Source organism: Taudactylus pleione, unplaced genomic scaffold (genome assembly GCF_031769625.1).
Source record: "Taudactylus pleione unplaced genomic scaffold, aTauple2 ptg000349l, whole genome shotgun sequence".
NCBI classification, from domain to species: domain Eukaryota; kingdom Metazoa; phylum Chordata; class Amphibia; order Anura; family Myobatrachidae; genus Taudactylus; species Taudactylus pleione.
Window position 1 is genome coordinate 2,629,947 of NW_028284750.1, and position 144,179 is coordinate 2,774,125.

The window sequence follows — 144,179 nt, forward strand, 5'->3', positions numbered from 1 at the left end:
CATATTATTAGTAGAGATTAGGGATGTGCGCCGACCCCCGTGTTTTGTTTTTGTTTTCGGTTTTGTATCTGTATCTCCTTCGGGTTTTGGATCTGGATCTGGTTTTGCAAAACCACTCTTGCGTGTTTTGGTTTTGGATCTGAACCTTTTTTCAAAAAATTATAAAAACAGGTAAAACCACATAATTTGGGCCTGTTTTTGTTCCTACATTATTATTAACCTTAATAACATTTATTCCCAGTCATTTGCAGTCAATTTTGACCACCTCACAATATTGATTTTTTCATCTAGGTTAGGCCTAGGGCGAAAATGTTGCATCCAGCTAGCTGACTGACTAAGCGACAGCAGTGGGGGTACTAACATGTGGCCATTTTAAAAAAATGAAATGGGCATACAGGAGATGCTGAGTGTGGCCATTACCATTTCTGGACATTCATAAACAATCACTTTCAAAATGCCAGCAGCAATGCCCCAAACAGAACATAATGCAGAGAAAAGAGGTGCAAGATGGAAATAGTCCTTGGGCCCTCCCACCCAACCTTATGTTGTGTATGAAACAGGACATTCACAGTTTAACAAACCAATCATTTCAGCGACAAGGACTGCCAATTGTGGCTGAAATGATTGGTTTGTTTGTACCCGCATAAACAAGCTGCCAATGTGCATTCGACATGGATATGATCCCATACACAAACTGGCTTTACATTACAACATCAGATGTCGTCATCCTCGTCATCCCCATCAGTGTGTATATACTCTTCTTCACACTATTAATTCATCCCTGCTGGAATCCACCATAGGCGCCTCTGTATTTTTTTTATGTCATTGTTGGCAGAGGTCTTCCTAGTGGAATTTGTAATTCATTTTAATGAACATCATCTTTTCCACATTTTGAGGAAGTAACCTCCTACGCCGATCACTGACAAGGTTGCCAGCTGCACTGAAAACTCTTTCAGAGTACACACTGGAGGGTGGGCAACTTAAGTAATGCAAACCCAGTTTGTGTATGGGCCTCCAAATTGCTCCTTTTTTTGCCAGTACTGAAAGGGACTGTCTGACATGCCTATTTGGATGTTATCCCTAAAATAGTCATCCACCATTCTGTGACTGGTGACCGTATCAGACATAGTCATGGTAAACATGTCTCTAGTAGGCAGTTTTCTCAGGCCCGACCAGATGTCATTTTTTGGTGACTGATCTGCATGACCAGCAGGAACTCTGTAGATAAAATTTATTTTTTTCCTGGCAGCCGCAGAAACTGAAGGAGATGACAATTTTTTTTACCAACAGCTCTTTGCATCTTTTCAGATTTATGTCCGTTGGAAAAAAAGACACAAGGTATGACTTAAACTTAGGATCAAGTATGGTCGCCAAAATATATTGATCTGATTTCAAGAGATTGATGACCCTTGGATCCTGGCGAAGCGAATCAAGGGCTTGATCCACCAGTCCAACATACATTTCAGCTCCTCCTTCAGTTTCTCCAGCTGTTTTTGCAAAAGTCTGATGAGGGGAATGACCTGACTCAAACTGGCAGTGTCTGAACTAACTTCATGTGTGGCAAGTTCAAAGGATTTGAGAACCTTGCACAACACAGAAATTTTTCTCCACTGCGCTTGAGTAAGGTGCATTTCCGCTCCACGGCCTACGTCATAGGCCGTTGTGTAGCCCTGGATGGCCTTTTGCTGCTCCTCCATCCGCTGAAGCATAGAGAGGGTAGAATTCCACCTAATTACTACCTCTTGCTTCAGCTGATGGCAGGGCAAATTCAACAGTATCTGCTGGTCCTGCAATCTTCGACAAGCAGTTGCCGAATGTCTAAAATGTCCCAAAATTTTCCGGGCCACCGAGAGCATCTCCTGCCATTTAAAAAAAAATGTTGCACCACCAAATTAATTGTGTGAGCAAAGCATGGGACGTGTTGGAATTCGCCCAGATGTAATGCTCTCACAATATTGGTGGCATTGTCAGAAATCACAAATCCTGAGGAGAGTTCAAGTGGGGTAAGCCATTTTGCAATGATTTCCCTGAGTTTTTCTAAGAGGTTCTCAGCGGTATGCCTCTTAGTGAAACCAGTTATACAAAGAATAGCCTGCCTCTGAATCAGCTGGCATTTGGTAGATGCTGCTGCTGCTGTTGTAGGCAATATATCTACCCAGTGGGCTGTCACAGTAGTGCAATATTTAGTTTGCCCTGTCCCACTTGTCCACATATCAGTGGTCAAGTGGACAGTGGGTACAACAACATTTTAATAAGGTTTTTTTTAATGTCTTTGTACAGACTGGGAATTGCTGTTCTAGCGAAGTGGAATCTGGAAGGGATCTTGTAGCAGGGACACAGGACCTCAATGAACTCTCTAAAAACCCACTGCATTAATGGCGGATACTGGACGCACATCTAATACCAGCATAGCTGTAATGGCGTCAGTAATCCGCTGTGCAACTGGGTGACTGCTGTCATACTTGTTCGTTCTTGCAAAGGATTGTTTGACAGTTAATTGTTTGGTTACAATACTACAAGGAGTCTTCCTCCTGGTCCCCTTCTGGGATGAAGATTCACTCACAGCAGCAGCAGCAACAGGCGTAGTCATCAAGGATCCTTCTGAGGAATCACAAATAGGAGAGAAGTCAATCGTGCTTATAACATTGGATGCAGCAGGACTACTTCCGATGATGAATGAGGATGTTGATGACGCAGGTGTTGGTGGTGGAGATCGAAGGCGCTTGGATCCCACAGAGAGGGAGCAGGTAGGTGACACTCGACTGATTGTTACATTTTTAGTTTTGGAACTTGGCGGCATTCACTTTGGAATTTGATGAATGCGTTCCAAGTGACGTAACAAGGAGGAGGTTCCTAGATGGTTAAGGTCCTTACTTCTACTCACTCTTGCTTGGCATCGATTACAGATGGCTTGACAACTGTTGTCCGGATTTGGGTGGAATTAATTCCACACATGAGAAGTGGATTTTTTTGTCTTTTGCCCCGGCATGGCAACAATGGGCTTTTCCATACCATGGGCAACAACTGTTGCCTGACTTACACAAACGACATCCTCGGCATCAACATCCTCATCATCCTTAGCGGCAACTACTGAAATATCTTCCTCAACCTCCATGTGCAATTCCACAGAAGCATCCTCGATGACTACATCAGCAATATGTTGATTGCCCTTCCCCACATTTACAGAGGGCACACAAATGTTGGAAGGAGGATACTCAAGTACACTATTTGAAAGGCTCACACATGGCAACCGCGGACACACTTGCACTCTCCTCGGGGATTTGTGATTTTGATTAGAAGGGCTATCATCACTAGAACCACCAGTCATAAATAAAGGCCAAGGCCTTATCCTTTCCTTGCCACTTCGTGAAGTGAATGGCATATTGCCAATTTTTTGTTTATCTAAAGCCAACTTGGATTTAGATTTTTTTTTCTTTAATACAGTAAAAGAAGTTGCTTTTCCATGTCCATGGCCTGACTTAAGCCCTGGGGCATCGGCCTTCATAGAGGACCAGGATGTTGACGGCCGTGCATCATCACGACTGCTGCCGGCAGCTACAACATGTGGTTCTTGCTTTCCTGTCATGTGACTGCCCTCCATATTCACTGCGGTCTTGCAGCTGTGTCACCAAGCAAGCAGCAATAGTGTAGCCAAGTTGCGGCTAATGCACACGTGCACACAGAAAAAAAAAATACACTTTTTTTTTTTGTCCAGAACTTGGGGCCCAAAGCCATGACCGATGCAGTAGTGATTGACGACACAGGCAGCAGTAGGTTGCTGCTGTCTGATAATAAGTATGGCTAACGCACACGTACACACAGAAAACAAAATACACTTTTTTTTTTTTGTCCAGAACTTGGGGCCCAAAGCCGTGACCGATGCAGCAGTGATTGACGACACAGGCAGCAGTAGGTTGCTGCTGTCTGATAATAAGTACGGCTAACGCACACGTACACACAGAAAAAAAAATACACTTTTTATAAAAAAAATTTGTCTAGAACTTGGGGCCCGGAGCCCTGACCGAAGCAGCAGCAATTGACAACACAGGCAGCACTAGGTTGCTGCTGTGTGCGGCTAATGCAGACGTATACACAGAAAAAAAAATACACTTTTTATTATTTTATTTTTTGTCAGGAACTTGGGGCCTGGAGCACCCCTGACCGAGGCAGCATTGATTGACGACACAGGCAGCACTAGGTTGCTGCTGATAATAAGTGCGGCTAACGCACACGCAGAAAAAAAAATACACTTTTTATTATTTATTATTTATTTTTGTCCAAAACTTGGGGCCCGGAGCACTCCTGACCGGGGCAGCAGCCACGATGACACAGGCAGCACTAGGTTGCTGCTGATAATAAGTGCGGCTAACGCACACACAGAAAAAAAAATACAATTTTTTTTTTTTTTGTCCAGAACTTTGGGCCCGGACCAAGGCAGCAGCGATTGACGACACAGGCAGCACGCTACCACCCCAGATGGACACAGCAGACAGCACCAGCCCAGATAGATCAGGACAGTAGCCCAGCCCTACATTACCCACCCTCCCTGTTCACTCTCCACAGCCGAAGTGAAATGGTGCCGCCGCGGGGACTCCTTATATAGCAGAGACGAAAGCTTGCGAGCCGCGAGATTTCATCTCTGAGGTTTTGCCGGGCCGGCGGGGGAACGAACGTATGTTTGGTTGTCACCCCGGATCTCTAAGTTTGTGTGGGTTCGGATCTCTGAGATGTTTTGGTTTTGGATATGGATCTCCCCTGTTATTGGATCTGGATTGATTTTGCCAAAACCTCACCTTTGTGTTTTGTTTATCGGTTTTGGTTTTGGATCTGGATTTTTTCTTAAAAAAAATAAAAACAGCTAAAATCACATAAAATGGGCCTTTTTTGTTCCTACAGTATTATTAACCTCAATAACATTTATTTCCACTCGTTTCCAGTCAAGTTTGTCCACCTCACAGCTCACTATATTGTTTTTATCCAGTTTAGGCACAAAATTTGCACCAAGCTAACTGGCTGACTAAGCTAAGCGGCAGCAGTGGGTGGCACAAACACGTGGCAGTTCAACTTCCAACATGGCACATCAGGAAACAAATGTTTTTATTATTCAAGAGAGGCCTGAGGGAGTTGGAGTATGTATATAGTTGAAGGCAGGCACAGGGACAGGAAAGGTTGATTGGTAGTAAATTTAAGTTCATTTTTTGATTTCAAAGAAAATGTATGAGGGAGGAGGGGAGGTGGTATTTACAAAAAATATTTGACACATTCACATCAGTCCTTGCCCCAGAAGAATCTTTGAGGGCCATGCCTGCTGCTGCTGCTGGGAGTGGATTTTCTCATCCCAGAAGGGGACCAGGAAGACTTCTAGTAGTGCTTTTTACATGAAAAAGCATTTCCCAACCTGTACAGGGACATTAAAAAAAACACAGTTAGTTAGTGGCCTCAAAGTGCCACTTAACCAGCACAGATATGTGGACAAGCTTAAGATCTATGATTTAAGGCAGGGGTAGCCAACCCTGGTCCTCGAGAGCTACCAACAGTGCATGTTTTCCAGGTCTCACAGAATCACAAGTGTAAAAAATAATTTACTCCACCTGTGGATCTTTCCAAATGTGTTGGTGAGTAATGACCTGTGCACAAGCCTTGGTGGTCTGGAAAATGTGAACTGTTAGTAGCTCTCGAGGACCGAGGTTGGCTACCCCTGATTTAAGGCCTTATGTTTTGTCTTTCTTGAGAATCCTGCGCCTGCTTCTGCGGCTAGGAGTGGATTTTCATCCCAGAAGGGGACCGGGAAGAGTGCTTTCCAAAAACAATTGACTGTTTAATAATCCTTTGCAAACCTTCCGAAAAAGCATTTCCCAACCTGTACAGGGACATTAAAAAAAACATAGTTAGTTAGGGGCCTTCAGTTCAAACTGCCGTTATACCCACTTGTCCACTTAACCGGAGCAGATATTGTGGGCAAGCGGAAAAGAGTAGCAAATGCAACATTTAAGGTTTAAATCTTACGTTGTGTTTTGAGCTCCATGACTGCTGCTGGGAGTGATTTTTCATCCCAGAAGGGATGAAGACATTGTTTTTTCTTCCCAACGGACACAGATCTGAAGAGATGTAAATAACTACTGATAGGAAAAAGAGGCAATTTGGAGGCCCTTACACAAAACTGCCTTTGCTTTACTTTAGCTGCCTTCCTTCCAGTGTGAAAGAGTTTTCAGCACAGCCGGGAACCTTGTCAGCGATCGGCCTGAGACTACTTCCCCAAAATGTGGAAAAGATGATGCCCATCAAAATGAACTACAAATTCTACGAGAAAGACCTTTACCGTCAATTACGTGCAAAAATTACAGAGGCACCTGTAATGGTGGTTTCCAGCGGGGACAAGTTAATAACGTGTGATGTGAAGAAGATGATGTATACATCACCCCAGATTATAACATCACCCAAGCCTATATCATCATCCCATCCTGTGTTGTGTATAAATTACAGCTGCGCTCCTGTTAGATTGGGGATTCATTGTCCACTTTAGTGGATGTGAGCTCCATTTTAGTCCATATCATCACCACACCCCCTACACATCTTCTGACCTGGGCTACAGGAGGAGCAGCTGCACTCCGGTTGCATGGAATTGCCCCTCTGACTCACTGAAATTCAGGTAGAGGGGCCATGGGTAGGGAGTAGGGACACTATAATCAGAGAACACAGTTTTAGCTGCTTTATTCCATTTTTTAAACCATATCCTCTATTTTTACCTTTGAAAATGTTTATGCAAATCTCAGCAGAGGCTTTTGTGATGCCATGGCTAACGCGCACACAGAAAAGAAAACACATTGATTAATTCTTTTTTGGGGGGCACTTTGGAGAGAGAGCACCCGAACGGGCCAGCAGCCTCTTGATAAACGACACAGACAGCACCCCTGTGCAGCTATGTTGCTGATAAATGTGGCTAATGCACACACACATATTTTTGAGAAAGAAGAAAAAAGGACTCTTTGTGGGGGCACACAATAGGTACCGAGATATGGCTGATATAGCTTGTTAAAAATTAACCTTTAATAATTATATTAAAAAGAGCAATAATCAAAATTAAGGACAAACTGATATACATACAACAAGAAACATATAATTGACTGGAGACTGTTGTCTCTCAGTATGGACAAACAAATATACATACAACAAGAAAACTCTATAATATGCTGGAGACTATTGTCTCTCGGTACAAAAAAATCTGTAAGGATACATTCCTTCTGGATGTTAAAAAAGCCAGGCGAGATAATAAAGTCAGTCAATTAAATAAATAATATGCTGGACCAGCAATATAATGTAACTCCAGTTAAACACAGACCAGGCATAAAAAATTATAAATACAATTCATCTGTATCGCAATATCAATGCCTGCATGCACTCTGATAATTAGCCACAAAAAGATAATAAGATAATACCAATATTATTATTCATATAACCTAACCATCAGTATATAAGCGATCAGCCAGCAAGTCAATGAGTGATTCATGTAACACATAAATCATTCTTAGTGCCTGGTAACATATTAGCTCTTAACATATAACATATGCCGAGTTGTACATAAAGAACACATGTATGACATTGGATAGTCTCTAATATATTTACATTGACTGTAGTCAGATGTCAAGATAATAGGCTGATAGGATTCGTGGCCGTCTGCCCTGATGCGCCAGGCAGTGCAGGGGGTATGCGCCACTTACCTGATCAGAGAGCATCAGTAGGTATGGTCAGTGGTAATTTCACTAGCACGAGTGCATGCCGCTGTGCCTGGGGTAGACGCCGGTGTCACGTGTGCGCACCACGTGACCCGGAAGTAAGACGCGCGTTTCGCCATTATCAGGCTTGCTCACAGTCTCCACCCTAGTTTCTCAATCCCAATACCGCATACTAATAGTTGAGATCAACCAATCATATTTCCCCTGCATTGACTGGCAGATTAAAGAGCCAATACCTACATGTACTCCATCGGCCAATGAATATGGAGTAAGAATATGATAGACATTTGTATTAACAAATAGGAAGGCTCAAAAAACGGCAATGCATAGAATAAATAAGATTTTTTAATTATATACCACAGTAAACTTCTATTAGGGATGATACTATTGAAAAAAGGGTGATTAAAAATATACAAAATATAGAAATTGCTCGTGAACACGATTACAAAAAAATGTATATCAGTGTTGTGAGTAGAGTTCAATACTGCTTCATTTAACCCTGTAGATACCTGATATTATTCACAAATATGATGAGATCGTGTAAGTTAAAAAAGTTTTTATTAGATCGGTAGAGTGTCATCATAATACAAAAATATACAAAATATAGAAATTGCTCGTGAACACGATTACAAATAATAAAATGTATATCAGTGTTGTGTGTAGAGTTCAATACTGCTTCATTTAACCCTGTAGATACCTGATATTATTCACAAATATGATGAGATCGTGTAAGTTGAAAAAGTTTTTATTGGATCGGTAGAGTGTCATCATAATACAAAAAAGAGGGTGATTCGAACAAGGTAAGTAATATCCTGTCATAATGCTACAAAGAGCAGCTACTGCACATCATTATATAATATAGTGAATGATGCGTGAGCGTACTCATAAGAGCATACAGGAATTCGAGTCAGGAAATATGGCATCTACTGTTGCATTGTATCAGCTGAGGGGTACCTGATGAAAAACATTGCAGGCGTCTCTCCTGAAAATCTACAATGAGAGTACCCTGATTAAAAAGGTAGATAAAATAGTTAACACAGTAACAGATAGAATTGAAATGAATGAAAAATACATCAGTATAATGTTATCAGAGACCCATGCAATAACTGATCATTTCCCTTATGGAACTGATGATTAGAGAGCAATGGGGACCTGTATACTGGTATGAAGAAAGAAAGTACATATTGCACACATGGCAGCCGTGTTGGACACTAAACTTTGTTACATGGGCATTGCAAAGTAAGTGAAACCATAAATACAGGTTGCCATGCTACATATTTGGAAAAGTTGTGACAAAGGTGATAAGTGAAAAAACAATAAGGTAAAAAAATTGAATTAAAACTAAAAGTGTAAAACAGTGAGAAATAAATAAACTGTAATTAATATTGTGATAATTAATTAATATGATTGTGTTAGTATAAGGTCAATCCGATAATTCTAAGTTGGGTTGACTATAATTGAAGTGACTGTGACTGAATGGTGATATATAAGAGTAAATTAAGTGTAAGTGTGACTAAAAATAGTGATCATCTGTAAAAAGATTGAATTAAAATTATCAGTTAAGTAAAAAACTGACATTTATAATAATCTTTTACTTTTTATTTTTTATATTTTATGTAAAGGGATTAATAAAAATTATTTTTTTCAGGTAGATAGGAAAACACCAAAATTTATGTATTCATTCATCCCGGTAGGAGCAACTGCTCCTAGTCTAAATGTCCATTCACTTTCTTTTCTAAGCAAAGCATTGGTGATATCTCCTCCACGTATGCCTAGTTTAATTTTTTCTAGTCCACAGACTTTCAGATCTTCATGGGATTTATTATGACAGTAATAGAAATGTCGAGCTACTGTAGTAATTTGCTTCATCCTTTGTAAATCCCTGGCTGCATTGCGTATTGTACCGATGTGTTCTAATATACGTTGTTTTAAAGGCCGAATGGTCATACCTACATATTTCTTATCACATGGGCAAATAATGCAGTATATAACTCCTTCAGTCTTACAATTTATATAGTCATGAATTCTCACATCATTGTTGAATCTGTCTTTAATCCTGTCAGTTTTTAAAATATGACTGCATATTTTGCATGTACCACAGGCAAAAGTGCCTGATGCAATGGATTTTTTAGGTGTGGACCTCAGAAAATGACTATGGACCAACTGGTCCCTGAGGTTTTTGGGTCGTCTCCACCCCATAGCAACTCTTTCTTCCAAAACTTCTGCTAGATCTGTGTCAGCTAGCAAAATAGGCCAATATTTTTGAATTGCCCCTTGAAGTTCTTTCCACTCTCTGCAAAAATTGGCAATGAATCTTATTTTGCCAATCTTGTCCTTTTTCGTCTTATCCTTAAAAATTAAATCCTGTCTTTTGGTATATTGTATACCCCTTTGGGCTTTCTTGATAGCTGTATTGCTATAACCTCTTTCACGAAGTCTTTGTGACAGATCTAGGCTTTGTTGCTTGTAATGAGTATCATCAGAGCAATTCCTGTGTAATCGCAGGAATTCCCCTTTTGGTATGTTGTCCACCGTTGGTGGATAATGTGAACTCGTCTGATGGAGAAGACTGTTGGTGGCGGTTGTTTTTCGATATAAATCAGTAGCAATCATACCTTCATCATTCACATATATCAACAAGTCTAAGAAGGGTATTTTTTCTTGGCTGATATCATGTGTGAGGGTGATGTTAAGAGCATTGCTGTTCAGAGTTTCAATGAACAGCAATAACAAATCAACATCACCCTCCCAGATCATTAATATATCGTCAATATATCTGATCCATGTGATAATATGAGATGAAAGATTGTCATTGTCTTCATGAAAAACAGATTCATTCTCCCACCACCCTAAAAAAATGTTGGCATACGTAGGGGCACACGCAGCCCCCATCGCAGTTCCTCTCGTCTGTAAATACAGTTTATCATTGAACGTAAAAAGGTTATGATATAGCACAAATCTCAACAGGTCCAAAAGGAACTTATGAAAATCATTAGAGCCTTCCTGTGACATAAAATAGTGTACCGCCTTAATACCAATATCATGAGATATGCTGGTATAAAGGGCTTCAACATCCAATGTCACCAAATATTGATTTTTCTCAAGTTTAATATCATTCACTTTACGTAATATGTCAGTCGTATCCTGGACATAAGAAGACAAACTTGTCACATAATGTCTTAGATGTAAATCTAAGAAAGTACTGGCCCGTTCGATCAGGCTGCCCTTTCCTGATACGATCGGTCTCCCTGGTGGAATATCAGAGTTTTTGTGTACTTTTGGTAACATATAGTATGTTGGTATCTTGGGATACTTGACTTGGAGAAATGCATGTTCCTGTGCCGAAATGATTTGCACGCACACACAGAAAAAAAAAGATTGATTGATTGAATTAATTTTTGGGGGGCACTTGGGAGGGAGAGCACTTGAACGAGGCAGCAGCCTCTTGATAAATGACACAGACAGCACCCCTGCACAGCTACATTGCTGATAATGGATACACACATGCAAAAAAAATAAGATTGATTGATTGAATTAATTTTTTGGGCAATTTGGAGGGAGAGCACCTGACCAAGGCAGCAGCCTCTTGATAAATGACTCATGCAGCACAGTACCCCTGCGCACCTACATTGCTAAGTGTGGCTAATTGTTTTCACACTGGGGGGAGGGAAGCACCCCTGAACGAGGCAGCAGCCGCTTGATAAATGACACAGGCAGCACAGCACCTCTGCGCACCTACGTTGCGGATAAGTGTGGCTAACACACACACACACAAAAAATTGTTTTTATTTTTTTCACACGAGGGGGGAAGCACCTCTGAACGAGGCAGCAGCCCCTTGATAAATGAGACACAGGCAACACAGCACCCCTGCGCCCTACGTTGCTATTAAGTGTGGCTAACACACACACAAATTTTATTTTTTCACACTGGGGGTGAAGAGCACCCCTGAAAGAGGCAGCAGCCTCTTGATAAATGACACAGGCAACACCCCTAGTGCAGCTACGTTGCGGATTGTTAACACGCACACACACAGGAAAAAAAATCTGTATTTACATTTTTGGAGGGCACTTGGGGGGTAGAGGACCCCTGAATTAGGCAGTAGCCCTTTGATAAGTGACACAGGCAGCACACCTGCGCACATACAGTCAGGTCCATAAATATTGGGACATTGACAGAATTTTCAGATTTTGGCCTCTATTCACCACCACAATGGCTTTGAAATGAAACAAACAAGATGTGCTTTAACTGCAGACTTTCAGATTTAATTTGAGGGTAATTACATCCAAATCGGGTGAACGGTGTAGGAATTACAACAGTTTCAATATGTGCCTCCCACTTTTTAAAGGGACAAAAGTAATGGGACTATCAACTCAAAAGCTATTTCATGGACAGGGGTGGGCTATTCCCTCGTTATTTCATTATCAATTAAGTAGGTAAAAGGTCTGGAGATGATTCTAGGTGTGACATTTGCATTTGGAATCAGTTGCTGTCAACTCTCAATATGAGATCCAAAGAGCTGTCACTATCAGTGAAGCAAGCCATCATTAGGCTGAAAAATCAAAACAAACCCATCAGAGAGATAGCAAAAACATTAGGTGTGACCAAATCAACTGTTTGGAACATTCTTAAAAAGAAAGAACGCACCGGAGAGCTCAGCAACACCAAAAGACCCGGAAGACCACGGAAAACTACTGCGGTGGATGACAAAATAATTATTTCCTTGGTGAAGAAAAACCCCTTCACAACAGTTGGCCAAATCAAGAACACTCTCCAGGAGGTAGATGTATATGTGTCAAAGTCAACAATCAAGAGAAGACTTCACAAGAGTGAATATAGAGGGTTCACCACAAGATGCAAACCATTGATGAGCCACAAAAACAGGAAGTCCAGATTAGAGTTTGCCAAACAACATCTAAAAAAGCCATTACAGTTCTGGAACAACATGGGCAGATGATACAAAGATCAACTTGTACCAGAGTGATGGGAAGAGAAGAGAAGGAAAGGAACTGCTCATGATCCAAAACATACCACCTCATCAGTGAAGCATGGTGGTGGTAGTGGTAGCGTGGGCCTTGTATGGCTGCCAATGGAACTGGTTCCCTTGTATTTATTGATGATGTGACTGCTGACAAAAGCAGCAGAATGAATTCTGAAGTGTTTCGGGCAATATTATATGCTCATATTCAGTCAAATGCTTCAGAACTCATTGGACGGCACTTCACAGTGCAGATGGACAATGACCCGAAGCATACTGCAAAAGCAACCATAGAGTTTTTTAAGGCTAAAAAGTGTAATGTTATGCAATGGCCAAGTCAATCCCCTGGCCTGAATCCGATTGAGCATGCATTTCACTTGATGAAGAATAAAATTGAAGGGAAAATGCCCTAAGAACAAGCAGGAACTGAAGACATTTGCAGTAGAGGCCTGGCAGAGCATCACCAGGGATGAAACCCAGCGTCTGGTGATGTCTATGCATTCCAGACTTCAGGCTGTAATTGCCTGCAAAGGATTTGCAACAAAGTATTAAAAAGTGAAAGTTAGATTTAGGGTTGTTTAGTTTGTCCCATTACTTTTGGCCCCTTAAAAAGTGGGAGGCACATATAGAAACCGTTGTAATTCCTACACCGTTCACCTGATTTGGATGTAATTACACTCAAAATAATTCTGAAAGTCTGCAGTTAAAGCACATCTTGTTTGTTTCATTTATAAGCCATTGTGGTGGTGAATAGAGGCCAAAATATGAAAATTCTGTCAATGTCCCAATATTTATGGACCTGACTGTATGTTGCTGATAATAAGTGTGGCTAGTGCACACACAGAAATAAAAAAATATATTTTTATTTTTTTTCACACTGGGGGTGAAGAGCACCCCTGATGGACAGAGCACCCCCTGGACAACACAGCAGAACAGCCAGCCAGCCCCTATGGACTACAGCCAGCCCCTATGGACAAGACAACAGCGAGCCAGCCCCTATATGGATTATGGACAACAGCCAGCCAGCCCCTATGGACAACAGTCAGCCAGCCCCTATGGACAGGACAACTTCACAACAGCCAGCCAGCCACTATATGGACAACAGCCAGCCCCTATGGACATTAAGCAGACAGCCCCTGAGTGACAACACAACTGTAGCAAGCCCCTATGCACAGCAGCGCAGCACAGCTCCCTCTTCACTCTCCACAGCCGGAATGAAAAATGGTGGCGATTGCGGAACCTTTTATACAATCCAAAACTCGTGAGAATCCGACAGCGGGATGATCACGTAGTCAGGCGGGAAAACCCGAGCCGGCTTGGCTCTGACTAGGATCCCCTAAGTTCAGGTGGGTTCGGATCTCTGAGATCCGAACCCACTCATCTCTAATTATTAGAGCACTAACCAGGAGCTGCCATTATGTTTCTTTGTTGTATACATTTGGGGCTTTATTTACAAAGCACTGGCATTCGCAGTAAGTGTAAAGCATGTCGGGCTTTACACTGACAGCAAGTGTCGTTTTCAATTTTCACCACCAAACCGGCAGGAAGCCCTTGTGCTGATTCAGAGTTGGAAGCAAAGCAAAAAGTGGATAAACCATGCTGCAATGTAAGGGGTGTAAATACATTTATTATTTTTGCATGCAGGGTAAATACTTGCCGCTTCTCATGTAGCCCACTTATGCTGGACAGCATTATTTTTACCTGCAATTTAGATTTAAGTTAGGACATTGCCCTCCCAAATCTAAAGGCCCTCATACATCTGTGATGCATTGGGGCAATTCCCCGTTTTGCAAATGATTGGGGGGAGGGGGGAATCACGATGGTTATACTATATAATGGTTGCGATGCAAAGGCTAGTTGCCATCACATCACTGGATTTAATGTCGGAAGCCTGGCAACCCTTAATTTCTGGCCTTCCGATGTCCATCCCTACTGTGCATGCATAAAACGTCAGGAAAATGTCCACCGCTGTGCCACTGCCGACACAAAACTCTGGAAAAGTGAATCTTGAAGAAATGGGTGCAGGGTGTGTGGTGTGGGCGCCCCTGGACCCAGGGTACTGTATGCACTGCACCAGAGCCGTAACTAGACTTTTTGGTGCCCTGTGCCAGAAAGACCATTGACACCCCCTATTTTTCAAATAGGGAGATAACGCACCCAAAAAAGGGCCATGGCCTCATGGGGAAGGGCCAGGGAAGAGATAGGGGAGGTCAGGAGATGCTGGGGATAAAATAAGAGGGTGCTACAAGTGAGAATGATAATTAACAGAAATTGACAGGCCCTAACAGCGCCCCCTGCCCTGCGGTGCCCTGTGCCATGGCACTGGTCGCACCACCCTAGTTATGGCCCTGCACTGCACACCCTGCACCAATTATTGATATGCCACTGAATTGTATGATGTCCTGCTATTTGAGAGATACTCAGGGGCCTATTCATTAAACCTAAAAATTCTCTAGAGATAATTAGGTTTAGAACTCACATGGAGTTCTACCTAATTATAGGTGGAATTCATCATTCCACCTCTCCATAAGTATCTATTCCGAAAAGCTGTCATTTTTGCGATGACAGCTTTTCGGGAAATAGATACTTTTCCCTGCCTACACTACCTTATCGCATCTGGAAACAGTGCTGTGCATGCGCTGTTACATCTGCAAAACCAGCGCATGCGCAGCACTGCCTACAGATGCGTTAAGTTTGTGTACCAAAACTGACTTACCTGTCCGCGCAGCAGCCTCCGGCTCCTTCCTGCTGATCTGTCATGTGGTTTCCCAGCAGACCACATGACAGATTAGAAAAAAAAAAAAACTTTTTTTTTTTTTCGAAACTTTCTTGTGCTCTGCTGGGGAGCACACATGTCCGACCAGCCTCCGGAGCCTGAGGATGGAGCAGAGCGCCGGAGGGACTCGTCGGGGGACCTGCACACGTGGATACAGGTAAGTCGATTCTGCTATTCGCCACCTCACAGTGGCGAATAGTAACTGCATCAAATTCCGAAAATTCATAATTTCGGAATTTGATGAATACCACAATTTCCACATCCCCATACTAATGTATGGGGAGTGTGGAAATTAACGCAGGGGAACTTAGCAAGGAGATATCTGTGATATCTCCTGTGTTAAGTCTGTTCATGAATACCAAAATAACGTTATTTAAGGAAAATGTCCTTAAAAACGTTATTTTAGTGTTGATGAATAGGCCCCACAGTCATATTTAACGGATTTATGAAGAGTTAGGAGTAAATCCAGTTAAAAGCGGCAGTTTTAAATCTTGCCAAAACCTTTTTGCACTGCAGGGGGTTAAATTTAAAATGGGATGATATTAATTTGTACTATAACAATAAATTTGCCTTTTATTTGTGTACTTCATGCAAAAGCGGGAATAAAATATGTAATATGCAAACTCTACATGAAGCCTGTGTGATGTCTCTAATTCAGAGTCATACAAACTACAGCTACATACAAATTGTTACACTAGCCGGAATGGAGAAGGTGTCTTACATGACATCATCTGCTCAGGCATAGTAATTATAAGTAGGTGCAGTTTCCTGAGCTCTTTCAATTGAGATACCTAAAATACACAAGACACAAACCAAGCAGGAAGACAAATACAATTAATAAAACATAGGATTCAAATTGCTCAATTGATTCCCATAAGAATTTTGTTGTACGACAACCTGTGTGAACTTTGTTAACGGCTTCTCTGAGCAAACACAGCCTCCAGGTGTAAAAGATACCTTGGCTGTGCAAACCAAAATAACACATTCTCACTAGGCGGGGTGCATGAGATACATCCGGGGAGCTGCAAAGAGATCAAATTGTTTTTCATTTTGTATTGGTAAAAAACAAAAAGCTGAAGTGTGTGCCAGAGTTCATATCTCACAATAACAAGCCGTGCCTAGGCAGCCATTGTTAGCTTTATACAAGCATATACATCACCATTTTCTGCATGGTATAGCAGGAAAAATAGCACAGAGGAGGGTGTGTAGGTTCTGTACATGGGATGGGCTCTCAGTATAACTCTATAAATGCATGGTCTGTATTTATCACATGATTAACGGACCACTGTGGCTTTGAAGCTATGTCCTGGAAAAGTTTGCTCCTGACAATGTGTGGGCACAGATAAGTTTGGTATAGATGGTACCATACAGTCGGGATGGCAGCTCAAGGTCACGCCCGAACAAGGTCACGCCCCCTTTTCAGACGGGTGCGCCTTTGGCACACACAGGGAGCTATTGGGCGCACTAGGTGTCACCGATCCCTGTAACACCGGTGGCTAGAGACATTACACAGTAAAATGATGTAACGTGAGTTACGTGACAACCTTGATAAGCAGAATAATCTGGCAAATTTATTAAAGAAGAGTAAGAGGACAGGGGTCCAGGAAAAGGGTATGCAGAAAATAAAGATCAGCAAACAAATGACAATTAATACGGCACAAATGAGATGGTAATAAAATACATTAATTGCCTTACCAATATTGTAATGAGTAACCATTAATAATAATTAACATAATTAACATAATAAGTTTCTCTCAGCAATACGCCACACTGCTAAATGTAGCTGATCAGCACCTCTTGGCTATCACTAATAAAAAATGCTCAATTACTTTAACATGTTGTACTCAGAATATACAGTATATTCAGGAACACTCACACAAGCACATATAACGAAATAGTAAAATATAATATCACACAGTATCACACGCAGGGGGGGTTTCTGAGTACCCAGCGTGATTGCATCATTGCGTCCCCACCCCCAGCTCTATAATGCCGATATTACCGGTATTACAAAGCAGGGGGCGGAGCTTAAATGACAAGATTCAGCGTGAATCGTGTCATTGTCCCCCTGGACCGCCCACTTTTGCATGCGGGTGCGGAGGGCATGGGGAGGTTCTGGTGGCCATTCCATTCTACTCTTGTGGGAGGCTGAGAGAGGCACCCGATTTTTGGGAGGCTCCCGGCGGTCCCGGGAGAGTCAAGTATGCCACAATGTTACCATCACACACTCACTCTGGCACTCACGCTAATGCTGGCCATACACTAGTGCGATTTCAGGCTGATTGCCCAATTTGCGATGTGTCGTATAATTAATTGTGTGAAAATTGTGTAGTTTTAAGGTAAGATACGATCTGATGCGCGCTCCCACAGCTCTTAAAACGCATCATTTGATCAAATGTGCATCCCATCATATCTATCGCAATCGTATGCCGATCATGCTGTGCATTTGCGCATGCGATGCATCGTGTGTCCGAGTGGCGTCATTTGTAAAAATAAAAAGACTGATGCACGCATGGGGAGATCTGTGATGTAGGCATCTGTCTTTAATAAAATAAACACAGATGCCAGTGTTCAGTGAGAACCATCTGTGCATCTGTGAAAATGGTGTGCCCCCCCCCCCCCCCAAAGAGCAACCAGCCCCAGGCTATTAGTGACCCGGTGCTGGTTGTGCTTACATAAGAGGGACCCCCTATGTCGTTTGTCCCCCGTATGTTGCACAACCAGCACTGGTTGCCAAAATATGGGGGACAAATGACGTAGTGGTCCCCCTTATTCTGTGCAACCAACACTGGGCTCTGATCTGATTGTTTTTTTAACAAATGATGCCCCTAGGACGGTCGGACGCACGATGCATCGTACATGAGATCGTATGAACATCGTGTGTCAATATTGCGGTCGGGACTGCCAGGGAGCTGCCGAGGAGTTCAAGGGAAATCGTAAGATGAATCTTATCTTATGCTGATCGTACTAGTGTATGGCCAGCATAAAGTTGAGCATACATGTTTAGATAAAATGCCTGTCAGACAGCCTGTAACCCAGCAGATATCATGGGTATACACTGTGAAATATCTCAGTGTATTGGCCATAATATCTGGCTTCGTCGCCTGGGGAGAAGATATTACCCCATTCCTCCCCGGTGAAGGAACAGGGAAAAAGTCCGTCAGTCGGCCGTGGCAGTACATACTCTGGCCTATGCAGTTGACTTGTAACTTCAAAATATCGCATCAGACAAACATGCTAGAACAGGCATGTCAAACTCATATAAGATGCAACATCTGGCACACATTCAGGACACATGTGCTGTGAGACTCAGACGCATGCACAGATGAAAGAACATTGGCTGGTTGCATGCTTATCGGCATATCGTGCAACTCAGAATCAGGCCCTTAGTGTGGAAGCATCTTTTCCTATATATATATAGTGTGGATCAGGCTTTTTCAATATCATTTATATGGATCTGGCTTTCACCCACACCCTTTGTTTTGTCATGTTACCATATTCATTATTACATTATGTTACATTAATAAAAAGTGTGAGTTTATAAATCTATGTGGATTATATTTTTAATATTGTTAGGGTAATAATTTACTAGTCCCATTAACATTTTTGTTGGGCTGCACCTACAGTTGATTTGGTCTTGCCTACATGGGGCCACCTTCAGGAAATTTATCCAAGGCCACTTTAATTCCACCCTTGTGTGGGGCATTATTTGGTCTCTAAACTGGTAGGTTCTGTCTTGCAGTCTATATGCAGCGCTGCTACTGGAGCTGGAAACTAAGTGAATACCTAGCAAACACAAGACAGCAGTGGTTACTAAACTGGGTGCTGCAGGGTGCTTGCATGGATGCCAAAGGTTGGTGATCTAGTACCAAATAAAATAATTTTTGGTGAATGTGATTGGCAAGCACTAGAACTGGTTTTGCCTATCAAAAAATATGTGGACAAAGAAGCGCAACCCTGCCCACCACCACATAAATGACTTTTTTGCTGAGCTTCTAAATAAGTCTAATGGTGATGTGGACAAAATGCTGATACTCTAGGGCGCCTTGATTAAAAAAAGTTTGGGAACCACTGCAATACAGAAATGAATCTTCACTTCATAGCAGGAAGTAGGCATCCATCACACCCATTTTCTTTGGCAGAGAATTATTACAAAAGACAAAAATGAGTGCAAAGATGATTGGTCTTTGTATTGTTGAAAACAGTGTATTAAGATTACTTGAATTTAGGGCTTGATTCAGAAATGAACGTAAATAAATGGTTTACGTACCTTTCCCATGGTGGAACGCTTTTGCATGAGCAGGACCCGTTCTGAGCATGTGCAGAATGAGTCCTGCATGATCACAAGCAGGCATGGAGGGGGTGGCGCTGGCCTGCGTTTCCGGGAATGGGCGCGTCCCCTCAGTTTCCTGGGAGTGCTGAGGCCAGGGTCTACATTGGTTGGAGGCATTGGTATCAATAAGGAGGGTTGGGTATGGATTGCCGGCGGTCTGGAATGCTGCTGGTCAAAATACAGACAGCGGCATCCAGACACCCATAGGTAAGTTTTGCTTGCCCTAACCCTCCCTGGTGCCTAAACCTAACCTCCCCCCTCCCCTAACTTATTCCTCTCTCCCTGGTGCCTAACCCCACACCCTAATCCTCCCCTAAACTGCTGATACTTACCTTTGGGATGCCGGCGGTCGGGATACTGGTGCCAGGATCCCGACGCTGAGAGATTTTGGTGCCGGTATATAGACCGTCGGCATCCCGCATGCCAGGTTGCTGACTACATCACCAATAAGGATGACCTGATAATAGGGATAAGGCTACAAATCTTTGCTGCCTAAGGAATGGTCATGGAACACAAAGTTCCATGGCAAAGTTCCAAGGTAACATAAGTTCTGGCGAGGGGTTGGAATTGGGACCACCCATTACCAAATGTCTAGTTTCATCTATGGGAACAGTATTTGCCTCTTCCCCGTCACTTTCACTGCTCCTCATCTTCTCCAGTCTTACCCTCTCTTCACAGACTTATAGGACATTAAGAACAGCTTGAGGTACGAAGTGTAGAGCTAAATAATTAAGCTTCATGCAGTTCTAGGTTTTATTTTTTCTTAACTGATGATTGTCAGAGAGCAAATATTGGGCCTGATTCAGAGAGGTAATGCAATAACAGCTGCGATTCTGCACGAAGCGCAGCTTCAAAAATATACTAATGCATCCAGGTTGGGCATGGGATGCCAGTGCTTGGGATCCCAGCAGTCAGAATTCCAACGCCGGCATCCTGACAGGGTCACAATCCCGACAGAAGGAGGTAAGTATACTCTCCTTCCCTGAACCCTCCATCTCCGCAGCCTAACCCCTAACTTACTGTCGGGATGCCGGTGCCGGCATTCTGAGCACCAGCATCCTCAGAGCAGGGATAATAACTACATCCCAATGCATCCAAAGCTCAACCGAGCATAGGGACTACTGCTGACTTCTCATATCCGTCCAATGTCGCACTCCTGCGCAAACATCGACACACACCATGCAGTGACGCAGCATGTACGACAAGTCTGACGAGCCGCAAACACTACAGCACTCCTCGCATGCAGAGGTCTCATGCTACAAAAAAGTTCACAATGGCTCATTTTTGCACGCCCATGAAACAGCATTTGAACGGCCAGACATGCCTACGTTTGCCTAACCACTCATCGTTACCACCCCCCAACTCGGACTACCAGTCACTCTCTATGCAAGTGTATTCTCTGTGCCAATCTAATTGCATAACAATCGCAGCACAGTGCGGTTCATACGCATGCGTTATGGCAAACAATCGCACGATCTGTGTAAATATCCCAACTGCGTTTATCTCTGAATCAGGCCCTTTGTTTGTCCCCACTAGTGAAATACTACTCATGTCCCTTACCCTGAACCATAGGGAATATGGGAGGGAGAGGTAGGTAGTTAGATGGAGGCACTATCTATGGTCTCTGTGGCACATGCCCATGTTGCCTGACCCTGATAAGCAGCTATTTTTACTTCTTTCATAGAACCACTGATCACCGCATTCGGCCTAAGACTGCTGTGTCTGCGATTACGGTAAGGGATCCTTTTTTCTTCTGACTGCGTGTGCCGTTTTAAATACTCACTTGCAACCCGCCGTGAAGCATCGTCTTACAGAAGCCGCTGCTTCATAAATTCTCCCCTATGAAACGGAGAACAGATCATTTCAGTCCAGTGCTCCCAGCCCCATGTTATCTAGACTTATGAAAATTAGATGCGCGTTTCCATGGGGCTTGGTCACGTCATCAGTGGCTTCCTTTACACTGTCCTGTACTGCCTTGTGCAACCGGGCACGGTCTTAGGATAAACCCTGACACGATATGCTGTACTGACCAATTCTCTACTGTGCTTGTGGTGCTGCAACTCTCTTAGATCCCTAGGATATGATTGGTTAGTGGTGCCAAATTTTAAAGACACTTTTCTGTTTATCACCATCCCTATCCTTTTTATATTTCACCTAACACCAATCACCTCACTATTTGAGTGGTGTTCACTGTTTTCATTTGCTTTTCTCATATATGTAAACTTTTCATTTGGTACTTACATCTTATTTTGTTGTTCACTTTGTTTTGTTTGTCTAATATTGCTTGAATTAGACAACCATGAATTCCCCATGTAAATTACCTCAATCAACATCGACAGCTCGCCCCCTTTGGAAGGAGACCCACTACGACCAGCGCTGTCGGTCGTAGCGGGTCTCACGCATGCGCACTGGCAAAACATCGAGGCGGCCGTGCGGTCGTAGACCGTATGGCCGCCTCTGAATAAGGTCCTCTATCTCAAGAGATTATTTACTTCAATAGTTCCCTCATTGACTACCGATTCCATACAGATAGAGAGAGCTCATCGGGAATTGCGACCCAAACCTAAAGACACTGACCCTCCTAGGGATGTTGTTCTTAAATTGCTGTCATTCCAGATTAAAAACAGCATCACTATGGCCAGTAGGAATACCGCCTCCTTTTTGTTTGATGGTTCCCATATACAAATATTTCAAGATTTGGCTCCGCCCACTTTAGCTAAACGTCGCGACCTCCGGGCAGTTACAGCTACACTCCGGCACCATGGCTATAAATACAGGTGCGGATTCCCCTTTCGTCTCTCGGTGAACATTGAAGGCCAACTTTATTCTATTCACTCTGTAGAAGAGGGGACTCAACTACTTAGAAAACTTAATTTGGCTCCTACCCCTGGTCTTGATCCTGGTCGTTATGGAGCATCTTCACCAACCTGACCTGCTACTGACTTGGGTTTGAATATCTTTTGTTGCCTTTTACATGTTTACAGTTAATTTTTTGACTGTTTCTTACATGCTATTTTATAATTACTCCTATGTCTTAACTGATATTTAGATATTTACAAATTGTTTTATACTGTATGTCTTTATCTTTATTGTTGTGGCCTTGCCTAGCATACAGGTACAGATATTTTATTCTAGAGATTAGTCTAGTCCTACCAATATTGATGTTTTTCACTCTGATTAACTGTGTACTTGATCACGCTTATAACATTATATGTGTAGATTGTGTATATACTGTACCTGTACACGTACATTATGCTTCTATGCTAATGCTACTAGCTAGGCCAATTTACCTGTTAATATAATGTTTCACAGCTTTAGTGTATTATGGTCCTATCAATGGACAAAACATTTTTTAATTTTTATTCAAATTTTTTCTTGTTCATATTATTCTCTGTTGTACAATATCAACTAACAATTATTACATGTAGCTCTTAGGGGGGAGCGGTGGTACTACCACTTGTCACTCCACCCCCCAATCTAGGGATTATAGTTATAATACTATTTTGGCTTCTTAGCAAGCCTCTTATTTACTGTATTATTCAATCCCACCCGTGAGCTCCCTTCCCTGTGGAGCTCTACCTTTGTGGCCAACTATCCTGTTCTAAGGGATATCTCCGGCCGCTTATTTAATCTCTATATTTCTTCTTTTTTTTTTACCCTTCCTTCTTCATCCTTTCCCTTTCAACGGATTCTGGAGTTTTTGCTAAGTATCTAGGAGTTGTTATTAAACCTCGCTGCGATGCCTCTAATGTGTTTTTCCATCAACACAAAAGGTCTTAATACACCCCAAAAGCTCTCACATCTCCATAGGACCCTCCGTAAACTAAGAGGCGATATTATCTTTCTACAAGAAACCCATTTGAAAATTGATTTGCACCCGTCATTATCCTCTAAAACCTTCCCAATGGTATGGTACTCCAACCATATCTCTAAATGCAATGGTGTGGCAATCTTGCTCAGAGATTTCCTCCCTTTTCAATTTTTAGATTCCAAGTGTGACTCTGAGGGCAGATATATTATGCTACGAGGTAAGATTGGTCATGAGGAAAATCACATTAGCTAACATCTATGCCCCTAACACTGGCCAAACCAGATTTTTTCGTAAAAAATTTTTTATGATCTCAGTCTTTATCACAAAGGCAAGACCCTGGTGGGAGGGGATTTTAACACGACTCTCGCTCCTCATCTGGACAAATCAGGCTCCCCCCTCGTAGAGATATATCAACCCCATCCTTAGCACTACAAAAATGTTTAGCTAAAGCTGGGCTATTCAATGTATGGCACTTTCTTAACCCTACCACCCGAGATTATACCTTTTACTCCATACCCCATGATGTGTACTCCCGTATTGACATTTATTTGTTGTGCCTCTTTCTCAAACTGCAATCCATTCCGAGATAATTTCTAACACTTGGTCAGATCATTCGGTTCTGTCAGTAACATTTGACCTATTTGAATTTAAGGGTGGTAGATCTTCATGGAGACTTAATGAGACTTTATTAAAAATTCCCCAGTTTCAAGATTTAATTAAATCAAAAATTCAGGATTACTTCGCCCTTAATGAACAAAAGGAATGTACTGTTTCGACAGTCTGGGAGGCTCATAAAGCAGCTATACGGGGATTGATTATCCAATTTGCCTCTCGTAGGAAAAAAGAACAGGAACACCAGATCGCCCTCCTGACCAAATCCATCGCAGAATTAGACAGGGAACATAAAAGAAATCATTCTAAGAAAACTCTTGCCCAACTTTCTAAAGCAAGATCTGAACTGTAATCTCTCCAAGCTGTAAAGGTTGAGCGTTCTCTGCGCTGGGCTAATCAAAAAGTCTATGACAAAAGCAACAAGGCTCATACCTTGTTGGCTAATAAACTTCGTACTAAAAAAGCTGCTCAGGCCATCTACTCAATTAGAGACCCCACTGATTGTATAACATATGATCCTAAAATTATCAACAAGGTCTTCTCGGATTATCAAGCTTTATATAAATTGAACCCACCTGCTGACCCGGCCGCTCATTCCACTGAGTCCAAACTGTATTTAGACTCCTGTGCTCTCCTCAAATTGATACATCTGCTTGTCAGCTCCTAAATTCTGATATCTCAGTCGAAGAAATTGAAGCAGCACTTAAAGTCCAGAAATCATCCAAGGCCCAGATGGAAAAGTCCTAAGTCCCCCCCGGGGGTGCCTAACCCTAAGTCCCCCCCAGGTGCGCTAAACCTAACCCTCCCCCCCGCGACTGTCCACTCGCGGCGCCCGGCATCCCTTAGATCGGGATGCCGGGCACCTGTCTCCCAGCGTCAAGAAAATGACAGGCGTCTAGATATAGACGTCTGTCATTTAACCCACGCCAGGATAAAGCAATCGGGAAGCCGGCTGTCGGGATCACGTCAGCCGGTTTCCCGATTGCATTCCCACCTGGCTGCATGTGTAGTTTTTTCTTTCGGTCACAGATTCCCTCATTTTGTGTAAGAGTGTTACTGGTGAAAGATTGTTCTTCCTTCTCCTCTTTCCTTCTCCTGCCTTGAAGGTGAAAATAGGCAGCGCTGCACTGGTGAGGATGGTGGAAGGTAAGGGGCGGGGGAAGGGGGGAATTGGGAGAGGGCAACAGCCCAGTGATGGGGTAGTTCTGTCTGGTGCTGATAAAGTGGTGTGCAGGTATGATGTAGTAATTACGTGAATGAAGACTGAAACAGTGTATACAGGATGAACAGATGTTTAATAACAGTAGACAAAGTGAGACACAGTGCTCGAGGATACTGCAGGCCCAAATCTCAGAACCATGTGATGATCCTGGTGAGTTGAAGGGGGTATGTTCAAACCCTGTGGTGACTTTTGGTGATATAGTCAATTATCGTCCAGTGCTAGAGGCGGCGTGCCACTTGGACTTGGTGGTTGAGGGAGTTAGTTGCTGGTGCCTCAACGCTGCGGTGCACTGGTGTGAGACCGGGGACACTGTAATGTGTGCTCACTCGGTACTGGCTCCTGTAACAGGATCACGTGAAGCTGTATACCATAGGCTGTGGTAATCTGGATGTGGGCTGGCTGCGTCTTCTTGTGCTGCACACCGTGACGCTGATGGTGGTGCCGGTGGAGGTGTTTGGCGCTGGCTATGTCTTGTACATAAAATTTTATATGCGCAACCATCGGGTAGGGTATTATCCTTCCTATATTTTTTTTAGTTGCCTTATTGTTTAAGTAATAATAGAGTTACTTATTGGGGAGCAGTGCTTAACTTCAAATGGGTTACCCAATTATTACTTTATTATCTGTTTCTATTATCCTTGCCCTGCATATGCAGAGTAATATCTGAGACAGTGCCTCAATTACCTTGGGTCTATGTTTTAGCACTTACTGATACAAATGGTCACACAAATCCTGGGCTGCGCTGTAAAAATGGGATTTTGGTACTTACCGGTAAATCCTTTCCTCTGATTCCACAGGGAACACTGGAGGCTATTACACTTGGGTATAGAGGCGTGGATAGCTTGAGCTGTCACTTTAAATAATTTAGAAGTGTGAAGCTCCTCCCCCTCTGTGTCCCACCAGCAACTCATTTTTGAAAAATGAAGACCGAGAGTAGATGGAGAGCAAGAGGAGCAAAGAGAAGTGAAAATCACACAACAAACAGAACCATACAAACACACGGAACCAATCTAACAGGCAGGCAAAGAGTGCTGAGGTGGGCAGTGTCCCGTGGATCAGAGAAAAGGATTTACCGGTAAGTACCAAAATCCCATTTTCTCTTTCATCCACTAGGGGACACTGGAGGCTATTACACTGGGGACATCCCAAAGTTTTCCCCACGGGCGAGAGCACTCTGAGGAGCCTGCAGAACAAGGTGGCCAAAGCGTGAAACTGAAGCCACAAACGTGTCAAACCAATAAAACTTCACAAAAGATATATACTGAGGACCAAGTAGCCGCATGGCACAATTGCATGGTGGAGGCACCCAGCCGTGCCGGCCATGATGTACCCACAGAGCGCATGGAATGCAATGAAATAGACAGAGGAGGTTGCCTATCGCTGCTAACATAAGCCTGTCGTATAGTCAGCCGAATCCACCTTGTCACGGCCAGGGTTTCTCGGCATGGTAGTCACCGGGTATTACCTGTGAGGTTGTTATGGCGGGGGGTCTCTGCCAGCGGTGCTGGTGTTTGGCGAGGAGCATTGGCTGCGCGTGGTTCTGTGCGGGCACATTGTCACTAGGCCTGCTGAGGTCTGGCAGTTTTTCCGTTCCATTGGCATGGGCGCCGCCATCTTGCCTGTGGCCATGTGATTTCAGCAGTCCAATCCTGGTAGTTCATGTGCTCATTCCAGCCAGTCATAGCGCGGCACTGAGTATTTAGGAAGGTCCAGAGCCTTCCTTCCTTTGCCAGTGCAACGTATTTCTCAGCTGTGGCTGAGAGAGAGTACCTGTACCTTACCTGCCTGCGTGCCTGTCTGTCTGTCTGTTACGCTACTAGCCTGAACCTTGCCTGCTCCAACCTGCTGGATTTACCCTGCACATACCTTTCACCTGCCTGAGTAGCTGAACCTGCTGTTCCCTACACCTTGTCTCCTTTCACTCCCAGCTGGACTGAATTACCTCCATACCTGCATTCGTTACAGCTCATCATTCCTGCATTCAGTTACAGCTCACCATACTAGTTTACTGGACTGTTCCTTCCTGTCACTATCTGGACATTTTCCCATTAACCCCCAGCACATTTATCAAGTGCACTTTAGTGCTATACCTGGACTTTTCATTTGCCATTCCCATGTCTTCTAAGTCACCTATTAAAAACCCCACTTTTTCATCTAAGTCTGCTCCTGTGTCTGCTCCTATCAGCACCCCGGGTCCACAACAAATTCAGAACCTCACCAATGAGTTTTGATACCAGCCAACCCCTCCTAACAGCAGCCTACAGAAAAAAATGCGAATCAGTCTTACGGAAAGACGCCGTCCGAGCCTCATAGACATGGAGAGCTCTAACCACATTGAGTCGAGGATACACCGAAGTCCTCAACCAAGGAAGGCACCACAATAGGTTGATTTATGTGGAAAGCAGACACAACCTTAGGAAGAAAAGTGGCTTGTGTCCGAAGCACCGCCCTATCATGAAAGAAGGTACGGGGGCTTACAAGCCAGGGCCCCCAACTCCGAAACCTGATGGGCCAATGCCAGGAGGAGAACAGTCTTCCACGCCAAATACTTGATATCGACCTCATCAAGCGGCTCAAACATGGAAGACTGAAGAAATGCAAGAACCAAATTCATGTCCCAGGGAGCTAAAAGGAGGAACAAAAGGTGGCTGCACCCGCAATACTCCCTGAAGAAAAGTCTGCACCTCAGGTATGAGGGCCAATTTGCTTTGAAAGAAAATAGACAGGGTAGAAATCTGCACCTTTAAAGACCCCAAATGGAGCCCAGCATCAAGCCCCTTTTGAAGAAAAAGCAATAACCTGGATAAACAAAAAGTCCCAGATGGAAGGCCCCGACCATCACCCCATGCCACATAAGACCACCAAATCCGGTGGCAATGCGCAGCCGTAACCGGCTTTCTGGCAAGAAGCATAGTGGGGATAACAGATCCTGGGATGCCTTTGCTTCTCAAGACAGCGGCCTCAACAGCCACCCCGTTAAACGCAGCCAAGCTAGGTTGGGGTACACAAAAAGGACCCTGTTGCAGGAGATCCGGACGAAGTGGTAAGGGCCACGGGTCGTCTGCTAAGAGAGTACAAAGGTCCGAGAACCAACTCCGCTGTGAAAGGTCCGAGAACCAACTCCGCCGTGGCCAGTCCGGTTCCACGAGAATGACCAAGGCCGACTCAGGTTTTTTGGGATTTAGTAGACGAGGAAGTAGTGTAATTGGAGGAAATAGGTAAACCAAGTCATGGGTCCATGGAATAGTTAGCACATCCACTGCCTCTGCAGCCGGATCCCGAGTGCTGGACACGTATCTTGGTAGCTGGTTCAATTGAGATGCCATGAGATCCACCTAAGGTCGACCCCAACGACAAACCAGGGCTTGGAATACGTCTGGGTAAAGCATCCATTTCCCGGGGTGGAGATCCTGGCGACTGAGATAATATGCTTCCCAGTTGTCCACTCCCGGGATGAACACTGCCGACAGGATCACTGCCTGACTATAGGACCACCGGAGGATTCGTGCAACTTCTCGCATTGCCATGCGACTTCGAATTCCACCCTGTCGATTGATATAAGCGACGGCCGTCGCGTTGTCCGACTGCACCCTCAACGGATGAGACCTTAGTATGTGTGCAGCTTCGAGCAGAGAGTTGTAAATTGTTCCAACACATTTATGGGCCACCGTATTTCCTGTGGAGACCAACGTCCTTGAAACCGACAGTCTAGGACCACCGCTTTTTCTTCCAGTAGGAACACCTGCTGTAACTTTGTATCCAGGATCATCCCTAGAAACTGGAGTCTCTGAGACGGAATTAGGTTGGATTTTTTTAAATTGATTATCCATCTGTATTGGACCACGCATTACTGACATACCAGACTCTGACACAAGAGAAGAGATTGTGATAGATGACCTGTTGATCAAGGCCCCAAGTAAGGAATTATTGTCACTACTGATGTCCAAAGGTGTGCAGTCATGACAGACATGACCTTGTTGAAGACACGGGGTGCTGAGGATAAGCCAAACGGCAACGCCCGAAACCGATCGTGTTCTTGCAATATTGCAAAACGCTGGAACATGCAGATACGTATCCTTTATATCCAGAGAAATGAGAAACTCCGCCGGTTCCAAGCTCGCAATGACTGATTAAATCAGTATCTGATGGTTTATCGCTTCAAGATGGAATCGATTCAAAGACTTGAGGTTCAGGATAGGCCTGACAGACCTGTCCGGCTTGGGTACCACAAAAAGGTTGGAGTAGAGGTTGGCTTTCCACTGATTTGGCCAAGCCTGTCGCCCAGGGGGGTTGTGACCAACGAGACTCGGCCAACTCTGACGTTGTCTGCCATAACTCCCGCTAGGTCAGAGGCCCACGGAGGAGTGGGCATGGTAACTGACGTGGTAGTTACAATAACTGGCGGATCCGATACTGTACAAGTATCACATAGTGTAGAGCCAGTAGCATTTGGCTATGTTTGTTTGTTATTGCACTGTGAACAAAAAAAAATTGTGAAGCCTTGGTGGCACTGCCTGTCATTTTAGAGACACAGAGCCCACTCACACAAAATTACAGTGGAAACAGAATAAGCAGAAGGCTAATGGGACACAGAGGAGACTCACACCACTCCCTTCCCTAATTACTGGATTCCCTGTAGCACCAGCCAATATAACACCCCAGTGTACTCACAGCCCTTTGAAAGGATCCTGTTGTAGTAGGGATGTCAGGTGCCAGGAGAATCAAGTAGCCTTCAGTAAACATGCGCCTGTACTCAGCCTGTAGGGAGACCAGGCAGAAACGTGTGTGTTAGAATCAGCAGCTCTGAGACAGCAACTTGTTTCCACGCAGGGAGGGAGCCTGCGCTGTCAAGCTCCGCCCCCTTCTTCCTCCCAGACGCCAAGATGGCTCCCTGCCGACTTCAAAATAATATGAACTGACTGTCCCTTATTGAGCACAGCCGCCTAGTGCCGCGATGCCTAGTGCTCCTTCCCCACTGTATCAGTGGAAGGTGTTGTACTCACAGTAATTTGTTCTTCCTCCCCGGCTAGTGAGAGCCGCGCTGTAGCGTGGCTCTGTCGGCGTTAGGTGGAGGGGTTTAAGGCAGTATACAGAGGACGCGCAACTGGGTTTAATACTCCCTGCGCTTTTCCGATCAAGGCACACACACCTTCTGTAGATGTGGAGCTGTCAGGTGCTCTTAATAGAAGCCCCGCACACTCCTGCCTGACTAAGTGAGGGCGCCAGGGACCCGGTCCCACACATTTTAGAGAGGTGGCGAAGGGTCCCTAATATGTTATAAATTGTTAAAGAGAAATTTATATATATATATATATATATATATTTTATGGCTGGAGTACCCGGTGTTGCCCGGGATTTTAAGAATGTTTGTTTACACATCATCCTCCAACAAACCTCTCCCTAGGCAGGCCTCACGAAAAGTGTGACAAATTTCCCCATCAACAGTCCTAAGGTCTTCAAAGGAAGTAGGACCTGTAACGGTGTATAGCAAACTTTGGAGATAGAAGCATTCAAAATATGTTGGATGTACAGAGTAAACACATCAAAGAGCTTCTGTTGCTCCGATACCAGGATGACCATCTACAGTGACTCCCTGTTTTCTATGCCTAAAAACTGAGAAGCATTCCATGTGTAATATTTTGGCAGCTCACAGTACAGCAGGGTCCTTGCGAAGTCATCATTTTGACACAGTTCGAAGAAAGAAGTCAATGCTGTTGCGTAATTTGGTATAGTCAGAGAGCTGAGAATGCTGGCAAAGCCTGCTAAAGTTCTCTTCGATAATAAACATTAAGATCATGACAAAACATGACAACACAAAACGCTTGCTCCAAGGCCCTACCAAAATGCCGTGAGGCCCCACAATGAACAAACAGCAAAAATAGTGTATTTTTAATTATTTAAAAATGAACAGTAATTAATATCGATTTCAAATTTTTTTAGTTGCCTCCGCTGTGTTTTAATACGCTCGTATGTAAACTTTCACGATCTTCTCTTGTAAACTGTGGATTTGTATAGAAAGACAGAAGGACAAATTTTCGCTTTTCTATAGTAGTTAAGATAGAAAAGAAAAAATTGTAGATAAGCTAAATCCTTTCCAGACCTGACCTGTAGAGGGCGAATGCTATGCAAAAATAGTGGTTTTTAATTAATAAAAAATTAACAGTTATTAATTTCGATTTCAAATTTTTTTAGTTGCCTCTCCTGTGTTTTAATACGCTTGTAAACTGTGGATTTGTATAGAAAGACAGGAGGACAAATTTTCACATATATATATATATATATATGTATATATAAACGTACTGTTGGAGCACAGCATGTGGTGACCAGCTCCCTAGGCACTTTTTTCTAAACTGAGGGGCTGGTGGGGCATAGAGGGGGAGGAGCTTCACACTTAATTATTTAAAGTGCCAGCTCCAGCTATCCAAACCTCTATACCCCAGAGTAATAGCCTCCAGTGTCCCCTAGTGGATGAAAGAGAAATATACTTACAGCATTTCACTATCCAGATTCACACCACTATAATATGCTGTAGTAAAATGAAATGACTAGGCTATACTACAATATATATAGCATCTTATGGTCAGCTACAACTAGCAGAAACAAATAGGGAAGTCAGACCTTAAGAGCAATAAAGGCCCCCATACATCAGCAATCTGAAAACCACAATTTGAAGATTTATTGCCCGATTTAGGATTTCCCAATCTAGCAATCTGCGCCGATACACTACAGATCTGTTTCAGTGATTTGCAGATCGATTGCAGCAAACACAGATCTGCCAATCTTGAAAGGCCTATCATTTTGCTAGAAATGGTCTGCAAATCTGCTGATCATGTCCATAGACTAGCAATCTACAGCCCCAATCCATCTGTGAAACCCAACATGTTGGACAATCTAATTTAACAATTCCAATCACTTTTTGGTTGCAATCTGCGATCTTTGAAGCCCATACATTGCAGACTTTTATAGACACTCAATTGCAAATTGCAGGATTGCCACAATCGATTGCTGATGTACGGGGCCTCCCAGGTGGGAAAAAGAATTTTTGTAAAAATGTTAACATTTATCTATAGATATATTTTTATTCAGTGTTTATATTAATAATTGTTGTATTTAGTCAAGTGCAGCTTCTTGTTATTTTTATGTGTTTATTTTTATTGTATAAATATGTTTGACCCTGTATACTATTTGAATAAAGGGAATAAATCCTTATAAACATACGGAAAGCTCTAATGGAAAGATCCTAGCCTGATACTAAGGTATACTAATTACAAACAATGTGAATACACTCAACTGATTTGAGTAATGAAAACTAATTGTTACCTTTAGTAATAGATGGTAAGGACAACCAAGTATCACTCTTTGAAAAAGCCTCTATATGAAGGGGCGAAACATGTCAGAGGACCCCTGAACATCAGCACCCCCAAGTGTGTCAAGTGCACTGGAGTACTGGAATATTTTCTGGACTTAGAAAAGATACAGCAAGTCGTTACTCCAATCCCACTGGGCTGTTATTTTATTCCAGATACACACAAGTGGCTTTATAAGCTGTTCAAGAACAGGAAACAGAGAGACTGCTGGTGCAGCGTATCCCGGCTCAGAACGCTGCTCACTTAACTCCGGATAACTTAAACGGACCCAAGCGTGGTAATTATACAGGTTTTGGGATAAGACTTTTTATATCAGCTCGTTAATTCGGTCTTAAAAGGAACTGTATGCTTCGTTTATATTCCATTCCACACGGATTTCCATTTACCTTTGGAATCATTTCTTTATGGATCAAACACAAGCCTATTAGATTCATATGTATCTATTCCAGTAGGCCCTACAAAGTATCTTATTAGGTAATTATTAGAGACATCTATATAACCGTGGATATTATTAGTTATATTGTTATTTTTAAATTAATGTGATGTGTGGTCAAATATATCATATAGAGGGTTCACCACAAGATGTAAACCATTTGTGAGCTTCAAAAACAGGAAGACCAGATTAGAGTTTGCCAAACAACATCTAAAAAAGCCATTACAGTTCTGGAACAACATCCTATGGACAGATGAGACAAAGATCAACTTGTACCAGAGTGATGGGAAGAGAAGAGTATGGAGAAGGAAAGGAACTGCTCATGATCCAAAACATACCACCTCATCAGTGAACCATGGTGGTAGTGTCATGTTGTGGGCATGTATGGCTGCCAATGGAACTAGTTCCCTTGTATTTATTGATGATGTGACTGCTGACAAAAGCAGCAGAATGAATTCTGAAGTGTTTTGGGCAATATTATATGCTCAAATTCAGTCAAATGCTTCAGAAATCATTGGACGGCGCTTCACAGTGCAGATCGACAATGACCCAAAGCATACTGCAAAAGCAACCAAAGAGTTTTTTAAGGCTAAAAATTGGAATGTTATGCAATGGCCAAATCAATCCCCTGACCTGAATCCGATTGAACATGCATTTCACTTGATGAAGACAAAACTGAAGGGAAAATGCCCCAAGAACAAGCAGGAACTGAAGACATTTGCAGTAGAGGCCTGGCAGAGCATCACCAGGGATGAAACCCAGCGTCTGGTGATGTCTATGCGTTCCAGACTTCAGGCTGTAATTGCCTGCAAAGGATTTGCAACAAAGTATTAAAAAGTGAAAGTTAGATTTAGGATTGTTTAGTTTGTTCCATTTCTTTTGGTCCCTTAAAAAGTGGGAGGCACATATAGAAACCGTTGTAATTCCTACACCGTTCACCTGATTTGGATGTAATTACCCTCAAATTAAATCTGAAAGTCTGCAGTTAAAGCACATCTTGTTTGTTTAATTTCAAAGCCATTGTGGTGGTGAAAAGAGGCCAAAATATGAAAATTCTGTCAATGTCCCAATATTTATGCACCTGTGTATAGAACACTGGATCCCAGGCATAGGAAGTTATGCAAATAATTGAACATAAGAAAAAAAAATGCAAATAGAACTAAGCCTATTTCAGCTTGATTTGACCTGAAACAGATAAATTACAAGCCATTTCACAAATATGAACTTCCTAAAAACAAAGCAAAAAAAAATGCATTTGCATGAAATTCCTGTGTGCGCTCATTACGGTGCGTTGTAATGTTCCACCTATTACCCAACTGTCAGCAGACTGGTTTTGCAATGAAGAAATTTTCATGAATTGTCAAAAGAAAAAAAAAAATCCACACGGTAGCAACTATTGTGCGTAGACCAGTGGTTCCCAAACTTGATCCTCAAGGCACCCTAACAGTCCAGGTTTTAAGTATGCTTGAGCACAGATGGTTAAATCAAATTGACTGAGGTACTAATTAAGTCAGCTTTACTCAAGCATGGATATCCTGAAAACCTGAACTGTTAGGGTGCCTGAAGGACTGAGCTTGGGAACCACTGGCATAGACCATACTGCAGTGTCAATAATGTATGCAGTTGTGAAGAGCTACAGACAAATATTTGCATGTGGGCAGCAGATAATAGTGATGACTATCGATGGCTCCTCCATTACTGGTTGATGGTTTCTATCCAATGGTTTAAAACAAATCTATGGCCCACCATTGGTCAGAGCTCAAACTGACCAATCTGTGTGTCCTCTTTCATTCTTATAAAGAGTGTCCCCAAGAGACCTCTCATTCGCAACGGGCTCTTGGATATGCAGTAGCAGTGTTTTTTCGTGTTTGCAAGATTCAGGATGCTACATGGACCAACTGAGTAATACATGTGTCAACAAGGGATGTGTGTGTGGGTGTGTTTTTTTTATTTATTAAAATACAATATTCTGTGTGCATCTGTCTTTTAATATTTTTACGGATGGAGTACAGGTGCCAATGGGCTCTTGATGTCCAGGCACCCACCTGTACAGATTATTTTTTAACCACTTAATACACTATTACCTCCAATCCCAAAGCTCGGGGTGCAGAGAAGAGGCCTGGGCTTTCAGCACAGGGCAGGTTGTCCTTGGGCAGAGGGGACATTTTTAGGGGGTCCCTACTTCCCTTAGGATTCCAGTCATGGGTTGACCAGTTTGGGTCTGTTTGCCCTTATAGCAGGGAGACACCCCTTGTTTTTGTTTTATTCCACACCTTTTAAGAATTTTAAAACACAAAGCCTGCACAGATCATATTGATCTGTGCAGAGCTTCATAATCCACAGCAGACTGATGGTAGAATTGCGTCGGAACAGTGCTGAATACTGAATAGATGGCAGTTTTTAAATGACAGTCAAAACCAAAGCTTAGTAAATGCTGTATTATTATGAACAATACCTCCCACTATGCCCATCGGTTTGCAATTGAAGTCCGAATCGACGCTTAGTAAAATCTACCTCCAAGTCTTTTATACACCTCCCACTCCTTTAAACAGCCAAACAAGAAACACGTATGAATGGTGTAAGCAACTGTGCTTGAAGTTTGGCTGAATTTTCTAAATATGACAACATAATACCCAGGCACTGCCATATACAATATACTATGGAATGTGCACAGACTGAAAAGATGGACAAATTGGACAGAAAAGAGGTTGGTGATTTGGATCCATAAAAGATAGGCGTGAAGGTCAGTCTAATACAGTCCTGTAGACGATAAACACATTAATAAGTATACTCTCAGAATTGCTACATAAGTGACATTTATTAACGTTCTGCTATATTTACACTTTTAACATAGTAAAATTTTAAAGTGAATTGCCAATTGGCAAATAAAGGTGCATATCAGTCTACACAAAATGCAAAGTTTTGCTTATACACTTTAAAAGCACAAGAAAGTACAAGTATGTTATGTATTAGCCCCACCAAGTCCACTACAGACAGCCCAACCCCAAAAAATAAAAATGAAAAATACATCCAGCTACTAGTTATCAAGGTGACTGGACCACACCAAGTCACAATGTGCAGGTAGAAGTAAATCTGGAGGGAGAGGTATAAGTCTATACAATGCCAGTCATTTCCCCATAACTCTATGGAATCTGGATACTCATTTATTCATTATACAAAGAGACACATACACAAATAAGTAACTATTGTCCATTACTTAGATGAATCATTTATTTAGCATTCCTATCGAAGATGCTAAGAAATCATTGATAAAGTAGTTTTAAGAATTAGGTTAATGAGAATGATCTCTGTTAAAGAAAAGCCCATCTTCAAGTGTATAATAATGTAATATTTCTCTATATACAGCGAAAACAGCAGTTTTGTGGACCAAACCAATATTTATGAGAATGCAGCTTATTAAATATATTAGAAAACCTGATGCTCCTATCTCATGGATGGCACAGTGTCACGGTGGTTAGCATTGCTTTCTCACAGCACTCGGGTTATGGGATATATTCCAACCAGAGCCCCATCAGTGTGGAGTTTGTATGTTCTACTGTGGCTTTGTGGCATGGAATACAGATTGTAAGCTCCAATGTGACCAGGAACTAATGTGAATTAAATATTTTCTGTAAAGCTACATAATATGTAGTTGCTGTATTAAAAAAATATATTAATAAAAGGGCGTCTGTTCTGTGACTATCTGCTGCGTACATACCCCTGAATCCCTGAAAATTGGGCTCAGCGCATAAAATGGTTGTCTATAGTACATATAAATCACAGGTGCACATTGTGTCAAGTTCAACCTCTTACTTTGCAAGATATGATGGGAAAATATAAATAACGAAGGTTACAGTTTACTATGGCAGTAGAAGTTGCATTGGGGATTTCTATTTGAATGAATTGCATTCATGTTGGAATAACTAACCTTTGGACAATAACGTAACAGTTGATGACCAATTCTTAACTAGCCTGTTAGATCTCAGATGTGTGCTCAGCACATCTCATAAACAACAAACAATCCAAACTCAGGAATATATTCACAGTATAGGAGCAAATTTATAAGGTGTAGTGTAAGTGTAAGTGCTGCTCTCTTTACCGCTCACAGAGGCAGGTTAAAAAACACAGGGTAACATCCTTTCATCACTTTGCACTCCTTACACGTGTTCTACATCACATAGAGGAACGCAACTTCAACTGCATAAATATGCTCACAGACAAGTAGATAATAAGGGGAACTATTGTGGTCCACTAGAACTGAAATAACAACATTACAACAGCACAATACAACCGTACGGGACAATATAAATTGAAGTTATGGAGCCAGGCATTTCTTAAAGTGAACAAGACAAAACTATCATGTGTGGTATAGTATTGTGATATTGTTGTTCTGTAAACCGTTGTACACAATAGTTCCCTGGTGTTATCTAGTAGAAGATAAGAACCTATAATTCATTAATGAGCTAGCTAAACACATCCAGTTTTGGCAACACTTCAGCCAACAATCCCAATTCTCTACACAGAACCAATAGTGTTTCTCCCCTAATATGTGCCATGTAGCATGTTCCGCGTTCATACTGTGCCAAGTACACAGAGGAGACATCTGTAATGCGTCTATCGGTACATTAGGAACTAGACCGTACTGTTTAGAAAATGGATAGGCTGCATTCTCATAAGCTGCGTGTAGCTGACACATTAAACTAAATAAAAGTAACATTAAGTTTCAAAACACTTGTACAACGGTCAGAAATTTAATTTAGTTTCTTTTAGATTCCTATTGGTTTATTTCATTTTTTTAGACTTGATGTCCCTTGATTTTAATATCCAGTGGACTTCTTTATGTTGTAGAATTTCAACTCTGGATTCCAACATCCTTAGCTTCTGAGAGGAAGTAAAATATAATATATAGCAAGGAAAAAGAAATAGACGAGAGGAGTACATTTCAATGTCTGAAGCATTTACATATTATTCCCAGAAGCAGAACACAACACAATACACAAAAACATCTGTGCGGCACTCAGAGTATGGAAAAACAAGATGAAGCAAGACTGCCCTCTTCTGGCAGGAGGAGTGCAGACCAATGTTCTTTTTTGTTTTGTTTTGTTTTACAAACAATATAGAAGGCTTATTAGTACTTCACAAACTTGATTGCGATAGCTTTGATTTAAACAGTAGCCACTAATGATTCCAGGATAATAACATAATTCTTCAAAAACTATTCAAATTTTACACCTAAAAACAAACAAAAAGTAATGCTTATTTTCATCTTCAACAGTAATTTTATTTGTTGGCCTGTTTTTCAGGGCTTTGTTTCATTCCTAAATGAAGTAATCTTTTTTTCCCCATGGTGTTGAATTTGAGAGTCTCTTCCTGCAGGTATCCTTGCTGTCTTGTCCATATATACAGGATTTGTGACAAGGCAGGAAGAACGGGGAAATAAACACTGAAAGGAAAGAAGGATATGGAAAGTCACAACAAGAATTCTATGGATTTCCTGTATGTTGCGTAAATACCCCAGGATGCACCGTGTCATTTTCAGTTAAGGTAAACGTCACTGTAGTCATAGAATGTGACAGCACACTATGTTCCTAAGACATTCTATTTATAGTGAAACCAAAAGTAACAAGAAGCATGGCCTCGGCTGTTAGCTACACTATACCGAGCTCAGCCAACATGCTAGGACCATTCAGACATAGCCCTAGCCAGCAACAAGAAGCTCTGTCAAATAGAATTAATTCTTCCATCAGATAGATTGTTAAGCAGTAAAGGCTACTTAGGGGGGTATTCAATTAGGCTGCGAAAAGCCGGAATCGCCGATGACGTCATTTTCGACTATTTCAATTATTCCCGTATTCAATTTCAAAGACTTTTCGCAGGTTCCAAAAGTCTTTGAAAAAAAAGACAGGGATAACTTTTCACCATGTTTTACATGGCGAAAAAAAGTGCAGAAATGGGGTTTAGGGGTGCAGGCTTAAAAAAAAAAATTGCCTGTAAACCTGGGAATGTCATTTTAAAATAAACTGTGTCAAAAAAAGTTTTTTTTAAAAAATAATAGGGACACCCCAAAAAAAAATTAATAAAAAATTTGGGGTGAAAAAAAAAAAAAAAAATCAAAAAAGGGGAAACAGTGTTTAAAAATAGAGAAATAATTTCATGGGTATTCTGTAAGTATGCGGCAGGTGTTTTCTAGAATAGGCTATTAGCGGCAGGTGCATTTTTGCAAAATTTTTTAAAAATGACTTTAGGGACTTAAAAATATGCTAGCACCCATTTTAATGTACCCCAAATTTGATGGGACCACTTAAAAAAACGAAAAAAAAAAAAACCCCTAAGTGCTCTTCTGCATCACTTCTTCAATGTCGGGAAAAAAAACACCTGCCGTGGCTATTTAAAAACCCAACTTTCTTCTGCAGGCAAAAACGGGAGTCATCTCCCATGTCTGGACATCTTTAGGGGTGTCCCAGGCACATTTTCCGAAAATTCACGTTTATTTTCGTAGATTCCCAATTCGCTGGGTCCCGTTTTTGCTCATTTTAAATTGAATGCGGGGATAAAGGGGGAACGCACCCGATACTTTATCCCCAGAAAAGCTCCGATGTAGAGCGAAAAGTCCAGCATGGACTTTTCGCTCCCTAATTGAATACGGGCCTTAATGTCCACTGAAGCTGTATATAACTTTAGAACGATATAATTTACTAATTACTTGTAACTTATCTGAATTTAATATAAATGTGTAAACACTTATGTAAAAGGTTTTTTTTTAGGTTACACCAATGCAAATTTTCTATCATAATAGGCGAAAGTCAAGCAGGTGCTAGAACTCCCAGCAGAAACTCCTTAATACAGATTAGTAGCAGTATACCACTGATAGAGGCAAATACAGTTCATAAGCACAGGCTACATAATCAGCAATGTTTTCTCAGGCTTTGGTGAATATACAGTGCAATAACAATGGGGCTACGTGCAATGCTGAACGAAGAGGCCAGATTATCAGGAATCTGCGAAGAACAGGTCCTGCGTGATCGCATGCAGCCCCTGCTATGTCTCTGCCTAATTAGCAGGCAGAGGTATTAAGGGCTGGTGCAGGGGCGGAGACTACCGGCGTTCCCGGAAACGGGGGCGTGTTGGCCTCATTTTCCAGGAGTAGCATGGCCAGGGGCTGCATCCACAGAGACACAGTTTCCTGGCCTCGCAAGCCGACCCAGCATGTGCAATCCGAGGCCCGGCGCTGTCCAGCACTGCAACCTCGGTCGCAGTGCTGGGTTTGCAAATGCAGTTCCTGCAAATACACCTCCAGGTTCATTTGCATATTAGCAAGGACAGAATTGCAAAACTGCTTGCATGCAGCTTTGCAATTCCATCCTAACCTGAATCACCCCCAATGTCTTTAATCTCATTGAAGGACACAGGCCAAACTCAAAATATCTCAGAGGACTGACCCTCGAGTACTGTGCATGCTCCTTATTACTAGGACCAACAGTTGGGTTAGTAAATAAAGAAGGAATGGAGATGATGTCAGGTTGACTTCAAGGTACAGACTAAAGCTGGCCACACATCTAAAGATTATCTGTCCAACCAGCCAACTAGTTGATTGATTGGAATTAAAATCTGGTAAGGTATGAAAGCAAATGACAATCAGCAATTTGTTCCCAAACGCTGGAAAATGGACTAAAACTGTTGTTTGAACAAATAGTTTAGATCAAACATTTAACAAACTTGTCTGACAACCATTTTCATCTGTTTTCTGTCATTTAGGAGCAACTTGCTGATCATAAATTACTCCCATACATTACCAGATTTTCATTCCAACCAATCAACAAGTTGGCTGGTTGGATGTAAGTTGTTCTAGTGTGTGGCCAGCTTAAGACCATAAATAAAGATGCAAACGTCTAATAAATACATAAAGTTATTAACAACACTAAAACAGTTTTATGATTTATTAGTATAGATTAAAGATAGACAATAGGTCGACAAGAGATGGTCAACAAGCAAAAGGTCAACAGGGAGAAAAGATAGACTGACAAATGGTGGACAGTGCAAAAGGTCGACATGCTTTCTCAACATTTTTAAGGTTAGGGGGAGGGCTTAGGCTGCGGAAGGGGACGGATAGGGTTAGAGACTAGGGGGAGGGTTCACATTTACATTGGGGGAGAGAGCGTAGCTCCCTGTAATGCAATAACACAATATGTCAACAATATTGTATCTATGCACACAGATCTCTTCTTCGGGAATAAAACAGCAAAAGAGAAAGTACAAAGAAAGACTTAGAACAAAATTAAACAGCAACCCAAAAAACAGTTAAATGCCATGGAAGGTCACGTGTGAGGCATCCCACATACTGCAATATCCATAAGGAGCTAGTCAGATTTTTTATGGCATGCTAGCAATAGTGAATTGAAACCATGTAAATGGACACACATGCATCCTGGAAAAGTATCAAAATTACTAAAATATACTTTTAACAAAATCTGTTGGAAACAATAGGAATTATTTTATTTGAAATCAGTGGAAGCAGCCATCTTTGCATCTAGCGCTTCAGTGGCATTGGGAGGGGCAAATGCAGCAAGTGTAGAAAGTAAGCACTCATTTAACACCTCCAATTATTTATGTTTTTACATTTTTTATTTATTTATTTTTTTCACTTTACATAATTCAAAGTCCGGTCACAACTTACTTTGGTTGTGTGGTAATCCTGCACAGTAATGCCCCAGTACAGGATACAGTAACAACTAAATCCCTTACAATAATAATACTGTACGTCCCCGTAAGGTACCAATATAAGATTGTTATTTAGTTTCTTACCTTTAATAAATAAAGAGAACCCTAGTTCTGGGGAGAGTGGAAAAGTTTTCCGGCATCTTCCGAACCTTTGCATAATTAATGAATCCTCTAAGAAACAGAAGGAATCCTGGAAGAGAGAACATTACAGAATGCCCCAGTCACTACACAGTTATTGCTGTGGTCACACTGTAGCCCATTATGAGCTGGAAACACAAGCAAAAACAGGAGGAACTCTCCACCTAGGCCAACAATGTTATAATACGAGGGGTGCAAAAACATCCATTTGTTATACTGTACATACTGCTTTGCCCACAAATGCTGGACAGCTTTGTTATTACACTGCTAGGATACGCCCATCCCAGATCTAAATCTCTGCAGTGCAATATAAAGGTGGCCGAGGTAGTAAAGTTAAATCAGCCCTACTGTGCACAGTTCTATCTTTCAGCATGGTGTGCTTTACCCTTTCCTGCCCAGCAGGGATGGCACGTTTATATGGCCAGCTCTGTCATCACATGTATGCAACGTGGAGGTTAGAGGGTAAAACAGTATTTAGATCACAGATATGATATATTATCATTTCGAAGATATATAGGACTTTCTATTGGTATCATACTGGTGTATATATCATTTTAATTTAATTGGGTCATAAAAGGAGAAAAAGCGGATTAATCTTTATTTTCTTTAGTGCATATTTCTACTGCGAATGTCTACCAAAAACAGCCACACACCTATCTCCATTCAGTCAGGTGCATAAATATTGGGACATTGACAGAATTTTCATATTTTGGCCTCTATTCACCACCACAATGGCTTTGGAATGAAACAAACAAGATGTGCTTTAACTGCAGACTTTCAGATTTAATTTGAGGGTAATTACATCCAAATCAGGTGAACGGTGTAGGAATTACAACGGTTTCTATATGTGCCTCCCACTTTTTAAGGGGCCAAAAGTAATGGGACAAACTAAAGAATCCTAAATCTAACTTTCACTTTTTAATACTTTGTTGCAAATCCTTTGCAGGCAATTACAGCCTGAAGTCTGGAACGCATAGACATCACCAGACACTGTGTTTCATCCCTGGTGATGCTCTGCCAGGCCTCTACTGCAAATGTCTTCAGTTCCTGCTTGTTCTTGGGGCATTTTCCCTTCAGTTTTGTCTTCATCAAGTGAAATGCATGCTCAATCGGATTCAGGTCAGGGGATTGACTTGGCCATTGCATAACATTCCACTTTTTAGCCTTAAAAAACTCTTTGGTTGCTTTTGCAGTATGCTTTGGGTCATTGTCCATCTGCACTGTGAAGCGCCGTCCAATGAGTTCTGAAGCATTTGACTGAATATGAGCATATAATATTGCCCAAAACACTTCAGAATTCATTCTGCTGCTTTTGTCAGCAGTCACATCATCAATAAATACAAGGGAACCAGTTCCATTGGCAGCCATACATGCCCACGCCATGACACTACCACCACCATGCTTCACTGATGAGGTGGTATGTTTTGGATCATGAGCAGTTCCTTTCCTTCTCTTCTCTTCCCATCACTCTGGTACAAGTTGATCTTTGTCTCATCTGTCTATAGGATGTTGTTCCAGAACTGTAATGGCTTTTTTAGATGTTGTTTGGTAAACTCTAATCTGGTCCTCCTGTTTTTGAGGCTCACCAATGATTTACATCTTGTGGTGAACCCTCTATATTCACTCTTGTGAAGTCTTCTCTTGATTGTTGACTTTGACACATATACATCTACCTCCTGGAGAGTATTCTTGATTTGGCCAACTGTCGTGAAGGGGTTTTTCTTCACCAGGGAAATAATTCTTCTGTCACCCACCACAATTGTTTTCCGTGGTCTTCCGGGTCTCTTTTGGTGTTGCTGAGCTCTCCGATGCGTTCTTTCTTTTTAAGAATGTTCCAAACAGTTGACTTGGCCACACCTAATGTTTTTGATATCTCTCTGATGGGTTTGTTTTGATTTTTCAGCCTAATGATGGCTTGCTTCACTGATAGTGACAGCTCTTTGGAATCAGTTGCTGTCGACTCTCAATATGAGATCCAAATGCAAATGTCACACCTAGCATCAACTCCAGACCTTTTACCTGCTTAATTGATAATGAAATAACGAGGGAATAGCCCACACCTGTCCATGAAATAGCTTTTGAGTTGATAGTCCCATTACTTTTGGCCCCTTAAAAAGTGGGAGGCACATATAGAAACCGTTGTAATTCCTACACCGTTCACCTGATTTGGATGTAATTACCCTCAAATTAAATTTGAAAGTCTGCAGTTAAAGCACATCTTGTTTGTTTCATTTCAAAGCCATTGTGGTGGTGAATAGAGGCCAAAATATGAAAATTCTGTCAATGTCCCAATATTTATGCACCTGACTGTATGTGCTCCATTTTATGCTTTGGGAGGCATTCACAATGTGGGAACAGTTAATTGTCAAATGTAATCCCAGAATTAAAATGGTTAATCCATTAAAAGGAAAATAGTTATCAGGCTGTAGGATTTTGGACAATAAACTTACACTGTAATAAGATCATACTACTATTTATTTCCAGAAAGCTCATCTACAGGTTTTGGTATATCAGAATTAAAGGGGTAAATCCTATTAGGTGCGAGTCATTCTCATGGTGAACTCGCATTTGGAATATCAGTTGCAATCCAATTCCAAACTTGCATTTGTCAGAGGAAATTCCTGTTTTTTGGTGGCACCCTCTGAGTAGGGGAAAAGGCAGGGAAAATCTTTATTTTACAGTACAAATGAAAGGACACAGGGCCCGATTCACTACGGATCGCAGCCGAGATACGCACACAGGTCTGCTGATGTTTGCAACTGCTCAGCCAGCATAGAGACGCCCACTACCGCTTTCTCATATCCGTAACGCCTAGCAGTCCTGCGTATACATTGGTAACATCGAGTAACATCGGCTCCTCACGCACAATTGCAGCAGCTCTGACCTGTCTCAGAAATTTTAAGTCTTGTCGCACGCAGTGAGTACTCAAGCTGCATATGCCGTCGCAGTGGCTAATTTATGCACGCCCACATAATGGCGTTCAAACGGACAGACACGCCTTCGTTTCTTCAACCACTCCCAAACGCTGACATCCAATCACTCATTTTGCGATGGCTTTCTGTCTGCGTGATCGCAGTGCTATCACAATCCTGGCCTGCGCAGTCGCACTGCAGTGCATATGCATGCCCAGGATGCACCATCGCTCAATCTGTGTACGCTGTTGCAATTGCGATCCATGATGAATCAGGCCGTAAGTGCAGAACCTCTGGTACACCCCTCCCAATGAATGAATAATCATGTACTTGGAGGAGTATATATAGCATAATTTGGCCCATGTCAGATTTCAGGTGAATTTCTCTGAGAATCTCAATGATGGGTTAAATGATGTGGGGCAGGTACGTGGAGGTGTAAATGATTTGGGTCAGGTACGTGGAGGTGTAAATGATGTGAGGCAGGTACGTGGAGGTGTAAATGATGTGGGTCAAGTACGTGGAGGTGTAAATGATGTGGGTCAGGTACGTGGAGGTGTAAATGATGTGGGGCAGGTACGTGGAGGTGTAAATGATGTGGGGCAGGTACGTGGAGGTGTAAATGATGTGGGGCAGGTACGTGGAGGTGTAAATGATGTGGGGCAGGTACGTGGAGGTGTAATGATGTGGGATAGGTACGTGGAGGTGTAAATGATGTGGGGCAGGTACGTGGAGGTGTAATGATGTGGGATAGGTACGTGGAGGTGTAAATGATGTGGGGCAGGTACATGGAGGTGTAATGATGTGGGATAGGTACGTGGAGGTGTAAATGGTGTGGGACGGGTACGTGGAAGTGTAAATGATGGGGACAGACATGAGGTGGTGTGAATGATGTGGGACAGGTACGTGTAAATGATGGGGACAGATATGAGGTGGTGTAAATGATGTGGGGCAGGTACGTGGAGGTGAAAATGATGTGGGGCAGGTACGTGGAGGTGTAAATGGTGTGGGACAGGTACGTGGAGGTGTAAATGATGAGGACAGATATGAGGTGGTGTAAATGATGTGGGACAGGTACGTGTAAATGATGGGGACAGATATGAGGTGGTGTAAATTATGTGGGACAGGTATGTGGAGGTGTGAATGATGTGGGTGTAAATGATGTGGGGCGGGTACGTGGGGATGTAAATGATGTGGGACAGGTACGTGGGGATGTAAATGATGTGGGACAGGTACGTGGAGGTGTTGTATGGAAGAGTTGGAGAACTTGCAGATGAGAGGTAAAAGTGTATTTCAAACTATTTACAAACTTGTATAAAAACCATTGAAAAACTACCATACAGACATATTTTTGTACCCCCATGCTGGAAAGACTGAAATTTTCTGAAAAACACTATAATTTTTCAACCATTAATAGAAAGTGCAATCAGCCGCCATTTGACTCCTTCTAACGAACCTCTAGTATTTTCCTTATGGCCACTAACTGCCTTATATATAGTCCTACTATGTCAGTTCCCTGTTTTTTGGCATAGGGTGGTTTCCCTACTTTTCTTGAAATTCTCCCAGGTTGCATTTTGCAGAAAAGTCATACACCATCACTGCGACTACCACAAATAGGCATTTATAATTGGATCTCGCATTTCTCGGTGCACACATTCGTGCGATGTGAGTTTTATGGAACAATCTCACTTTTGCAAACTCGCACCTAATTGAATTGACCCCATAGAAAACAAGTCCCGATAACAACCAGTGATAGCAAATAGCCGTGGTGATAGCTTGATGGGAACAGCTCACAGGCAGTCGCTGAATTCCTTTCACCAGTGATTCTTAAACTTGGTCCTCAGGACCCCACAGAGTTCACGTTTTCCAGGTCACCCAGCAGGAGCACAGGTGTATTCATTACTCACCGACACATTTTAAAAGACCCACAGGTAGAGCTAATTAGTTCACTTGTGAATCTGAGAGGAGACCTGAAAAACATGCACTGTTTGGGGTCCAGAGGACAGAGTTTGAGAACCTGTGCCTTACACTGTTCATCAGTGAGAGCCCAGACCAGACCAATTTGTAGGATTTATTTTCACTTTGATTATTCTATATATCTTCAGTAGAACGTAGAAAATGAACAGGAACTGTTGCACTACCTGGCAAGTGTATAGTGAAGGGCCACCCATACACTCTGCTTTGCCAGTGACTACAGTGCCATGTTGTTTGCTACTACCGCTGGAATTGTCACAATTGCCACCATGTAACTCACCAGGGACCTGTCTAACACTAAAATGTAGTAGCTCTACTCTCCCTCCTCTCTGTCAGCCTGTACTTCCTGGTCACCATTCTGTGAAGTGTAGATGGTCTCTTCAGGCTGACTTAGCCAGATTACTTTCTACTTTCATAATTCATTGCAAGTGATTCATTGCACAAAGAATTTAAACAATGCTGTTTTATTTGTTTTATTTGTACTTACCCAATACCAAAAACACCCACCAGAGCCAGTACTGTCCATCAAAATATCCAGGGAAGTAGGTTGAAAACTGCATATATGACAGGACACAAGTAACATGTTATCACAATCATGTAATATAAAGTAATACATACAATATTTATATAAAAATCTGCAAGTGCACTTCTGCCTTATTAACACAAAAATCATGCACACTTTACTATGTACATATTACAGTATGGTCCCCGGACTGACAAACATAATTCTGGTACAGAAAACTAAACAGGAATTCATGCCATCACATTGTCACCACTAGAGGGCAGACCTGACCATATGATTGCTACTAAAGGCTAGTATAACATTTATCAAGTGTCATTTTTAATGACAGACTACAAACCTCCTTCAGTTGTGTTAAGCTGGGTACACACTAGACGATATATTGAACAATTTGTCATTTTGAGGGCAAATCAGAGAGACACATCGTCCAGTGTATATGCACTATCGCGCGCTCCCGTGTCTCGTTCGTCTGATCTTCAGATCGGCCTGCAAAGCAGGCCAATCTGAAGTCTGACGGCCGACACCATGGTTCTGGACGCGGTCGGGGAACAATATATCAGGCAGTCGTACACCAGATTGTGCAGTGTGTATGGACCGCCCAATATATTGTGACGTTGCTGGGTACACACATCGTCAAGTGTGTACCCAGCATTAGTCAGTCACTCCAGTGATGGGGCAGCAACCTTGTCGCTGCAAGAAAAGCTCTGGTGTGGGTACTCCAGGAGAGAACAGAAGTACATTCAGCAGATTTACTCCAGGAGAGAACAGAAGTACATGCAGCAGGTTTACGCCAGTAGAGAAAAGTAGTTTATGAAGCAGGTTTATGCAGGAGAGTACAGTAGAATATGCAGCAGGTTTACTCCAGGAAAGTACAGTAGAATATGCAGCAGGTTTACTCGAGGAAAGTACAGTAGGTACATGCAGCAGGTTTACTCCAGGAAAGTACAGTAGTACATGCAGCAGGTTTACTCCAGGAAAGTACAGTAGCACATGCAGCAGGTTTATGCAGGAGAGTACAGTAGAATATGCAACAGGTTTACTCCAGGAAAGTACAGTAGGTACATGCTGCAGGTTTACTCCAGGAAAGTACAGTAGTACATGCAGCAAGTTTACTCCAGGAGAGTACAGTAGTACATGCAGCAGGTTTATGCAGGAGAGTACAGTAGAATATGCAACAGGTTTACTCCAGGAAAGTACAGTAGGTACATGCAGCAGGTTTACTCCAGGAAAGTACAGTAGTACATGCAGCAGGTTTACTCCAGGAATGTACAGTAGTACATGCAGCAGGTTTACTCCAGGAATGTACAGTAGTACATGCAGCAGGTTTACTCCAGGAATGTACAGTAGTACATGCAGCAGGTTTACTCCAGGAATGTACAGTAGTACATGCAGCAGGTTTACTCCAGGAATGTACAGTAGTACATGCAGCAGGTTTATGCAGGAGAGTACAGTAGAATATGCAGCAGGTTTACTCGAGGAAAGTACAGTAGGTACATGCAGCAGGTTTACTCCAGGAAAGTACAGTAGTACATGCAGCAGGTTTACTCCAGGAAAGTACAGTAGCACATGCAGCAGGTTTATGCAGGAGAGTACAGTAGAATATGCAACAGGTTTACTCCAGGAAAGTACAGTAGGTACATGCTGCAGGTTTACTCCAGGAAAGTACAGTAGTACATGCAGCAAGTTTACTCCAGGAGAGTACAGTAGTACATGCAGCAGGTTTATGCAGGAGAGTACAGTAGAATATGCAACAGGTTTACTCCAGGAAAGTACAGTAGGTACATGCAGCAGGTTTACTCCAGGAAAGTACAGTAGTACATGCAGCAGGTTTACTCCAGGAATGTACAGTAGTACATGCAGCAGGTTTACTCCAGGAATGTACAGTAGTACATGCAGCAGGTTTACTCCAGGAATGTACAGTAGTACATGCAGCAGGTTTACTCCAGGAATGTACAGTAGTACATGCAGCAGGTTTACTCCAGGAATGTACAGTAGTACATGCAGCAGGTTTACTCCAGGAATGTACAGTAGTACATGCAGCAGGTTTATGCAGGAGAGTACAGTAGTACATGCAGCAGGTTTACTCCAGGAAAGTACAGTAGTACATGCAGCAGGTTTACTCCAGGAATGTACAGTAGTACATGCAGCAGGTTTACACCAGGAAAGTACAGTAGTACATGCAGCAGGTTTACTCCAGGAAAGTACAGTAGTACATGCAGCAGGTTTACTGGAGGAAAGTACAGTAGTACATGCAGCAGGTTTACTCCAGGAATGTACAGTAGTACATGCAGCAGGTTTACTCCAGGAATGTACAGTAGTACATGCAGCAGGTTTACACCAGGAAAGTACAGTAGTACATGTAGCAGGTTTACTCAAGAAGAATAATTGGATATGCGGAAGGAAAAAAAGTATTATATGCAGGAGGTTGACAAAAGGGTCATTCCATGCCAAGTAATCGGGATCGGTATGAATGACCGCCGGACCTATGCCCGGCGGTTCAACTCCCGACAGTGGATGCCCGACGGAGGAGATCCCGACAAGGTAAGTATTTTACCTATTCCTAACCCTCCCCCCGCCCCCCAACCCTCCCTTAGGGGTTTCTAAACCTAACCTCCCCCCTTAGTACCTAACCAGTGTCCAAACCTAACCCACCCCTTTCCTGCAGCCTAAACCTAAGTCTCCCGGAAGGTGCCTAAGTCCCCCGAGAGCCCCGAAACCTAATCCCCCCCCACCCCATGCGGCTGTCCGCGCCGCCGCCCAGCTTACCTTCGTTCAGTATGCCGAGCTAATGATAGGTGTTGGTATTTCGACGCCTGTCATTAATCCAGTCGTTATTAGACGGTCGGGAAGCCGGTGGTCAGCATTGCGACCGGCGGCTTCCGGACTGCATCCCAAATCACCACAACATCCAACCCGACCGTCTCAGAATTTCATGAAATTTGGTAGGATAATAGACAAAGTAACTTTTATATATAAAGTTTTAGCCCTCAGTGATACACGGTGTTCATGCTACAGGGTTTCAAACATGACAAAATATTTCACATTTTTGCTTGCAAGGTCAACTAAAATGAATCATAACTTTGCTTCTAACTGTGGTAGAACTTTCATGTTGGTCTTGTTTTGAAGCTAAGGGACCATAGTTTTCATAAACAATAGTTTCATATTAAATATTGACTTTTACATTTCAAGGTCACATGATGTGAACTTTGATTTTGAATATCTAAAAAAGTTTATGTTTATTTTTTGTACATAATGTATGTTATACACTTAAATACAATCTCTCTTTGGTATAAGTTTAATTTTGGGATGCTTTTGGGAACAGGGGTAAAAAAAATATGAAGTACTGCAGTTGAATCCTTCTTGCACTAACCATGCAACTGGCAAGTTCAGACTCATCTTTCAGACTCATGTTTCTCTCTATGTTCTAGGGATGGCCATTGGTGGGTTCCCATCGATGGTCACCATCTATGGCACCATCGGTGATAACTATCGATGGCAAATCATCGATTGTTTGCACCTCTGGCTGTAGCTTCTGCATTGAGAACTAGTGATACAAGACATGCTTGCCTCTGGGAGGGGGCAGCCAGGATGGCATAGTTGGGGGGCGTGGTGGCGCATAGAGGGTGTGGCTAGGGATATTACCCGGCATTAGAATCGGAGTGGGGGGCATGACCACGCGATCACATTATTTTGGCCCTGCCACCGCTACACAGTGCAGAGATTACCAGCACTGTGAAGCAAGGGACGGGGCTCCCATCCATTTGTAGTTTTATCAAGAGCGTGACAAATGGAGAAGAAGTACATTAGAACTCAGCGCTGCAACCCATTTGATATTAAAGGATATATAAGCAGTAGAAAACAATTAAGGAAGGTGCTACCATGGATGATTAAAATACAGCCACATGTCAATAGTGATCATTATAGCTGTGATAACTATAGGAAAAAATAAAAAGGGATTCTTTAACTGCTGAGGAGGGACCAAGCACATCAATTGATGAGGAAAGTGACACAGAAGTGGCAACATGCAGGACAGAATCAGCTTTGCAGTCATTAAATGAAAGTTTAAGCAGTGTGGGAGCATCACCTATCAAGAGGAAAAAAATGAAAGAAGAAAACTATTGCAAAAGGAAACCTGTAAAAATTTGGCCAGGCTGTGGCTGCTGAATCTTACCGCAGCCTGACTGGGTCCTGGTAGCTTGCAAGGCCAGGAAGGCTGCATCCACCAACGCAGACCCTGGCCTTGTCCCTCCCAGAGACCCCCAATTTTCAGGAATGCTGCCCAGGAATGCCCCCGCACTGCCTCAACCTTACAATCAGGCTGCGGCTGGGAGGCTCTGCAAGCGAACTCACAGATGGAGGGCTGCAGCTGCGCAGTACTCCCACCATCGGAAATGTGCGCTAACCATCAGGTTAGCATACATCTCTGAATCAGGCCCTGTATTAGGTGAACTGTCTTAGTCCCTTCTATCACTTGATCTCAATGTAGAAGCTGCAGCCAGACCGAGAACAACACAGTAGGGATGGCCATCGACCATAAATAATTTACAAACATCGATTGTTTATTACTGATAGACCATAAATTATTTTCCTCCATCGATGGCAAAATGGAACCGAATGGGGTTTTTTCTGCTCAATACATAGAGCTTTGCTCCGCCCCCTGGCTGTCCACTAAGCCCCGCCAACTAAGCCCCGTCCCTTGTTTTTTTATTAGCCGCGGCTTGCAAAACACCCGACAGTGGTGGCCATCGAGTGCTGCAAACCATAGATTATTATTGTATCATCAATGGTTATCACCGATGGTGCCATCGATGGTAAACCACCTATGGCCATCCCTAGAACACAGAGAGAGAGAGACAAGAAGACGAGTCTGATCTTGCCAGTTGCATGGTTAGTGCAAGAAGAGTACAACTGCTGTACCTCATATTTTCTTTTCCTCCTGTTCCCAACAGCTTCCCAAAATGAAAATTATACCAAAGAGAGATTGTATTTAAGTGTATAACATACTTTATGTACAAAATAATTAAACACACTTTTTTAGCTATTCAAGGTCAAAGTGACCTTGAAATGTAAAAGTCAATATTTAAATAGAAAACTTATTTATGAAAACTTTGGACCCTTAAGCTAGCCACACACTACACCAACTTACATCCATCTAGTTGATTGGTTGGAATGAAAATCTCATAAGGGATGAAAGCAAATGACAATTAGCAATTTGCTCCAAAACGCCGGAAAATGGACTAAAACTGTTTGTTAAATGTTTGATCAAAACAATTTGTTCAAACTCGTCTGACGACCATTTTCATCTGTTTTCTGGCATTTAGGAACAAATTGCTGATCATCAGTTACTCCCATACGTTACCAGATTTTCATTCCAACCAATCAACTAGTTGGATGGTTGGATGTAAGTTGGTCTAGTGTGTGGCCAGCTTTAGCTTCAAAACAAGACCAACATGAAAGTTCTACCACAATTAGAAGCAAAGTTATGATTGGTTTTAGTTGACCTTGCTAGCATAAATTTGACATATTATGTCATGTAATGTTTGCAACCGAGCACTGTGTATCACTGAGGGCTAAAATGTTACATATAAAAGTTTCTTTATGTCGTCTATCATCCTACCAAATTTCATGAAAATCTGAGGCAGCCGGGTTGAAAAGTTACTTTTTTTGTGATGTTGTCTTACATGGTATTACAGCAGACATAACAGCTATTTCCATCTGCAAGCTAAGCTGATCATTTCACAAGCCACAGGAAGCTTAATGTGAATACTGTATTTGATATTTCCATCCATTCATTTGCTTTTCTTATGGTACATTGTGATCAGAAAGTAAACCACTTACTCTGACAATTAAGATCCACTTAATCAGGGAGAGACCAAATCCAGAAATAGCCCCATATCTGCCGGCGGCTGACGTGGTCAGGCAGAACGACAGGAAAAATCCAATCCAGTTAAACAGGAATGCCACTGTCACAGAGAAAATATACAGTCATTTATTAATATAAGAACAAGTTACTTAAATGTTTGGCTATAACTAAACCTCATTATGGAGAAAGACAACTACATCTATACTATAGCATGACCTCTGAGTATGTGACAAAGCAGATGAGATACAATCATGAAGCTAAGGACATGTGCCGTCATTTCCCATTAGTGGATAACACCAAGACTACAGGAATAAATAACTTATTGTATAAAGTCATATTGGCCTGATATTGACGTAAGTGCAGTAAGTATTATTTGTTACAGGGAGCCTTATTGTGTGACACTGAGCAAGCATATTTTTATAGCACAGAGATAGAAATCTGGTAGTAGCCAAGTATTCCATTTCAGGCCAGCAGGTGTCACAATGACCAAACAGTGTATAATTGCAGATTGCCGTTTACATCCAATCTTAGATAATGCATTGAATCCTCTGACGATTAATATTAATGTGCAATATCCCAGCCCAGACATGCTGATACTTGGCTGGATATATACACTCTATATATAAAGGGGCATACTTGCTAGTATCACTGCAATACTAAACAAAATATGCTGCTGGTGTAATGGTACGTTCTTACATAGGGCCCTTAATGTCCAAACATGCACAATGCTAGATAGTACAGATCCAGTCATTAGGTCATTAAACTGAAAAAAAAAAATCAGATCTTCGGTGTCTCCCATTACAAATACCTTTAAGTTCAAAATAAATAAGCTGTCCTGCCATTGTTCTTTCCACCTGTAGTTGCAGTAGCCTCATATAGTAACTGTTAATAAATACAGCTAGATTACATAGAGCCTCTGCTGGATAGGAAAAAGAAAGAAGGAAGAACTCTCTGGTTGGGGTCACTCTTAAATTGTAGTAATTACGTAATTAATAGATAACTTTTAACTTTTAATATACAAGTGAGGTAGGTTGTATAGGATATACATCCATGTGACATTTAATTCTCTAAGTTTTGAGATCTACGATACTGTGTGTTGGTGCTGTAAAAGGTTGCATATCCTATACAACCTACCTCACTTGTATATTAATACACTATATGTACTAATTAATTCAGTCATTGGACTGACTATTATGTGGGTCAATTCAGAAATTTTTATTACAGGATTATACCAGTAATTTTCTTTCTTCTGATATCACCCCGCTGATGAATATTTCACATTTGCTTTCTACATATCAGCTTGATTTTTCATGTTCAGTTTTTTGTTTCGGCTTTGTATGTCCATTTAATTACTTCTATTCAGGATTTGTACTGTACAATGGCAGTTATTTTAATGCATATCTATTAAAAGTTATCTATTAATTACGTAATTACTACAATTTAAGAGTGACCCCAACCAGAGAGTTCTTCCTTCTTTCTTTTTCCTACTGATTTATACTCTCAGGGGAGCACCTCCACTTTGTTTATCTTCCTACACCCCTATTGATTATAGGGTTTTGGATCCTGATGATTGTGGATTTTTCATATGACTCTACCCTATACATTTTTTTGATATTTCCTCATCCTGTGCTCATCTACCCTCCCCCATTCCCTTCCCTTGGTTTTTTGCCTCTGCTGGATACATAATGTGTGAAAAGCACTTTTAGGGGTCAATCCTATTCTATCCAAAGGGTGCGAGTTGCTGTTGCAACGGCGTTAAAACACCGGCAACAGACCGGCACCTCGCACCCATCAATGCGAGCAATTTTCAGCAAAATTCGAGTTGCCGTAACGTGCGCCCATTGCCGATATGACTCGCACCGACGAGATCATCGTGGCTAATTGGATTGAGCCCTTCAAATTTTGTACCGAGATAGGAATATTTGCTACCAAAAGTAGTTTAAACACATTTTAAACTGGGACATAATTTAGAAGCTGTTAAGACCAAAGTTGACAAAACTGTAAAATGGCTGCTTGTACAGTCTGTAAATACACAGAACAGGGCTTTTCCCTCTCATCAATGTCACAAATATGGAGGAGCAGGAAACACATGCAGTGCTCCCTCTTTAATATGCATGTTTAAATGCAGCTAAAAAAACGTGTTATATCTGGGGGGCCATTATAAAGAGGGTGACATGAATTTAAAACATTAAAACGACTTTGTGGTATAAAAAGAGTGTGGCATAAAAAACCATTATCAAAGTAGTTCCAATATCCATATAACAAGGCAAAGATATACACTGAAAATACTGTACATGTGAATATCCTGTTTTTGCACGATTTATAAATGATGGGACATGTACTCTAATGTAGTATTCTGAGTGAATCACACTCTAACAACACTGACAGGACAGTAATAGGAGGAGATAAAGGGAAAAAAAACAAATAATGGCAACTGTACCAAATGTGGTCAACTCCATAAACCTCAATCCCTTTCAATTGAGATTGAAACCCAAAACCATATATTCTGACAATATAATACCCCACTCTCGCTCTCCCAGTTTGCTTTAGGTTACATATAATCGTGACGGAGTACATTTTAACTTTTTCAACTCTCCCCCTTTTTTTCCCTAGGTCTTTTTTCTATACATACATGATGGAGAGTTCCATCAGGTTTGTATCACCTATGGGAATGATCCACTGACACAAATGGGGACAAGTAGTTTCATTTATCCCCATATTATCATTATATTAAGTGAACATATATTAGATGATCCATTTGAGTCCAGTTAGGGACAATTAAGTGAGAATGGAAATTTGAATAAGGAAAATGCTAATTATACTGTAGGCTCTTTAACAGATTAAATTCCTGAACATTTCCTCTATTGGGATTATTTTGTATTCTATTCAATCAATACCATTCTCTATTTTATCTTTCATCATTTCTATATATTTATTTTCATTATTATTTCATTTGAATTTTTATATTAATTTTGATCTATACTTATTTTTTATCTATTTTTATCCATCTTTCTTATGGATCTTTTCCTCAACCATCTAATTAGTATTATTATTAATATTAATATAATTTACTGATTAACCAATTCTCAGTTGGATGAATAAGTGTCTCAAACGTGGGCATCAGTGAAATACCAATCAAACTGCAGCAGTATTGATAGACCGTAATTGGACCAATTGGATCATAATGATGTCATAGAATTCAGGCTTAAATGCCCACATCCTAGATGGCCACCACTAACTCCCTGAAGAAGGCCCTGACAGCACCTGAACCACTGAGTAGTACATTATCCGGTACATGGAACAGTAAGGAGTAACTAATCGGAAGCACAAGGACCCATTTGCTGTGCCCCAGGCTGACATCAAGCCCGCGGTCACTCCCATGAGACCCAGAAGTACAAAGGAGATACCCAGCAAAGGCAGTGAACAGCGGACGCTGCACACTGTGAAGAAGGAGGTAGACGTGGACTGGGACACCCACGTTTGGGACAAAGGTAAGTCTCTGTAGGGGGAGGACACCTGGCAAAGAGCCCGTGAGGACTTGGAACTAGGTTTACCCACCCTCAAGACCAACGCTACGACCTGGGGGGATAGGGTGAGGAATAGGCTGCTACTTTGTTTGCATATCTCTGGCAACCTGTTTCCCCGGAGAGACAGAGGGTCCGAAGTACTATACATTTGCCATTCAAGGAAGTTCCCCTCGTCTGCACCACTGGCCAGTGCTAACCATAGGCATCCTCCTTTTACATGAACTACACCACCGCAACTCCTGGACAACAAGCACCTCACAGAATAGAGCTGTGGGACGCCACCCTCTATCGAGACATTTGAACTACCTACTTCTAATTACCTAGTTTTAGGACATTCAATGCAAATACCATTTAGAAGAATATATCGTATTCTTCTGAATCCGTCCCCCTCCCCTTTTTGTGTTATTGAATTTTACGATCTTGTTTTATGTCTGACTATTTGACATTGTTTCTAAGGAACTCATTAGACTGATTTTTGTTTTAGTTATGTTTAGTCTTCTATTCAAGACACACTTTCATTATTACTGCATAAGTAACATTTATTCATTTTATTCTTACTTATTGGTTGTTTTCATAATTTCATATCCTGACATTTCTGCATATATATGGATATAAGTTCCTGGAGCGCAATTTGTTTACCCATTATTAACTGTACCAACTGAACTGTGCATGCAGATTTCCCCGCATCATCAAAAAAACTAGGTAAAGTCTTATGGCAACTTTCTTTTTTGGTTTGTTAGGTCTTTTTTTATAGAAATTCATACCTTAAAATTACAACCCCGAAAAATAGTACAAAAAAATATGCTTGCATTTTATTACATATTGCCCTACACATGGCTGTTAATGGGACCGGATTGATATTGTCTGATATCTTGGAAGTCCGAGCCTGGCACTACTCTATGGGGTCATCGGCAGGTCTCTGTTTTGCCTTTAAATTAACCTGGTTTAACCACTGCTATGAATACTGGACTCTCTAGTGGTTATGATTCGGGCACATGATGTCTTTTAAAGAAAATAGGTCAGAATACAATACTTACTAAAAAATGTCAGCATAAAAATGCCATCGTTCCCTATCCTCAGCTGGTCTGCATCGTCAAAATCATCCCGTGCCACAAATTCATCATCCTGCCACAGGTAAAAGATCAACATTGTTAGGGTTATGGTTACTGAACATGGCAAAACAATGAAGAAGTCTGCTCTTTACTGCCAAGAAAGGGAGAACATCTTAAGAGTACATGTTGAAATCTTGTGTTGTTTAATTAACAGAGAATCTAGGAAAACCGCCAGTATTCATCATGGCCAACATGTCGCTTCCCTTCCTGGGTGCACAACATGTATTTAAGAATAACATCCTTAGTGTTCAGGTTCCTTCTCAGCTGGGAGGATATTAAAAGGTCAACAAAACCCAAAATAAAATTGCTATATTGAAATATAAACCTATAATCGCTGGAATTAAGCGTTCAGATGAGATCCACTTATCTACATACTGTAACAACATATTCAAAATCAAACTCATTTTTATGTTGATCTCTTTAATGTTTGTATTCAACAGCTGGAGATCAAATGAATGATCAAATAGTATGTCCTACCCCAAATCATCTCAAATAAAATACTAATATTTATATTCATTAACTTGCTGCATCATACTAGAGCAGGGGTACCCAAATTGTGTGCCGTGGCACCCTGTGGTGCCTCGGGACACTTGCAGGGGTGCCTCCGTTTGGTGGCCTAGCACCAAATTAAATTAATTATATATGTAATGTAAATATGAGGACAAACAGAAGTGCAAACCTGTCCCCCGCCACATAACTGAGCCTAAGGATGACAGGTAAGCACAATTTACTCAATCATTTTTTTTTCTGAATTTCTCATTAACAAAGTTTTGGCTTAGGGGTGCCATGAAAACAATGCTGATACTCTAGGGCGCGTTGATTCCAAAAAGTTTGGGAACCCCTGGACTAGAGGCAAATGGGACATTTATAGTATGCTCCACTGACCCTTGATATGTTATTTCATCATTAAAGGCAAAGCTTGTACCATTCACAAATATAAATGTGAAAGTTACAATACAAAAGTAGAACTCAAATGATATGAAATAGCACTATTTGTTGCAATAGGTTCTCCGCTGGTAGACTCTTAGGGGTATATTTACTAAAGTGCGGGTTTTTAGAGGTGATGTTGCCCATAGCAACCAGATTCTCGCTATTATTTTCTAGAAGGTGCACAAGAAATGATAAGTAGAATCTGATTAGTTGCTATGGGCAACAACTCCATCTCTAAAAACTCGCACTTTAGTAAATATACCACCTAGGGGGCATCCAAAACAATTGAAACTCCCCCTTAATTGGTATACGTTCATAATGCAGACATTCAGACTGTTGTCGTGGACTGAATGTTGCCATTCAATATGTAGATATTCACAATGCAGACAATTTTTGAACAATTTTACAATTTTTCTGTTACACGTGGACCTCATGTCCATGTCGACATGTACTGTTCGGCCCTCCCGACCAAGTCGATACTGACATATCGGCATTGTGAATGTCGACAGGTAGCATGCGGCTGTCTCTTCTGAAAGAAAACACAATATTGTTCAAAAATCAGCCGACGACATTCACAATGTCGACATACGGTCATTGTCTGCACTGATTTTTAACAGAGGTGTCCTCCCTCGTCTTTTATACAGTAGCGCTAAAAAGCCCCTCTCGGCACGCCTGCTCCTGTAAGACTCTGGGAGCGCTGGGTGTCTTTTTTTTTTGCTGAAAATGCATCTGTGTCCCAATGCGATGAGACTAAGACGCACCAGGAGACTGGACTGGTGATTTGATATGTGACACTTGTATATCTGTGTACGGCTGAGTCTCTCAATCAGCATGTGAAGGGGCAACAATGCAGCAGCCACAGCTTTTTTCCACACCAAGTACAGTTTACAGTCTCAGTCACAGATATACAAGTGTCACATATCATATTACTCGCATTACACTGCAACTAAGACACAGTGTCGGCAATAAAAGGCGCCCAACGCTAGCAGAGTTGCACGTGACCAGACGGCTCACTCACGCCTGGTATATCGCGCTGTATAGCTTATAGAAGCTAGATGAGCAAGGACACATCTGTATTAAATGTCTCCATTCAGACCATGTTGACCTCCCGTCCATCAACATAGTCTACCAAAACTCTCTTAATTAACTTAGGCCCTCATTCAGAGCCGTTCGCTATTTGCGTTCGTTCAAAAACAAGGGGTGGCTATTCAAATGATCCGTTCGCACATTACAGTCTGTTCACACCTCTAAGTCTGAACGAGCGAGCAAAACATACGCTCGTTTATTTGTTAAAAACACCCCCTGGCCGCTCGCACCATACGTCATGTCCGCTATTTATTAGGTTAATCGAGTACATCGAACAGGATATGAACTGCTCGCTATTCTTGTGGTTGGTTTTTTCAACCGCTATTTTGCGAGCAGTTCTGAGTTAAAAAAAAACAAGTGACGTGGTCAATGACGCTGCTATATTAATTATGCACACCCATAAAACGCCCGTTTTGACCTTTAAGCACGCCTGCGTTCTGATCTCCACTCCCCGTTTTCAAGCACCTTCCCCTGTTACCACCCACATACGCCTCATTCTGTCACTCAAAATAGCAGGCACTCGCTATATTGCGTACAAACGATTTTGAGCCGCACTGACTGGTTCGCGCATGCGTACTAAAAACCGTACGCATGCGCAGATGTGCGAACATCGCTCGGAACGAGCGTACTGCCGCTAGCGAGTGGCTCTGAATGAGGGCCTTAATTTTCAATTTATGGTAAAAATGTGCTTTATTGCAGCATACAAATATTACTATTAATCACATTCTTGTGAAACCACTAAATGTTAATCAGTATCACTCACTGCCTAGTGCTTCTCAAACTCTAATGGGGTCACATCCGCTAGACGATCTACTCCCTCTGTCCAATCTCTAAACGATTTTCCCTTGATTTTTTTCCCTTGAAATTTTATCTTTCAGTCTGAACGATTTGCAAATGATTTACAAACGATCTTTAATAGATCAAGTGAAATTGACCTGCATGTTCGGTCAACTGACGAGACGATCAAACGACCAGCGGGAGCGCGCATCGTTGATCGTTAATGACCAAACACTGCTCGATTTATAAACGATTGAACTATAACAACGTCGTTATCGTTCAATCGCCTGCTAAAATCGTGTAGTGGATGCTCCCCCTTAACAGTCCAGATTTAAAGGATATCCATGCTTGAGCACAGGTAACTTAATTAGTACTGTACAAAGGATTTATGTAGGAGACTCGTGTGGGGCACACTTAAGTATTGTATTATAAACTGATTGTAAGTGTAAAATGTACACATTTATTATTATACCCTTAAAATAAAGAACATATCCAATATACAGTATGTCCACCTGTCCTTAAAATCCTAAAATAACTGGTAATATTCAATAAAACCAGCACCGTGAGAAAGTTTATATTATAAAAAAAAAAAAAAAAAAAATTAAATTTAGGTGAAAATATTAGTAGATCTCTGATTTATATATTAATTGAATATCTAATACCTTAGTGATCATTATACAGTGATTGTTATTAATTTGTGACAGGGAATAATCATGGTTAATACATATAGCATTTGTGCTAAACAATTAATTTAGAACTCTGAGATCTACTAATATTTTTGCCTACATTGGACAAAAACAGTTTGAAAAAAACAGTTACTTTTTCATTTTTTTATGTAGGTGAAAACATTCCATTGCGTGCGCCATACACACTGCACAATGTGATACAGGCCGGTGCGATGTGTAGCTATATGCTGCATGTAACAGCATCTGGTCGTCCCATCTGCTGTACAGCACAGCAGATAAGACGATACAATGACCGTCCATCTTGCACATACAATCGGGAGTACACACTGCACGATCCAGAATATATATTGTTCCGTGTGTACCCAGCTTAAAGCAAACTAGAGCAAGTAACTGTGCACCTTGCCAAACCACCTGGGGCAGATTGAAAATGTACAGAGATTTAGAGAGAAATTCATTTAGCCCCGAGGTTTAATAAAATAGCATTTTCCCTGTGTGGTAAGCCAGGGGGATTTTCAAATCTAAAGGGGAACATAATTATCCGCACACTATCCCACTGATTCCACGTAAAACTGTGGAGACAATGTGTTTTCCCAGTGCAGATGCCTTTTTGTGAAGCTACAAGGAAACGTCCATCTCTGGGTTAACGCAGGGGGTAAACCCTGGTAATTGAAATCCAAACTCAGATCTAATTTCCAGTGTAAATTTAAATCTGTTCAGCATTTGTGGGTTACATGTAAAATCAGCCAATATTTACCCTGCATGCAAAAAAAAAAAAATGGATTTGCAAAGTTAATTGCTCTTTTTTGCTTTGTTTCCCGCCTCAGGTCCATAATATCTTTCTTATTCCAGCTATCTTAATGCTGGCACATAGACCTGTTTTGTGAAATGTTTGCCTAGTTTTACATTTGGTTACAAATTTCTCATGGTTTGCAGTGGAAGTTTTCCCAGTTCTACTACAACCACACAGCAAAATTAACTGTCCGCCATTGTACCACCTCTAGCCATACACTACAGCAATATGTGAATAAAAAGCACAGAGAGAAGAATAGTGGAGCAAAACCGAAACTCAAGAGCTTGTGGAAATGAAGACCTCTGCAAAATAGTCTGTTCTGTCCCTTTTCCATGGTACTCTTAGGTTGCAGAAGGGGGTGCAGCATGGAACTTGCAGCATTTTATTGGTTCTCCCATTCACCTATTTCAGCGGCCATTTTACAATGGTGCCTGAAAATAACTCCCACAGTTAACCAGATGTGCAGCTTTCAAACATAGATGAAAACAAACATAATAGGTGTAATTAAGAGGATTAACAATATACTGTTGTGCAGAAAATACACATGGTGGTCAGTGAAGACTGCATTATAAAATGGGGAGGTATAAAGAGGAAGTAGGGTATATTAAAATGGAATCTCGGACAAATGAGATCATACATTTTCTACCATCAGATAAAAGGCTAAACTAACAGCGCTGTCTCAGTCTAAACACCACTTACGTTATACAAATGTCTCTATACAGTATCTAAATATATTAAAGCACTACAAAAAAGAAAAAAAAAAAAAAAAAAAGGGGAAAAAAAGACAGAAGAACAATAAGACAGCAATTTCTAGGTACGGGCACAAGCAGCTGCCATACCTCCAGTGATATGGAGAAGAAATCATCGAAAGTATCCAATCTTTCTCTGTTCTAAATGAGTGCAGGTGAATTCAAAAGAGAAAAGTATAACAGTTGTTTAACATGTGCTGCATGCCGTGGCTGTGTGTTCTAGTGGGCAGTCTGCACGCCGTGGCTGTGTGCTGTGCTTGGGCAGTCTGCACGCCGTGGCTGTGTGCTGTGCTTGGGCAGTCTGCACGCCATGGCTGTGTGTTCTAGTGGGCAGTCTGCACGCCGTGGCTGTGTTTGGGCAGTCTGCACGCCGTGGCTGTGTGCTGTGTTTGGGCAGTCTGCACGCCGTGGCTGTGTGTTCTAGTGGGCAGTCTGCACGCCGTGGCTGTGTGCTGTGTTTGGGCAGTCTGCACGCCGTGGCTGTGTGCTGTGTTTGGGCAGTCTGCACGCCGTGGCTGTGTGTTCTAGTGGGCAGTCTGCACGCCGTGGCTGTGTGCTGTGCTTGGGCAGTCTGCATATTACCAGAATGCGTCTCCCTGAGGAGGAAATTGTGACTAGCCATTTTTCTTGTGATGCATAGGAACAGCTGCCTGATTAGTTTTTTATATTAGTCAATCTAAAGCCATTTCCTCCTTTCTAAAGAGGTTGTTAAAAAATGTCACTGTTAAATGTAACAGCCAGGAACATTTCTGTTATACCTTGGAAAGCAAACTGCACCCTCCTGGCAACCACTGGGCACAGAATGCGAGACTAATTAGGCTAATATTAGCTAGCAAAACGGGACCAAGTTGATCCCTAACAATGCTTATTTTAATGCCACTCTGGCTTGACAATGAATCTCAGCAAAATATTTTACTCAAATAAGGTTGACCATGCTTCGGATTCACAGCACCAGTAGGTACAAGTATACATCACTCCAACTGTGAAATAAAGTTTACGTACTTTTCAGCAACTTACTTAGTAATGGTAAAAAGATTACTGTAAAGATTAATACTATATAATAGCAGTGTGTGCTAAATTAGGTCAGTGATTACAACCAAAGTGCAGATATGTATGTTTATTATGTTATGTATGTTATGCTGAAACTCTGGTCATGTTGTAGAACAGGACTGTGGATAATGACACACAGGACAATAGATCAGGAGACTTACCCTTCCAGGAACCAGAGGTATTGTGGCCTCTGCCTTAGTCCTCTCTGCTTCATCATAACTTGGGAGTGATGTTGCCACATTGTAAGAGGGCGGCTTTGGGAAACCAGGCTCATCTTTGTAGTCAAAAAATGCTTTGTTATAGAAGGAAATAGAAAATAGCTTTGAAGATCATAGGAATACACATAAATGATTAAATAAATATTGATCCAGAACAGCAGGTGTTGAATGTTCATTCACAACAAACAATGCATTAAGAATGAATACATTTTCTAAGATATACCCTGTAACTGATAGCAAATATATCAAGAGCACCCAAATGTAATAAGAAAGAAATGAATACGAGGTGAAAAGGGGTGCTACTTCATCACCTCCGCTGTCATCTGCTTTTAGTTTTCAACCATTTGAGCTTTGCACAATGTATTTTATCTAAAAAAGAAACCACTTATTTGTTACAAGTTATCTATAATTAAACAAATTGTGAAAATGTAGTTGAACGAAGTCTATAGATAAACGGCCACAATTATCTGCTTTCCTTGTTAGATTAAATCACTAGCACGTGACTAGATTTAACAAGAAAACCCCATAGCTATGAATTGCAATGATTGTGTGTTAGGGTTTGTTCACACCAACAGGAAAAGAAGTACCTTTATGCTGGCTTTCAAAACTTTTCAAATACCATTTCTTGCAATGCTACAATTGTTTATCTTCCAATGTGAAATAAAACCAAATAATCCTAACATACAGGTTTTATTTCTACTATTTAAGCATCTGCTCTTCCTAGTGTGGTTTTACAAACTAATGTTTACAATGCTAGAAAATCTTGGTGTGAATGAGACCTTAGTCACTACTACAAAATTATACTTTTCGATGCGTTATAATTATTATTATGTTTAAGAGCTATTTTATTGTGGTCCACTATAAATAACTGGTATCGCTGCCCAAGTGAAGTCATAACAATAATAATTAAAAATAATAAAAATCGCAACATGGTAACAGGTTCGCTGTATGAACCACTACTTTATATTTTACACAATGTTTATGAACCAATTCTACATCTCCTTAGAATTAAATTTATTGATGTTAATATACATATACAGGTTGAGTCTCTTGGAATATTTGCATACCATAATGAAATATCTTGGGAAATGGGACCCAAATCTAAACACAGAATGCATTTACCTTACACACATAACCTGCAAGTAATATTATACAATATTTTCAATACTTTTGTGCCTTAATCAAAATTTGTGTACATTGAACCATCAAAAACCAAGGGTTTCACTATCTCAGTCATGCTTAAAAAAAAATAATATATGGATATGGGAAACTCAACATGTGTAATATATATGACCGGAAGTGAGTAGTCTGGATGCCGGGGTGCAACATTAAGCTGAGCACTGGCACTGTTAAGGTATTTAAGTCACTGTTATTGTGTATGTTGGTATATGTGTGTTCCTTACAGCCTTATTCCAGAATGGAAAAAATTTATTTTTGTCCTCAAAATTCTACACACAATACCCCATAATGACAACGTGTAAAACTTTTTTGAGATATTTGCAAATTTAATAAAAAAAAAAAAAAAATCACATGTACATAAAAGTGTTCACAACCTTTACTTAATACTTTGTTGATGCACCTTTGGCAGCAATTACAGCCTCAAGTCTTTTTGAATATGCCACCACAAGCTTGGCACACTTATCTTTGGGCAGTTCCGCCCATTTCTCTTTGCAGCACCTCTCCTGCTCCATCAGGTTGGGTGGAAAGCGTTGGTGCACAGCCATTTTCAGATCTCTCCAGAGATGTTCAATTGGATTCAAGTCTGGGCCACTCAAGGACATTTACGCCAAAGAGTTCAATCTTTGTCTCATCATGGTCTGAGAGTCCTTCAGGCGCATTTTGGCAAACTCCAGGCGGGCTGCCATGTGCTTTTTACTAAGGAGTGGCTTCCGTCTGGCCACTCTACCATACAGGCCTGATTGGTGGTTCACTGCAGAGATGGTTGTCCTTCTGGAAGGTTCTCCTCTCTCCACAGAGGAATGCTGTACCTCTGACAGAGCGACTATTGGGTTGGTCACCTCCCTGACTAGGGTCCTTCTCTCCCGATCGCTCAGTTTAGACGGCCGGCCAACTCTAGGAAGAGTCCTTGTGGTTCCGAACGTCTTCCATTTACAGATGATGGAGACCACTGTGCTCATTGGGACTTTCAAAGCAGCAGATATTTTTCTGTACCCTTCCCCAGATTTGTGCCTTGAGACAATCCTGTCTCGGAGGTCTAGACAATTTCTTGGACTTCATGCTTGGTTTGTGCTCTGACATGCACTGTCAAGTGTGGGACCTTATATAGACAGGTGTATGCCTTCAAAATCATGTCAAATCAACTGAATTTACCACAGGGGGACTCCAATTAAGCTGTAAGAACATCTCAAGGATGATCAGTGGAAACAGGATGCACCTGAGCTCAATTTTGAGCTTCATAGCAAAGGCCGTGAATACTTATGTACATGTGATTTCTTTAGTGTGTTTTTTTTTTTTTTAATTAAATTTGCAAAAATCTCAAAAAAAACTTTTTACACGTTGTCATTATGGGGTATTGTGTGTAGAATTTTGAGGATTAAAATGAATTTCTTGCAACCTTATTCCAAAATGCAACATAACAAAATGTGGAAAAAGTGAAGCGTTGTGAATACTTTCCGGATGCACTGTATATATTAAATATGAAAAAGCTATAGTAATGTAACTAACCAGCATCCTCTCCCGCAATGCTGCTATATGGAGGGGGAGCATCGGACCCGGCCTGGGGATTTTCAGCAGGCTCCTCTTCATTCTGTAACTGCAATACACAAAGCAAAAGGTAAATAAACAAGAACATCTCATACACAGAAAGCAGTTTTTGAAATATCTGATCAGAGAAATAAGTTTTGTTCCTTTGGGGGGGGGGGCGATTCAGTTAAATAATATGGTCACGATTGTCCATTCCGGAATATAATAATATTACAAGTGTTCCATTGCACCCCATAGAGGTTTGCAGGACAACTTACAATGTTACGATGCTGAGCCTACCGTAACGGGCAACGGTGCACACAGCCCAACAAGGTGGAATCTCCGTCAGCATATCACTCCTAATTGAATCAGCCCCTAAATGTAACTGTACTAAGCAGTAAATTAACTGAATGAGGTGCTATGGGGTTTTTTAACCTTTCTATACACTTTGGAATTACATGAAAAGTTTTGGCATTGGCTGAATATGATTAAACATTAACATTCATAAGTGATTTTTTTTTTATATCATTATTACAGATTTCAAAGTAAAATATACTTATCCATACATGTGAAATGAATTCATGGGCTTAGGGTCAGACTAGAAGCGATCACGATGTTGTCTGTCTATGTAGGCATGTAATGTGCTACACACTGTAAGAGCAATGACAATTGGACAATAACAGAAGTGTGATTTGTTTTTTTTTGTTACTTAAAGAAGTTGTAGATTTATATGCATTGTGCCTTAATTAAGCAGGAAGTCTGCATGATAGCTTTTTTATTCACACAGCATAGCTAAAACCCCTGGTTAACAATCTGAGCCAGTGTCCCTTCTCCCGCCTGCATTCCTACTAGGATATTATATTGCTAACACTGTTTATTATACACGTTCCATTTATATGGATTTAAGTAAATGGTCTGAGATAGGCCATACAGTACAGCTATTGCAGCTGCTAACATGTTAGCAGCTGCGATAGCTCCTGTGTCCTCTGCCGAATCGCTCCCATAAAGCAGGGCCTCTTCTGAGTCAATTACGTTCAGAAAAGGGCAAATGTAAATGTTAACATATGTTAATATGTGTAAGCATATCTTATGCACCTGGTATAGGGCACCTAGGTGATGACGACTAGCAGCAAACCAGGCACATATGCTACAGATACAGACGCATCATGATATGCATACGGCTCTGTATATACGCGAGTACATGCATAGGTTGCCTTGGAGCCAGCTGTCGGGATGCCTCCTGTCAAAATACAGACAGCGGCATCCCCATGGTTGGTATCCAGACAGTGGTCATGTAAATATACTTCCCCTCCTCCCTTCTCCCCCTAACCCTCCCTTCTTGTAGCCTAACACTCGCCACACTTTAACTTTAACCCTCCCCCTTAGTGTCTAACCCCCCCTATGGGTGCCTAACCCTAACTCCCCCCCCCCCCAAATCCAAATGCTAACCCCCGCTATGTTACCTAAACACAACCCTAACCCTCCGCCCCCCTCCCCTCCCTGTGGCTAACAGCTAAGATGGTTCGGGCTGGCGTCTGTGTTTCGGCGTCAGGATTAAGATACGCGTCGGTATTTCGACACCTATTTTAAGTCCCGTTTCGGACTTCCAGCGTTGGGATTCAGACTGGTGGCATGCCGTCCGCCGGTCTGATAACTACATCCCGTTTCCTTACATGCTTCTTTTGAGCACTCTATGCCCATTTACTTACTAATTCTGCATCAGGCCCAGAGTGCCTAGAAAAGGAGAATTCCAGGCACAACTATAGGGAATAAATCTTACTAACAATATTAATTTTGTTTATACCTTCAATTATCCAACAGAAGAAGAACAGCACAGCATTAGCAGTAGAATGATGGCAGTGATGAATACAGCATTTATAATGTTACTGCTATTATGCATTTGCTCTTTCCTTCTAATATTGTAACTTCAAATTACTTACAGTACATGTCACTTCAGGGGAAAAATATACTACTGGGAGTAGCCAACTCGCTATTAACCCCAAAGTTTTCCTTATAACTTTTACAGTAATTGATACAAATTAGTGAAATGTGACACAGGCATACCTTAACATGAGGAAGTCATAGCAAGTGTGAAAGTGTCCGTCATTAGCATACAGGCCAGCTGTACACACCGGCTAGCTTGTCACCACCCTAGTCAGCAGCACAGTCCAAAATTCAAATAGGGGGGCCACACCAACTGCCAGTGAGGATGCCAGCGAGGATGGCAGTTGGTGTGGTTCCCCTATTTGAATTTTGTACTGTGCTACAGTCCCACCTCTGTAGCCGCCACGGCTGGTCAGTAGGTATTCCTGCTTCTGACAGTGGTGTTTTGTACTGAGGTGTCCACATTCATCGTGTCAGTGTGTTACCGATATGAACGGTACACAACTGAACAATGTGTACTTATTGTCCAGACGCACTGGAGTTGATGAAGACATGCCAAAGACAATCTATTGAATATATTTATATTTGAATTATTACACACGTGAATTAAAACTTTGGGGTCATTAGTGAGTGAAATATCCTGTATTTCAGTTATCAAATGGTTTTAAAACCTAATCTGAGAGATATCTATTTCTATACATAATACAACTTGGCCAAGACTACTGAGAGGCATTGTGATCGGACATTAACTCTCGGCATAGGGCCAGATTCAGAAGTGGATGCAATGCTGTTTCCACAATTGATCGATTATCGGTGGTCTGCGCATGCATACAAGTTGCGCGGTTTTATTACCAATGGTTGTCACAGCGAGGATTTGGACGCAGTGTCGATTGAAGGTCATGGAGGTTTTCGGGAGGTAACGGGGGAGTGGCGGCTCAAACACAGACGTGCCCCGTCCGTTTGGGAGGGGGGGGGGGGTGTTGCAGATAGACTGCTAACCCGTACGCAGTAGAAAGGGCTCTGGCGTCTCAGTTCCCACGGCCATTGCGCACAACCATAGGTTTGCACAGATGGTCAATCATGGACCGATGTGTGTCCGCTGGATGCGTCCCTCTATGCAAGCGGCAGGCTTGGGTAACAGTCAGTGGGCATCTTACAAAGCAAGGTGGCTACAACATTTGCATATTTTTGCAAGCGAGCTGCACACAGGATCACAGCTGAGAAGTAATTTGTGTCCATCTCTGAACCAGGCCCACTGTCTGAATTTTCCTTTGGTGAACAGTGATAAAGGAGAAATAACTTGTACACCGTGCATAGCACGATATGGCAGAAAAAAAAGGAACATATGTGACATCAATGCGCTCACCAAGTATGTCAAAGCATGTGTTAAGCTGGCCACACACTAGACCAACTACCATCCAACCAGCTGATTGGTTGGAATGAAAATCTGGTAAGGTATGGGAGTAACTGATGATCAGCAATTTGCTCCTAAATGCCAGAAAACAGATGAACATAGTCGTCAGATAAGTTTGTTAAATGTTTAATCTAAACAATTTGATCAAACAACAGTTTTTGTCCATTTCCCGATGTTTGGGAGCAAATTGCTGATTGTCATTTGCTTTCATACCTTACCAGATTTTAATTCCAACCAAACAACTAGTTGGTTGGATGAAAGTTGGTCTAGTGTGTGGCCAGCTTTATATTCCAGCTTTTCCCTAAAAGGTCCAGTTTGTCTGATGAGAGAGCCCCTGCTCTACAAGGCCTTTGTATTTGTGTGTGCAGTCACTAACGACAGGTTGTAAGTGGCCAACTGCCCACTGATTATAGACTGATTACAATAGCCCCCCTATTGTAATCAGAAGGATGCGAGCAGAAATCTGTGCAACCGCCGAATATGCTCCCGAATGGAGCAACTATTGAATTGCTCCATTGGGCGCCCATCAGTAGCAGCCGCAGCCGCAAACAATTGAATTCCCCCATAAAGTGACAATTTTTATTAAGTGCAAAACCAACCTCGCTGCTAAAGTGGCATAATATTGTCAAACCCCGCAACCGTCAAGCTACAACATATGGCCCTATGCGTTTATTTTTAAATACTTAACTTAGAATTAAGTCTTTTATGATTAATCTTTGCGTTTGCTATGTTGAGACCCTTATTTTACTAAAAAACGCTACATAGTGACCAAATGGTTTGAGCTAGTTCCTCGCCATTTAGTGACCAAATTCAAGAAAATCTTTGATGCCATTGACCCGGGCAAAACAAAATCTAAAGCTTTTTCCAGGAATGCAGAGTTTGTTAATATAAATGGTGGCGGACAGTCACTGTCTGTATCAGACTGTTTAATGATTTCCACAACCTGTCATGTATCCAAATTCCATTGTATTTCCTCATTCCAACGTAACTGCACACCTGGCAGCTTGGACAAAAATAACTGCTTAGCTGCTGACTGACAACGCTGCAGCCTTATTACAGTAGCTAAACAAGATTTCACCCAACAACTACAATATAAGAGTTACTCGCCACACCTTTCGGATGGTAAATACATGTGTGCAAGGCCATTCTTTACCATATATACAATGTACAGCGCTGCTTTATGTTTCATAACTCTGATAAAAAGGATAATATAACGGAAAGATTGTTAAGGATTTGACCATGTCCCTAATCAGCCCAAGGCACAACCATAGTCTCCCATGCCACATTCACTTCTCAGGGGCACATGCCCCTTTTCTACTTTCAACCGCCAGAAACGGAGACTGTAGGGAGGAACAGGTGTGATGCTAAATGAAATGCAGTTCAGCAAAAATGATAAAGTAACCTGCAATATGCTGGGCAACCTGTAAATCCACTTTCCAGTGCAAGAGTATAAACACTTTTATACAAGTTAATATGATATGGCATTGTTGGCAATGATTTGTTGCAATTAACAAGCTGCTGGTATGACAGACAGACAGACAGACAGAAGGAAATCAGTTTATCTACAATGGGCAAAGCAAGACAAAACCACGCACCTGCTCATATACCCCTTATTTCTTATGCATAGAAGTGACTAATGTATCCGTTTCCCTGTGTCTGGCTTCTTCATTCTAACCATGTTCTTTCTTCTCTATTCTGCATAAGATTTCTCCGTAATATGAGGCTTTTATAGGAGCTGGTCTTTGAAGTAACAGCATTTGCCATTAACCCAATCTTCTCATCCCAGCATCACGCTCTCATCCATTATTCAGCAGTCTTGCAATTTAAACTGAGATCACTTAGCTGTTAACTAAGCTGAATGAAGCTGTATCACTGGTTTATTTAATCTTTTACATCTATGCAGCTTCGCCCCCCTCCTCCCCCCCTCAAATGTATAGCAAAGAGGCAGTATAATGAGGAATGGGGGAATAGACACCATTTATCAACTTGTGATAATCACACTGCATTGTATAGAGACACTGAGCATCCTTTTGTAAGGATAACGATCAGTGCTGTCGAAGCTGTAAGTATGGAAGGCCACCTTTTCCGAACTACATGATAGAGGGCCAGATTGCAGTCCGTGAGGAAATGTAATTGTTTGCATAAAACAAGAAAAAGTGTATGAACTGATGGTGCCCACACACGATTTCCCTTGAAACTCTCCCCGGCAGCTCTGCACACTATCCCCACACAATATGCACATGATATGCTGTCCAATCTTCATACGATCTCTCCTGCAGTCAGACTTTCACAGTACATCGGGTCCTAGATTGTCAGATCTGCCCTACTGCACGGCAGATCTGACGAATCGATGTGCGACCAGCGGGGACGCGCATCGCATCGTGATCGTGAGTGGGGACTCACGATTTACTCAGGATTTGCCTATATTTAACACGATCTGATGTTCCAATGTGTCAGAATCGGCCAGGTCGGGTAAAATATCACTGTGTGTGCGTGAGCAGCATTAGAATGCCACATATACCATGAGCTTAAAATGGTTAGTACAAAAAATGGGATTTTGGTACCTACCGGTAAATCCTTTTCTCTGATTCCACAGGGGACACTGGAGGTGCTTACGCTGGGGGTATAGAGGCGTGGATAACTGGAGCCGGCACTTTAAATAATTTAGAAGTGTGAAGCTCCTCCCCCTCTATGCCCCATCAGCCCTCAGTTTAGAAAATGAAGACCGAGAGGAGATGGAGAACAAGCGGAGTAAAAAGGGAGAGAACACACAATAATCAAAACATACAACATATGGAACAAACCAAACAGGCAGGCTAAAAGCACAGAGGTGGGCGTCCAGTGTCCCCTGTGGAATCAGAGAAAAGGATTTACCGGTAGGTACCAAAATAAAATTTTCTCTTTCATCCACTAGGGGACACTGGAGGTGCTTACGCTGGGGACGTCCCAAAGTTTACCCCACGGGCGGGAGCGCTCTGCGGGGCCTGCAGAACAAGACGGCCAAAACGGGATGCCGAAACCGCGAACGTATCAAATTTGTAAAACTTGAGAAACGTGTGCACAGAAGACCAAGTGGCCGCACGGCACAACTGTGACGTGGAGGCTCCCCTACCGGCCGCCCAGGACGCACCCATAGAATGTGTGGAATGAGCCGAAATGGACGAAGGAGGCCGGCGGTCGGCACCAACATAAGCCTGATGAATAGTCAGTCGGATCCAACGTGCCAAAGTCTGCTTAGACGCTGGCCAACCCCTCCGAACCGCATCATAGAGGACAAAAAGTGACTCAGACTTACGGAGGGAAGCAGTCCTGTCAACATAGATGCGGAGAGCTCTAACCACATCCAAGGTAGAAGAACCACCAGAGTCCTCCACCAAAGACGGTACCACAATAGGCTGATTAATATGAAAAGCCGACACTACCTTGGGAAGGAAGGCGGCTACCGTCCGGAGTTCCGCCCTATCAGCATGAAATACAAGGTAAGGTGGCTTATAGGACAGAGCACCCAATTCCGAAACTCTACGAGCCGAAGATAGAGCCAAGAGAAGGACCGTCTTCCAAGACAAGTACTTAATATCAACCTCTTCCAAAAGGTTCAAACATGGACGACTGAAGAAACAAAAGCACTAAGTTCAAGTGCAATCGGAGGTACAAAAGGATGCTGCACCCGCAAGAGCCCCTGAAGAAACGTCTGCACCTCAGGAATGAGGGCCAATTTTCGTTGAAAGAAAATGGAAAGGGCAGAAACCTGCACCTTTAAAGTTCCAAGACGAAGGCCAGAATCCAGACCCGTCTGAAGAAAAAGCAGAAACCTGGACAACCGAAAAGTCCTAGATGGAAGATCCCGACTGGAACACCACGAGATATAAGAGCGCCAGATGTGGTGATAATGCGCAGCAGAAACTGGTTTCCTGGCGCGTAGCATGGTGGGAATGAGAGTCTGGGATTCCTCTGCGTCTTAAGATATCGGTTACAAGAGCCACCCCGTTAAACGCAGTTGCGCTAGGTTCTGGTGTACTAAAGGACCTTGCTGTAGCAGATCCGGGCGCAGAGGAAGGGGCCACGGATCGTCTGACAATAGGGACCGAAGGTCCGCGAACCAACTCCTCCGAGGCCAGTTCGGAGCCACGAGAATGACAGAGGCTGACTCGTGTTTTATCCTTTTTAGCAGTCGAGGAAGAAGTGGAATCGGAGGAAAGAGGTAAACCAAGTCGTAGTTCCATGGAACTGTCAGAGCGTCTACTGCCACAGCCTGCGGATCTCGAGTTCTTGACACGTATACCGGGAGCTGACGATTCAATCGTGACGCCACCTGAGGACATCCCCATCGACGTATCAGCGCGTTGAACATGTCTGGATGAAGCATCCATTCCCCGGGGTGGATATCCTGTCAGCTTAAGTAATCTGCCTCCCAGTTGTCCACACCCAGGATGAATACCGCCGACAGGATTACTGACTGGCTCTCGGCCCACCTAAGAATCTGAGTTACTTCTCGCATGGCCATGCGACTCCGGGTCCCTCCTTGGCGGTTGATGTACGCGACGGCCGTCGCGTTGTCGGACTGGACTCTTACCGGACGAGTTCTTAGAAACTCTGTTGCTTCTATCAGAGCATTGTATGGGCCACTTTTGTTCTATAGGGGACCATCGACCCTGTAAATGATAATTGAGGACTACAGCACCCCATCCTCGAAGGCTGGCATCCGTTGTTACGATGATCCAGTCCCACGCTCCGAATCTCCGGCCCGCAAGAAGATTGTTGGATTGTGTCCACCAGAGAAGGGCCACTCTGGTAGCTGGGCTCAGACGGATCTGGCGCTGTAGGAGCAGATGAGACCCTGACCCCTGTGTTAGTAGGTCCAGCTGAAACACCCTGGAGTGGAACCGCCCGAACTGTATTGCCTTGAAGGCTGCTACCATCTTCCCCAGGAGACGCAGACAAAGAAGGAGGGACACCCTCTTTGGTCTGAGAACCAGCTGAACTAACAACCGGATATCCCGGGCCTTGTCTACTGGAAGGAAGATCCTCTGTGATGCTGTATCTAAGATCATGCCCAGAAACAGGAGCTTCTTGGACGGATTGAGATTTGATTTCTTGAAGTTTATTATCCAACCGTGTTGGATTAGAGTCTGATATGTCAGTAAGGCATGGCTTGTTAGAAGAGATACCGACTGCGCCTTGAGTAGCAGGTCGTCCAAATAAGGGATTATGGGGGTCATTCAGACCCGCTCGCAAGCGCAGGACGCTCGCAAGCGGGTCGATGTTGCCCCACTGCGCATGCGCACGACGGAGGGAGCTCCGTCGTGCGCATGCGCGAGACCCGGATAGCGACGGGCTCTGTCGATGTTGATTGACAGCACGCCCCCTTTGGTGGGCGTGCCGGGGGCGTGGCTGCCAGACGGAGGCGTTCCCATGGGAACGCCTACCGTCTGAAGCCGGCCCCACTGACATCACTAGTGATGTCAGTGGGAGTGATTTTGGCTCTGATAGAGCCAAAATCACTCCAGGGCTTGCGGCAGCGAGACCCTACCGCAGGGTCTCCGTCGCAAGCCCGATGGTCGCGATGGTCTTGACCATCGCGACCATCATCATGGACGCTCGCATAAGCTGTGGGTGGTCACCCACAGCTATGCGAGTGTCCAGGAGGACGCTCCAAATTTAACTAGGACAGCCCTGATTCAGAGCGAGCGCTCTGGTCAGAGCGTTCGGCTCTGAATCAGGCCCTATGTTCACTCCCGATGACCGAAGGAGAGCAATCATGACTGACATGAGTTTGGTGAAGATGCGGGGAGCCGAGGATAACCCGAACGGTAATGCCCGAAACTGATAATGATCCTTCAATATGGCGAAATGCAGAAAGGCTTGGTGTGGTTCCCAAATGGGAACGTGGAGAGAAGCATCCTTGATATCCATGGATAATAGGAACTCTCCCGGTTCCAAGCTCGCAATAACGGACTGCAGAGACTCCATTTTGAACCGATACATCTTCAGATACAGGTTCAATGACTTGAGGTTCAAGATGGGCCTGACCGATCCATCCGGTTTGGGTACTACAAACAGGTTTGAGTAAAACCCCATACCTCGTTGATGTTCTGGAACTGGGACTAGCACAGATGATACTACTAAAGACTGGATAGCCTCCTGTAGAACCCTGGCCTTGTCTGCAGGTATTGGCAGACTTGTAGTGAAGAACCGAGGTGGACGGGGGACCTCGAACTCTATTCGGTACCCCAGGGAAATTAGTCTGCGGATCCACGGCTCTGGAGATGTCTGGTTCCAAACCTGTTGAAATCTTTGCAGGCGGCCTCCCACTGTAGGTGGTCCCAGGTGGGACGGAAGACCGTCATGCCACCTGTTTTTCAGCTGGCTTAGGCTCCTGTCTACGTGCAACCGAGTGTGGGCGACCTCTTTACCTCTGCCGCCTCTTGCTTGGGAGGGAGCACCTCTGGCTCTACCACGAAAGGAATGTCGCGCACGAAAGGAATGAAAGGAAGGTCCAGTGTAAGATCGTCTGGGAGCCGGTGCAGTTGACGGGAGGAAGGAAGACTTACCCCCCGTGGCCTGGGATATCCATTTGTCTAATTCTGGGCCAAACAGCATGTCACCATTGAATGGTAAACCCTCCACCGCACGCTCGGATTCTGCATCCGCATGTCAGGCGCACAACCAGAGGGCTCTGCGGCCCGAAATAGCAGAAGCAGATATGCGAGCACTAATCTGACTGATATCTTTTGACGCTTCTCCCAGGAAAACTGCAGACTCGCGGATGTGTTCAGCTATTAAGCGTAACTCTGCTCTAGAAGTACCCGAGTCCAAACCTATAATCAACTGGTCAGCCCAGAAAACCACCGCTTTGTTAACCCAAGCAGTAACAAGGGAGGGCCTAAGTTGAGCACCCGCTGCGGTATAAATAGATCTTAGCGTTGTCTCCAATTTACGATCTGAAGGATCTTTAGTACTGTAGCTCCCGGTACTGGGAGTGCTGTTTTTTTAGAAAGACGGGAGACGGACGCATCTACTGGAGGGGGTGTTTCCCACTTCTCCATCATCGTTGATGGAAAAGGGTAGCTAGAAGGAAACCGGCGCGGAATTTGGAACCGTTTATTCGGCTGCTTCCAGGCCACTGAGAGCTGCTGTTGAAGTTGCTGTGAGAATGGAAAAACCGCCGAGCTCTTTGGTTGTTCATGAAATAATTCACACTCCTGGGATGCAGGAATCACATCCTCAGGTAAGTTAAGGATTTTTCTGACCGCCAAAATTAAAGATTCCACCCCGGGAGATGTGGACTCTAACTCTAGAGGGGTATCGTGTAATGCTTCCTCCAATTCCCCTTCCTCAGTACCCTCCGTAGTGAAGAATTCCTCAGAGAACAGTCGATAAAGGACGCTTTTGTGTCGGTCCCTGTAAGGAAGTGGAGGGTGCGGACACAGCTGTACCCATTACCTGTACCAGGGTGTCTAGAGACTTGGTTAGCCCAGCAACCCAGGGAGGCTGAGACTTGCGTGCCTCAGCTAACTCAGACGTTAAATCCGTCATTAGTCCTACCATGTCAGCAGCCCTTGGAGGCACAGGTGAGGCAGTAATAGCCATAGATGGATCAATTGCTATACAAGCATCACATAACGTGGACCCAGCAGCATGCAGCTTGGATAGTTTGTTGTTACACCAGGAACAAACAAACATCTTTTGAGACACCTTTGTTCTGTTTGATATGGATACACACAGTCAGCACACACAGAGGGACAGAGTATATACAGAAGTAAAGAAAAAGAGAAGGCTGGCTTGGGACACAGAGGAGGAGATACACCCCACTCCCTTCCCACAGATCAGATTCCCTGCACCCACAGTGTATTATGCACAGCCTCTGCTTAACTTGTAGCTGCTGTAGCCAGGAATCGGGAGCCAAAGAATCCAGCCTTCAGTTCTGCTGCACTCTTCCTGTATAAGGGAGAGATGCAGGCATTTAAGAGTTAATAAACAACAGCCATGCTGTTTTTTTACAGCCGCTTGCAGCGCATAGGAGAGCCCGCGCTGATTAGGCTCCGCCCCCTTCTTCATGCCCTAAGGGCTCCATTATGGTTACTATGTCCGTCCTCCCCTCCCATCCGCGCTACCCGCGTGTATCAGCGGGGAGAGGCGAGAAGCAGAGAGCCGCGTGTAGCGCTGTGTATCACTAACACAGCACAGGGCAGCGCTGACAGCAGGACCTGCAGCGCCGTCTGACAGCGCTATGCACAGCAACACAGCGCAACACGCTGTGTCAGCGCCGGGCAGCGGGGGCAGGAGCCAGGAGATGCGCAGCTTGTTACTCACTGCGTGTCCCCAGAGAGGCTTCTCGGCAGGTCAGCAGTCTCTTCTTGTTCTTGTGTGAAGACTTAGCTGTGGCGGTAAGGAGCTGTCAGGAGCTCTTGTAATGAGCCCTGTGCACTCCTTCCTGGTGTTTGCTAAAACACCAGGGCGCCAGGTACCCGGACCCCACCTTTTAGATAGGTGGCGAAGGGTACCTATAGGATGTGTAAAAGATGCTTAAAATAAAATAAATTTAAATAAATAAAATAAATGTATTGTTGGAGCACAGCATAATGCAGTGTTGGCTAACCTTGACACTCCAGCTGTTATGGAACTACATAACCCAGCATGCACTGCTACAGTTTTGCTATTAGGGCATGCTAAAACTGTGGCAGGGCATGCTGGGATATATAGTTTCACAACAGCTGGAGTGTCAAGGTTAGCCTGGCATAATGTGACCAGCTCCTAGTAGGCACATTTTCTAAACTGAGGGCTGATGGAGCATAGAGGGGGAGGAGCTTCACACTTCTAAATTATTTAAAGTGCCGGCTCCAGTTATCCACGCCTCTATACCCCCAGCGTAAGCACCTCCGGTGTCCCCTATTGGATGAAAGGGAAATCCCCATCAGTACATATAGCCTATAGCCCTATACACATCAGAACAGATTCATGTGTACTACATATAGTCCCGTGACCCAGAATACCTACCCCTAAAGCAGCTTTGTGGGTCAACAGACGAACAGTATTCGCTCACTAGCATAGTTATTTTTAAATTGCACACGTCCTGTGAAACAGCTGGGTGCACACGAAACGACATGTGTACCCAGGGATGCAACACACGCCACCCCCGCCAACTTATCAGAGGGTCTGTACACAGTGGACGATCTGGTTCCCGACCGCTCCGATATGCCGGCCCCTGCCGCATATCACTGCATGGGGTCGTCTGTCGCATTGCCTGATTGGACTGCAAGTACAAAAGATCAGACAATGCGACCGACGACCGCACGGGAGCACGTACTACACGATGTAGTGCATACACACTGCACAATTTGAACAATTTGTCATTCCAATGGATCGGAATCGGACAAATTGTTAATATCGTGTAGTGCGTAGGGGCCTTAATAAATGTGCACATCTACCCTACAAACAATGCGCACACAGAGAAATAACACAAAGTCAGACTGTGACATAGCTCACCAGAATACAAAGACTTAACCGCAACCCCCCGAGACGGCTGTCCCTGGACTCTGCCAATAAAATAACTATATAAAGATTGTGTAATAAGCTGTTTTGCAACTATCAGTTTAAAACTTGCAAAAGTGGCAAATATGACAGGAACTTCTACAGCTGCCAGCCTGCCTAGCAAGGTGATAATCTTCTCTCACACAATAAAGGTGTCACCTTCATCCAGTGTCTTGGTATCCTTTAATTGTGTCACAATGTAAATGACATGTTATAAAACAGTACTGAACCTTTAAAAAATGTCTAAGACACCTGATTAGTATTAGGATTCGATTCCTTTCTGAGGATTTGCAGAAAGCAAGTAGATATGGAATGGTAAGCAAGACACTGATGGTATCTGTATTCTAATATTTTTCTCAACAACGCCAGGACTCATAACCAGGGAAATAAACAGCACTGAATATGTTACATAATGTTAGGAGGTCAATTTTCTATACCAACCAGCACATTTGTAGCATAAAATGAGCAATGCGCCTACAAACAAATAGGAGTAAGGCTGTGCACAGTCACAGACATGGCAGTACATTCACTGCACAGAATGTATACATAGCTAATCATTTTTAAAAACGATCAGTAGGCCCATTACTATAGGTTACATAATAAGTTCACATAACCAGAAGTTTTTACCCCTAGCACACAATACAAACTGTTTTACATCACCCTTCCACTCAGCACCAAAGTCTTTATTTCTAAATTCCCCACTAATGCCCCTTTCAGAAAAAATACACGGGACATACACAGGTTTATCAACCCGGGCAATCTCCCGGGTCTCAGCCCGACCCTGGTACAGTGCAGAGTTGTGGACCCGGAACTTCAATTATACAATATTTTACCTACCCCCGCACACCATTTATACCGGCCCGAGCCCCCAAGCGCACCATTTATACCGGCCCGAGCGCACCATTTATAGCGGCCCGAGCGCACCATTTATAGCGGCCCGAGCGCACCATTTATAGCGGCCCGAGCCCCCGAATGCAACATTTATACCGGCCCGAGCGCACCATTTATAGTGGCCCTTCAATTATACAATATTTTACCTACCCCCGCACACCATTTATACCGGCCTGAGCCCCCAAGCGCACCATTTATACCGGCCCGAGCCCACCATTTATACCGGCCCGCGCCCCCGAGTGCACCATTTATACCGGCCCAAGCCCCCGAGCGCACCATTTATACCGGCCCGAGCACACCATTTATACCGGCCCGAGCCCCCGAGCGCACCATTTATACCGGCCCGAGCACACCATTTATAGCGGCCCGAGCACACCATTTATACCGACCCGAGCCCCCGAACGTACCATTTATACCGGCCCGAGCGCACCATTTATACCAGCTTGGGCTCCCCAGCACACCATTTATACCGTCCTGTGCTCCTGAGCACACGCAGTATTGCCCTGTATAACACATTATGCCACATGCAGTAAAGCCCTGTATAACATATTATGCTACATGCAGTAATAACCTGTATAACTCATTATGCCACATGCAGTAATGGACCTGTATAATACATTATGCCACACGCAGTAATGCCCTGTATAATGCATTGTGCCACACACAGTAATTCCCTTTATAATGCATTATCCCCAATTCAAATTACGCCACACAGCAGTCCCTTATTCATGTTATGACACACAGTGGTGCCCCTTTTACACAAAGCCCAAATTAGTGCCCCTTATAAACAAAGACCACAGTAGTAGTACCCCTTACACAATGGTCCTAGTAGTGGTGTCTCCCATGCAGTGCCCTCATTAGTAGTGCCTGCAGTGCTAATGCCCACAGTAGAAATGCCCCCATTGGTAATGTCCCCTATAGTAGTGCCCCCATTGGTAATGTCCCTAGTAGTAATGCCCCCTATGGAGTCCTGCCCCCCGTGCTGGTGCTTCTGAAGATCTATGGGAGAGACGTCAGAAGCAGCAGCACTGGGGGCAGGACTGGAAGGCACCAAAGCAAGATAATATGAGGCCTACAGCAGCCTAGAGTGCCAGATTTAGTGTGTGTATATATATATATATATATATATATATATATATATAATCGGAAAACTCAGCACTCACCATGTTTAAACACTCAAAATAATGTATAAATAAATAATGGGGTTTTGGTTCATGGGCTTTAAACCAGGTAACATTTTTTCAGTTTAAACTATGTGATAGCAGCTACCAGGTTTCCATCAGTGTGACAGATAGTGTAGGACCTGCAGAGAAGTGGGGTCCCGTGATGTGGGCTGCAGGTTTAAATGCATTGATCAATCCATGAACCAAAACCCCATTATTTATTTAGACATTATTTTGAGTGTTTAAACATGGTGAGTGCTGAGTTTTCTGATTTTATTTATTTAAGCAATGTGGTCACAAGCCACTTGCACCCTATTCCTTGGGAATGGCGAGTGCAGTGGATTTTTGACTAATATTATATATATATACACACACACACACACACACACACACACACAGCGCCAGGTCCCATGAGACTCTGCTAGCAACAAGCGCCTTTTTTTGCAGAAAATGCATCAAGAATCAATCCGATGCAACTAGCAAGCACCAGCAGACTGTACTGATTAATTTGATATGCAACACTTGTATATCTGTGTGCACATGGCCTTTATGTGCTGTGGTACGGAGTTTACCAAAGTAGAAGCTCAACTGATGCCTGGTTGGAGTTGGTAGAAAAAGCAGTGTTAGACATTGTTCCAGGCGATTTCGGAAAGAGGAGTAGCTAGAAGAGCGAACTTTAAAAATAAGAGTAAGGGAGGAGATCTAATGGGCATGTAAGGAGGCCCAAAAAGTATGTGGGAGGGCTTGTAGGTAGGTCAGAGTGTGAAATGGACCCGAGGGTTTATGGGTGCATATTGTGGAAATGGGTTTTGAGGGCATTTGTGGATATTATGCAGTAAGAGGGGCATTATGGGATCAATGATGTGGGCATGCTAAACAGTAACCAATGAAATTACCAGGCACCAAACATGCACTATTCAGGTGTGGAATATAAATGGTGTAGGCTGCTGCTCACCACCTGGGAATATTGCCACTCTTCCCAACAACAACAATATATAAAAAGATAGGTGGAGAAGCGCTGCACAAACACACAATATTATTAGAAAAATAAAACTTTTGGCTAGTGTTAAGCCAGATATCTGGATTAACACTAGCCAAAAGTTTTATTTTTCTAATATTGTGCATTAAAATGTTTTATTAACAATGTATTTGATTAATGTGTGTTTGTACAGCAATTCTCCACCTATCTTTTTATATGCTAAACAGTAACGTCTAGCACGGCACAACCAGTTACACTGACATTATTGTGTAGACCATGAGATTTGTTGTCTTTTGCAGGATAGAAAACACATAGAGAAAGGGATTTTGTTTATCATCTCAAGCTATAAAATGGTCGCTACACATTTTAAAAATAAGCAAATTACATCCCTGGCCATAAATTGCAGAGAGTAGATCATATAACATTTTTGGATTCAATGGAAATACACAGCTAGTGATTCAGCATTTCTCTATAGCAGAACTGATCTTGAGACACCCTTTGTCATAGCGTTATGTGGTTTTTGTGGGTGGATCGCCAACAGAAAATAAACTGTCCAGCAGTTTAATAATGCTGATCCCCTTATGTTCCTCTGCTGAAAGCATTCTTATCAGTACAATCTATTTCCATCTGCTTCTCAAAGAAAATAATTGAATGTATTCAAGTTTATTCAAATTATTGTTCTGCAAATGTTATTCTGCAAATGCCATCCTCTCTCTGCGTATGCTATAAACACGATAGGGTTGATTCAGAATATGGGACCAAAGCAAAAATAAAGAGCAAATTTGCACCTTGGCAAAACCCTGTTGCACTGCAGATGGGAGGAGATTTAAAATATGCAGAGATTTACTGATGAGTTGGGTGGAGAGTGTCTTAAGGTCCCCATACACTGTGCAATATGCACCTTGCCATGCCTCCTCCACCCGCATAGCGCTGCATGGGATCATAGATCGCACCCCCAGATCAATTGAACATGCAGTAAGATATGGAGGTGCGATGTATAACCCAACGGGAGAGCGCACTGGCCGATATCATGCCCACACACTGTACGATATAGCAGCGATATCGTAACAATCAGTCTGATCAGCTGCTGTATTGTGTATGGGGGCCTTAAGCTTAACTGGAAATTGCAGTGTAAACATAATATAGCATTACCACTAGGCTGTTTCAGCGGGGCGCTGCACCCTGCCCTATTTCTGAAGGGCAAAAAGTACCCTGCCCTCCAGCACGGCGTCCCGCTGAAACAGCCTGCGGGTTCAGTCCTCCACCCACGGGCCGCAGTGTCCAGCAGGTGGGGAAGCCAGCAGAGCAGCAGTCACCGCCGGTGAATGAACGCCGGGCGCATGCGCCCGCCATCCATTCACAGTGACCGCGGCGCTTGGGGGCTGCCCGGCATGTCCATAAGTGCCGGGCACACCCTCAAGAGTGCCGATAAAGGGACGCGTCATAAAGACATGCCCCCTTTTCATTGGCCATGCACCGATGTGCCCATCTCTAGGTCCGACGCCCTGCCTGCCGCCGTACCTAGAGTGAACACTATAATAAAGTTGCACAGTATTTGTTGGCAACATGCATATGCAGGCATTATATATATGTACCCTTTATGTAAAAAATAAATAAATATATACATACATATACACACACACACACACACACATGCATTTGCACACCTTGCATTACAACATGGTTGTCCACGTGCAAAGTTGATATTTTATATGGCTTTTCTCCCAACTGTACATCAGCCAAACTCCTGCCATCTGCAAGGGAAAACATCCATACGTTCAGAGGATACAGTATATATATGGTCTCTTATGCTGGGCAGCCAGTTGGCGATATATCGCTCGTTCTATAGACGATCAATATATCATGTGTATTGGCGGGTGTGTAAACCCAATGTATTAACGACGTAGTTCACAGACATATCAGGTCAGCCCTGTAGCACAGCCGATACATTGGGGCACGTGCGTACGAGCGACCCGCTGACCGCCTGTACACTTGCTGTAATGACCGCCGACAATGACATCTTAACTAGGAAATGACATCTTAACTAGGTGGGCAAATTTAAATGCCCGACCAGCTGTGATGTTAGGTAAGACACATCGGGTAGCCTATTGGTAAGTGTGTATCGCTTACCAATCAGCCGCTCTGATGGCGGAACGGTCTCCTGACCGGTTCATCATTTAAATGTGTACAACATGTATAAATTTTTTACTAAACAATACCTTTTAACCATTTCTGTTATTGGCGAAAAAACACTCCACAGGTATTGTTCTACAAATAATTCCTTCTAGCCCAGTGGTTCCCAAACTTTTCCGAATCACGGCACCCTAGAGCAGTGTTTCCCAAACTGTGCGCCGTGGCACCCTGAGGTGCCTTAAGACACTTGCAGGGGTGCCTCAGGATGGTGGTCCAGAACCAAATCAAATTATTTATGGTCAATGAAATGTAAATATGTGGACAATACAGAAGCGCAAACCTGTCCACCACTACATACCTGAGACTAAGGATGACGGGAGCACAATTTACTTCACTAGTTTACTACATTTTTTCTGAATTTCTCAATAAGAAACTTTTGGCTTAGGGGTGCCGTGAAAACAATGTGGATACTCTAGTGCGCCATGATTCAAAAAAGTTTGGGAACCACTGCCCTAGAGTATCAGCATTTTTTCGACGGCACCCCTGGGCCAAAAGTTTCTTATTGAGAAATTCAGCAAAAATGAAATGAAGTAAATTGTGCTTACATGTCACCATTATGTTCAGTTATGTTCCAGTGGTGGCTGACAAGACTGCTCTTCTTTGTCCACATATTATTTGACTGACAGCCATTAGCACTGGTTGTGCCTAACACTCGGACTAAAAATCATTTTATTTGGTACTGGACCACCAACCCGAGACACCCCTGCAAGTGCCCTGAGGCACCCCAGAGTGCCACGGCACCCAGTTGGGGAACCACTGTTCTAGCCTATTGTTATTACTTTGCAACACAGAGATTAGCATGCAACATAATCGGTGTGGAGAAACGGGATCTGTTCCAGGCACTTTATATTTACTCTGACTATTGACAGTAGCTGCACACTTCCGAGTGCGGCTACACTTCCGAGTGCGGCTACAGGTAACTAGATAGACTGGCAGGAACAGATATTAATGGTCAACATAACAATTACTGCTGGACCATATTTAACAGTATACTTTACAGCATGAGAAAGTTATGCCTACAGGAACCCTGGCTGTCACGCTATGCAAACACTTCTATCAACACACTGACCCTGAGTGGTAGATTCAAAGGTCTCCAAAGTGTCAACCCTAAATAAATAACCATTACCTGGCAGAGACCAGTGCATGTTCCCTGGGAACAATTCTGGCTGCAGAAGGGGGAGGCCTCTCAGTCTAGGCTTCCTTGTGTTATTACTGCAGGGTTATCACCAACTAGTGAAAGGCTTTTAAACAGTTTTGCATTCATAATGTGAAGAACACATGACAAAACAGACTAGATGAAAGATGTGACTACATGAATATTGCAGCGTATCCACTAGGCGATAACATTGTAATCGTACAGTCGTTCCTCATCATGAGCAGGGGTCTCTTCCATCATGTGCTTCTCTTTACATTCTCTTCTACTCCTTACTCCCCATTAGGGCACCTAACACTTGCCTGCTAACGCCCTGCTGCTTATTGTGTTTTAATCGCTGCTGCAGCAATGTATATAAACCATGTCCTTGTCCTGCACTGTAATGTACTGCAAGTTACTCGTTTCTTGTTCACTTATTAGTTTATGTACTCTGTAAGGTGCTGCGGAACACTTGTATAATAATAATAATAATAATAATAATCATCATCCCCTGTAGTGACTACACTACACAATATGTTGTGTAGTGCAGGCACCCTCCCTCATCCCTGAACATGCCCAACCTGTCATTATCCGCAGATTGACCAGCATGTTCAGACGATGATTGATGTCGGTAATGACCAGCGGAAGAGCGCATAGCTGGTCATTTCCGACATTATACTGCACGATTTATGCACTGTTAATGAGCGATTGAACGATAACGATGTCATTATCGTTCAATCGCACACTTATATCAGCAAGTGGATACGCAGCTTAACACTTGCCACAAATGTTTTAGTGATTTACACACTGAATGCGTGTTAGGCTGGCGTGGGCCTACAGGCTGCATGAAAGCCATTTGTATCATTACTCAGATAAATGCATTGACTTTCCTCTATTTATTAATCTTAGGAAGCTCCTCGGCTCTCTAGGCTCAAGTGGTGGGGACAGAAAAATAACACTAGGCTTTGTGCTCATGAGTGTATTATATCTGGTGTGTCATGTTTTATTTCCAGCATTTGGTGGAAAGACTAACACAATAAAGTGGTTTTAATCCATGCACTTAAACAAATTCACAATGTTGAATGGCAGCAGAGGGTCTATACCTAGTTGAAGTCACCCAACTCTCTGTAACTGCTGAACTTCTATGAACTAACAAGAGCAAATGCTGGATGACTGACACATTGCAGGATACACATTATACAAAATTATAAAACAAAGGAGCTCATTCAGACCCGCTCGCTAGCAAGTGGCCGCTCGTTGCAGACGATGTTCGCTAATGTGTGCATGCGTGTAGATCGCAGTGCGCGTGCTCAAACTAGTACGAGCGAACGGAATGTGCTCGCTCGCCTTGCCATGACAGCCCAGTGGAATGAGTGATAGGAGAGGCCATTTGTGGGTGGTAACAGGGGCAGGGCAGTACAAACGGGGAAGTGGAGTTGCGGACGCAGGCGTGGCACAGTGTTTCAACGCCGTTTCAGAGGGCGTGCATAATTAACAGGCAGTGTCATAGTACACATCACCTGGTTGTTTTTTACACTGAACTGCTCGCAGTGCTTGCGGTAGGGTACAGTCAACCGCAAGCGCTGCGGTCTGATCCGATGGTTCCCGATGTTCCGACGGTTGTATATACTTCCTGGAGATGACGTACGCTAGTGGGCGGCTAAAGACAGGCTGGTGGGCGTCTATAAACACAAAGTGATCGCTCGCCAAGACATAGTGGGCGTGCTTATGTCTTGCCGAGCGAGCGGCTGCCTTGACGTGACTTAGCTGAATTTCCATACGCTGACAGCGAGCGGGTCTGAATCAGGTCCACAGTGCGAAGCAAAGGAACTAGTGTAATTTGTTGCGGTCAAACCTCCAGTGACGTGTGCAGTGTTTCATGCAGAATGAATAAGATGTGCATTGGTGAGAAGACTAGTGACAGCAGTGAAACTTAAAGAATTATTTTTACAAAGTGGTTAAACATGACAATAAAACGGCTCATAATGAGAGTAACTGATTGCTAATCTTACTGCACATTTACTTTGATAATAAATAACATGAAATGATTGCTCATCACAACTCTATAGAGAAAAGGTTTCAGTCCTCTAACCTCCTCCTCCCTGCACGCAGAGGACTGCAGACAATATTGCTCACTTCACAAGACGTCAACTCCTTTGTGTCTTACAATTAGGCCTTCCAATGTATTTGAATACACAAAAGAAACTATGAAAAGGATATTGTACAAAAACATTGCACACATTTAGTTCTCCTAGTGGAGTAAAACAGGTTTCATGGGGATCCGGTCAAAATCCCTACAGTTGGGATGCTGGTGCTTAGAATGCTGGCGCCGGAATCCCGATGGTAAGTACAGGGGTTAGGGGGACGGTATAGGTCTAAGGGGGGAGGGGGGTTAAGGCACCAGGGAGGGAGGGTTAGGGGAATGGAGAGGGGAAGGGTTAGGATACTGACCTACAAGTTTCGGTACTCTAATGGTGCGTACACACTGGGCGATAAAGTGGACGACTTAACGATAACGATATCGTTATCGTTAAGTCATCCACTTTATCGTCCATTTTTAACCCCAAAACGATGAACGATAACGGCGACGCGCGTTCCCGCGGGTCGTTCGTCATCATCGTTCATCGGGCTGACATGCAGGCCACCCTGACGATCTCGTCAGGTTGCTGCATGTTGGGGAATGGGGGAGAGAGCCCGGCGCTGAACGATATCGTTAATGATATCGTTCAGCGGCTGTGCTCAATGTCATGAACGACATTGAGCACAGCCTGCCGGGGACACACTACACGATATCGCTCAGGGAGCATATCGTGTAGTGTGTACGCACCTTAACCCTTTCGGGATGCCAGCGTCTGGATTCTGACCGCCGGGATCCCAAGCACCAGCATCCCGTACCCAACCCATCTCATGTCCTAGATATGCTTACATTTATATTTGTTAGCACTGTGTTTGTCACAATAATCACACAGCTCTATTCTATGGAAGCTTATTGTGAACAAGCTATAGAGCACATCATTATGAATGCAATATGTAGTATGCCCAATGGCGATATGAACACATTTGGAAGAGACTAGCTGCTCTGACGTCTCTGAAGCTAATCAGAAGTCTGTGTTCTCAAGTGTGTAGAAGATTTCCAGTCGCACATCATTTGTGAGAAGGCAACTTGCAAAAGCGAATGATCATTTATCATAATTCATCCAGCCCATTCAGAAATGTCCTCACGCCGGAGGAAATACAGGGCAGAGATACACTGACAACTCATCCACAGTCATGGCACGGCACAGGAAATACAGCAACCATAAGGGGCTCAAGCAGGTATGCCTCATTCATACACACCAGTCCCAAAATCCCATTAAAGTGCATGTACATGGGCAATTTATATCAGTTATCGAATTAACAGCAGATTAAACCTGCAGAGCCATGCATTCCTCCACACTCTTGTTCCGGCAGGAATAGCACATCTAAATGATGCTCTTCCCAATGAGTACAAATGAACCAGACTGCATGTAAATTGCAGGTCTCTTCCCTTACATGAAGACCATATGGTCGCATTATCATAGTATAGGTAATTTTCATTTTTCCCTTGATTTCTCAAACTGTGTTTCTTATAGGCCCATTTATTATAGAAAGAACAGCCCTATATCCAGCAAAAGGAGGTGTTTTTGCTAGAGCTCTCTCTATTTCAGCCCTCCCTGCAGGTGAAGCCAGTTGCTGGGTATCGCCAGCTACCCCAAGCAAAGCTTTCATAGGCCTGTTTTACATGGACTACAGCTTTATCTGCGACAGTAATACAAAATCTACAGTACCACCAATACTTAAAAATAGGGGCCTTAATCACATACTGTATCCTCATATCTGCATGCATTTATCAGTCACCCATTATAGCTATACATTACTCTAACGTAAATGGTTATACTGCCAAAAATTTCTATATTTGTTAAGAGATAAAATACTTCTTCATTTATCCAAGTATATTATTCACATAAATATTTTGTATCCTTTATTATATCTTCTTAGAAACCGGTCAAAAACTGATTTTTTTTTTTAAATTTAATAAAGTTTAGAATGTATTTTTGAAAATATATTTATCTTTTTTAGAAATATACCTAGGCCCCAATTGTAAAATCACCTCACATCACCTAATAGAAATAGCTCCCCCCAGCGGCAAAATATCTCCAGCATTATCACCCCTCACCCCCAGTGATAATAGATCCCAGTGGCAGAGAACCCACCCTCACTCCCAATGTACATGGGAAACCACTGTATTAGTGCCCCCCCATCCCAAGTGTCACTGTATATGTAATTCTTTATTTTTAATATATTTATTCCCAGCCAAAAAAACTTTTTGTGGGGCAACATAACCCACCTCCCCGTGCCAAAAGATGATCTCCCCACTACTCCCCCTCCCCTGTGCCTGAGCCCCACCCCTCGCCTTATTGCTGAGCACAGGAAGTAGTAGAGGGCCTGATGATCACACAGACCCCTCTGTATGTTCAGAGATGGGTTATCAGAGGGGAACTTCAGCTCTCCTCCAGCTTACTCTCCAGCCAGCCTCAGACATTACATGCTTTTTGTGTGCCCCAGAATGCCTTGCTATCTGTATTCTGGGGCACACAAAAAGCATGTGATGTTGGCGATCACTGACAGCCAACGTCACAGCTCAACCCCTTCAGAAAGTGGAAAGTACTTCTTACAGGGAGCCAGAGAGCAGCAGAGACTGCAGTCGCGTGGGATGTGGTTAGAAACAAACATGCATGGTTACTTTGAGTTCAGAATAACTGGCTTAAATACTTGTCACAATAATAAACACGTAATGACCATGCACTCTAGGCAACTGTTAAAATAAATGTCCAAATTATTCTTACAATAAAGTGTATCAGCACCTTATGTTTGAAAGACTGTCAGGCTAATGTTCAGTACTGTAATGCTGGGTACACACTAGGATGACCGATTGGTCATCAAATCGATCCACTGTCCTAGCGGCCAATTGGTAAGCTATAGAAGCTTACCAATCGGCCCCTTGAGGTGTGCGAACTGACATCACAAGTGGGCGGGCATTTACATTTGCCCGCCCAGTTGTGATGTCAGGGTTGGCTGTCCCTACAGCCAGTGTACGGGCGGTTGGCAGGTCATCCGTACACAGCCAGATGCACAGATATATTGGGAGCGGCTGTGCCTCAGGGCCTAACCGATATGTCTGTAAACAACGTTATTCACAGGTGCACACACCCGCCGATGCACTGGCAATATACTGCTCATTGACAGATCAAGTCATATCGCCAAGTAGGTACCCAGCCTAAAAAAAAAGCCAATCTTTGTGTAAAAACTAGATAGGTTATGTAAAAATGCAAAAGTGTCCACGTAGGAAATAAACTATGGGCCCGATTCAGACTTGCATGCAACCTTTGGGTTTGTGTACAAGTCCGACAGTGGGTGGACTGCGCGTGTGCACATGTGCTGCAATGCCACTGCGACCACGGTTTGAAGGCGGGGAATGTGTGGTGGCAGGGATTCCTGGCCCCGACAGAGGAGTACAGTTGCCAATTCTGAGTAAGCATAGACTTACTCAGATGAGCAATAACTGCGACCATCACGATGATATTCCGATGCTGCATCTGTGGACACAGGACTCAGATCTGCGATGCCAACAGAAGGAGTCTGAAGCCTCCTGCGGAATTAGCATATTTTAGCATTGCTGCTGCGTCCATAGACGCTGCAGTGATGCTACAACTCTGAATCATGCCCTATGTTCTCTATTAAAGTTAATTGTTCTGTAATATCAATTTGTTCAATGATAGTTCCACACTGTTATAATACAGGGTAAATGATAGAAAAAATTCCATTGTGTCTTTAAACAAAATGAACCGATCCTTCCAGTCACCTTAAATCATCCCATAAAGATAATCCACCTCAATAAACAAATAGTACAGCATCAAGGACCAATCAGACACTATGGCCCTGATTCAGAGCCGGACGCTCTGACCAGAGCGCTCGCTATGAATCAGGGCCCACCTCCATTAATATGGAGCGTCCTCCTGGACGCTCGTATAGCTGTGGGTCACCACCCACAGCATATACGAGCGAGCAGGATGATGGTCGCGATGGTCATGACCATCGCGACCATCGAAACTGCGAGCAAAAGCCTGCGGTTGAGTTTTTGAACCGCAAGTCCAGGAGTGATTTTGGCTCTATCAGAGGCAAAATCACTCCCACTGACATCACTAGTGATGTCAGTGGGGCCGGCTTCAGACGGTAGGCGTTCCCATGGGAACGCCTCCGTCTGGCAGCCACGCCCCCGGCACGCCCACCAAAGGGGGCGTGCTGTCATTCAACATCGACAGCACGCCCCCTTTGATGAGACACTCCGAGCGAAGGAAAGTCCTTCGCTCGGCGCGTCACGCGCATGCGCACGACGGAGCTCCCTCCGTCATGCGCATGCGCAGTGCAGACCATCGACCCACTTGCGAGCGGACAGCCGCTCGAGAGTGGGTCTGAATGAGGGCCTATATTGCCAGACAGTTTAGGTGAGATAGTGTAGCCAGCTGGTCCTTCTGTGCACCAATATACTAGGTTTGAAGGTAAGGAGTGGTAGTGAAGGATCACACTGTCTAAAGGCCCCTACACACGGTGCAATGTGTGGGCATGATAACGAAGCCGATGCGCGATCCCGCTGCTATTGACTGCAGTCGCTGATCTCTTGAACATGCAGAAAGATCTTGACCTGTCTTTCACAATTTAGCACACATCGTACCATGTGTACGCACGATGAACGATGTCATGGACGAGGAACAATTTGTCGTCACTTTTCCTGGCCACTTCCCTCCACCATTTTGTGCCAGCCGACGGGGAAAGAGAAGACGCATCGTGAGGTTGTTTGCTGCCAAACAGCTTGTACAATCGCTCCATGTGTATGCACAATATAGTTTATCCAGGAGTTCAAGGGAAATCGCTAACGATATCGGATCGTTATCTACATCGTTCCGTGTGTACCCAGCTCTAGATTTATATAGTAAAAATCAAGCTTTATTTGTTAACCTCCAGACATTAGCTAAACATTTTTTCAAACTTAAGCTGTTGATACACTTATTGTAAAAATACTTCGGACATATTTTTGCTAGTTGCCCAAGAGTGCATGGTGGTTATTATGTTTAATATTGTGTATAAGGTAGGACTCTGTAATTATAGTAAATATCTATCACTTTTACCTCAGCTACCCCTGAAAGTGCACAAAGCACAACTCAAAAAGCACTTTATATATTTAGTTTATCAAATATATAAGCAAAAATATGTTTGTCAAGATGATTATATAGAGCAATATCAGCGAACAGAATACACATTTCCAAGATTATATTGCATAGCACAAGCCCAATTATTTTAACTTTTTATATTAAATTTCAAGTGATTTTCTCAAATTCTCATTTATTCTATTTTTTCTTTTTTTTTAATTTATTTTATTTGGGGAGACCCCGGTTTGTATGAGGGATAGCATTCTAACTGAGCTCAGGTGGTGGTGTGGTGTCATGTACCGAATAAGACCTCACTCAAAAGACAAGTCATCCTCTTAATTCTGAACTACCATTTTAAAAAGTCAGGTAGAATATTGAAGAGTCTAGTGTTTCATCATTTAAGTACAGGTGGCCAGCAAGTAGCTAAAGATAAAACATTCATCTGTTAAGTTTGTGTACACATCATCCACAGGCCCATTATATTTTTCTTTTTTCATATAGCTCTGCTAATATATAAAAAAATACATAAAAACGGGATGCAGTTGAGATCCCGACAATAGGGATCCCAGCGTCGAAATCCCAACACCAGTCAGAGGACTCCCGGCGACAGCATCTCAACTAAGTATTGGGGTTAGGGGGGAATGTTAGGATTAGGGTTAGGCCGCGAGGGGGAGGGGGAGGGGGAGGTTTAAGGGGTAAGTGTCTGTATCCTAACCCTGTCGGGATGCCGGCGTCAGGATTCTGACCACCGGTATCCCGTACCCAACCCACATATACATGTGTGTGTGTAAGATTATAGAATAATATATTATATATATCCGGATTTGAAAACAGTTCAGACAGACAACAACTGCATCATCAAAGTTTCAGATGTATTATCACATCTATCCTCAGGTTGAAATAAGCATAAAACAATCTTACCTAAGATTGTTTTATGCTTATTTCAACCTGACGATAGATGTGATAATACATCTGAAACGATGATACAGTTGGTGTCTGTCTGAGCTGTTTTCAAAGCCGGGGAGAGCCGCCGTGTATGTATGTATGTATGTATGTATTATTATATTATATATATTAGCCATTGAGCACACTAGGGTGCGTTTAGTTAACATATGTTTAAGCTGTGACAGTAATGAGTCTGAACTGGGAAAAAAAAGCCCCTGCAATTAGTTCTGTTTTTGATATCACTACCAGTTAAAATGTGATCACACAGTATGTTCCTATATAAGTCTAATTGATATTTTTAACATAGAGGAGGGGTGAAAATATGCTGGAATTTGTGTTTAGATATTACTAAGCGGTTGCTTCATTTGGTGGAAAATCACAACATGGAAAATATGAAGAGACTAGTGGAAACCAAGAATGCATAAAAATAAAACCTGACCAAGGCTGGATATTCACTGACTGACATAAGAGAACACCAGTTACATCACATGACACACGCTTGCAGTTGGTGGGAGGTGTGCAAACAGTTCTTACACCTATATTTAATCCCAGTTGAATGGAGCCATTACCAACAACAGGCACAAGAAGCTTTGGGGTAGTGGCTGCCAACAGATTCCATCACTATAAATAAAATTGTGTGGGAGGAATGGCGCTATTACGTCAGATGCATAAAAGTACAAAAATTATCCAAGTCAAGGATAACAAAGAACACACACACACACACACACACACACACACACACACACAGAAGCTCCAGAACAGAGAGCAACACCCCAGGTAGGAAAGAGGAACTGCATAGGTTGTGACAGGTGCTAGAATGAACATTAATATTGGAGATACTGTAAAGTATATACTAAGTTTAGAGCGCACCGGTAGTTTCCAACAATAAACGTATCCTAGCAGTGGTCATATTTGTAGCATTTATTCTGCCCCCAATGTGCACGAAGAAGAATAGGATGAACCCCTTATAGGCTGCGGTGAAAGCTCCAGTGTGTCTCTGCCCTTACGACCAATGGAAATGTTATGATGGCAAAACGGTTTTGTTGGACTAATATATATATTAGGGATGTGCAGGCTCGGATAGGTTCGAGTTTGCACGTGGAGTTCGGATTTTTCCCTCCAAAAAAACGGAACTCAGAACGAGGCAAAACGTCATCTTACATGGACGAACATCATCATTCCTGGACAAAAGACCAGGAATGATGATGTTCGTCCATGTAAGATGACGTTTTGCCTCGTTCTGAGTTCCGTTTTTTTGGAGGGAAAAATCCGAACTCCACGTGCAAACTCGAACCTATCCGAGCCTGCACATCCCTAATATATATATATATATATATATATATATATATATATATATATAGAAGCATGAAGGTGCAGCACTCCCCTCTCAATAAATCAAGCAGAGACCAAAGGATCAATAGAACGTTTCAGTACTTTTAGTACTATCTTCAACCATATGGCTCCTGATGAAATGATTGATGTCTCTCTGGCCCGGCCAGGGAAGACTATAAAAAGTGGAGGTGTGGTCAGCCCTCTATAGCAAGTTCAGCGCCAGGCTTTCCTTGATGCTGCAGTACCCGGCAGTGCACTACAGGGACACGTGGCCATGGCCCCGGCGGGGGGGCACTGTGGAGGATTGTTCAAGTCAATTTTATAAGCAGGTTGGGGTGGTTTGATGCTGTGGCAGTCCTGCGAGACCTTGGAACCTCCAGTCGCTCCATTATAAATATGACATGGTTGATGACTCAGAATTTCTAAGAATAACTATATCCAACAGACACACAGTAACTCTATCATGTATTTTATCTACCATAACAATATATAATTGAAATTCTGGTATAGCTGACAGGAAGTGGCTGTAATTCACAATAGGTGATTTCTTATTGTACATTGGATTTATTCCCCCATTACAGCAATCAAAACTGATTGTTCCTTGAACTTGGTGATCAAATGCTATTACTACTACTACTTTAAGCTGCCCTTCTATCTACTCTTACCGCCTGCTTAGCCCCAGCCTCTAATCTCCTCCTTGCCCCCAGTACTGCCCCAGCTGCTATCTACCCTTACACCCTCCCTACCCCCATTACTGCTTGCCCAAACCCCATCCGTGCCCCCCAGTACTGCCCCAGCTACTTTTTACCCTTACCCCTGGCACTGCCTGTCCCTAACCTCCTTCTACCCCCTCCAGTACTGTCCCTGTTGTCACTTACCCTTGCCACCTCCCTATCCCCCCATTACTGTCTGCCCCTAACTCCCTCCTTACCAGTTGGTGCAGTACTGGGGGCATCTACCCTTACCACCTCCCTACCCCCAGCACTGCCTGCCCATAGCCCCCTCCTTGCTCCCCAGCAGTGTTGCAACTGCTTTCTGCAATTGTCCAGTCTGTACCCCCAGAACTGACCGCCCTTACGCCCCCCCAGCTCTACCCAAACTTCTCCCTACCTTTACCCCCAAGCTCTACTCCAACTGCTGCCTGCCCTCACCCCCCATAATATGTAATGGGACCCAAAAACAGTGAAGGACCCCAATTCTTTAAAGCAAGGGGTCCCTGGGACTCACAAATTTTTTTGGCCTGAGCGATCACTGAATATTAGCAAAGGGTTCTATTTTTTTATTTTCTTAGGTTTCATTTTGTTTTTAAAACACAAAGAATTTTTCCTGAAAACAGGTTACGCACTGTATTACTAGATGGTTTTGGTAAAATTTTAAGTCATATCAGTACAAACTAGAAAAGATAGGAGCCTGAAAGATTTCATTAGCACTTCCTGCACACCTGAAAAAAAACACCCATTAGGATATACAGTAGCTTAAACTTTACTTCCAATTTACTACACATAGCTGAGAGTTTTGCAGCAAAACTTCCTCAATGACAATTGATGAAGCTGGTTATACAATACAGGAAAGTGGTGGAAGATCGCTCAGCGCATGTAATCAGTGTAAGTGAGGTGCAGTCTGCCCACATGCGCAAAATCCCTTCTCTGCGTGCTCTGCAGTGACAGAGTAAATGGGAGGTCCCAGTGGCATGTGAGGGCATTTAGCAGCATGTGGATTCTGAAATATCATAATCCAATCAACCATTGAATTACCTAAAACTAGACTACCTTTTTGGATAACCATCATTGTTAAAAGAAGTGATTTTACCCCCACAGAAAAATGTGTCATTAATGATGAACAGTATTATTATCCTTATTTATAAGGCGCCACGAGTGTTCCGTAGCGCCTTACAAAATACATAAACAAGTAATTTGAGAAGCGACTTACAGTACAATACAATATAGGACAAGGACATGGATAATATACATTGCTACATAAGTGACCATAACACCTATATGAGATATGATATAAGAGAGCGTAAGCAACCAAGCGTTAGATGCCCTGGTGGGAGGTAGGAAGTAGATGAAAGTAAAGTAAGGAAAAGCACAAGAGGGGAGAGGGTCCTGCTCGTAAGAGCTTACATTCTAAAGGCGGAGCAGATAAACAGGTGTGACACAGATGGGGTAAACAGGGAAGGAGTATGTTGCAGCAAGTTATATATATTAAGTATATCTGAAAGACCCAAGTATATATATATATATTAAGTATATCTGAAAGACTTGTGGGGGTCAATCCAATTAGGTGCAAGTTGGGTTCTGCGAGCCATTCTAATGGAGAACGTGCACTGCGAATTTCATTTGCAATCCAAACATCGTTTTTTCAGAGGAAACTCACGTCTGTTTTGTGCACAAGCCCCTGAGCACGTGAATGGGTCGGGAAAATCTTTGTTTTAAAAGGTACAAAATGTCAGGACACAGTGTAGAATCGCTTGTACACCCCTCTCAATGTATTATCATGTTCTTTGAGGGGTCTAAATAGCAATTTTACCAATAAATACATGTCAGATTTCAGGTGAAATTCTCTGAAAAGCTCAATTAGGAGTTAAATGATGTGGGTCAGGTACGTGGAGGTGTGAACGATGTGGGTCAGGTACGTGGAGGTGTGAACGATGTGGGACAGGTACGTGGAGGTGTGAACGATGTGGGACAGGTACGTGGAGGTGTGAACGATGTGGGACAGGTACGTGGAGGTGTGAACGATGTGGGACAGGTACGTGGAGGTGTGAACGATGTGGGACAGGTACGTGGAGGTGTGAACGATGTGGGACAGGTACGTGGAGGTGTGAACGATGTGGGACAGGTACGTGGAGGTGTGAACGATGTGGGACAGGTACGTGGAGGTGTGAACGATGTGGGACAGGTACGTGGAGGTGTGAACGATGTGGGACAGGTACGTGGAGGTGTGAACGATGTGGGACAGGTACGTGGAGGTGTGAACGATGTGGGACAGGTACGTGGAGGTGTGAACGATGTGGGACAGGTACGTGGAGGTGTGAACGATGTGGGACAGGTACGTGGAGGTGTGAACTATGTGGGACAGGTACGTGGAGGTGTGAACTATGTGGGACAGGTACGTGGAGGTGTGAACTATGTGGGACAGGTACGTGGAGGTGTGAACTATGTGGGACAGGTACGTGGAGGTGTGAACTATGTGGGACAGGTACGTGGAGGTGTGAACAATGTGGGACAGGTACGTGGAGGTGTGAACAATGTGGGACAGGTACGTGGAGGTGTGAACAATGTGGGACAGGTACGTGGAGGTGTGAACAATGTGGGACAGGTACGTGGAGGTGTGAACAATGTGGGACAGGTACGTGGAGGTGTGAACGATGTGGGACAGGTACGTGGAGGTGTGAACGATGTGGGACAGGTACGTGGAGGTGTGAACGATGTGGGACAGGTACGTGGAGGTGTGAACGATGTGGGACAGGTACGTGGAGGTGTGAACGATGTGGGACAGGTACGTGGAGGTGTGAACGATGTGGGACAGGTACGTGGAGGTGTGAACGATGTGGGACAGGTACGTGGAGGTGTGAACGATGTGGGACAGGTACGTGGAGGTGTGAACGATGTGGGACAGGTACGTGGAGGTGTGAACGATGTGGGACAGGTACGTGGAGGTGTGAACGATGTGGGACAGGTACGTGGAGGTGTGAACGATGTGGGACAGGTACGTGGAGGTGTGAACGATGTGGGACAGGTACGTGGAGGTGTGAACGATGTGGGACAGGTACGTGGAGGTGTGAACGATGTGGGACAGGTACGTGGAGGTGTGAACGATGTGGGACAGGTACGTGGAGGTGTGAACGATGTGGGACAGGTACGTGGAGGTGTGAACGATGTGGGACAGGTACGTGGAGGTGTGAACGATGTGGGACAGGTACGTGGAGGTGTGAACGATGTGGGACAGGTACGTGGAGGTGTGAACGATGTGGGACAGGTACGTGGAGGTGTGAACGATGTGGGACAGGTACGTGGAGGTGTGAACGATGTGGGACAGGTACGTGGAGGTGTGAACGATGTGGGACAGGTACGTGGAGGTGTGAACGATGTGGGACAGGTACGTGGAGGTGTGAACGATGTGGGACAGGTACGTGGAGGTGTGAACGATGTGGGACAGGTACGTGGAGGTGTGAACGATGTGGGACAGGTACGTGGAGGTGTGAACGATGTGGGACAGGTACGTGGAGGTGTGAACGATGTGGGACAGGTACGTGGAGGTGTGAACGATGTGGGACAGGTACGTGGAGGTGTGAACGATGTGGGACAGGTACGTGGAGGTGTGAACGATGTGGGACAGGTACGTGGAGGTGTGAACGATGTGGGACAGGTATGTGGAGGTGTGAATGATGTGGGACAGGTTTGTGGAGGTGTGAATGATGTGGGACAGGTTTGTGGAGGTGTTTTATTGATGAGGGACAGGTTTGTGGAGGTGTTTTATTGATGAGAGGTTTTCGAACTTGCAGATGAGGGGTAAAAGTGTTGATTCCAACATTTTACAAACATCAATGAAAAACTACTGTACCCTAAAATGCTGGAAAGACTTTAATTTGCTGAAAAACACTTGCTTGCTATCATTTTTCAACCATTAATAAAACGTGCAAAATTTACATTTCATATTCATAACTAAATAGTAATGTTGTTTTAGACAGAGACTTGTCCTACTGTTTTTCCAACATTGACCACCAGTGGCAAACCATATCAGCCACTTGCATATGAACCCTTTGACACCATAACTACACTACCGATGCTTGGGGTGCTACACTTGACAATACACTTTTAATAAATCTTACTAAATACACTAGTCCCAGCACATTACTACTGAACATGGTCAAGTGTTGGGCAAAATACACTTTTACTAAAACTTTCACACCAGAGTTTAACGTCTTCATTAACATCTTTGCAGCATGGGGAGCAAGACGGTATCCGGCCATGTCTGAATTTTAGTGAGGTTTCTTATTGTATGTTATTTTTCAGGGTTCCTAAAATGTATCATTCTGTGACATTCTTTTATTGGACTGAGGACATATTTTTTCTGTCCTTTCAGTCCAATAAAAGAATGTTCTAGAGGTATATTATACCCCTTTTACACCAGAGCAAAAACCTGGGTTTTTGCTGGGTCTATCCGGGTCGCAGCTCAGTGTAAAAGGGTCCCTGAAAAATAACCCGTCAAGTGACCTGACAATCCAACCCAGGTAGCTACCAGGGTCGGACCCAGGATGGACCTGGGTAATGGTGCAGTGTAAACAGTGCAACCCGGGTTATCCAACCTGGGTCATGCCTAAAATGAGCCGATTGGTGGTTGTGGAGCAGTCACCTCCAACTTTTTATGACCTTATAAGTTTAGCAGGGCAGACCCAGGTTCAGTGTGAACGGGGCTGACCTGAGAATAACCCAGATCGATGGTGCTGTGTAAACGGTGTCTCACCTGGGTTGTAACCATGTCTGAAAACCAAGGTTGGACCCGGGTTTTTGGTGGAAAAGAGGTATTATTGGGTTACCTAAGAGCAGAAATGGAGGTACATCATTTGATATATGTATTGGTGACACCAGATAAAAGCACTGTCAAAGGTGGAAATGATAAGTTAGTGGAGCAGTTTGCACATTTTAGCCACACAAATTGAGGGTGCAGACATGAAGTAGTTATTCTATGCAGAACACAATGAAGGACATAAAAAGAAAAAGATTGTTTTGGCCTTGAAAGAGTTATGCCCTGATGTTTGTGGTCTGAATTTGTCCCATGCTGGTGTTGGTGAAACACTGTTTCTTCTTCACATTAAACAGCTTGTGAATTTATATTAATAGTATCATAGCCTAAATGTAATCAGAGGTGGTTACACAGCAGTGTGAGCGCAGCAATGGTGTGCATGTAAAGGAGTTACAGCTTGTAACTTTCATTGTGAATTGGTGCATTGCAAAGAAATTATCCATTATTTAGCCAACCTGGTAATTAAACAGTAACTATACTTACTAGTTTATAATTAAAGTAATTTGAAAGTAAATAAAAACATGATGGTCTATTTCTGTGTTACATAAATGCTGTGGCCACTGCAAGCCTACAAAATGTCCTACCTGTTGTGGTTATTACTACTGTATGGCAGGTTTATCAGTGCTCTGCACATGTTGTGTTACTTATCTATTCCAAGAGTAGTCATCAGCTGCTCACAGCCCTGCAGATTTCAGCTGCACTGAGGAGATGCTATAGAGAAATCCCTGATGCTTACCATAATTATACTTCTATGAGACCATTAGCATTCAGATGGAACCAGAGTCTACCATTGTTTGCACATAAGTACAGGGGACTAGGCAAGAGCCATTATAACCCAGAGTATAGTTATTCCATATCAGGGAAAACAAACAGCACGCGCGCACACACACACACACACACACACATCAGAAACATTGCTAAATTATTCTAAAATGGACGATTCAACTAGGTTAAAGTATCCTGACACCTTGTTTTTAATGCGTGTAATGTGCCAGGGAGCTATTCAATTAGAAGTGACCATCACACCTGGATATAGACCATCTCTCATTTCGGCTTGCGCCTCTGTATCAGCAAGCAGGAGTGAATGATTTTAAGCCCTATTTCAAGGCCTCCTAACTGAATGGGTCTCCAGCACATCACCCGCATTAAAACCTAATTGAATTACCCCCTAAAAATGTCAGAAAAATTTAAAAAAAGGAAACATTTCATTGCATAAAGTAATATACAGTGTATGAAATATCTCAGTACACATCGCTAGTTCCTAGTCACTTCACAGGCTGTGTTCTCAACCCAATAAAACATCTGCATTTATTTAGTTCTTATAATTTGACGTGTAAATACCAGGGCCCTCATTCAGAGCCGGACGCTCTGAGCAGAGCGCTCGCTCTGAATGAGGGCCGTCCTCCATAATTATGGAGCGTCCTCCTGGACGCTCGTATAGCTGTGGGTCACCACCCACAGCCTATACGAGCGTGCAGGTTGATGGCCGCGATGGTCTTGACCATCGTGACCATCGCCACTGCGAGCCGGAGCCTGCAGTTGAGTTTCTCAACCGCAAGGCCCGGAGTGATTTTGGCTCTATCAGAGCCAAAATCACTCCCACTGACATCACTAGTGATGTCAGTGGGCCGGCTTCTGACGGTAGGCGTTCCCTTGGGAAAGCCCCCGTCTGGGAGGCACACCCCCGGCACGCCCACCAATGGGGGCGTGCTGTCAATCAACATCGACAGCACGCCCCCTTTGATCAGACACAACGAGCGAAGGAAAGTCCTTCGCTCGTCGCGTCTGGCGCATGCGCACGACGGAGCTCCCTCCGTCGTGCGCATGCTCAGTGCACACCATCGACCCACTTGCGAGCGGACAGCCGCTCGCGAGTGGGTCTGAATCAGGCCCCATGTTCTTAAACAGTTCTTAATCTGTGAACCTTACCCCAAACAAGATCTATTAAAATAGCGCAATGCTGCTCTCAGGGAACTAGTTAAAAGTAAGCGTGTAGAAAATAATATATATTTCACACATAAATCAAACAATGCTTTAAATATAAAACAATGCAATACAGTAATTACCAACAGTGGTATTAATGATGTAGTGTATGCATATGCAATCAGTGTTGTGTTTTCAGGTCAGCGGCAGACTCAATGCTCTTTACAGAGGCAAAACGTGCTAATTGCAGACGATTATTTCTGGGAAAATAATAGCCTATGTAGAGGTATACATGCAATGATTCAAACTATTTTGCTTGACTGATTCAGTCTGGAATGATGGCATCAAGAAGCTAAATGGAAAGAACATAAAAATGTACGTATTATTCACTACCAAAAATATAAGTGTTTACCGGAAAAATATAAGAAACTGCATAAAGAAGAACACTTAGCATAAGAGCAGAGAGCACTTAGACTCATATCTATGGAGAGTGGGATTAGCACCATTATGAGAGCACTCTGCATGCAGTGCAGGCTCTATGGTTCATCTCATACTCGTTTCCTGGCTGTAGAAATTCAATAGCAGCCATATTCCGACAGTAACCTGAAGAGCCTGCACCAGCATTGCCCTGGATGCATATCCAGATTCCCTGTTGTCCCAATGCCATGGCAAAGTGACAACATCACAGCACGAGACAATCAGGGGAGGAATAGGACTCCTTCTCTACTTATCATTGCAAACTGGTGCAACATTGCCACTGATGCAACTCCCACAGTGATTGTTCTGTCAAGGGTACCCAGGTAGAAAATAATTGAGAACCACTGCACTAGAATAAGCTAATTTAAACAATTACTCCTATATTTACCCACAGTGACATTGGCACCCACCCATACCCACAGTGACCTTGAAACCCACCCAATCTCATAAATAGTAACTGAAGAAAGAGAAGTGAGGAACTTTGGGATAATGTCTGTGTGTTTGACATCATCACCAAGCAGAAGGTTTTTCTGAACTTTCTGGATAATGGGATAAAATATCCCATATACTGTGATGCCTCATATATCACTAGATTTACAATACAATTACTTATGGTGCATACACACGGTCAGATTTTTCTTCAGATCTGAACGATAACGATTTCAAAAATCGTTCATATCTGAAGGAAAATCTGACATGTCTGAACGATGAATGATGCGATATCTGACATCTGATGTGTTTGCAGTCAGATTTGGACGATTCCATTAATTTTAATGCAGTCAAAAATCGTTCATAGTTCAAATTGTTGGTCAAATCGTTCATCTGACAAATCTGACCGTGTATATGCACCTTTAGAAAAGGCAGCACAACAGGATCTTGTGAATGATTAACTTTTCATGCTACAAACATTTTGTTCATGCTCAATCAATACTAAAAAGTTGTAACAAATCACAACAAACAGTATTGGGGTAAATTTACTAAAGTGAGGTGCCTACACACATGGCAATGTGCTGCCGATCCGACAATGTGTACTATGTCCCTTGAAACTCCCCCGGCAGCTCCCCGCCAGTCCTGCTCACAATTTGGCACACGATTTGGTGTATGAACAAAAGATACATCATGTATCCTTTCTTTTTGTTCAGTGCATCGTATCCCAGATTGGCAGATCTGCCCTACAGCAGGGCAGATCTGAAGATGCGATGTGTGCGACCAGCGGGGACGTGCATCGTGATCGTGAGTGGGGACTCACGATTAGGACATATTTTACACGATCTGTCGTTCTGAAGCGTCGGAATCGGCCAGATCGGGTAAAATATCGCCATGTGTGTAGGCACCTTGAGAGTTTTTAGAAGTGGAGAGCAGATTCTACTTAACATTTAACTAGCACTTTCTATAGAAGATAATAGCTAGAATCTGATAGGTTGCTATGGGCAACATCTCCTCTTCTAAAAACTCTCACTTTAGTAAATATACCCCTTATGCATCTATAATCTTACAGAAGAACATAACAGCAGGTGTACCAAGATGAAATATAACAAATTACTTAGAAAGTGAACAAAGCCCTGTCAAGACAGGGAAATAAGTCAGTCAGTTGGCATATAGAATAGCCCATGAAAACGACATACTTTATAAACAAACAGATATGTTAAAAGAAAGATATAATAACTCAAATATAGTGTCTTTTTTTTTTTTTTACTTCATTATACAAATAGTTTTATATAATAGACCCAAAACTAGGGAGTAACGCTACAGTATTATTTGCAATAAACATTAAAACTATTTGTACAAAGACAAAATCATTAAAATGTATACTAATAACTGAATGTTGTTTATATTATTCATTATATAACAGGTCACTTGTTATCGACAGATCTCCAGCTCTCTGATTCTTAAGGTGCTAGTGCCTAACCCTAAACCTAACAGTTACCGTTGGGATGCCAGCAGTTGGGATTCTGATGCTGGGATTCTGAGTGCTGGTGGGATTCTGATGCCAGTGCTCTGAGCACTGGCATCCTGACTGCAGGGATGGTAACTACATCCCATTTCAAGCAATTTATTGCCTAACTTTGGGGGCGATTCAAATCAGCAGGAGTTGGATAGCGCCGGGAAGTTGGACCCGGAGCTATTCAATTCAGAGTGCTATTAGGTCGACTAAATGATTTCTTCTTGCACCCTCCAGAAGGTGCGAGGAGAGATCCAACTAAAGTGCCGGATGCAAGGCTGTTTTATCCGGCTTAGCGCTGCGTTAAAAGCCTCGCAATCGGCACTTCAGTCATAGAATGGCGGTTACCGCAACCAAACTCCCAGCTTAAGGCGCAGTAAGCCGCATTCTCCGAGTTAAATTGTAAACGCCCGCTGAATTGAATAGCTCTTGGACCAACTTCCCGATGCAATTCAATTCGCGCTGAATTGAACTGCCCCCATAGACTAATGCTGGCCACACACAGCGATATTTTACCCGATCTGGCCGATTCCGACACATTGGAATGACAGATCGTGTAAAATATGGGCAAATCCTGAGTAAATCGTTGAGTCCCCACTCACGATGCGCGTCCCCGCTGGTCGCACATCGCATCTTCAGATCTGCCGTGCACTACTGCACGGCAGATCTGACAATCTAGGAAGCGATGCACAGTTTAAAGTCTGGATGCAGGAGAGATCGTTTGATGATTGGACACCAAATTGTGTGCAGATCGTGTGCAGAGCTGCCGGGGAGAGTTTCAAGGAAAATCGTACACATCGGCTGATCGTGTGCAGATCACCATGTTATGTGTTTAGTTGCTATAGCTAGCGATAAAGTGCTAGGGGAAGTAGCTACATAAAAAGCTGCACATTAAGATGATTTATTACATAAAAACTTACCAGCCACAGGCAATACTAAAATGTGATTACTCAGCCACTAGCAGCAATATTCTAATCTAAGATCCCTGACTGGCAGGTTTAACAAGCCATGACTGACAGGCACTCAGTTTTACGGTCATGTGACACAATCACTAACAAGACACGTGACTTCACACAAAAACAGATTGGCTGAGTGAGCTCCTTGTGGTTCTACCATATGAGGACAGTGAAGAGACTGTCATCAATCACAAAATAGTACTGCTCAAGTACAAAAAAAATAACAGGCACTCACCAAAAATAATAAATTAAGTTATGACGCTAGAATTGTTGGATTATTTTTAGAATATACTATAAAAAAAAAAACAGCACTCAGGAACAGTTGCAATAAACCAAGTGTGTGTATTGTGCAATCTAGCTAGTTTGCATACTCTTATATAATCCAGCGCTATGCATGGTGAGCCAAGACTGAGTTGAATAGGTCCAGGGAGTCAATTAGCTGCAGGGTTTAATTGAATATGCCCCTAGGTTAATTGCAATAGTTGCAGAGTGTCATCTTTTTTGCATATTCTCTCTCTATAGATGAGGAGAAAATAACACACAAATCATATCATTTCCCATACACTACCAATGACTGACAATGGGTTGTGCCTTTTCCACCAGATACTGTGGCTACATATACTATTATCTCAACAGTATTTTCTATGTACAACCTGGATAATGTGTGTATCTCTAAGATAATATATGTGTGTGTGTGATAACTGGAGGAACACCCTACAGGGAAGGACATTTACACTGGATATTATAGTGCATGCATGAGCACAGCTAACCATACATAGGCTATAAAGATGTAAATCTTAAAGGCAAAATATAATTCATTTCCCCACCATGTGAATATGATAAAAGTTAAAAACAAATATCCCCTGATGTTTAGCCATGGCATGGGCCTGTGTCTATTGTACAGCATATGCTACAACTAATATCTCATCTCATTTACATCGCCGCATAACGTTACTGCTGCTATATAATCCCAGCGGGCACAGCCCGGAATGCCGCTTCGTGTCCTCCTCACTAGTGTACGGCCGTCGGATCACAACACTTTGGCCTAGTGCGTAAGGCGCATCCCCGAGCCTCGCGTAGAGGCCTGCCGCCCATTGAGGACGCATTTCCCCCGTACCTGCTGGTATCTCCTGCCGCTCTGCTCAGACATATCTGCAGAAGGTGGCCCGGAGCAGGGAGCGTTGGGTCCGGTGACAGAAAGACCGAGGTGGTGTCGGCGGCTGTGAGGAAGAGATCCGGGAACTAATGATGATACAGAGAGATGGCTAATTCTGCCCTATGGGAGGAGGAGGAGGAGGAGAGAGAACAGCAAGGAGGAGACTCAGACTGACACAGAGGAGGAAATAGTGTGTACACAGCAATGTACAGGGCGGCTGCTGACTAGTGTACATAACCCCCATACACTAAAGCAAAGCACAGGCTGACCACTGTGTATGTATGTCACATCCGCACCTAGCTTACCATACACTAACAGCAAAGCACAGGCTGACCACTGTGTATGTATGTATGTAACATCCGCAACTAGCTTACTATACACTATCAGCAAAGCACAGGCTGACCACCGTGTATGTATGTAACATCCGCACCTAGTTTACTATACACTATCAGCAAAGCACAGGCTGACCACCGTGTATGTATGTAACATCCACACCTAGCTTACCATACACTAACAGCAAAGCACAGGCTGACCACTGTGTATGTATGTATGTAACATCCACACCTAGCTTACCATACACTAACAGCAAAGCACAGGCTGACCACTGTGTATGTATGTATGTAACATCCACACCTAGCTTACCATACACTAACAGCAAAGCACAGGCTGACCACTGTGTATGTATGTCACATCCGCACCTAGCTTACCATACACTAACAGCAAAGCACAGGCTGACCACTGTGTATGTATGTATGTAACATCCACACCTAGCTTACCATACACTAACAGCAAAGCACAGGCTGACCACTGTGTATGTATGTATGTAACATCCGCAACTAGCTTACTATACACTATCAGCAAAGCACAGGCTGACCACCGTGTATGTATGTAACATCCGCACCTAGTTTACTATACACTATCAGCAAAGCACAGGCTGACCACCGTGTATGTATGTAACATCCACACCTAGCTTACCATACACTAACAGCAAAGCACAGGCTGACCACTGTGTATGTATGTCACATCCGCACCTAGCTTACCATACACTAACAGCAAAGCACAGGCTGACCACTGTGTATGTATGTATGTAACATCCGCAACTAGCTTACTATACACTATCAGCAAAGCACAGGCTGACCACCGTGTATGTATGTAACATCCGCACCTAGTTTACTATACACTATCAGCAAAGCACAGGCTGACCACCGTGTATGTATGTAACATCCACACCTAGCTTACCATACACTAACAGCAAAGCACAGGCTGACCACTGTGTATGTATGTATGTAACATCCACACCTAGCTTACCATACACTAACAGCAAAGCACAGGCTGACCACTGTGTATGTATGTCACATCCGCACCTAGCTTACCATACACTAACAGCAAAGCACAGGCTGACCACTGTGTATGTATGTATGTAACATCCACACCTAGCTTACCATACACTAACAGCAAAGCACAGGCTGACCACTGTGTATGTATGTATGTAACATCCGCAACTAGCTTACTATACACTATCAGCAAAGCACAGGCTGACCACCGTGTATGTATGTAACATCCGCACCTAGTTTACTATACACTATCAGCAAAGCACAGGCTGACCACCGTGTATGTATGTAACATCCACACCTAGCTTACCATACACTAACAGCAAAGCACAGGCTGACCACTGTGTATGTATGTCACATCCGCACCTAGCTTACCATACACTAACAGCAAAGCACAGGCTGACCACTGTGTATGTATGTATGTAACATCCGCAACTAGCTTACTATACACTATCAGCAAAGCACAGGCTGACCACCGTGTATGTATGTAACATCCGCACCTAGTTTACTATACACTATCAGCAAAGCACAGGCTGACCACCGTGTATGTATGTAACATCCACACCTAGCTTACCATACACTAACAGCAAAGCACAGGCTGACCACTGTGTATGTATGTATGTAACATCCACACCTAGCTTACCATACACTAACAGCAAAGCACAGGCTGACCACTGTGTATGTATGTATGTAACATCCACACCTAGCTTACCATACACTAACAGCAAAGCACAGGCTGACCACTGTGTATGTATGTCACATCCGCACCTAGCTTACCATACACTAACAGCAAAGCACAGGCTGACCACTGTGTATGTATGTATGTAACATCCACACCTAGCTTACCATACACTAACAGCAAAGCACAGGCTGACCACTGTGTATGTATGTATGTAACATCCGCAACTAGCTTACTATACACTATCAGCAAAGCACAGGCTGACCACCGTGTATGTATGTAACATCCGCACCTAGTTTACTATACACTATCAGCAAAGCACAGGCTGACCACCGTGTATGTATGTAACATCCACACCTAGCTTACCATACACTAACAGCAAAGCACAGGCTGACCACTGTGTATGTATGTATGTAACATCCACACCTAGCTTACCATACACTAACAGCAAAGCACAGGCTGACCACTGTGTATGTATGTATGTAACATCCGCACCTAGCTTACTATACACTATCAGCAAAGCACAGGCTGACCACCGTGTATGTATGTAACATCCACACCTAGCTTACCATACACTAACAGCAAAGCACAGGCTGACCACTGTGTATGTATGTATGTAACATCCACACCTAGCTTACTATACACTATCAGCAAAGCACAAGCTGACCACTGTGTATGTATGTAACATCCGCACCTAGCTTACTATACAGCAAAGCACAGGCTGACCACTGTGTATGTATGTAACATCCGCACCTAGCTTACTGTACACTATCAGCAAAGCACAAGCTGACCACCGTATATGTATGTAACATCCGCACCTAGCTTACTATACACTGTCAGCAAAGCACAAGCTGACCACCGTGTATGTATGTAACATCCGCACCTAGCTTACTATACACTAACAGCAAATCACAAGCTGACCACCGTGTATGTATGTAACATCCTCACCTAGCTTACTATACAATAACAGCAAATCACAAGCTGACCACCGTGTATGTATGTAACATCCTCACCTAGCTTACTATACACTAACAGCAAAGCACAGGCTGACCACTGTGTATGTATGTAACATCCTCACCTAGCTTACTATACACTACCAGCAAATCACAGGCTGACCACTGTGTATGTATGTAACATCCTCACCTAGCTTACTATACACTGTCAGCAAAGCACAAGCTGACCACCGTGTATGTATGTAACATCCACACCTAGCTTACTATACACTATCAGCAAAGCATAAGCTGACCACCGTGTATGTATGTAACATCCGCACCTAGCTTACTATACACTATCAGCAAAGCACAGGCTGACCACCGTGTATGTATGTAACATCCGCACCTAGCTTACCATACACTAACAGCAAAGCACAGGCTGACCACTGTGTGTGTATGTATGTATGTAACATCCGCACCTAGCTTACTATACAGCAAAGCACAGGCTGACCACTGTGTATGTATGTAACTTCCGCACCTACCTTACTATACACTATCAGCAAATCACAAGCTGACCACCGTGTATGTATGTAACATCCGCACCTAGCTTACTATACACTGTCAGCAAAGCACAAGCTGACCACCGTGTATGTATGTAACATCCGCACCTAGCTTACTATACACTAACAGCAAAGCACAGGCTGACCACTGTGTATGTATGTAACATCCGCACCTAGCTTACTATACACTAACAGCAAAGCACAGGCTGACCACTGTGTATGTATGTAACATCCGCACCTAGCATACTATACACTAACAGCAAAGCACAGGCTGACAACTGTGTATGTATGTAACATCCGCACCTAGCTTACTATACAGCAAAGCACAGGCTGACCACTGTGTATGTATGTAACTTCCGCACCTACCTTACTATACACTATCAGCAAATCACAAGCTGACCACCGTGTATGTATGTAACATCCGCACCTAGCTTACTATACACTATCAGCAAAGCACAGGCTGAACACTGTGTATGTATGTAACATCCGCACCTAGCTTACTATACACTATCAGCAAAGCACAAGCTGACCACTGTGTATGTATGTAACATCCGCACCTAGCTTACTATACAGCAAAGCACAGGCTGACCACTGTGTATGTATGTAACTTCCGCACCTACCTTACTATACACTATCAGCAAATCACAAGCTGACCACCGTGTATGTATGTAACATCCGCACCTAGCTTACTATACACTATCAGGAAAGCACAGGCTGACAACTGTGTATGTATGTAACATCCGCACCTAGCTTACTATACACTAACAGCAAAGTACAAGCTGACCACCGTGTATGTATGTAACATCCGCACCTAGCTTACTATACACTATCAGCAAAGCACAGGCTGACAACTGTGTATGTATGTAACATCCGCACCTAGCTTACTATACACTAACAGCAAATCACAAGCTGACCACCGTGTATGTATGTAACATCCGCACCTAGCTTACTATACACTATCAGCAAAGCACAGGCTTACCACTGTGTATGTATGTAGCATCCGCACCTAGCTTACTATACACTGACAGCAAAGCACAGGCTGACCACTGTGTTACGCACCTAGCTTACCTTACACTAACAGCAAAGCACAGGCTGACCACTGTGTATGTATCCACACCTAGCACACTATACACTAACAGCAAAGCACAAGCTGACCACTGTGTATGTATGTAACATCCGCACCTAGCTTACTATACATTAACAGCAAAGCACAGGCTGACCACTGTGTATGTATGTAACATCCGCACCTAGCTTACTATACACTATCAGCAAAGCACAGGCTGACCACTGTGTATGTATGTAACATCCGCACCTAGCTTACTATACACTATCCGCAAAGCACAGGCTGACCACTGTGTATGTATGTAACATCCGCACCTAGCTTACTATACACTAACAGCAAAGTACAGGCTGACCTCTCTGTATGTATGTAACATCCGCACCTAGCTTACTATACACAATCAGCAAATCACAAGCTGACCACCGTGTATGTATGTAACATCCTCACCTAGCTTACTATACACTAACAGCAAAGCACAGGCTGACCACTGTGCACACACCTAGCTTACTATACACTAATAACAAAGCACAGGCTGACCACTGTGTATGTATGTAACATCCACACCTAGCATACTATACACTAACAGCAAAGCACAGGGTGACCACTGTGTATGTATGTATGTAACATCTGCACATACCTTACTATACACTATCAGGAAAGCACAGGCTGACAACTGTGTATGTATGTAACATCCGCACCTAGCTTACTATACACTAACAGCAAAGCACAAGCTGACCACCGTGTATGTATGTAACATCCGCACCTAGCTTACTATACACTATCAGCAAAGCACAGGCTGACCACTGTGTATGTATATAACATCCGCACCTAGCTTACTATACACTATCAGCAAAGCACAGGCTTACCACTGTGTATGTATGTAGCATCCGCACCTAGCTTACTATACACTGACAGCAAAGCACAGGCTGACCACTGTGTTACGCACCTAGCTTACCTTACACTAACAGCAAAGCACAGGCTGACCACTGTGTATGTATCCACACCTAGCACACTATACACTAACAGCAAAGCACAAGCTGACCACTGTGTATGTATGTAACATCCGCACCTAGCTTACTATACATTAACAGCAAAGCACAGGCTGACCACTGTGTATGTATGTAACATCCGCACCTAGCTTACTATACACTATCAGCAAAGCACAGGCTGACCACTGTGTATGTATGTAACATCCGCACCTAGCTTACTATACACTATCAGCAAAGTACAGGCTGACCTCTGTGTATGTATGTAACATCCGCACCTAGCTTACTATACAGCAAAGCACAGGCTGACCACTATGTATGTATGTAACATCCGCACCTAGCTTACTATACACTTTCAGCAAACCACAGGCTGACCACTGTGTATGTATGTAACATCCGCACCTAGCTTACTATACACTATCAGCAAAGCACAGGCTGACAACTGTGTATGTATGTAACATCCACACCTAGCATACTATACACTAACAGCAAAGCACAGGCTGACCACAGTGTATGTATGTAACATCCGCACCTAGTTTACAATACACTAACAGCAAAGCACAGGCTGACCACTGTGTATGTATGTAACATCCGCACCTACCTTACTATACACTACCAGTAAAGCACAGGATGACCACTGTGTATGTATGTAACATCCGCACCTAGCTTATTATACACTAACAGCAAAACACAAGCTGACCACCGTGTATTTATGTAACATTTGCACCTAGCTTACTATACACTATCAGCAAAGCACAAGCTGACCACCGTATATGTATGTAACATCCGCACCTACCTTTCTATACACTATCAGCAAAGCACAAGCTGACCACTTTGTATGTATGTAACATCCGCACCTAGCTTACTATACAGCAAAGCACAGGCTGACCACTGTGTATGTATGTAACATCCGCACCTAGCTTACTATACACTAACAGCAAAGCACAGGCTGACCACTGTGTATGTATGTAACATCCGCACCTAGTTTACAATACACTAACAGCAAAGCACAGGCTGACCACTGTGTATGTATGTACCATCCGCACCTAGCTTACTATACACTAACAACAAAGCACAGGCTGACCACTGTGTATGTATGTAACATCCACACCTAGCATACTATACACTAACAGCAAAGCACAAGCTGACCTCTGTGTATTTATGTAACATCCGCACCTAACTTACTATACACTATCAGCAAAGCACAGGCTGACCACTGTGTACGCACCTAGCTTACTATACACTAACAGCATAGCACAGACTGACCACTGTGTATGTATGTAACATCCGCACCTAGGTCCTCATTCAGACCCAGATGCAAGTGACCGTTCTTACGTTCGGCGAACGTAAAAAAATATTTAAATTCAGGCACACGCTCGTATTTTCGCTCGCATCAAAACATCCTCCCCAAACTCAGGCGACCCCTCCTCTAACTAACGAGCGTGCCAAATAGCGAGCGTACATCCCCGAAGTGGCTTGAAGGGAACGCACGCACTAATACTACCCGGAAGTTGGACTGTCAGATTTCGATTAACTGCTCGTTTATTCTGCCTACCTCCCTCAATCGTAACATGCCAATCAATATATCAATTAGCTTAATTGTTTTTTTTTTTTTTTTTACACAATGCAATAAACTTTATTTATGTCCGTGTTTGTGTTTACCCGCAGAATACGTACGGCTTAAACATTCGCTTTTAATTGTCAAAATACATGTTAGCCCCTATTAAATAATTGTTCTATTTGTTTTTCTACCCGCATAATTCCTGGAGTTCAATTCTTTATGTAAATTTGCTTACGCATGTCACTGCATCAAGCCTATCATAAGTCTCAACAGATTTCTGGCCCTGTTGAACACATGACTCATACACTAACCAATAGATTTGCTCCTGTTAATTTCCTAAATACATTAGCCAATCATAAAATTTGGGTGCGCTTTATCAAAAATTATTTTTACGAAAAACTCCATTGCCATCATGAGAGCCTCCGCATTCACCAGGCGCGAGCTGCTGGTGCTTACAGAGGTGATGGATAGGCGGATCACCAGCCAGCCTCCACCCATCACCAACCGCGAGAAGCGTTCTGCATATGCGGAGGTTCGGGCCCGCCTGCGCTCCTTCGGCTCACGCCGCCATATCGGGCAGCTGGAGCGCAGGTGGTCGGACCTGCAATGGCGGACGCCCCGCTTGCTGGCATGCTTTCGCATGCAGATCGCTGAAAGTAAGTTTAATGGATTGTGGTTTTCATGTTTGTCTTTGTGGCCCTGTTTTCCCTGTATTTCATATTTATTCATTCTCCTCATATCTGCATGGCCTTGTTTTCCCTGTATTTCATATTTATTCATTCTCCTCATATCTGCATGGCCCTGTTTTCCCTGTATTTCATATTTATTCATTCTCCTCATATCTGCATGGCCCTGTTTTCCCTGTATTTCATATTTATTCATTCTCCTCATATCTGCATGGCCATGTTTTCCCTGTATTTCATATTTATTCATTCTCATATCTGTTTTTTTTTTGTTTTTTTTGGGGTGCATTTGAAATTGTTTTTGGGCGCGGATTTGTGTTGAAACTAACCACAATTTGTTTCCCATCTTTTAGGGGCCCAGCGAAGACTACGCCGTCAGCGTCCGGCCAGACGCCGATCATGGCCACTCTCCCCAACCCCCAGCCAACACTCCAACTCCAGTCCTTCCCCTATTCCCCACTCCTCCCCAGCCTTTCTCCACCCTCAGCCGGATTTTTCTGGCCTCCTTCCCCTCCGTCCCAATTCCCCCTCTCCTCCAACCACCCCTCTTAGAATGACCCCCTCCCCGGAGTCGGTCATTACCCCGCCCCGATCTTTGGGGAATGGAACCACCTCCGAGGAGGACGATGGAGGGCCTTCCGTAGCTGGCGTTGGGTCTTCCGGTATGTTTTTCTTTGCGGTTTTTTATCGTCACAAACTGTTTGTATGTATTCATGGGTGTTTCCTTTTTTTGGGTTTTTTTGCTAAACTTTTGGGTTTTTTGCCGATTGCCTTTGCCTGTTACTGCTGTTTTCAACATACACATAGCACACCTGTCGGAATTTGTACATAGGCCTTGTATTTTTGCCCTACAACATTTTAGTTTGATGAGTTTTAATGCTGTTTTTTTTTAATGTTTTTTGTGGAGTTTGGTTTTGTTTGTTTTTTTAATGTGGTTTCACTATTGTTGTATTAATCCCCACACTTTTCTCACCCACAGAGGAACAGAGGCGTCGGGCCGAATTATCCGCCTGTGTGGCCCAGATGCACACCAATATCATCGGGGTGCTGGTGGTCCTTGACCGTATGTCGGTCCTCCTTAGGGAGTAGTTTTTTATTTTTGGCCCATTCTGTTAATAAATTGTTATTTTTGAAGTTACGTTCTGGCTCATTCGTTTTTTCGAAAGCACATATTGTTTACCCTGACATAAGTAGACTGTTCCTGCAAGGATTTCAAATTTTTGTACACTAAGAGTGTGTGTTGGATTTTCATGTCAAACAGCCACAAGAAACACCTAACAGTAACAATCTGATTTCCCTTTTTTGGTGTAGTCACAATTAGATATTTCTACATTTTACAGGTTCCTAGTTGGTGTGCAAGCTGCTTAGGCCAATCTTACGAAGCAAAATGATTGTACAGGCTTCCTTTTGGTGTTGGTTTGGACCCTGAAAAAAAAAAACATTTTATCTCAACTGGCGTCAGTACTGGATTACCCCTTAGTCAAAAGTAACGTGTGTGAACCTGGTTACACTTGCTGGTAACGTTACAAAAAATGTACATTTCACTCTCAAAACATTTATTATCAACATAACTGAAAAATCAAAGTGGTCACTCACAAACAAAACACACAGTGATAATCTCAAATACAACACATACCAAAAAAACCACATCACAAAAAAAAAAATCAAGAACTGGTTGACGAAGGACCATGCCAACATGATTCCACAAATATGGCGTTGCAATAAGGGTTCCAGAATATATCCCCAAAATGTCCACATACAGGTTTTGTAAGGGTAGCAGGAAGTAGTCATCGGAGTGCCAAAGATTATGTGAAAAAACAGAAGATGGAGAAAATAATTATCCACAAATTAGATGTTCTCAAACAAAACCAAACACATTAGGTATCAACACTGTTTTCTTTTAAATAATTACCTAAAAAATCTGGCCACCACATCATCTCGTATGGCCCCCCCACATACTGACCTCCAACCAACCTCGGGGGGGCCATCCTCAGGTAAGGCATCCTCTGGCTGCATTGGGACACCACTCCTTATGGCGATGTTGTGAAATATCCCACACAGGACCACAATTTTCGAAACCATATCCGGCAAATACATGAGTTCGCCACCAGAGCGGTGGAGGCATCTGAATCGGCCTTTTAAAAGGCCGATACAGCGCTCCACCACTTGCCTGGTGGCTGTAAGTGCGGAATTATACTCACTTTGTGGCCCTGGTGTGGGAGCCAAATAAGGAGTGAGCAGCCAGGGTGTACAAGGGTAGCCACTGTCTCCTGTGAAAAAGAATAGTCAACATCAGGCTCACTCTGTATGAAGCTTAACATTGTTATGTACTAAAGGTCTCCACTTACCCAGAAGCCACGCATCACCAGCTTGTAGGTTGGTTAATTTGTGCCATATCCCTGATTGCCGGATGACGAAGGAGTCATGTGCACTTCCTGGTAATTTTGCATTCAGGGACAGGATCTGGAGGGAGGCATCACATACCACCATTACATTTAGGGAGTGATAGTGTTTCCGGTTTCTAAATATTGCCTCCAGCCGTGCTGGAGGCTGAAGTGGTATGTGAGTACCATCCACAACCCCTATGATGTGTGGGAAGCCAGCTATTTGGTAAAAATTGGCCTTGGCCACACTAAGGGCACCCATATCCAAAGGCATTTGAATAAAATGATGGAGGTGCTTGAAAAGTGCCTCCATCACTGCCCTCAGGATCCGGGAAAAGGAGGATTGTGAGATGACCGCCACTATTCCCACCGTTGTTTGGAACGATCCTGAGGCACAGAAATGTAACACCGCCATAAATTGCGTAAGTGGTGGAATTGCTGTAGGACTGTCAATTTGCCGCTCAAGATCACTCTCTATTAATGAGAGAGTGTCTATGATGATTTTTGGAGGAAGACGGTATCGTCTTAAAACCTCATCATCTGGCATTCCAAAAAGGGTGACACGTGTTCGAAATATCTGGGGCCTTGCACGCCTACGATGCCTACACCTGGGACGAGATTAAGGTTGGTCGGCTTCCGGGAGCAGGGCCAGAACAATCCGACCCATATCAACCTGAAATGACAACATTGGAATGTCAGGCTTTTTACCACACCCATTAAAAATAAATTTAACTTAGCTTGAAAATACCATCCATTGATGCTTACATGCCAGGGTATTGTCATGATATGTTGTAACTGCAAATAATCACATAAAAAATATACATCATTTTATGCTGGCCATGTCATTATCAAAAATTTAAGCAAGAAAAAACATAAAAGGGGACACACACACATTTGGGCAAAGAGCAAAACGACATTGCGCACACTACGTCAAATTGAGGCCAAATGTAAGCAACCAATGCTCCCGAAAAAAAAAAACAATTTTAAGGGATGAATAAACATTTCACAAAGCGCAAATTAGTTCGCAAAAACAAGTCACAATAGTAAGTAGTAAAAATGCGCTAATTAGTTCGCAAATACAAGTCACAATAGTAAGTAGTAAAAATGCGCTAATTAGTTCGCAAATACAAGTCACAATAGTAAGTAGTAAAAATGCGCTAATTAGTTCGCAAATACAAGTCACAATAGTAAGTAGTAAAAATGCGCTAATTAGTTCGCAAATACAAGTTACAACGCTGCATAAATAAATAAAAAAAAAACAGAGTTCGATTTTGCAAAAACAAACGTTACATGTGTAAGGCCAACCAAAGTTGCGTACAGACAAACAAGAACAATTCCAAAACAGTTTAACAAATGAACTTACCAAGAGATAATATATAAGAATCCGGACCAAAATGTCTTTGGGTCAGAGCCAAAATAAAACCTAAGAGAGATGAAATGACGGGAAAAACTTATTCGAAAAATCGACCCAAAGTTAGACTTCCACAAACTTACCAAAACTGGAAACGACCAAAAAAATTAAAATGGAAAAAAAACCAACGGAAAACAAAAAAAGAAAAAATCCAAAAAAAAAACTTCAACAAACGCAATCTCCTACACCAGCCAACAATCAACTCCAACCAACGTAACCTCCAACATTCAATAAACGCCACCTCGATTCGAGACGCCCCAAACCATAAATAGTGTTTTGTTTCACGCACAAATTAAGGAAGGATCATAGGAACGCACAATCAATGATGCGGCCGCAAAATAAGGACGCATGTATAAATACGTCACGAGTCAAAAACACAATTCTGGTGTATTTCTAGTTTGAAGCTCACACATGGCTACAGACCAGGGAAACAATGGACAACAGTCAGGCGGTAAGTATTTCATGCATTTTGACTCAATGATTAATTTGAAACATAATATTGTGCAAGTTGTGAAGTTGACAATTCTCCAAAATTACACACATAGGTGAGGAGGATGACATGGAAGAGGCTGCTGGGCCCAGTATTCCGGGCAAAGCTGCCAAAAAGAAAAGGCAGCCACAATTCACAAGAAAGGAGATGGAGGTTTTGATTCAGAAATGTGTGGACATCCTGCCACAGGCAGACAGGAATATGAGTGCTAGCCAGAAGTGGAGAATGTGGGAAGAGGTAGCCGTGGATGTCAATAGGGTGGGTGATTATGTCCGTCTAGCCCGGGATGTCAAACGGCGGTAAGTAAACACTTGACCACCCTAAAACCAAAAACAAATAAAAAGTAATGGTTCCAATTTAACCCACAGATGGCAAGACTTCAAATATCGCCTGAAACAAAAAATGGCGGACAGGGCTAGGCATGTAAGGGGGACAGGTGGAGGCCCCACCCCTGTGTCATTGGAGTTTACTGATTTAGAAGAGCTGGCACAGGGGTGTGTGCAGCCTGTGGAGGTGTTTGGCGTGTCCAACATGGATACGGACATGCCAGACTTTGCGGCTCCTCATGTTGTCCCAGGTAAATGTTTTGATGTCACCAACTGTGAAATGTTATTGTGCCAATATGTAGATTCTAATGTGAGTCTTTTCTCATTTTTCCAACAGAGACACAGGCGGATGAGTCTGCTCTAGAGGGGAGCCTTGGCCGCAGAATTTCTGCTGGCTCTGCAGGGGAGGAACCAGTACATCCGACTGAGGGCCCTGCAGAAGCCAGTCCAGGGCAATCCCCCTCGCAGGCAGTGTCCCTCCTCACAGAACTCAATTTTAAATCGGATTTCCATACGGAGATTCTGCAGAGGATGGATGCCAGTCTGGTACGGGTGGCTGAGGCCCTGGAGCAAAATGCTGCGGCCAACGTGACCATTGGTCAGGCCCTGGCGGAAAATACCAGGGCCAACATCCGCATCGCCACTGCCCTGGAGCAGCTCGTTTGCCAGCACATGGTGGAGCCGACCTCCCTTCCTGCCGGAACATCAGGATCCTCCACCTCTGGCACAACATCAGCCAATCCTCCAAATGTGCCTAGCCCTGTGCCTAGTCCAGAGGCCACAACATCTGCCTCTGGACAGGCCAGCCCGATGACATCCCGGACCCGGTCTGGCGCCCTCCCTCCCCCAGCCAAACGGCCGAAAAAACGGTGACACCATTGGCTACTTTTCCCACACTCCTTCTGTGCTTGCCTCATATTCCTTTCTGGCCAAAACTTCCCTCTCCTTTCTTGTGAATTGTTTTTAATTTTTGCATTTACGTTTACCCAAAAATTATTGTTTGCACAATTAATAAATATTGTGGAACACTGCCAAAAATGTTGGAGTTCAATATGTGTATTGTTTTTTGGGTGGATACCAATAAATTTACCACAAATGTACGACTTTGTATTCTGACATTATTGTAAAAATGGGTTACATTTAATCCGGGCACACAAGCCAACAACGTTCAAACTAAAAAATTACACATTGAAAAAAAAGGTCTCGTTAAGGAACGTTTAAAACATTACCTAAGGAGGAAAAATCACCTTGCAAACACAAAATGAGGGACCAAACCTAAACATGATGACATTATTGTAACAATAGTCCAAAAACGAACACATTGCGGCCAAAATACACCCCCACAAATGTACGCTAATTGATTGTGTAATCCAGACATTAGCAGCTATGATTTCCACCTGCGTTCGGTTTTGTGCTATCCAAAAAAACTGCTTTCCAAACACATACCAAGCCGTTTTTCAATCCAACACTAATTGAGTTTCTGACAAGCCGTGATTAATCGATGCTACATCATGGAGTGCCGGGACGGAGGAGAAGGCCATCGCCACTGTGGTCGAGTTATCCAGCCCCTAAGCTGTGCGAGCATTTTGAAGGGAAAGAGGATCATCCAGTGACGTATGAGTTGGTACGAACACATTTGACGTTCGCATTTGTTAATGTATGTACGCCCAAAAAACGCCTCGCCACGCCTGCGTTTTTCCATCTCCACCCCCGTCAACGCCCAAAAACGGCCTGTTCTGTCAATCACATTTGACATGTCACTTCCTGTACGCTATTTGACGTACGAGACAAAAAAAACTCGCAATCTGTCGTACGCACATGCGCAGTGTAACACCGACGCATGCGCGGTTACTCAACATCGGAACGCAACGAGCGTACTGCTGTTAACGAACGGGTCTGAATCAGGGCCCTAGCTTACTATACACTATCGGCAAAGCACAGGCTGACCACCGTGTATGCATGTAACATCCGCACCTAGATTACTATACACTATCAGCAAGGCACAGGCTGACCACCGTGTATGTATGTAACATCCGCACCTAGCTTACTATACACTATCAGCAAAGCACAGGCTGACCACTGTGTATGTATGTAACATCCGCACCTAGTTTACTATACACTATCAGCAAAGCACAGGCTGACCACCGTGTATGTATGTAACATCCGCACCTAGCTTACTATACACTATCAGCAAAGCACAGGCTGACCACCGTGTATGTATGTAACATTCGCACCTAGCTTACTATACACTATCAGCAAAGCACAGGCTGACCACTGTGTATGTATGTAACATCCACACCTAACTTACTATACAATATCAGCAAAGGACAAGCTGACCACAGTGTATGTATGTAACATCCGCACCTAGCTTACTATACACTAACAGCAAAGCACAGGCAAACCACTGTGTATATATGTAACATTCGCACCTAGCTTACTATACACTATCAGCAAAGCACAGGCTGACCACTGTGTATGTATGTAACATCCGCGCCTAGCTTACTTTACACTATCAGCAAAGCACAGGCTGACCACTGTGTACGCACCTAGCTTACTATACACTAACAGCAAAGCACAAGCTGACCACTGTCTATGTGTAACATCCACACCTAGCATACTATACACTAACAGCAAAGCACAAGCTGACCACTGTGTATGTATGTAACATCCGCACCTAGCTTACTATACAGCAAAGCACAAGCTGACCACTGTGTATGTATGTAACATCCGCACCTACCTTACTATACACTATCAGCAAAGTACAGGCTGACCACTGTGTATGTATGTAGCATCCGCACCTAGCTTACAATACACTAACAGCAAAGCACAAGCTGACCACCGTGTATGTATGTAACATCCGCACCTAGCTTACTATACACTAACAGCAAAGCACAGGCTGACCACTGTGTATATGTAACATCCGCACCTAGCTTACTATACACTATCAGCAAAGTGCAGGCTGACCACTGTGTATGTATGTAACATCCGCACCTGGCTTACTATACACTATCAGCAAAGCACAGGCTGACCACTGTGTACGCACCTAGCTTACCTTACACTAACAGCAAAGCAGAGTCTGCCCACTGTGTATGTATGTATGTATGTATGTATGTAACATCCGCACCTAGCTTACTATACACTAACCGCAAAGCACAAGCTGACCACCGTGTATGTATGTAACATCCGCAGCTAGCTTACTATACACTATCAGCAAAGCACAAGCTGAGCACCATGTATGTATGTAACATCCGCACCTAGCTTACTATACACTAACAGCAAAGCGCAGGCTGACCACTGTGTATGTGTAACATCCGCACCTAGCTTACTATACACTATCAGCAAAGCACAGGCTGACCACTGTGTATGTATGTAACATCCGCACCTAGTTTACTATACACTAACAGCAAAGCACAGGCTGACCACCCTGTATGTATGTAACATCCGCACCTAGCTTACTATACACTAACAGCAAAGCGCAGGCTGACCACTGTGTATGTGTAACATCCGCACCTAGCTTACTATACACTATCAGCAAAGCGCAGGCTGACCTCTGTGTATGTATGTAACATGCGCACCTAGCTTACTATACACTAACAGCAAAGCGCAGGCTGACCACTGTGTATGTGTAACATCCGCACCTAGCTTACTATACACTAACAGCAAAGCACAGGCAAACCACTGTGTATATATGTAACATTCGCACCTAGCTTACTATACACTATCAGCAAAGCACAGGCTGACCACTGTGTATGTATGTAACATCCGCGCCTAGCTTACTTTACACTATCAGCAAAGCACAGGCTGACCACTGTGTACGCACCTAGCTTACTATACACTAACAGCAAAGCACAAGCTGACCACTGTCTATGTGTAACATCCACACCTAGCATACTATACACTAACAGCAAAGCACAAGCTGACCACTGTGTATGTATGTAACATCCGCACCTAGCTTACTATACAGCAAAGCACAAGCTGACCACTGTGTATGTATGTAACATCCGCACCTACCTTACTATACACTATCAGCAAAGTACAGGCTGACCACTGTGTATGTATGTAGCATCCGCACCTAGCTTACAATACACTAACAGCAAAGCACAAGCTGACCACCGTGTATGTATGTAACATCCGCACCTAGCTTACTATACACTAACAGCAAAGCACAGGCTGACCACTGTGTATATGTAACATCCGCACCTAGCTTACTATACACTATCAGCAAAGTGCAGGCTGACCACTGTGTATGTATGTAACATCCGCACCTGGCTTACTATACACTATCAGCAAAGCACAGGCTGACCACTGTGTACGCACCTAGCTTACCTTACACTAACAGCAAAGCAGAGTCTGCCCACTGTGTATGTATGTATGTATGTATGTATGTAACATCCGCACCTAGCTTACTATACACTATCAGCAAAGCACAAGCTGAGCACCATGTATGTATGTAACATCCGCACCTAGCTTACTATACACTAACAGCAAAGCGCAGGCTGACCACTGTGTATGTGTAACATCCGCACCTAGCTTACTATACACTATCAGCAAAGCACAGGCTGACCACTGTGTATGTATGTAACATCCGCACCTAGTTTACTATACACTAACAGCAAAGCACAGGCTGACCACTGTGTATGTATGTAACATCCGCACCTAGCTTACTATACACTAACAGCAAAGCACAGGCTGACCACTGTGTATGTATGTAACATCCGCACCTAGTTTACTATACACTAACAGCAAAGCACAGGCTGACCACCCTGTATGTATGTAACATCCGCACCTAGCTTACTATACACTAACAGCAAAGCGCAGGCTGACCACTGTGTATGTGTAACATCCGCACCTAGCTTACTATACACTATCAGCAAAGCACAGGCTGACCACTGTGTATGTATGTAACATCCGCACCTAGTTTACTATACACTAACAGCAAAGCACAGGCTGACCACCCTGTATGTATGTAACATCCGCACCTAGCTTACTATACACTAACAGCAAAGCACAGGCTGACCACTGTGTATATGTAACATCCGCACCTAGCTTACTATACACTATCAGCAAAGTGCAGGCTGACCACTGTGTATGTATGTAACATCCGCACCTGGCTTACTATACACTATCAGCAAAGCACAGGCTGACCACTGTGTACGCACCTAGCTTACCTTACACTAACAGCAAAGCAGAGTCTGCCCACTGTGTATGTATGTATGTATGTATGTATGTAACATCCGCACCTAGCTTACTATACACTAACCGCAAAGCACAAGCTGACCACCGTGTATGTATGTAACATCCGCACCTAGCTTACTATACACTAACCGCAAAGCACAAGCTGACCACCGTGTATGTATGTAACATCCGCAGCTAGCTTACTATACACTATCAGCAAAGCACAAGCTGAGCACCATGTATGTATGTAACATCCGCACCTAGCTTACTATACACTAACAGCAAAGCGCAGGCTGACCACTGTGTATGTGTAACATCCGCACCTAGCTTACTATACACTATCAGCAAAGCACAGGCTGACCACTGTGTATGTATGTAACATCCGCACCTAGTTTACTATACACTAACAGCAAAGCACAGGCTGACCACCCTGTATGTATGTAACATCCGCACCTAGCTTACTATACACTAACAGCAAAGCGCAGGCTGACCACTGTGTATGTGTAACATCCGCACCTAGCTTACTATACACTATCAGCAAAGCGCAGGCTGACCTCTGTGTATGTATGTAACATGCGCACCTAGCTTACTATACACTATCAGCAAAGCACAAGCTGAGCACCATGTATGTATGTAACATCCGCACCTAGCTTACTATACACTAACAGCAAAGCGCAGGCTGACCACTGTGTATGTGTAACATCCGCACCTAGCTTACTATACACTATCAGCAAAGCACAGGCTGACCACTGTGTATGTATGTAACATCCGCACCTAGTTTACTATACACTAACAGCAAAGCACAGGCTGACCACCCTGTATGTATGTAACATCCGCACCTAGCTTACTATACACTAACAGCAAAGCGCAGGCTGACCACTGTGTATGTGTAACATCCGCACCTAGCTTACTATACACTATCAGCAAAGCGCAGGCTGACCTCTGTGTATGTATGTAACATGCGCACCTAGCTTACTATACACTATCAGCAAAGCACAGGCTGACCACTGTGTATGTATGTAACATCCGCACCTAGCTTACTATACACTATCAGCAAAGCATGGGAGCATATGTTATTGGGGTAGACATAAGTAAAATGCATTTAATGTTCTAAATTTTAACCTCTATTTTTCACTGTACCATTCCCAGTGAATGGTATTTTTAGTATAATAACTGATAAAAGTCAAGTTTTAATGTATTGATTTCTGGGGCGGGCTGGGCCGGGGGGCAGGGTGCCATATGCCCCCCGCGCCGGTACACTATTCCTTCAGTGAAGGCCGGTGTCACTGCACATGCAGGACTGGCGGCCGGGTGACAGACTGAAAGTGCTCTGCAGTCGCTCCAACAATAGAACCATCAGAGTGGCTGGGCAGCATTCTCTGCCTGTTACCCGGCTGCCTGTCACATCCATGCAGCTTGTAGCTGCACACTGACCACTGTTCCGAGTCTGCTCCGCAGCAGGGGCTGTGCACTCTGCATTGATACTACCTGCTTCCTGTCTGAGACGAGACTGTCAGTTCCTCCCTGCTTGAGACACCCCTGATTCTCCACCCCTCTCCTGTCCGTCACTACTGAATCCACTCTCTCCAGTGTCCCGTGCAAGATCCCGCCCCCTCCTCTACCCTCTCTGGCTATTCTAAACTTGTTCCTATCCCGCCCCCTCACCAGGAGGCCCACTCCTCTCCTGCCCTAACTGGCTATTTTAATCCACCTCCTCCTGTCCGCGTCCAAGACTCCGCCCTCTCACCCGAGTCTCCGCCCCCTCAAGTCCGTTTTGTCTCTTCCTGTACCTGGAGTTCCGCAGGGACCAGACAGGTAAGTGTTAGTGGAGATATGAAATGTTTAAATGATATTTCAGGGGGTGGGGGATGGAATACATGTAATGGGGAGAGGTATAGTTGCTTTTTTTTTGTTTTCTGTGGGGGAGGGGGGTGTTTTAATACAGTTTGTGCTGGGGTGGTATAATAATGTGTGTTTATAGGGTGTATTATTATTGTGTGTTAGAGGATATTCATAATATCTGTGTTATATGTGGGTCTCTGTTGGTCTCTGCATTATCTGGCGATTACTGCGATGCTCGGCATTATCTGGCAGCCAATACAACGTTCCCTGATCTAGCGGCTACTGTGAACCTTTCTGCTTTATATGACACATCACTGCAACGCTCCCTGATCTGACGGTCACTGCGAACCTCTCTGCGTTATATGACACATCACTGCAACGCTCCCTGATCTGACGGTCACTGTGACCTCTCTGCATTATATGGCACATCACTGCAACGCTCCCTGATCTGATGGTCACTGCGATCCTCTCTGCGTTATATCGCACATCACTGCAATGCTCCCTGATCTGGTGGTCACTGTGACCTCTCTGCATTATATGGCACATCACTGCAACGCTCCCTGATCTGGTGGTCACGGTGAACCTTTCTGCTTTATACGGCACATCACTGCAACGCTCCCTGATCTGGCGGTCACTGTGACCTCTCTGCATTATATGGCACATCACTGCAACGCTCCCTGATCTGGCAGTCACTGTGACCTCTCTGCATTATATGGCACATCACTGCAACGCTCCCTGATCTGGCGGTCACTGTGAACCCCTCTGCGTTATATGGCACATCACTGCGACACTCCCTGATCTGACAGTCACTGTGAACCTCTCTGCGTTATGTGGCACATCACTGTGACGCTCCCTGATCTGACGGTCACTGGGAACCTCTCTGCATTATATCAGTGACTAGAATGGTCCCTGCATTCTATATTGGTCACTAGAATGCTTTATTATATATCTATCACGAGAAATGTACCTGTACTGTATCTTAGTAATGAAAATAATCCCTGTATTGGAAAATAGTCACAGGAATGGTCCCTGTATCCCTGTATTGTATATTGGTAAGTAGAATGGTTAGAATAGAGCCGAAAGCACTCCAGGGCTTGCGGCAACGAGACCCTACCACAAGAGTCTCGTCGCAAGCCCGAAGGTCGCGATGGTCTTGACCATCGCGACCATCTTCCTGGCCGCTCGCTATAGCTGTGGGTGGTCACAGCTATACGAGCGGCCAGGAGGCCGCTCTAAAAATGAAGGACAGCCCTGATTCAGAATGAGCGCTCTGTCCGAGTGTCCGGCTCTGAATCAGGGCCTCTGTCTGTATTCCGACAGTCATAAACAATAAAAATTTCCTCAAATGGCGTAATCACATAAAATACAAATATAGCAAGAAATAGTCCTTACTTTAAAAGTTAATTCTTTATATCTGAATGAATTTGCAGTTCCTTTATCAGTACGTATTTCTTCTCCTTTTAAGCAGGAGTTTATACTTCAGGCAGTTTATCCACAATCAAATTCCCAATAGTAATGCTTAGTAGCTCAAAAGAAAAAAAAAACCGGCGCAATTTTGGCATTAAAAAGGAACACAATTTATTTTGACATCACACTCACGGGTTCACATTCGCTCCGTCATCACTCATTTACCCTCCAATCGGGTTGGGGTTTCAGAGACCCGGGAATCTTTCTTCCTCACGGTAACTTTAGATTACAAAAGAAAACAGAGTTTTTACTGCAGTGCACTATTACGTCAGTCAATAATGATTTAGTTTACCAATTAAAACCTATACATTTTTATTGCTTATTAAGTAAATTATTTTAATTCAGGGTTGTTCACAACTGGCGAAATATTTAAAATACTTGAAGTTCAAGCAAAAGAATAGAAGAATGTGCATAAAGAAAATTATAGTATGTTTTAATACTTATAATACCGCTGGTTATATAACTCTGGAGCTTATTCAGACCCGGTCGTTAGCTCTAAGAGCTCTCAACCGGGTCGATGTTGCTCCAGTGTGCATGCGCACGACGGAGCTGGCTCCGTCGTGCGCATGCGCGAGACCCAGCTAACGACGGGTGATCCGTCATTAGGGGTCTCGTAGCAGAGGGGGCGAACTGTCGATGTTGAGTGACAGCTCGCTCCGTTAGCTGGGCGGGCCGGGGGCGTGCCCGGCCAAGCGGAGGCGTTCCTGTCCGTTTGGGGGCGGAGGCGTTCCTGTCCATTTGGGGGTGGCCCCACTGACAGGCCCCACTGACAGGAAGCTCCCTGGGGCTTAAGGTTGACGAGACCCTGCCTTGTATGGAATTAGCATCAAGAGATCTTGACAAAATATACATGGAAAAAGGCCCCACTAGAAAATACAATTTAACAAAAGAAGAACACATAGCTCTGAAGGATATTGGAAAATGGGAAGATGTTGAAATAAAGCCCCCAGACAAGGGGAGCATTATAGTCCTATGGAAGAGAGAGGACTATATCCAAGAAGTTTTGAGACAACTTGAGAATGCTATAAGAGATTAATTTTTAATCCTACAGCAAACTTCTTGGAAGATTACAAGAGGATCATTGAACTATATTTTACTGGAGGAATAATTACAAAAAGGGAAAAGGATTATTTATGGGTGGAAAATCCGAGAACGCCTACATTTTACGTCTTACCAAAAGTACACAAAAATATGGAGAGACCACCCGGAAGACCTATTGTATCCAGTATAGGAGGACTTACAGAAAAAGCGAGTACCTTTGTTGATAAGAACCTACGCAAATTTGTACTGGAACTATTCTCCTACACTAGGGACACTTTAGATATCCTTGGTAAATTACAGAATCTGGTTATAACATCGGATATGTGGCTATGCACATGTGACGTAGAGTCACTATATACTAGCATAGACAATGAAACAGGTGTAAAGGCAGTAGAATTCATCCTAAATATGGGGGAGAGAAGTGAGTTCAATGACTTTATTATTCAACTTCTTGAACTTCAAGTATTTTAAATATTTCGCCAGTTGTGAACAACCCTGAATTAAAAATTTATATGTTTTAATTGGTAATCTAAATCATTATTGACTGACTTAATAGTGCACTGCAGTAAAAACTCTATCTGTTTTATTTTGTTCCTTTATGAAGTATATTGATATAGAGTTAGTAGTAGCACATCAGTAGTAGGGATTATAATAAATAGAGATAGGATTATCCTCTCATAACTAATAATCCCTTTACTGTGTCAGTATCCTACAATATAATATGTATGAATAATTCTATTACTAGTGCGGCAGCGGCTCCCCGTTCGATAGTCACAATCTTAAAGCTTTTCCGACCTGCGTCCTTCCTCAGAAGCATGGTGACCTAGCGCACAATACCAGGTATTTATACCTACATTAATTACACAGAAATCCCCTGGTGTGTCCTCTGTGTTCACGCCCTCCGCGGCAAAGTGTCGGCGCAAGAGACGTACTTGCGGTAACTCAGAACCGGAAACCCGCTATGCATTCCACCATGTGCCGGTACCGTAAAAAATACTTTAACAGAAAGTGGAACTTCATGGTGCGTTCCAAATCCTCATTCCACCATTTATCGGAGCCAGGAACAAGGGGTTACCATGGTTTAACTGTTTTAGTATACGGATGACACTCATACTATTCCAAATTGTATTTAATTCCTAATGAGATGCCACTGCTTCCCTATAAGTCCACAGTGATCCAAAGGAGCTTATGAAAATAAATAAACATAAAACAAATTAGGCACTAAAACATATACCATAAAGCATATGAGGCAGATTTATAAAGGTACCGTATATACTCGAGTATAAGCCGAGTTTTTCAGCACATTTTTTGTGCTGAAAAAGCACCCCCTCGGCTTATACTTGAGTCATGCCCGCATGGTACGCAGCTGAGTAGCGTAACATGCGGGCCGCGGTGCAGACTGTGTCTCTGCGACCGCGTGTGTAGCGCTGACCGGACGGAGTTCGGTCAGCACTACACACTGACAAACACACAGCCGCCGGAGCCGGCAGCTGTGTGTTTGTTGTAATCAGCAGCCGATGAGGGTCTGTCAGACTCTCATCGGCTGCCGCTGCTTCCACTGCGGGAGCCATCTTCCGGCTCCCGCAGTGGGTAATGGGAGAGACGTCATGACGACGTCTCTCCCATAATGCAAAGCGGCCGGAGGAGCTGATAGCAGCGGCGGGACCAGGAGCGGGGTTTCAAGTGATTTTTTTATTTTTATTAGGACTACTGGGGGCACTACCATGGGGGATTACTTCTGGGGGCACTACCAGGGGGGGATTACTTCTGGGGGCACTACCAGGGGGGGATTACTTGTGGGGGCACTGGCAGGGGGGATTACTTCTGGGGGCACTACCAGGGGGGATTACTACTGGGGGCACTACCAGCTGCTGCATTTCCCACCCTAGGCTTATACTCGAGTCAATAAGTTTTCCCAGTTTTTTGGGGTAACATTAGGTACCTCAGCTTATATTCGGGTCAACTTATACTCGAGTATATACGGTAAGTATAAAAATCAGACCTATATGAGATGTAAAATTTTATAAAAAAAACATTTCATTTTGAATTCCCCATTAAGACCATTTGGGGCTAAGGTTCTTAATTTGTATATCCATTTAATTTCTGTCTTAGACAATCTAACCTCAAGGTCCCAGTTTCTCCATGTTGGGATAACAGTTTGAATTCCCTTAAAGGCTTTTATATAACAGGGATTTTAATTATGTATATTCTTTTGTTTTAATAATATTTTTGTTGTTCAATACAAACAGAAAATAAATGTCTGCATATATATCATAAAGAGATACATCAATGACATGGTGTAGAAAAACAAAAAGAAAATTGACATGCAACATAACATCTGTGAAACATTCCACATAGCAGTCAGCATCATAAAAAGACACGGAATATATTATAGTAACGATTTTGTTGAAGATTTTTAAATAAAATCCTGACTAACCTACAAAAGAATCTCATTTCCCATATTAGGTAACTTTAAGAATAAAATGTCTATTTAGAAAAGTGTATGACCATTTTCAAGTATCCATGTTATACCAAGTCGTCAGATTGGGATCGGCATAAATGACCGCCGGACCTACAGTATGTTCAAATTATGGTGCTGGAAGACCGGCAGCAGTGAAGATCCCGATAGGTAAGTAAACGAACTATACCTAACCCTCTCCACCCCCTAACCCTCCCTTAGGGGTGCCTAACCCTAACCTTCCCCCCTAGTGCCTAATCCTAACCCCCCCCCCCGTAAGTGCCTAAACCTAACCCCCCTATCCTCGTAGCCTAAACCTAACCCTCCCGGGGGGTGCCTAACCCTGACCTCTCCCCGGGGGAGCGGGGGGTGCCTAACCCTGACCCTCCTTCCCCTAGCCTAGCCCTAACCCTCCCGGGGGGTGCCTGACCCTAAGTCCCCCCCGGGAGCCCCTAACCTACCCACGGCTGTCCGCGCCTGCCGCCTGACTTTCGATCGGTTTGTTGGGCTCCCGGCGTAGGGATAATGATAGGCATCGGGATTGCACAGTCGGGAAGCCGGCGGTCGACATTTTCGACCATCGGCTTCCTGACTGCATACTGTCAGATTCACTATTTTAGGTATCTTTTCCTTGGTGGGTGTTGGTAGAGTGTTAACATACGAGAGCCATATCTCAAAAAATGTTTGCTTTAGTTTCTATCTCAAGTGAACTTTCTACCCAATCCATCTGATATAGATACATTAATCGTGGTAGCATGAGTGTTAATGATATAGGATTGGAATCAACCCATTGTGATAGAATTGTTTTTTTTTTTGCTACTCCTGCTATTCTAGCCAGCAGTAAACAAATTCCTTTAGGTAGTTTCGGGTGATTAGTGTGAGGATACTGATTCCATAAGGCCCATATCATTGATATCTTGAAAGAGATATGTAATGTGTTATTGATGTAAGCTTGTACTTCAATCCAAAATGCCTGAACAACTCTAAACGACCACAAACAATGAACGTCATCAGCGTTAGTTACCGAACACTTAAAACAATTAGAATTTCCTGAAACTCCTGTTAAGTATCAAAGTCTTGGTGTATAGTACGCTCTGTGTAATATTTTGTAGTGCATCTCTGCATATGAAGAACAGACCAATTGTTTATTTAGTGTAATGCAAGATGTAATAATAGATTGTAAGGTTAGATCTGGAAAGATGTCTTTCCATGTTGCCAATCCTGTGTCAACTTTGGAAAAGTCTAAACGCCTTCTCGTATAATCATAAATTACTGAAGTAGAATGTGATTTGCCCATCCCACTTACCATAGCATCTAAATATTAGTCCTGTCCGTCTAGCCCAGAAGTGATAGTGAATAATGTATATTTTTAAAGTGCATGGAAACAGTGTGGGTTTCAAGGCCCTTCTTAATGTTATAGATATGCTCTGCTAGAAGTATCTTTACATTTTTTTACTGGTTTTACCAATGTAAACCAGTCCACACTTGCATCCTAGAGCATAAACTACATTTTTGGAATTACAGTACGACACATTGTACATAGACCACATCTGTGGAAACCATGACTTCTACTGCAATCGCACTATGCACCAGCTTATCTCTGAGGTCAGGTGCCCTTCTATAGATAAACGAGGGTTTGTCTGCTATCTGTTTACCAGTTATTGGATCCTCTTTTAAAATTCTCCAATGCTTTTTAAAAACAAATTCAATATCCTTGTATTGAGAATTAAAATTACTTGATGATCCAACCATGAGAATCATAAAAAAATCTCCAAGAATTCACAAAAGAGGCGTTACAGAATGGTGTTATAAGCAAATCTGAATATGTTTTCATCAACATAAAACATCCATCTATACAAAACTATCTGTGTACTGCCCAAGATCCATTAAGGACCCCCTCCAGCCCCCAGGTAGACCGATAATTGCAGGAACAAACAGCATTACATCCAACCTATCCACTGTAATTGACTTTTACCTACAGCCTCTAGTAAGACTAACAAAAGCATTTTTTTTTTTTTTTTTTTAAGATACTGGAAATGTTCTAATATATTGGAGAAAGCAGAATGATAGGAAGAGTAAATTTTAATGAGAATGTATCAACCTTGTATACTATAATGGATACTGAAATGGAAATTTAAGCTGTATAATTTATTTGGATACATCAGATCTCTCTATGGAAGCAAAATAGTTTTATTTTAAAAGATATTAGATTTATTTTAACCAATAATTACTATTATTATAATGGATCTTATTTTTTACAAAACGCAGAGACTGCCATGGGGACCAGGTTTGCCCCCAGCCACACTTACCTTTATATGGCCTACTGGGAGGACCTTAAGATACGGTGTGATGATCAGTGACAGTGATTCAGATATTCTGTCACTGGGAAAACTGCTAATTCTAGGGGTTAAAACAATTCAAGTTTATACTTTACTGCAGCACTAATTATCCATTTAGCAGGAGATGCGGACTTTGCAGCAGCTCTAAAGAGAAACAGGTGTTGCCAATTAGAGGAAATACACTTTTGTTGGGATTAAATAAGAAGTACATTACTACAGTTGCAGACAGAGTATAGAGGATTTCAGATCCACAAGTCAGCACATAAGTTTATTCTATGGCTTCTTCCTCTGCTGGCTTTATGACATCATTATAACTCTGATCCAGCTACTTTACTGTATGAGACTACTTACACAAGTGGAAATGGATAACTGTATATAACTGATATTTCCAGGGATGTCTGATTCGCTGTAACATTGTAGATCCCTGCATAGTTTAAATTTACGTATATATATATATATATATATTACACGCAGTATATAGCTATATATTATTCTGATGTATAAATGTATTGTTCAGTTAAAATGTTTGAATATATAAACATGTATAACTGTGTATTTCAAACTTTAAAGTATATGGTAAATATTTGTTATCACCTAGGTATTACTAATTCATATAAAGATATGTAAATTAGAAGTGTGTTACTTACCTGAAGGAGCGCCAAGAGTTATTGGTGAACACCTAACCTAAGAGTGACAGAATCGAACAGGCCTACTATTAAAACTGATATACTGGGTTATTATACCATATTATTTAATCCCTATTAACATTTGGGTTTTCCCAAGTAAGCCACTGACCACTAATACTTGGGTGGAGGCACTGATAAAAGGATATGCACCACTTAGAGGAAGGTTAAGGGTGGTTACACAGGGCCGGCGTTTCCATAAGCCAGCCGCCTAAAGGTGCAGGGATCTGAGGGGCGGCACCCTGACGCTGCCTTTGAGAGGGGGCATGGTCTTGACTCTCCGGGAAGCCACTACTGTCTGGCCGCTGAGAGACCCATTGATTGCTTACCCCAGCGGCGGGCGCCCATCTGCAACCCCCTCCCCCCCACAGATAAGACCCTAGACAAGCTGCATCTTCATGGGTAGAGCGCTGGTGACATCACTGTGTCACTGGCCAACCCACTGTACCGCACTGCCTCCAGTCTACCCGTGGGAGCTTCATTGGTCCTGCACCGGTGTCACCAGCGAGCTAACTCTGCTGCTCCGCCTCCAGTCTACTCACGGGAGGCAGTGGCTTCAATGCAAGTAATGTTGATTTTTCCATGGTCTCTGGCTGCCAACTCCTGTGCCCCTGCTCCCATTCTGTGCTGGCCCTCAAACCAGACATTCCAGCCTGATGGGGTCTCTCCACCGGCATACCAGCTGTGAAATATCTGGAGTAAAAGAGGAAAAGGAGCGCCTAATAGTGTAGATTATCCAAGTGCAGTGAAAACAGACTCAATTTGTGCCAAATACATACGTACCCGATAAACTCTTGGTGTAAGGTAGTGTAATACTGTAATATTCCAGGTGGTGATTTCAAAAGTTTCCGTGAAGAATTTTGTAACTTGAAGCAATTTTGTGAATATAATTTACAGTATTTTATGTTAGAGGATAGAGTTGGAATGTGTTTTCTTTTCTGTCATATGGTTCATAGCGAGTACTGTGACATTATGCAGATTTTTTTGCAGGTATGATTTGGATGACCACTAAAATTGAGGTGTTCTGTGGCAGGAGTCATTTATTAGCAAGTGGTATATTTCTGAATTTTTTTTTTATATTTTTGTACTTAAGGGTTCTTTTGCATATTTTATGTATTTATAATATTGTGATAACAGTATTCACATTTGTGTGTAACACTCCAGCCTTACTTAGTTTTTCACTCATAAATTTATTACGTTAAATAGATTTTTTTTAAATGTTTTATGGATATGAGACAGCGTGGAATGTCTGATGTTGATTTGGACTCCTCAGGCAGTCGTTACCATGGAGATGTAAAAACTGGATTTGGTCATTAATTTCTTGTGGGTTACACTGTAGTTTCATATAGTTTTTCACTTATGTATTTCTGTTGTATATGTACAATAGATTGTAAACTGTTATAGTGGTATGTGATATGAAGCTGTGTGGAGGTCATGATGTGTCATCCAGACTCCTAACGCAGCCGTTAACATGGAGATGTATACACAGTGGGTTTAGCGGCCCCTTCTCCCAACGGACATACTGGGTGGACGTCACTTCCAGTGTGACGTCAGTCCCGGGATCGGAAGTGTGGCACTGGACGCCGGGGTATCCACAGGAGAAGGGGCGGGTGAGTTTTGACTATGTTTGTTTATAAGTTTGCACTAGGTTTATTCACTTTGTGTGTCCTGATGAAGAGGTGCTGGACCCCAAAACGTTGATTAAAACACCAGATGTTCACCATGATTTTCAGCCTTGGAGTGCCACCTTCTTTCTCTTTGGTGTATTAGGGGTGTGCTATCCCTAGGAAGGCACCCTAGCAAGGTATATCGAGGCTCCAGCTACCTCCAGAGTGCCGGATTATTGTTTTTCTAATATATATATATAAATGTGTAACGCAGTAGCATGAATTTATGCTAATGCTGCAGCCAATGGGCTGTCTACTTAGATGCCCACCGGCTCCGGCTATAATACGCCATGGCGCAGTACAAGATGCACTTTTTGAGCGGACATCGGCAACACCATTGGACATTAGAGCAACCTTATGGTTGCTCAAAATGTCTGACGGTATATGGCCACAAGTGTCAGTGGAACTGGCGCCTTTCGATATGATGACAACCACTCTCCCAGTCACCACCCAGGAACACCTATCGGAACTGCATGGATTGCCATGCAATTGCAATCTGCGTCCTGGGACATATACACAGTGCATGCGCAGATGTTCGGTGTTTAAATGCGTCAACCTTTAAACCAGGCCCTATCTGCCTGTCTGTCACAATCCTGGCTAGTTTTTACCTTTTGAGACTTACCTCTGCCAGCTGCTCCATGGATCTGTGTTTGTAATTCCCCTGCGAGATCTGCTCTGGCTGAATCATGCTGGCTGTGATAACCCTGTGTGTGCAGACTGCTCTCCTCCCCACACTGATTAATCACCTGGACTCTGCCCTGTCTGTGAGCATTGCTAGTCTTAATTGGAATCACAGGTGTGGTCCTGATTCTCAAGGGCTGCACAGATGATTACTCCCTCTGCATGTTGTGCCTTGCTCCACTCTGAATGCCACTGCCAGACCACCTGTCTGTATCCACCAATCGCTGCCAAACTCTAGGTATATAGATCCTCCTCTAATAGCACTCAGTGCTTGAACATCTTTTTACGTCCCGTGGTGTACCACTTCTGCTATAGCTGTACCTCTGAGTACCAGTATGTCCCAGGCTCCTGCTGGTTCCTAGACCAGTGTTATCCATAAGCCTGCTGCGTTAAGCTATCCACGCTACCAAGCCTCTCACCTACGGCTCCCAGGCCGCTCCAAGTAGCTTCCACGCCACCAGCTTCTCCACACGGCTCCCAGGCCGCACCAAGTAGCTTCCATGCTACCATCTCTCACCTACGGCTCCCAGGCCGCTCCAAGTAGCTTCCACGCTGCCAGCTTCTACCCATGGCTATCCAGCCACTCCACGTAGCCACCCAGCTACCAGCGTCTACCCACGGCTATCCAGCCACTCCACGTAGCCACCCAGCTACCAGCGTCTACCCACGGCTATCCAGCCGCTTCACGTAGCCACCCAGCTACCAGCGTCTACCCACGGCTATCCAGCCGCTCCACGTAGCCACCCAGCTACCAGCGTCTACCCACGGCTATCCAGCCGCTCCACGTAGCCACCCAGCTACCAGCGTCTACCCACGGCTATCCAGCCGCTCCACGTAGCCACCCAGCTACCAGCGTCTACCCACGGCTATCCAGCCGCTCCAAGTAGCCACCCAGCTACCAGCATCTACCCACGGCTATCCAGCCGCTCCACGTAGCCACCCAGCTACCAGCGTCTACCCACGGCTATCCAGCCGCTCCACGTAGCCACCCAGCTACCAGCGTCTACCCACGGCTATCCAGCCACTCCACGTAGCCACCCAACTACCAGCGTCTACCCACGGCTATCCAGCCACTCCAAGTAGCCACCCAGCTACCAGCGTCTACCCACGGCTATCCAGCCGCTCCACGTAGCCACCCAGCTACCAGCATCTACCCACGGCTATCCAGCCGCTCCGCATAGCTACCAGCGTCTACCCACGGCTTCCCAAGCCACAACAAGTAGCTTCCACGCTACCATCCGTCTGCAAGCCCATCTACTAGTACCCCGACCAGCTCAGTCAGCCTACCGCTGGTCCCAGTCAGGTCCCTCCAAGTTCCTTCTGGTGTCACTCCAATGTTTCAAGTTTCCAGTCACTCATCATCAAAGGCAGTTCTCACTGCTACCCAATTCCTATATCAAAAGAGCTATTCATGTTACCCATGGTTCCAGTCCAGCCGGCCTCCAGTGATTCCAGTTCATCACCTGAGACAGGTAACTCACTAGCATCAACTGTGACACTGTCTATCTAGCTTTGTCTCCTGCCTGTCCCCCCCAGTTACACTACAGTCTTCCTGGGTGTACCCGCAAATGTCACGCATAGTTTTTTTTAAAACCTTTTTTTTGGGGGGAGTGTACCTCTATTTGACAGCAACTGTGGAACTTCTAAGACTCCACCTCCACACTTTCACCTAAAAGTGGGTATTGGGGGGGGCGGCAGTATTCAGAAGTTTTGCCTAGGGTGCCGAGAAGCCTTGTACCCTGTGGGTACATTAGACAACAAGAGAGTTAGTAACCTTGGAATCCTTTATAGAGAGTAAAGGGAGGGGGGTTACACTACAGACTGGTTAGTAACTAACACTCTACATTAATAACACCTAACCTCCAACACACTTACACATTGGCTTTGAGCATGATTCTTACCCAAATCTTGTCTACCATCAGCAGCATGACCCAAACCACTAGACACCTCAGTGCGCAGGGAACCCACCAGTTCTATCAGCTGCAAATAGAAACATAGAATTTGAAGGCAGATAAGAACCACTTGGCCCATCTAGTCTTAAATATGTCAACCCTTACTTCTTCTGAAGGATATCCTTATGTCTATCCCATGCATGTTTAAATGGCTCTACTGTCTTAGCCTCTACCACCTCAGGAACAGGTTAGTCCACTTGTCAACTACCCTTTCTGTGAAGTCATTTTTCCTCAAATTTCCCCTGAACCTACCACGCTCCAGTTTCAGAACATGTCCTCTTGTTCTAATACTTCTCTTTCTTCGAAGAATGTCTCCTTCCTTTACCTTGTTAAAACCCTTTATATATTTGAATGTTTCTATCATGTCCCCCCTTTCCCTTCTCTGCTCCAAACTATACATATTAATATCTTTTAGTCTTTCCTGGTACATTTTGTGCTGTAGACCTTGCACCATTTTAGTTGCCCTTCTTTGTACAGTCTCTAATGTATTAATATCCTTCTGGAGATATGGCCTCCAGAACTGAACAGAGTATTCGAGATGAGGACATATCAATGACCTATACAGTGGTATTATCACTTCTTTCTTTCTGCTACTGATTCCTTTCCCTATGCAACCAAGCATCTGACTTACCTTCCTCATTGCTTTGTTACAATGTTTGCCTGCCTTTAAGTCACCTGGAATAGTGACTCCTAGATCCCTTTCCTCTTCAGTAGTTTCCAGTATAGTATCATTAATACTATATTTAGCCTTTGGATTTTTGAGACCCAAGTACATGATCTTGCATTTTTTGGCATTAAACTGTAGTTGTCATGTTCTTGACCATTCCTCTAGTCTACCTAGATCATCAATCATTTGTTTTACCCCTCCTGGTGTGTCTACCCTGTTGCATACCTTTGTGTCACCTGCAAAAAGGCATAGTTTCCCTTCAATACCATTTGCAATGTCACAAATAAAGCTATTAAAAAGCACTGGTCCAAGTACAGGTCCCTGAGGTACTCCACTGGTAACATTTCCCTCTTAAGACTGCACTCCGTTTACTACAACTCTGTTTCCTATCCTGCAGCCACGATCTTATCCATTCAACTATCTTTGTATCCAATCCCATGCCTTCCAGTTTGTTTAACAGTCTGCGATGTGGAACAGTGTCAAAAGCCTTACTAAAGTCTAGATAAGCTATATCTATGGCCCCCCTTTATCCATTTCCTTAGTCACCCTATCAAAAAATCCATTAAGATTTATTTGACATGATCTCCCCCCAGTAAGTCCATGCTGTTTGGGATCCTGCAAATTGCTGGATTTGAGATAATCTACGACTCTTTAGTTTAAGAGTGTTTCCATCAATTTCCCTACTACTGATGTAAGGCTCACTGGTCGGTAGTTGCTTGCCTCTTCCTTGCTTCCACTTTTGTGCAGTGGGACAACATTTGCTCTTTTCCAGTCCTCTGGAATTACTCCAGTAGCTAGTGACTGGTTGAATAATTCTGTTAATGGTGTTACCAGCACCCCTTTAAGCTCTTTTAGTATCCTTGGATGTATCCCATCAGGCCCCATTGATTTATCCACTTTCAGTTTTGAGAGTTCTGTTAGACAAATGAGGTGGGAACAAGCACATTTATAGAGAAGATCCTAATTACACTTGCAACTTAACTGTGGCCCCTTGCCCTCTCTCTCAGTAGTGAATACTGAACAAAAATAATTAGTAAGATGATCAGCTATTACATTGTCTCCCTCAACAAGACTCCCTCTTTCTGTCTTTAGTCTTTTTATTCCACCTTTTGTTTTTTCTCCTTTCGCTTATATACTTAAAAAAAGATTTGCCCCCTTTACCCACTGACTGTGCCATTTTCTCCTCAGCTTTTGCCTTTGCACATCTGACTACTTTCTTAGCCTCCTTCTGTTTTACAAGACACTCCTCTGTGTCTTCATTATTTTGCATTTGCTTGTATTTCCTAAAGGCCATCTTTTTTGCTTTCACAATACTTGCTACCTCTTTCTCAAACCACACTGGCCTCCTTTTCCTTGTGGTTTTCCTAACCCTTTTGATACAAAGGTCTGTTGCCTTTAATTGTGCACTTTTAAAATGTTGCCACCTCTCCTGCGCTCCTTTTCAAGTTCCTCCACTCTGCCAAAGATTTGCTTACACATCTTCCCATCCCTGCATAATCAGCCTTCCTAAAATCTAACACCTTTGTTTTTGTATGGGGTGAGTCAGTATCTGTCTTTGATGATCACTGGATCCCAGGTTTTCCCCCACTTTTACATCAGATATTCTGTCTCCATTTGTAAGTATTAAGTCTAATATTGCGTCTTTCCGAGTCGGCTTCCTCACCAATTGCTGGAGGGAGGCTCCCTGCAATGAATTCAGGATGTCCCTACTTCTAGTGGAACTTGCCACAGACACCTCCCAGTTTATATCGGGTAGATTAAAATCTGCCATGATTATAACCTCTCCTTTTAATGCCATTTTAGTGATGTCCTGCAGTAGTTTATTGTCCAGTTCCTCTTCCTGACCTGGTGGTTTGTAGATCACCCCAATACGAAGAATCACTTTCTCCTCTGTTTCTATAGTCAACCCAAAGGGACTCGTTTTTTTCTTCAATACTATGTATTAACGTAGTATTTATGCTTTCCTTGACATACATTGCTACTCCTCCTCTTATTTTTCCCATTCTGTCCTTCCTACTGATGATTTATCATAAACTTTTTACAGCAGGTGCTTATGCTGCCAATGCAGGTATGTATGTACCTCAATATCATGTGTACGGTTCTGCATGTGTGTGGAAATACGCTATTTTGTGTGTATTTTTTTTTTTTTAGAGCTGCCAGCTCTACAGCACCTCAATGTATAAATTCAAATGGCCTGTGATGTAAAATTCAACGTGCATGCTTTTTGGAATGATGAAGAGAATGAGCTACACTTCTTTTTAAGTGATCACTCCTATTAAATTATCTATATAATTCTTACTGACAAATAGTTCTTGCAGTTATATCGATAATATAGTTTGCATAATATATACCGGTTAGATCATGGATGATTTTCTATAACTTCACCAATGAAGTATCTATGCATGCACTCCCCAGCTGTGGTCCCTTTAAACAATTTACTCTTACTATTTGTAAAGTTTAAGCAGAGTTCATTCTATGCAACACCACATGTAAAACATGTCCAGTAATATAATTAACAGCAGTACGTCGGGGCTGGCTGGATGTGAGCTGTGGCCTAGCAGGCTGGAACCAATGAAGCCTGCGCCTCACTGTGATGACAGTGGACGCACGAACTGAGGTCAGGGAGCAAGCTGGCTGGCTACAAGAGCGGTAAGTGACCCAGTGGCAGGAGGTAACAAGCCCGGGTTGTGACATACAGTGATGCAGTCTATAAATGATCACTGCTGCCTATAATATAATAAGTAATGTCTTTAATGTACAGTCAGGTGAATAAATATTGGGACATTGACAAAATTTTAATATTTTGGCCTCTATTCACCACCACAATGGCTTTGAAATGAAACAAACAAGATGTGCTTTAACTGCAGACTTTCAGATTTAATTTGAGTGTAATTACATCCAAATCAGGTGAACGGTGTAGGAATTACAACGTTTTCTATATGTGCCTCCCACTTTTTAAGAGGCCAAAAGTAATGGGACTATCAACTCAAAAGCTATTTCATGGACAGGTGTGGGCTATTCCTTCATTATTTCATTATCAATTAAGCAGGTAAAAGGTCTGGAGTTGATTCTAGGTGGGACATTTGCAATCAGTTGCTGTCGACTCTCAATATGAGATCCAAAGAGCTGTCACCATCAGTGAAGCAAGCCATCATTAGGCTGAAAAATCAAAACAAACCCATCAGAGAGATAGCAAAAACATTAGGTGTGGCCAAATCAACTGTTTGGAACATTCTTAAAAAGAAAGAACGCACCAGAGAGCTCAGCAACACCAAAAGACCCGGAAGACCACGGAAAACAACTGTGGTGGATGACAGAAGAATTATTTCCCTGGTGAAGAAATAACCCCTTCACAACAGGTGGCCAAATCAAGAGCACTCTCCAGGAGGTAGGTGTATACGTGTCAAAGTCAACAATCAAGAGAAGACTTCACAAGAGTGAATATAGAGGGTTCACCACAAGATGTAAACCATTGGTGAGCCACAAAAACAGGAAGACCAGATTAGAGTTTGCTAAACAACATCTAAAAAAGCCATTCCAGTTCTGGAACAACATCCTATGTACTGATGAGACAAAGATCAACTTGTACCAGAGTGATGGGAAGAGAAGAGTATGGAGAAGGAAAGGAACTGCTCATGATCCAAAACATACCACCTCATCAGTGAAGCATGGTGGTGGCAGTGTCATGGGGTGGGCATGTATGGCTGCCAATGGAACTAGTTCCCTTGTATTTATTGATGATGTGACTGCTGACAAAAGCAGCAGGATGAATTCTGAAGTGTTTCGGGCAATATTATATGCTCATATTCAGTCAAATGCTTCAGAACTCATTGGACGGCGCTTCACAGTGTAGATGGACAATGACCCGAAGCATACTGCAAAAGCAACCAAAGAGTTTTTTTTAAGGCTAAAAAGTGGAATGTTATGCAATGGCCAAGTCAATCCCCTGACCTGAATCCGATTGAGCATGCATTTCACTTGATGAAGACAAAACTGAAGGGAAAATGCCCCAAACAACAAGCAGGAACTGAAGACATTGCAGTAGAGGCCTGGCAGAGCATCACCAGGGATGAAACCCAGCATCTGGTGATGTCTATGCGTTCCAGACTTCAGGCTGT

The 144,179-nt window shown here is 43.3% G+C and overlaps 1 protein-coding gene across 1 annotated transcript; it reads right to left on the minus strand.

Annotated features, from left to right (window-relative positions):
• Positions 1-36,062: 36,062 nt before the first annotated feature.
• On the minus strand, positions 36,063-107,851 carry NDFIP1 (Nedd4 family interacting protein 1). The gene is made up of 8 exons (XM_088444118.1): positions 107,648-107,851; positions 66,996-67,083; positions 64,254-64,384; positions 57,950-58,037; positions 53,361-53,485; positions 47,490-47,556; positions 42,066-42,171; positions 36,063-38,706 (listed from the first exon to the last, which is right to left on the minus strand). The coding sequence occupies exons 1-7, from the start codon at positions 107,678-107,680 to the stop codon at positions 42,068-42,070; spliced, it is 636 nt and encodes a 211-aa protein (XP_088300244.1). The 5' UTR covers positions 107,681-107,851; the 3' UTR covers positions 36,063-38,706; positions 42,066-42,067.
• Between the last annotated feature and the right edge of the window lie 36,328 nt (positions 107,852-144,179).

Coding starts and splice junctions, on each gene's coding strand:
- NDFIP1 (XM_088444118.1), bottom strand. CDS start 107,680: ATGTCTGAGCAGAGCGGCAGGAGATACCAGCAG. Junction 64,385..66,995: donor CATTGCGGGAGAGGATGCTG/GTTAGTTACATT, acceptor TCTATAACAAAG/CATTTTTTGACTACAAAGAT. Junction 53,486..57,949: donor TTTTATGCTGACATTTTTTA/GTAAGTATTGTA, acceptor TCTCTGTGACAG/TGGCATTCCTGTTTAACTGG.